Here is a 144,179-nt window from a genome sequence, read left to right as displayed (position 1 = left end):
ATTAAAGTCACAACAGATCAATATTGATAAACTTATCTTGGTGAGATTATTATGAATTGAAAAAAATAGTCATTGAAGGTTATAAAGTTGTATAAGGTTTGATATATATCCCATTTCTTATTACCTGTTCTTTCAACCAAAATAACCATTGTATATTGGTATGATTCAATATCTTCAACATAAGCCAATATCTTATGAATTGCTTATAAACTACACTTTCAACAATGACAAGTTGTGTTCAAAGTTGTGAGCTTCTTATCTAAGAAGTCTTAAGTTTAAATCTATTCAAACTTAACAAATTTAAAATTTTGATATAAGCTTTATTAATATTGAGGTCACTTGGGATACTTTGAACATCAACCCAATTTCAATCCTTTCTAATAATAATCTCCCCAGTCCAATTTAGCATCTTGGGTGTATCCTAATTTTCTTCCATAGCCAATAGGGCTCCTGACTTGTTAATTTCTATACAATTCCTTTCCTCCATGGACATATTGAAAAATACTTTTCCCACTTCTTACATTTGAGAAGTCAAAGTGTTGGATTCCATGATTGATGATCTGAAAGAAACCAAAATTTTGTGTAGCTCTAGAGATTGTTGCAATGATCTATTGTTGAAGATGTGCCCAAGTCATGCCAATCAATGGTTGGAATCTAGGTGTTGTGTATGGTTTGGAGGGGAATTGTTTTGATCCCACTCTATGATAATTTTTGAGCTCTCTGTAGACTGCACAGTTCATCCATTATCGATGCATTCAGTCTTTGCAAATTGAGAGAGTTTGTGTGTATAATCAGAAACTGATATCTTATCAATGAGGGAATTTTCTTCTTCTAATTCTTTCTAAGATTTAGAGGACATCTAGAAATTTAAATCCTATTATATTAATGAGGAAGTAAGATTTTTCTTCAACTCTTTTTGAATAGATTTAAAGGACTTCTAGGACTTCTTGAACAAATCTATACCATACTAAAATGTAGCAATGCAATATTATTTTACTAGAACCAATCAAAACTATATGTTGGTTAAGAACTTCTCTTTTGAAACAATTCTTGGACCAAATAGATTTTCATCAAGCTACATCATGATCATCGCAAAGGTGACAAATCCCAAGTTGAATTCTAAGTTCTTGGATTCCACATCTCCAAACTTCCAAATTGTAAATCTTTCAATTTACCAACTTGCAAATCTTTCAAATTATTAAACAACCATTCATGTTGATCTATATTCATTGTTCCATCAAGTTGTCTCAAGATCATTGCAAGGGTATAATTCTCAAGATTCACAAACTCTTAAACTATCTAAGAAACCATCCAAATTGAGCTCCGTGTATATCAGATCTCTACCTATCTTCAAAAAGTGGAGTTATATTTATAATTACAAAATTTCCTAGTCCACTCTTGTTCCATGAAGGGACACAAATAAGGAACTAGTGCTTTGTATAAGTATGATCTCTAAGCAAGAAGCTATATGAGATGGAAAATCCCTCCAATATCTAGTGTCACCAACCTCTTCTATCTCTGTTACACTCTATTCATTTAATATTGTAATGGAATCCTAAAAGATTTTTCAAATTAATTTTGTACTACTGAATAAAAAAATTGACTTCATTTGCCCATAAATTTTTGTCAGTAGCACTCTGTTTATATTTGCAAAATGTCTAGGCCACCACAAATTATTAAAAGTAGTTTAAATAGAAAACAAACAGGATCTACTCCACTCACATCCATACTCATGCAATTAATGACCAAAAAACTCATAGCCTCCACTATTCAATACAACCATTCCAAACTTTAATGCAGGTTGTAGAGACTTCTTTGAATGAGCAATAGAAAAAATAAACTAATATACAAGTTCAAACAACTATTTTATGAGATGATATATATGCATTTCATTCTCTCTAAAAAAAAAGAATTTAAATAGTTGTTGTACATGATGGTGTATAAGCACCTCAAGCTCTACTCAGAGAATGCTGGGTGGTCAAAGCCAGAGAAAGTTTGTCTAATGTTTGGTTGAACTTGCTGAAAGTGCTTCATTTTATAATTACACTATATTGGCTTATAAAAGCCTTGTTTTCTTGTACAAAATTTTTACAACAAATTGACATTATAATAGTTATTTTTTTTCATACTCATTTATTTATTGATTAACTATATAATTTACATTTACTATAGTAACTTGAATATATTTGAAGTGAGTAGATAGTGATATGATAGAGGCTTCATATGTTACACTTAGTTGGATTGTGTTCAATTATTGTGTAGTTATTAGCAAGACAACCAATTATAAATGGCATAATAATATTTTGATGAAACCCTTACCAAATACATACTTTGAAAAATAATTACTTATTGATTTGATGAAACCCTTACCAAATACATTATGTGATAAGAAAAGTTGTAGATTTCTACCACTTAGCGATGACAACTTGAAACCTTTCAATCATCTACAATGGTAACTCAAAACCTATCAAACATCTGCAATGAAAACTAAAACTTGTCAAACATTTGCAATGGAAACTCGATCAACTTGCAAACCATACAAGAAATGCAAACATAAACAACAAAGACACCTAAGGCAACTTGAAATATAATAAAAAATAAAGGCATGAAAGGTAACTCGATGGAAAATGGTTTCTTCTTACCTGAAATGGAAACCGTGATCAATGCAATCATTCCTCATCACATCTTAGTTCGCTGATCAATCCCTCTTGACAATCTACTATTTATTAGCTTCAAGAACAAAAAGAAATCACTAAGTAATAGCCCTTCCAAAACAATAGTAGCTGCTGAAAATTCCTACTTGAACAAAGTGGTAAACACTAAAATAAACTCACAATAATCAGTTATATTAAAAAAAAATGCTAATAATATGTAAAGCACGGTCAATGACTAAACAAAAATTAGGTTGGCCAAAATCAAGCTGCATTATATATATATATATATATATATATATATATATATATATATATATATATATATATATATATATATATATATATATATATATATATATATATATATATATATATATATATATATATATATATATATATATATATATATATATATATATATGCAATAACCTAGAAAAAACCAAAGATAATTCATCAAAATTGTGATTCTCTCCAACCACTAAGAGTTGTAAGGAATAGACAAGAACAATAATAAATACTAGACAAGATCAATAAAAGAAATAGTTGAATCACCAGTTTACCAACTTCACTTTTAACCAAGAGTTAGAAAGAATTCTTGTTAAAGGAAATAGAATCATAGCAACAGTTGTCTAATATTGACAATTGATATAAAATATAAAATATGTTTGGTATTGTTGGAAAAACTCAAGCTCACAAAAACACAAAAACATAAACATTGTTTCTATCTGAATACACATTTAATATCAAAGATAGAAAACCCAACGAAGTAGTACACACTTGAAACAACAATAAGAAAACATAACAATACATCTTGAAGATAGTATAGTAAACTATTTAGGCATCCTTTCATAGCCTATCAGTGTGCACAACAACTTATGGGATTAACATAATGGTTAGTATGATGTTTCTATTTGTGCCTTAAGGTTCCCCTTTAGCTTGGAATGACTTATTATTTTGGTTATAAATCTACTCCTTTTGGTATTGATTCTTGCCATTTTATCATATATTCATAATCAACAAAAAAATTCTTTTATAATAATAAGGAAAAAGAATAATAACAATAATTCTCCAATAAAAACAATTGTTCTTATGATAGTGAGAAAATATAACAAAGCCTTAAATGAACACATTTTATGCTCACTTGTAATATCATTGAGATGACTATCTTTTATATGTTAACACTCACTACACTAAATTTCCTACTATACCTTATTCATTGCTTCAACAATGAAGTCTATCTTTTATCATCTGATTTCTCATGGTTTGAAATGAGATCTCTTAATCCTTAATTCTATTTACACCACCCTTCACAGAATACTCTGCAATATAGATCTCTATAATCATAATTTCCATGACCACACACCCTCAAAACTACTATTGCTTATGACAATCTTCATTGACTATTTCAACATGTTAAATATTCTTTGGATTTTATCCGTTGACTTTTCATAGTACCAACACATGACCAATATCTTAAAGCATGCTCAATGTTACCCAATAAAATTAAACCTAATTATTTAAAAATATATATAACTAAAGGGTAATCATAATTATTGTTCTTTTCAAATGGAAATCATATATTTCTTGGAAGATTCAAGTGTTGAATAGTTTTGATAACTGAAAGAAGAGTGAATGTATTATCTTAATATAATTTTCTTAAACTTAGTTGATTTAGAATAATCTTAAATTAATCAGATAAGAACATGGAAGTACATCATAACATTATATACACTGATTGGGTGCATAAATCCAAATAGCTAAAGGATTGGTTGAAGGTGAAGACTCATTGATGGGGTCTTATAGATAGTGAATCCTATAATGAACATGTAATCAATATTTTGAGTTTGTGATCAAAGATGAGTGAATCTGAATGAGAATAGGTGTAGGCTATCATAAAGTGAATCTAGTCCACATATAGTATTTACAAAGATTGTCATGATTTCAGAGATTACCGTCTGAGCTTACAACTCATGTGGGGAGATCGTTTGTGCCAAATGGAGATAAATCATGGGCCTCACTCATGTCAGATTTATATAAAATTGGTGACACATTAGCTATGGACTATCATAAACAACTTCAAAACATATGTCTACAATGGAAACCATCTAAGAAATGGAATCATAAATAGCAAAATCTCCAATGGAAAATGCAAACCACTACCTCAAATGCAATAAACAGAAATCTAAGCAAATTGGTTGATGGAAAATGGTTGGCTCTTACCTCAAATGTCTCTTGTAGTCTTATAAGACTAGATTCAAGGTAGGAAGTACTGTTGAACCAGAATGATTATCATTGCCTAAAGTTTCCTAAAAAATGATAGGGCCATGGTATGGTATGGTCTCCCTACCCTATAATTTTCAATAATCAATCAATCTATTTTAGGGGTAGGGGAAAAGGCAATCCCAGGTATGCCTATTGCCATGGTAGTTCGGATGGAGTCAAAAAATTTATTACCACTAGGATGAACCTATAGGGTAGGGTAGGATTAATTGGCTATAGTTTCCATGAAAATAAGCATCCCAACTATAGTGTCGTTGCATCCTACAAGTTTGAGAGCCAGAACTATATGCAGATACAGATCCATCAGTGCAAGAATTTCTTCCTATCCTAGCTCCTACAATTCTATTGAGCCTCAGTGTTCACCCTTTTGTTGTTTCAACCAATTACATTGGTTGGGATGAGAGACGTGGTGGTTCCAGAGCTTATCGAAGAAACATGACTAGTGAAAAATAAAATGTTTTGATGTTTTCTTTCTTTTTTACTTAGTGTGTTTTCTTTTTAGTAAATAACATTGGATATGGGTCTTTATTATGTTCTAGACTAGGTGTTATTCACATTATTACATATTGAGATCAATGTGCACCAAGCTCAAAATAGTCTATGGATGGATCTTCAAATTATCTACAATGCATATTTGACTAACTAATACATGAATTTTATGGGACAATCAACAGGGAATAGAGAATACAAACTCAAAGTAGCATTGATTTTTAGCAAACTCAATAACTAGCAAGAAAATTTGTTCTATTCATCATGTTTGGAATGCACAAATAATTGTTGGTGCTTGAAATGCTATGATCCCTATTGTTGTTATCTTTGATTGGAGAATACATGGAAATTAATCCATACCGAACCTACAACTAGTTTATTTTTAACCCATAAGAAATGAGCATACCACAAGAACACGTGAATTTTTTGTACACATAGATGAGAATGAAATATACATCTACAAAGGAATCAATCACTAAAAATTCACTAGAGTCCATAGGTAGTGAAGAGCTCTTAATAACGAGTACATTATGCTAAGGATACAATCAAAGCCTTTGATATTCACAATTGTGTTACTTTTATAGGATGAATATTTAGATCAATTGTATAATATCATTAAGAATATCTTTAGATGATGGAATTATACGTCTAAAATTTATTATTACATGCACATTTTCTAGAAAACTTTCTTATCATATGTTTTTCTTTTCTGATCGAGAGAACATAAATAGATTTTATTGCAATTTGTTTAAACTTTAAAGAACTCATTTATATACCAAGAATGTTAACTGTAAATAGAGGATAATGAAAGTAGCATTGAATAGTTATGATGTCTCAATGGAGTATACAAATATTTTTTTGCGTAGCTCGACTCTTGAAGTTTAATTCAAATATTTTAGCAAGGATGTGAGGCCTTGAAAGTGAAGGCAAAAACCAAACCATGATATTTTTTATTGTAAAAATATGCATTACAACTTTTTACTATGAAAACAAAACCAAACAATGTGCTCAACATCTAATCTTAACAAAGGTGAGCTTGTCTTCATAATCAATTAAAGAACCACCTCTAAAATCAAATGTTACTAGCATAAGATTGGTCCAAAATATGTTTAATTCATCTAAATTGAAACAACAAAAATAGAATTGTAGTTTTTATTATGAAATCTTTTACCCTAGAAAGTGGAATTGATTTACCTAAAAGAATGACTGAGTGAATAGAGGGTGAAGGGTGTCAAGAATGGAAATGAGTTTCACAATTGGCTAATTGGTTGTAGAGGCCACAAACATTTTATGGGATAGAAAATAATAAGAAAACTAAACACAAAGTATACCAAAGAAACTAGTTGCAAACCAAAAATAAAGTCTACTAAAGAAACTAGTTACAACTTGTGAAAATAGATTGAAAGAGATCACTATTAAGAAAGATTGTTATGTGTTTCAATCATTATTTTGTCATTAATGTCAAAGCTGCTATTTGCTAGTAAGACAATTGCTTATAAGATTCAAGTACTATCACTTAGTTGATTGATGAAGAGGATTTGATCAAAAGATGTAACAACAACACCTAGAGGAAAGGTTGAGTTATGATTATGTAAGAAAGTACAAGGATTAGTTAAGACAATGATAACATGATGAATTGATGATCTACTTAAGGTTAAAAATGTTGGCTGCACTAAGAAAGTTTGGAAGAACATATGATACAAAGTTTGTGCAGAAAGTTTGGAAGAACATATGATACAAAGTTTGGAAGAACATATGATACATATGCTAAGCTTAACTGAGTGGATAGTAGGTGCCGAGAAAAGTGAGTTCAATTTGAGCAAAAAAGTAGTTGGAGTTGAGTAAATGCAAATTCTAGTGGATACCGAGCAAGACAGTTGATGCTAAGTAAAGTTGAGTTGATATCGAGCACTAGTAAACTTTAGTTGATGTCGAGTGATTTCATAGAGGATGTCGAGTAACACACTTTGTGTTGAGCATCAAAAGATTGATAATGCCAAGCTGCTGCATTATTTTAAAGATTGTGGATTTGACAAATCTGAGTTGACAAGTTTGTTTTCTTGGATTTTGTGAATCAAGTAGAAGATAAGGATGATGAGCTAGTGGTATAGAATTCTAGGTAAACCATTTTGAGGTGAATTCAAAGTGGATTCTAGAGAAAGTTTCCAAAATGGATATGGAATGTGGGGTAGATATATTATATCCTACCTAACCCATCTAAACCCTAAATTTGGAGGATGGAGAATGAGTGGAAAAAATATCTAATTTCCTATTTATAGGAATGACTGGTCATGAAGCAAGGTTGTCATATGTGAGAATCTAAGGGAGACAAGAGGTCAAAGGGGTTTTGCTTCATCAAGTGACCAAAGAGAAGAGTCTGGAATGACATGTTAAGCAAGAAGGCTCAAGGAGATATATGCTTGAAGGGTGAACAAGCTATCAGAGCTACAAAGAATGAAGGCCAAGCAAAATGGAGGACTAAATAGAGATCTATAATTTGTAAGAGAAGTTGTAAGTTGTATAAGATCAAGCCTTACTATTTTTGATTAAGTAAAATAGGTTTTATAGGGATCCTGAAACCCAAAAGTTTTACAACATAAAGATAGAAATTTAAAAAGTCCAGCTAACATGAAACTACTATGAAAAGCCAAAACAAACATAAGGCCCAAGGCTAGGAGGCAAAAGGCAACACCCAACAAAATAATGAGAAAAATGAAAAGAGAAATAGACTAATGGTTGTCCTTATCTAGATCCTACAGAGTTTCTATAGCTTTGTTATCCTTCTAATTGTTCGTTCCTTCCTAGTTCTTGTTCTGGGTTTCCACCTAGTCCACCTGGTTGTCTTGGTCCTTGGAGTCTTTCTGAGCAGTCTCTTCTTGGCCAAAGTCCATCCTAGTCTTCTACATCATGTCCCCACCAAGGCCGTCTCTCATTAGAGAATCCCCCAGATTGACAATGATCTCATTCAAGGTGTGTTGAGTTTCCACGATTTATTTTGTCATGATCTGGTGCATGGAATCAAACCTCTATACTTTTAGTTCAACCAAGGAGAGTCTATCCTCCTATTCATCTCTAGTGTCCTGGCCATTGAAGATATTTTGACTACCCTCTTGATCTCTCTTCCTTCCTATGGTCACCTGGTCCCTATGGATGTTCTGGTTGCTGTCCTAGTTTTTCTTATCCTTTAGAGCCTTAGTTTCCTGAAACAACCATTTGATGGAACATAAGTTATCAATCAAGCTATTCTTCACATTGTTCAAGAGGTTGAGTCCAATTTCTCGTGCATTGTCAGAAATGACCAACAAAGAAAGGTTAATTAGCTCATCATAGTGGGTTCTTCTATCAAGGTCTTCCAACACTCGAATGTTCATTGGCTCTCTAACAATACCCAAACTCGCAATATCCAAGTTAAAATTCCTCCAATCCCTCCTCCTATTCTTCCTAATCACCTCCCCACTTTTTTCCACCATAATTTCAATCATCTCCTCAAGCAGTGGTGTGGGCAGGATAGGGCCAGAGGTCTCAACACTCTGGGCTTTTAGGTTTACCTGGGGCAGGGCTTGGTCAGCTTTTCTTTTCTTGGGGTTTCCCAAGGGGGCATCAAGAGCCTCCTCTTCCTTGTCACTTTCTCTCCCCTTCTCTTCTTCTATCAAATTATCCTTCCCCAGCTCCTTATCCTCATCCTCAGAGTTCATGTTAGTCTCCTTGTATTCCTTACTATCCGCCTCCTGAGGCTCAGGCTTGGGGAGAGGGGGAGGGAGGCATCTAGCGCTCTTTCTACTGGGAATGCAGAGATAGCATTGGTGGTGTTTTCCTCATTCTCAGTTTTCACTACTTGAACATCCCTAGAATAGGAACTGGCAGTGTCCTCTGAAGCACAACTCGAGTCACCAAGGGATTTTCCTCTGGTTTGATTTTTCAAACACTCATAAACTAGGAGAAGAAGGCCTTTGTGGAGGGCAAGGTTGGTAACATGTTTTTTCTTGAAACCCTCAATACTCTTGGACATGGAAGGGTAAAAATAAAAGGGAAGAGAAATTTTAACACCATGCCTAAAGTGGTTTAATAAAACAAAATGGTGCGTTCTTATCCTATCAAACCTGGGGTTGAGAGTGATATACTCAATGAGGATCCTAAAGACAAACCTCCAAATTTTTTTGATAGATTCTATGTTGTAGTAGGTGTCAATCTTGACAAAATTATCTTTCTCCATTCTATCCTTGACAAAAATGCTAACTATATTGGATGACATCTTTTTGTCCCTATAGAAATTCATTCCTTCTTGGGGAATGTCCGTCACCTCCACGATCAAGCCCTCAAAAATTTGATGGGTGACACCATCAATTTTGACTCTCCCATTGCTCCATGTTTCCACCATGATCTTGGTCACCCTAGCTTTGAAGCTATGAAGCTTTTCCATGAACCTGGTGATGCAACCTTTTTTGAGTTTGTGCCACACCTTCTTCTTCTCCTTCAAGTTCTCTAACTCCCCCTAGGGCTCTTTTCTGATCCTCTCTCCTACCATGGTTGCCTTCAATTTTGCAAACCCTATACCACTAGCTATTTTATAGTGCTCAATTTTCCTTTGGGTGCTTAAAATGAAAACATTTTTACAATATTTAGTGGTTATGTTCTTGCCATCCCTCAAAGTGTGCCTTCCATACACATAATTATGACTTGAAAAGGGCTTTGCATGATTTCTAATAACTCCCCCTCCGACGTGTGATTTAGCAAATCCTTTCATTATTAAAATGGGATTTTATTTGTACCCTAGATTCTATCCTACTAGATCAACTCAATCACCATAACTAGGATTTCATCTCCGTTCGTCCACTTCATCACCAAGTTTCTGGCGAGGACATCATTGGCAAACCAGTTAGCAACTGAGTTGGCTTCCCAGTAAGCGTAGCTAATGTGAGTCTTTTTGAACTTGCCCAAATCAAATTTGATGTCCTCTATGATGTTGGCAATCATCTAGGAAGGTGTAGATTGACCATTGATGCAATTGATGATGTTTAGGGAGTCACCCTCAAGCCACAGGTGCTCGATCCTGGAGGCCAAGGCTAGCTTAACAATATGTCTGGTTGCACTAGCTTCTGCAAAGTGGTTTGTCTAATGAACAAGAGGGAATGAAATGGCTGCAATTCCTCTACCCAAAATATTTCTAATTATGCCTCCACTTCCAGCCAGACTGGGGTTCCCCTTTGCTAACTCGTCAAAGTTGGCTTTGTGCCATTCCTTAGGGGGAAAAGACCATCTTTCTTCCTATCTTCTCATGGCCCTGTCTTTCTTACTAGCTTTTTTGATTCCACCTTCCTTGATATTTCCTCCTTTCATTATTGCAAAGTTCTCCAGAATGAGACCTTTGATTTTCTCAGTGATTATGAACTCTGGAGACTCTCTTTCTCTGAATATTCTATTGTTGTGCTCTTTCTAGATTCCCCAATATAAGTGTGGGAGACTCCAGAAGCTCATTAACTAAGAGTTAAAACTAGAGTGATGGCTTCTCCACTGGCAGAAGAAATCTAGGATACTGGTTGGAGGGCACCAACTTAATCTAATATCCTTAGTCAGGAAGATCCACACCTTGGAAGAGTAGGGGCAGTGGATGAATAAATGATTGACCATTTCCAATTCATGCTTGTAGAGGCAACATCTGTTGGGGATAATTTGGCCTTATTGTTACTCTTTAACAATTGTATTAGTTTAGGGTAAATCCTTTGGATTAAGGTTGACCTAATAGTCCTCTACCAGGCTCACTTCTAACAAGGTGATTGAAATCCTTTAATAGGGTCACATTTAACAATGTGTATTGTAACCTTTAATAGGGTTGGCCTTTCACAGGGCATCACTTCAGAAGAGTGAAAAGGAGTAGCATGTTACTGGTGGTTTTTCCCAAATTGGGTTTCCACGTAAACCATTGTGTTATGTGTGTTGATGAATTTTTTATGTTTCATGCTTTACATTTCTGCAAGTTGATTTGACAGTAACCTACAAGTTTTGAGTGATTGCATAATATTATAGATGTATGCATGAGTATGAATATTTTATGGGTTCACTGAATTGTGAAAAGTTTTATTTGTACATTTGGACCTTCGATAACTAATTCACCCCCCCTCTTAGTTATTCTAAAGAATTCCAACACAACTAATTGTAGAAAGAAAAATTGAAGAATCATCTCCTTTTCCATCAACCATTCTCACCTCACATTTACAAGAACATAATTAATACCATGATTAGATTTTACCTGTTTACAAGCTAGAGTTGATGGAGGGGGCCTATACCATAGAGATGTAAATAAAAAGTTGCTTATTTTGAATATCTTGGTAGGGTGCAAACATGACTAGTAGATGTTCTTATTGTACAAGTTTTTATGAAAAGGGTGACAACAAAGAGTTGTCATGTTCAAAAGATATATGAATGATTTTATAGCATTGTTCACTAATGGTGCTTGATTAAAATTTTGAGGTGTGAACTTGATCAATAGGTGTTGTCACCATTTTTTAGAGCCATGCACAAGATAAATAGGTTGACCAATTTCCTTCATCCAGGGTGGTGGCCATGTATTTATGTTCATATGTTGACCCATTTATTGCCATGCAATTAGGGACACATAAAAATACCATACATATCTTTTATCCCTAAGTCTTTGGTCAATGCCTTTATCTTCTTAGGGTGCAATTTCACACCCTTTTTCTTACTAACCATGTTCTTAGTTGTGATTAGACAAAAAATGTTATATCTTTGAGTTGCATAACTTTGCAGCAATTAATGCCACATTAATAGTTTGCAGCGTGATCGTGCAATCAGTGTTATGGTAGTTGCGATGACTTCGCAAGGGTAAGGGATGCAGTCACATTTTATTCTACAACTGGGCAAAGGGGTTAGTCAAATGGTTAGAATGTAATGTGTTTGAATAGTTTCATAGTATTACACATTGACCAGGGTTTGTGATGGTGATGGTGTGATTCCTCCTTCTTTGAAGGGTCACAGAGTTAAGTGGTTAACCCATGGTTTAAGCCATAGAGGTGTGAAGGTATGACATGTATTTGTAGGCCCATCTCAGTCATTTTAGTGTTATCAATTCTCTACCATTAGATTTTCCTAGGATCAATGGTCCTCGCTAAGTTGTTATGGAAAGTTGTAAGTCCTTTAATTTATGCAACATAGCGAGCACTTGCCATGTGGATATGTGGGGTCAGCTTCAGTTGGCGGGCCACAATATGACAAAGGCGATGTTAGAACAGGTTGGCACACATATGTATTCCCATTGGCTGAGGTTTTGAGGACACATAGAATATTCAAAGATTCTTTCTACCATAGATCTCCAGTTATCACTTTGTCGCTAATAGAAACTGTAAGATCTTTATTTATAGCAACAAAGCAAGGAGGTAACGCATGTCTTAGTGGACCCAGTTAGCAAGTCAATGAATGTAAGAAAATCAATGGCCGAAATGTGTCATATTTTCAAAAGGAAGCAAGGGGTCAACAAAGGGTGTCTCCTAATCATAATATAATAATATCACAATATCATGGGTCAATTGAGTCAGGACAATAATATATCGATACAAACACAAAAGGAGCTGAGCCCAGCCTATCATATTGTGACACGTCAGTGTGATTTGGTAGTCATCTATTATTTGACCCTAGGGTGGTGCAATATCAATACAAAAATGAAGTGGTGTGGGTTGGCATCAATTGAACAGATGAGTTGGTGATTCAAACAACCCAATTTTAATGAATATCAGATCTATAATTGAGTATGGAGATGGTGGAGATTAGATCAAATTTTTTCCATAGGGAAATCACCAAGAAAATATGATTTATCTTGAGAGCAATTGCAATAGTTAATGACTATGTCGGTGGGAGTGGTTGTGGATTTCATCTTTGGACACTACATGAAGCAAAGAAGTAGTTAAGACCCTCCTGCAACAAGAAACACTTGGTCTTACCCATGATGGGGAGAGTATAGAAGATAAATGTGAACATAAGTTTCTATACTCTTCTAGTGAATTTCTAACATGTGCCCTCCCATCTAAATTTTATTGCAATCCTAGTCTATTTAAGGATTCCCAAGATGTGGAGAAAGGGCTGCAATTTTGAAGTTTTATGCAAGATAATATTGTTGTGATATTGTAGGAGTCCTTTGTGCATTTCATCTATACACCACTTTATTTTACAGTCAATCTAGATGAATGTTGTTTAATGACCTTTGAGATCTGAATGAAGGAACAATCTTAGAACCCTTATTGTGTCTCTTTATTGCTTCAATAATTGATTTGATATAGATTTTTGTGATTTAATCCTCGAATCCTTGGGTTGTGTCTTAGTTTTAGTTCCAAGAAAGGTTTGAGGTATTCATATTGGTTACAAGTTGAGATACTCTGCTTTCCTTCAAGTTGTGACATTGTGAATGCTAGCATTCCCTTCAACTCCTTGTTTGAAGTATATCCTTCTTGTAAAATACTTATATGTGAATGATTCTTTGTAATATTGAGTTCTTATTAGCTACCCAGAAGTGTTTCATCGAGTTAGGATAGAAATATCTTTGTCCTATCATCTAGTGTATCACCCTAATTTTCTTTTTCCATATCTACCTTCTATCCCATTCCCACTCACATTTATTTTCCTATTTGAAGAAGTAAATCAATGAAACATAGAAAGGAGCTGACCTATAACCCATAGATTCACTCCTAACTTAGGTACTTCCCACTACCTAGGAGTGTTTCCATGTTACTCAAAGTCACTGAATACTAGAAATTGTAGTCTTAGTCTAGGCGCAATTTTTAGAGATAACATGTGTTCTCATTGCAATTAGGTAAAAATAGAAAGTTTCCTATGTTGAATGCTTTGGGAGGCTGTAAAATTGACTAGTAGGTTTTTTATTGCACATGGTATTATGGAAATGGTGTCAATGAATAGTTATTGTTATGCTGAAAGATTTGAATTTGTAGTGTATTTGATATTAGTGCATGATTAACCTTTTGAGATGCAAATTTGATAAATAGGTGCTATTCTGTAGAGGTGAAAATAGAAAGTTGCCTTTTTTGAATGCCTTGGGAGGGTGAAAACTTGACTAGTAGGTGTTCTCATTGCACATGTTATTTTACCAATAGTGTCAACAAAATGTTATCATGTTGCAAGATTTGAACCTTTAGTGTTACTCCTTAAGGTGCATGATTAATTGGTTGTAAACTCACAAATATGTTGTGAGGGGAATGAACTTTACTTGGTGAAAAAGGACAAGGTATTTGTGATGAAATTATTTATTGCTCCTTAAAAAGAGGATCCTTCTACATCGTTGTGAGTGTTTTCATTTGAATAAAATGAGTATTTGTGGATTACAAAGGTCAATGGCTTATTGAGGTTGTCAAAGATAATTTTTGATAAGGAATGTAGTATGTATGTCATCATTCAAAACAAGTGTAAATCTTTACTTATTTGAGCTTTACAATTGTATATTAAATTTTCTTTCATGTTGTGGTAGGATAAGATTTTGCATTCTTTAGTCGTGAAAGTTAGGCATGGAGTTACTCGAGAATGAGTTGTTGCTCATTATAGTTTGGTGTAGAGTATTTTTTAGATGCATAAGATAACATTATAATTTGATGTTGGTGAGGAGAATTTCATTGGGGTACCTTCAAAATTTTCCATTTTTTTAATATGTTGTAAAGCTATAGGTGTTTGGTTGAAAATTTAAAATATTGAGTTGCAAGATATGCTTGTATTCATATTGTTGGAAATATTCAAGACTATGCTAAGTTACTGAGAGGGGAGGGGTGAATTGGTAACTTCAAAAATTCTTACGAATTAAAGATCTTAATTGCAATATTCCAAATAACATTTAGTTCATCATATTTGATCTAATTGCATGCATGTGAAACTAAAAACATAAAAGCATTCATAACACTTGAACACAATAATTTGGTGACCCAGAAACCTTCCAAATAGAAAGTAAATCTAGGGTGGGGATGATACCCACAGAATTTAGTACTGTAGCATAAAGTTGGCCAGTTAAGGCTTATATTGATCACTTCTGATGATCTGCCCTATTAGGAGCAATTAGGACTGCTAGGTCCACCTTGTGAAAGGATTTGTAAACATACAATGAAGTATGCACTCGATAAAGAGATTTATGAAAGACTATTAGGTCCACCTTGTTAAATGATTTGAACTGGATCACCTGTTAGGATGAAATAGTAGATCTCTGACTTGTAATTAGATTTGCTGATAGAGATTCCTTGATGTACTAGTCACCTTCTATGATAGATATGTCTTTGCTTCTCCTTGAACTATTGTAGCCTTTTTAATTCACTTTCCTGCTCTTTTGATTATTACATTATATTCCACGCTTCTTATTTCTCATATTCACATACACTCCATGTACATACTCATACATTGGATGTGATATAAAACATTACTTATATATCAATCCAATAAAACAATTACAAAGTCAGCCCATATGAATAAACTCAAGTTTTGAAGACTGACTTGGTAAGGTTCTAATACTCGACATCCACTGTCATTACTCAACATCATGATGCACTCAGTAGAAGTAGAAGCTCGGTCCACACTGATCACCTTCAAGTAGTCTTGAACTTGGTCTACACTGGTGACTTGGTAGATACTATGCAATTGAATTATTAGTTTACCATGACTTCACTCGGTAAACACTAACTTCACATATGGGTTGGTTAACATTAGCTTCACATCACATGAATTTCTAGCTCAATAGAAACTACAAAGCTCGATAACCACTGAAGTGCTCAGGTTAAACTGCTTGTCTTCACACTGTCTAATTTTGCTCGATAGCCATACAAAATCTGAATAAGTGTTGTCACTAATAAAAAACTTGACTGATATGTCAACGATCTCCCCCTTTGGCATTAGTGACAAAAACACTTATTAGCCAAAACTTATATACATCACTCTGTCATATTGACTCAGTAGAATATACTATTTTGAGATTTTTTAGAATTTATTTTTGTAAGATATATATAAAGTATATCTGTATCATAGCATATATCTCCCCCATACTATATGATTCATTACATAGCTTGTTATATACATTTTCTCTCTTTGTATGATTCTCCCCCGTACATAGTATCTCTTCTCTATTCACAGTCTCTCCTCCTTTTTATTTTCTCTGTACATAGTCTCTCCTTTTTGTCATATCTATACATAGTCTCTCCCCCTTTTTGACAATAATGCCAAAGAAAAAATTATCTACATGGAGACACCAAAATGAGACAAGAATTTAGAATTTACCTTAAGAATAAGTGGCATATTTTTATCCCAATTCTCCTAAAAAATTTTGAATGTATGGAGAACAATTTGAACTTCTACAGAGAGTTCTATCATGTGATCTACAATAGAGAAGTTGTTGTCATGAATTAAGATTTTTTGAGTAAACAATATGCTTCTGCATTCTATCCATGATATGAAGGATCATATTTTGAATATCTATCAGTGTTGACTAGATCTTGCTTCTTCTCTCAAAAACTCTTCCTACATGTTTGACAGAAATCTGATCTTCGTATGATGTGTAGAGTTTGAACTGGGGTCAAGTTGCAACTGTTGTGCACTGGGTTTCAGATCCTCATCAATTTTTGTCAATTTTCTCTTTATCTCCTTTCTAAACTCAGTAACATCACAAAAATTTCCAAAAAGTGATGTCAAATTGGTGCAAGAGGTTCCAAGATTGGTCAATATCGAGGAAAGCTCCACTTGATGTATAGCAATTTTCTAAGCAATGTGTTCAAGAACTTTATTATCAAATTTCTTTTTAGATTTCTCATCATTAAACTTTTGGATTGCCTCAACCAATTGTAATAAAAATATTTGAGAAGAATCTAACTCAATATCTATTGCCTCAAACAAAATATTCTTGGCATCATTTATAATTTTATATTCCCTATCTTTCTCTTCTCTCAATTTTTGCTGATTTTCCTTTTTCTGAAGAATTTCACCAAACTCATGCATTTGATCTGCAAAAAGATTATGAATATCCCATTTAGGAATTTCTATCTCCTCATCTAAATCTATATCCTCTTCTATGTCCTTACCTTTACTAAAAAATCTTGTACTCAATTGAGCCTTGGGTTCAACTATCCGTTTACTTAATGCCTTTGAATCTAGGATGGAAACAATAGTAGATATAGTAGGACTTGTAGTGAAAATTGATTTATTCCCAACTGATGGAATACTAACAAGAATACTTGATGAATCCAAAATTGACAAAGTCATAACTAACATATCCAAAACCGAAGTAGATAAAACTATAGTATCCAAAATTGAAGTACTTACTGCTAAAGAGCTCAAAATTGTAGAGAATGTTGTATTCATTACTGATGACTACAACTTAGTAGCTGAAGAAGAAGGAGGCTATAGCTAGGTAGATGAAGTGGTAGCCACTTCTATCATTGATACCTTGAGCTATTATGGAGCAAAGAGTGATTGGACATTTGATGTATTTGTGGTAGTTGTCACAATCAAACTTGTTGAAGTTGTCTTCAAGCTTGATGTGGCTACTAGTTTGACTGGAGAGTAAGGAAGTGAGGCAATGAATGCCACAACTATCTTTATGGGATTAGTCACCTCATCATCTTTCTTGGCTTCCTTAGTATCTTCTTCCTCTTTATCTTCTTCATCTTCCTCATAATCAAAATGTGTTGGCTCAGTGTAAGCTTCTTCTTCATCTTTATCATTGTCATCATCATCATCATCGATTTCCACTGGTTGATCACTTGGCTTGTGAAGATGATAGACATTCCTCCAAGTATTTGTTGCATTTCTTACAACATATTCAATGTCTTTCATCAAAACTAAACAAGTATTGAATTTGAGTGTCATTTTGTTCTCATGGTCCTTTTATGACTTGTTCACCTTAGCATCTATCAAGGTTGGTACCAACTGTCTTAAGGTTTATGCAAAAATATCTTTGATAGTTTTTTTGGTATTCTCCCATATTACCTTGATTTTATCTAATAAAACACCAAGAATTTGTGTTTCCAGCTTATCAGGGGAGTATTTCCATTGGCCCATTTTATCCATGACCAGGTCTTCAATTTGTTTTTTCTCTGCCTCTATTTTGATTTCATATTTGAGAGCTTTGAAGTTGTTTATACCAACTCCTCCTCTCAATTCCTTGAGTCTATCCTCAAATGTAGGTGGAGGTCATCTGAATATGATATCACCACCTTCTTCATCTATCTTCTTCTTTGATCTTCTTGTAAACACTGCAAAGGATGGCTTAGGTGGCTTGGTGATGATCACCTTGACTTTCTTCTTCAAGGGTTCTTCTTCTTCTTTAGACTCATCCTCATCCTCTACTTCATCTATGTCTTCTTCTTTACCCTCAGTTAACATAAGAGGTGTGCTATATTTTAGCTTAGCTATCCTCCTCTTGCCTTTGTTAACCACCTATAGAAGCTTTATCTCTAGCTCTATTCTTTCCTTTGCCTCATCATATGTTCCAAAGTATGGTGCCTTTGGATCAATAGGTTCATTAATTAGGGCTTCAATAATATCCTTGGTTTTATCAATGTTCACCTCATAAGGAAGAGATTTTACCCACACAATTCTAGGTTTTACTACCTGGATGTAAACTCTGTCACTATCCACCATGAAACATACATCATCTTTATAATCTTCTACTAGCTTCTTAGGTATTCTAAATCTATTATTCATCTTCTCCTTGAAAGCATCAAAGTAATTATCCATTATGCTAACAAAGTTCTCTCCCATATCTGCAATATATTCATTTATTTGATATAGTACAAGCACATTTTTTCTCCATACTACCATGCCTTTGGAAGGGAAAAACTTCTGAACATAGAAAAACAAACAAGTCAAGAGTGAACCAAATTTACAAGGGTTGTTCTTGTATGTTCGAATACTTTCCATGTTCTTGTTGAATTGCTTCACTAATAAATCTGCAAGATCATAAGACAAATTTTTATTCACAACTTTGTATGCCAAGTCAATAGCTTCACATGATACACTATTGAGGTAACTCAAACTGTATATTTTTTGAGCTATCACATGTATCTTGAATTTCAATTCTACATCAGTCATACTATTGATTTTCATACCTCTTTTGTCCCACTCTGCTAGGGTTTTCTTTTCCAATTCCACCCAACTTAGGGTTTTTGTAGTTTTAGTCTTGGTGAGCATGGGAAGACTAGTGATATGATGAATAATTTTCTTTTTTATTACAACTGATTACTCAAGCCATATTTGACCATTATGCACCTGGCTTGGAATGTATCTAATCCATTTGATTTGAAAACCTTGAGGCATGTGGGGAATGCATGTTAAAGCTTTGATTTCCAAATTTTTATGCTCAGGTTTGAGAATAGCATTAACACATAATTCACCTAGGGCACCATTCATTTCTAGGGTTCCAATTTCTTGAATAGAACATTTGACATGAGTATGAATTTTTTTAATAAGTAGTACCTTAGGAGGAATATGTGATTGAGCTCCACTTGGGTCGAGGGATTCTACAATCGTGAGCACAAGTTTAAAATCTTGTGCTTTCCACTCTACTCGTCGGACCAACATTTTAGACCCTTTCTTTGTTTTGCTACTACTACTTAATTTTGTGATTACAAATTCACTTTGATTGCACTATAAATCTTTTCTTTGCAATAGCACTTTGATTTCACATTGAAAAATGAATTTGATATCATGCCTTTTTGTAAAACTTCACTAATGCTCAGTACAAAGGTAGCTGACTAGACATTATGCTTGACAGGTTGTCATCCACTATTTTATTGATTACTTAGTGAAGGCTTCATGACTCAGTCATCATAAGAATCTTTACTGCTCCCGACCATGCTTAGTAGTCACATGAAATCTAGTTACTCTCAACCTTGCTCGGTAGAGATTAAGACCCAACCTCACTCAGTAGAGAAGATAACTTGGTGATAATTGATACTGATCCTCCTCAGTGATTCTTTTGTATCTTGAATACTAATTTGGATCTTTGTCAACTTTCAATTTGGAACTATTTGAATGTGATCTTGATAACACAATTCCAGTTCACCTTTGGAAACTTAATTGGAAATGCTGGAGTCACCCACTTCTTGAGTGACATGACCATCATAGCTTGGACCAGTATCCTTAGTAGACTTAGGAATCCATTGCTGTCTCATCTGCTTCCTGATGTTATCTAGTCTTGCCTTCTTTTCATCTTCAGTCTTACCTGTATTCATACAATTCTTGAAAATATGACCAAGTTTTGTACAAATGAAACATCTTACAGTAGAATCTATTTTCCTCAACTGATGTTTTGTACAATTCATTACAATGTTTCCATATTCACCATCTTAATGACATCTACACCATGTGTTGTAGTCCCAACTGAATATTTCTTTCACATTTTTCTTACTAGATTGACTGACTTAGTTCTACATTCTAATGAATTGTGACCTTGTTTCTTGCACTTGTGACACTTGCCCTCAAATTTTGGTTTCTCTTTGCACTCTTTAGCCTTGTGACCATGCTAACTACAATTGTAGCATTTTCCATTGAATTTTTCTTTTCCATTACTCCAACATTTGTTTGATGTATGACCTAACTTACCACAATGATTGCAAGTAGGTCTTGGATTTTTTTGAGCACCTTGTTTGGAGGATTCACCTTGCTGTTTGTATCCAATTCCTACTTTTCCTTTTTTCCTATGGAAATTTTGATCATTCAGTTGATCCATGTCTAGTTCAGATTTCATCATTCTCTCATTGATTTTATTTTCAGTGTTTAGGGCATTTTCCAAACTTTCATTGATTTTTTTCTCAGAATTTAGATCATTCCTCATTCTTTCATTTTCAAATCTTAGGCTTTTGATTTCTTCATTTGCATCAGAGATCTGATCAATAAGGTTTGCTTGCTAAAGGGATTGATTCTAGATTTCATTGTTCTTTCCATCTATCTCATCTTTCATCTTGTTTCTTTGTTCCAAGATTTCACATAATCTTACTAACTAAATTTCTTGTTCTCTTTTAAGCATTCTTACTTCTTGTAGGGAACCATTCTTCTCTAGGAGTTCTTTGATTGCATCATCTACTTCATTTGAGTTTCTTGAATGGAAAAACTCTTCAATTCTTTCTTCAATTTACTAATGATTATTCATCTTATTTGGAAGTTCTTTTCTTCTTTTCAGAGAATGGGAAAGTTTCTCCTTAGCTTTCTTCAGTTAGGCAATGGCCATTTTTAGATCTAGCTTTTCATTGTCAATGGCTTTGTCATGTCTGAATAACTCCATTATCCTTGATCTTTTCTCAAGCAATTAAACTTTATCTTGAGAACCACAAGCTCTGATACCAATTTTTGGAAATAGTCAAGACTATGCTAAGTTACTTAGAGGGGAGGGGTAAATCAATAACTTCAATTTTTTTTACCAATTATAGATCTTAATTGCAATATTCCAAATAAAATTTAGTTCATCATATCTAATCTAATTGCATGCATGTGAAACTGAAAACATAAAAGCATTCATAACACTTGAACACAATATTTTGGTGACCCAGAAACCTTCCAAATAGAAAGTAAAACTCGGGTGGGGATGATACCCATAAACTTTAGTACTACAACATAAAGTTGGCTGGTTAAGGCTTACATTGATCACTTCTGATGATTTACCCTATTAGGAGCAATTAGGACTGCTAGGTCCACCTTGTGAAAGGATTTACAAACATACAATGAAGTATGAACTTGGTGAAGAGATTTATGAAAGAATGTTAGGTCAACCTTGTTAAAGGATTTGAACTGGATCACCTGTTAGGATGAAACAATAGATCTCTAACTTGCAACTAGATTTGTTGATAGAGATTCCTTCATGTACTGATCACCTTCTATGATAGATATGTCTTTGCTACTCCTTGAACTGCTATAGCCTTTTTAATTCACTTTCCTACTCTTCTGATTATTACATTATATTCCATGCATATTAATTCTCATATTTGCATACACTCCTTCATGCACATACTCATACATTGGATGTGATATAAAAAATTACTTATATATCAATCCAATAAAATAATTACAAAGTTGGTTAACAATACAAGTTAACACAAATATTACAAAGTTGGCCCATATGAAGAAACTTAGGCTCTAAAGACTGACTCGATGAGGTTTTGATACTCAGCATCCACTATCATTAGTCAGCATCATCATGCACTTGGTAGAAGTAGAAGCTTGGTCCATACTAATCACCTTCAAGTAGTCTTGAACTCGGTCTGCACTGGTGACTCAGTAGATACTGTGCAACTGAATTACTAGTTTACCATGACTTCACTCAGTAAACACCAACTTCACATATGGCTTGGTTAACACTAGCTTCATATCACATGAATTGGTAGCTCAGTTAGAAACTACAAAGCTCAGTAACCATTGAAGTGCTTGGGTTACACTGTTCATCTTCACACTGTTTGATTTTGCTTGGTAGCCATACAAAATTTGAATAAGTGTTGTCACTAATAATAAAATTGACTAATATTTCAACACATGTTTCCTCTTGACTATTGGAGAATTATGGTCGATATGAATCTTTGGGTAGGCCATACAAGTTTTTACATTATGTAAGTGTTCTATCCTTTGTAATGACCGTTAGCCATTTTAGTCCACCCCCCCCCCATTTTCCCTTGTTGCCACCATTGAGCTATGATCAAAGATATTTATTCATGGTACCAAGGTTTGCAGAGTGTGCCAGGCATGTGGCTAAAACCTAATTAAAACCCCAGTTATCCCCTTCTTTGATATAATTTTGCATTACCCTTTTGAAGGGTCAAATTATCCATGTGTCACTTAAGTTGGGTCCCCTTTTTAGGTTCTAAGTGTTGACCCCGCACCCTATTCATTTAAATCATTATGCATCCACCTTTTATTTCCCTAAGTCTAAGCACCCCATTTATTAAACCCACAGTCAGATGATCTAGTGATGATGTCACAAGGTGGAGAGGTGTCAACATTTTGAAAGGTCTTGATGGGTCAAAGGAAGAAAAGCTTCAAAGGCCCATGATCAATCATGATCGTTAGATCTTGGTAGATCAATGTCTATCACTTTCCCACTTTTCAAAGAAGCATGAAGAATAGCCAAAGTGAGTAAGCAACAAGATAAAATGTTTTTGATATGCCATGTAGTCAAATTTTGAACCATCACATGATTGTAAGTAGTTAAGTAAAATCTAGTTTCTAAGTTGCAAAGTTGTGATGGACAAAAGAAGTCAAGTTTAATGGTTTTTGCATCTTCACACGTAATCAAGGTTAACCTAGAGTTAAGGTTGCAAAGTAGTGAAAGCTTATAGTTGTAGCATTGTATGATTAAGCCATGAACATAGGTTTCAAGTTATGAAACTATGAGTAACATCTAACAGTCAAAAGGAAATGGTCTTTGCACCATCACAATGATTTAAATTGAAGTGAAAGATTAAGTCTTGAATATGCGAAAGGGTAATCATAGATAGTTAAGGTTCAAGGTAGTTACAGTGTTACATGGAGTTAAGATTAAACTAGGATCAAAGATGTGAAGTGGTGAGAGCTTTTAATCACACATTTGTGGGGTTAAGACTAAGGTTAAGATTTGAAGTTGCGAGACTGCAAAATAAAGAAGTGAGGTGGTTGTTACTTCATCACAAGGAGTTAGGAGTGAACCAGGATTAAGGATGCAAGGCAATGATATTTGGTCTTCACACCATCATAGGGTTAAATGATGAGTTAGAATCTTAAGCTATGAGGGTGCAAAAAGCAATCAGGCTAGTTGGGTTAAGTCATCGTAGTTTTGTAGAGTTTTAATTTAATGGCAGTTAAGATCTGAGGTTGTGAGACTGCAAGCAAGGAGAATGTTACAGTTAAAGATGTCAATCAAAATGTTGCATAATTTAGACAATTTTTATGTTTAAGGGTTGTGAAGGGGTCACAAAGGTAAAGATAAAGGCATTGCAACATCACAACATCACAGGTAAAAAAAATGCTAGGTTCTAAACCATTGTGAGGGTGCAAACAATCAATTTAATGGTCATCAGAGGTCCTAGTAGTTAGTGAACTAGACTGATAAACAACAATAAAGTAGAGATAAGGCTAAAAATGAAGAGGTTTCCATTTTGCATGGCCATGCAGTCAATGAAGAAAAGGAGTTGTGAAGCAGTGAACATGAGGAAAGTGCATTGTCACAGTTCAACATGGTAGTTAGAAAAGTGAGGTAACAAAATATTTCAAAGATATGAGGCCAAATGGTGAGGTTGACTATTGAATGATAACACAACTAACCTAACATTGTGATGAACATGAAATCAAGTAGCTCATTGATGGGAAATAGGTCCTTTGATAGCCTACAACCACCCTTTTTGGTGTTCTCCATACCTGATAAATACAAATTTCATTCTACCACTACCATGGTAATCCATCTACTAGCCAGAGTAGTTATGGCTGCTATTTTTATCTCTTTAGAGCCAGATTTGCATGTAAAGATATGATTTTCTACATATGGAAATGCATCCAATCAAATCTTCATGTGACTAGTAGTTATTGTTCTTCTACAACTTGAGCTTAGTGGTTGAGTTTTAGCATTTTAGTTGATGTCTTCTCAGTTATGCCTAAGCTATAAAGGAAAATTTTGTAACTCTTTCAAGGTTTGATCTATTATTTGATTCTATAGTAGTTGTATCATATACTTTTCTAATATAATTTCCTTTACCTGCGAGTGAATATATTTCTTTGTCTTACTTATTTCTTCCATTAATATATTGTGCAATATCTTCTTGCCTTATGTTAATGTATTGCTTTTGTTCTTCAAGTTGTATGATGTATCCATCTTACCTTTGAATGATATAGAGTGAAGTTCCTTCCTTAAAAAATTCTATTGGTTTCTAATCTATATGTGATTGCTGAGTTAAAGCAAAGATTGAATCTATGTACTTTGGGATTATATTGATGAACTATGCAGTTTTAGGTAGAGATAAGATTGAACATACTATTTGGTGTATCACCCCTCTAGAATAGACTAGGTAGTTTGATTTATGTGTTTCCTTCTCCCTTTTCTTCAAGAGTAGTTAGGTGCATCCTGATAGTAAGGAAGTTGACCTTCTTTGTAGACTCAATCTCATTGTTCAAGTCCCACAACTTGGAGATTGTTTCCATGTTTCACAAGGTTGTCTTTAGGTCAAACTTCAAGAAAGGGTGCAAACTTTTGTGACAAAAATGACATGGTACATAATATCATATGTGTGCTTGTATAGGTCTCTATAAGAATTTTCATATAATATTTACAACTTAGGGTTAGAGGTTAATGAACAAAATTAAAGAAAGAGACAACATAAACAAGAATACGATGTACTCTTATCAATGATGCAATAATGAATCTATTGAATACAATACCATAACTAATGGATTCATTTATAATATAGATGTGCTTTCTTATATAGTCGTGATAGTAAGAGACCATGATAAAGATATGTTATCACTCACACAAGGTGGAACCATGTTGGTAAACAAATTGTTCACTTTTATTAACTCTTTGAATGCCCAAAACTTCTGAACAATGGTTGATTACAACAATTGGTAAATCATAGCTAAACAATTAATTTCCCTCTAAATTTTATAGGTATAGCTCCCTTATGGTTATGATTTGCAATGAATCTATTTGGTACTAATCCTAAGAAGGGGGTATGTTCTTGACTTGAGAATAGAAGAGGTAAACCAAGTTAGACCTAAATAGGAACTAACTTAGGAAAAGATTTAGGTGTTAATGCTAATCAAATCTATGAATTTATACATATTACAAACCCACAAAATTTGATTATGCATTAATGAATTCCATCTATGAATTACCTATTTAAAAAAATGCTTCTGAATCTAACATCCAATGGACTAACTTAAAGAATTATGCAAAAAAAAACTCTTTTAACCTTCAGTAACACTACTATTATCTTCAGCATGGTGTATTGAATAGGAGAACAAAACTTTGTTTATTCCTTAACTCAATTCAATCGAAAGAGATATTCTAAGCTATCACAAACAATGGAATAGTAAATAATTGATATAAAACACATTCAACTTGTTTTTGCAACATGAAGTATTTAACACCAAAATTTAGCTGACCTTTTATTAATCTTTCAATTAGGTACATATAGGATTTCGATATATGAAAGGGTACGAGATATGTCACTTCGCTTTCTTTCCCTTTTCTAACTTCACCCTATAGGCCTTGGTGGCGAAAATGATAGGGATAAGATCTTTGTGTTGGTGAACATGAACATTAGTGTATCTCAAGAGCCACTTGGAGTGTTCTCAGGCTAGGTCTTTGATACAATTCAATCTTTCTTATATTTCCTCCATTTCCATGTGTACACACCCATTGAGTCATTGGAGATCTGACACTCTATTTTAATGATTAGTAGATTTATCTATTAGATTGTCTAAGTAACTAGAGAAATTCTTCTACATGACAACAACTCTAACTATTCCCTTCCCTTGTCCACTAGTTTGGGAGTCAATGTGTAGGCCCTTTAGTAATTCTTAGTTTCTATCTTGTTCCTCTTTGACTTTAATCTTCATTTCCTTTAATCCTTCTTCTACCACTAGAATCATTTTAGATTTGAATTACATTCTTTGTAGCCATTCAAATAAGGGATCGTCTCCCTAAGGTAGAATCTTTTCCTCTACTAGTTCCTTAACCTTCATTTGGATGACCATTTTTAATAAGAAAATGCAATTCTCACTTTTGGCTTTTTCTACTAATAGGGTAGCCCAGTTAGCCGAGATGTTATCTTTCTCTATTTCAAGCCTCAGTATTGCATTACCGATTTGCTTTATGATTACAATTCCCTTAGGTTTGACTTCTCTGCTCCACTCCCTACCAATTTTCCAAAAGTGCTTGTCTTCTTGTAGCTAGGAGATGACAACCTGAATGTCTGTGGTTGTAGGATTCCTAGTGGGTGACACTCCCAAAATGCTTCCCAATGGGGTGACTAGTTGCTTGATGAAGCAATTAAGCTTCTGAATCTACACCTTCATTCTGAATTTAGCTAGTTTGAGACTTTTGAGTTGTCCTTCTATCACATAATTTGTAGATTTCCATAAGCCCACTTTGGTGTCATTTCTAACTTCTCTAAGGTCTATAGATTGCAATGTGAACTCCTCTATATTTAGGTCTTCAATTCTTTCTTCCTTGGTGGGCTTAATAATCTCCATAGTTAAGTGTCTTGTATCAAGGTCTTGTTTGAGAATTGACAGAGTTCTCTTCTTCTTAACTTTACTCAATTTTGATCAATAACAAATACCTAGAGATAAAATTTCTTTGTTGGGGCCTCCCTCTTCTTTTCTCTTCCTCTTTCTGTCCAAGGTATCCTTGAGCCATGACTTAGTGTCTATCACCTTAGATGCAGTCTTAAGCATATCTACACTAAATACTTTCCTCTTGATTAGAGTTAATGTCTTTGTAGCTAAAGAAAAAGGATTATTTGGAGCTTGGCAAATAAGTTTTGAAGTTTTGGGACCCTTCTCTATTTTTGTAGTCTTTTTTGTAACTTTGTTAGACTTAGTAGATTCACTCTCGCTAGTTCCACCATCTCCAAGGTCCACCACTTGTATTTGGGGGCTACTTGGCAAGAGTAGTGCAACATTTATAGATGGAATCAAATTGCTGTGGGGTGAGAGAGCCACCATGGCTACACTATTCTTCAATTCTTCCACCTTCTTCTTCTCGGCCTCTATTTAAGTTTTGATCAATGGTACTGAACCATCCTGACAAGTTTTATCAAGAGAGATATTCTTGTCAGGAGGTTGGTCACCTCCATTGGCTGGTTGAGCAAGCCCTTGAGTGATGGGCAATATTTTGCCTAAGGCACCATTTGAGAAGATGAGGTTGCTACTACATTCAAGGATGATTGGATGAGTGTGTCTTTGCTTCTGCTTCACTGTATCATGGTCCGCTCGACCCATTTTCTAGTTTTCTTGTATATTCTAGCCATCATCAAATATAGGTCTTCTACAAAATCTTCACAAGGTTCTAAACTTATGGGAGTACTCCTTAGATTGGTCAAGTCAATATTTCTATACATATGTTGACCAACATCTTCAACTCCTTCTACATTAATGTTAATCTTATACATCTTCACTTGCTCGATTGACAATCTAACAAAGGCTCTATCACGACTCTCGAATTCATCTTTGTGATTAGCCCAATAGTCCTCATTGGTATTTTTGTGCTTTATCACACTCCCTATCTGCAATACATCTTTCACATACCCATTTGCGTTAAACATAGGCCTTAGGACTTCATACATGTCCAACTAATATTTCTTCTCAAACACCTTCATCATGTTTTTGGCATCAAACCAAGTGTCACAACTAGAGGCTCCAACTTTCATGGGGAATTTGTATCCTTTATTCTTTAGGCTCCCACTCAGTATATTTACTTGTAGGTCTTTTTGTATGATCTCAATCAACATGATCATGTCACTTGGGTACCTTGGTAGCTTTAAGGGAAATCCATCAAATGCTGCAAGACCCAAATAAGAAAATGATGAGAACTAAATGAAGTGACATCCAAATTGACTAATGGAGGCCATGGCTTCTGGGCTAAATCTCCTTTCTAGGCATCGCTATAGCTCCCTATAAATCCTCATTGTAAACACATCATTCACCTTAACATAATCTGCATAACTATTCTGTAATTATAGACATGGATAAAATTCATAAGATTTAACATCATTTAGGAAATTCTCTAATCTTGGGAGGCTGGGCCATAATTGCAATGAGGCCAACATGTAAACAAAGAATGAAGACATGTAGAATGTATTATAGAACTTAGCTTCCTAGATAGCATTGGATAGAATTTCGCTTACCTCTTGGGCCCAATCAATGTATTGAGTCTATAAGAAAATAACTTGAACTAAAAAGAAATACTACTTGATGAAATTTAAAGCTTCTACCTCACCTTTCAACCTATGTGGGAAAACCAAAATATCAATGATTTATGGCTTAAGATTGGTCCCAAACAAGGTTTTGGGAACTTTACTCTTATCACTCCATAGTTTCTGGAACCATGTCCTCATGATTTCTTTCCTCTAGATCATCCTCTTGGTTGAGAATTTTGATGCAGCCCTACCAAAGCCTCAATCAGAGAACTCCTCTTGCTCTAGCACATGGAGGCAATTCACCACTATTTTACTATCAATTGAGATTAGCATCATATCATTAGGTAACACAATTTTCTTGGTTTCTAGGTTGTAGTGATGAATGCATTTGTAAATCAACTCAGGGGCTTGGACTACAACTGGGAAATTAGTGGCCTCAATTAAATCACTTCCTTAGACCTTCTTGGTAATGGGATGAATTAATTTAGAGGTCACCCTTTTATGGAAGTCTACCATGTCAAAGAACTGAAGGGAAGTATCTGTAAAGTTCTGTAATTAGGACTTAATTCTAGTTAACCCATCAAAACTGGTGAGCTTGGTTGCCATGAGTTTGTGAATAAGATTTTGAATCGAGAAAGTGAATGAGATAATGAATGGAATAGTCACAAGTTTTTCAAAAGCTATGTGTATTGATAGAATGAAAAATGAAATAAAAAATAGTAACTTATTCAACTACTTGTGCATCTTTATATGAGATTTTCAATTCATCTGTTTATCTTCAAAACTCATGCCACACAAATGAAAATTTAGGGAAATACTCATTGAATAGTAAATGCAAGAGTTCAATGGACATCTAGGCATATTTTCATAGTTCTGTTGAACTCAACAATAACTTTCTATATGCCCACTACTTACTTTTCTATTTTCCTTTAAGTTTCAGAAAGTTACCATTAGGGTACGTCGTTGAGGAAAATCTACTAAATGAGATTCTTGAGATATTTCTTCTTCATTAATGATTCAATCCATTCCAATATCATTTTGACATACTCTAAATCTAGTATAGGGGTCAAAATTAATCATTAGCTTGATTTTTGTGAAAAATTGGAAAACTTTCTTAATGGGTTAGAAACCCGCAGAGGATTAGTCAGTTTCCATTTTTCTGCCACTGCTTCCTTCTAGATGAAATCTTCAACAATTGCATTTCTAGAATCTTGGAATGCTTGGTTAAGGTGTGAGGACCTATTTGAGAGTCATTAAAAATCTTTTTTTTGGCCTCAAGCCATTTTGTGAAAAATTGTCTTCATGGGTTGAAAACCTGCTGAGGAGAAGATAATTTTCAAATTTTTGCTAATGCCTGCTTATCAAGGAGTGGTATGCCATGAGTGAATATGGAACATGATTGATCATGAAATGAGAAAACTTGATCTCTATTAGACTAGGTACTAACTTACTCAACCAATCACAAGGGAAAAAAACACCCACCTGATGAGAGGGAAAGAGAAGGTGAAAAGGAAGAATCAGATAGAGATCACCTAGCCATAGGGACTTAGAGCTTGACTCAAAAAAAAATGAGGACTAGGCTCATTTTTCCTACTACACAAAACTCATTTTTTTCAATTGGTTGGAGAAAAAAAATTGGGGCAACAACTGGCTCTGTCTAGGGACTTGGGCAATCCATGTCTAACAAAGGAATCCAAGATCTCTAGTTCTGGAAAAATGAAAACGTGGCTACACAAAAAAACCAAAGCAGGAAAAAGTGAGTGAAACTAAGTGTAACTATGATGAAATTTAGGGGTTACCTATTTTTAATTTGGAACTTGATAGATTTTCAAGTCCTGACCATTGTAGGTTAGGGGAAGTTCTTCACCATCTGGATATGCCAATTTGAATAAGTTGTTCTCGAAAACTTGATGAATGGTGAATGGTCACTTCCATAGAGTATCAAAATTTCCATGCATTCCCTTTGGTACCCTTTATTTATCCCATAGTAGTACAATATCTCCTATCATAGAATTTCATAGTTTGGTCTTCTTATCAAACAATTTTTTCACATGCATCTGATGTTGTGTCATGTGATCCACAATTTCTTCTCTTTCTTTTTCAAGCTTGCTCAGATATATGACCCTTTTCTCCAATCCATATTTATAGATGTCATCTTCAATAACTATCCTTAATCTTCTTGTAGCCAATTCTAGAGGTAAGGGAAGATGAGATTTTTTTTCATAGATTAGTTCAAAAGGGGAAATTCCAATCACCCTCTTTGGGGTCACTCTGTCTACCCAAAGTGCCTTGTGAATCTTCTTGTGCTAGGACTGTTGATTATTTGATACCAGCTTTTTTACAATGTTTACCAAGTTCTTGTTGCTGGACTTAGCTTGACCATTCCCTTGTGGAAAATAGTTAGACAAGTGACTAACCATTATGCCATATCCAAAACAAAACTTAGTGATTTTGGCTAAAGAGAAATATAATGCATTATCCATTATGACTTTAATGGGTACACCAAACCTGACCAGTATATTTTCCTTTATGAATTCATAAACTACTTCAGATGTGGTCCTCTTCATTGCCTTCACCTCCACCCATTTTATGAAGTAATCAGTTGCAGTAAATGATGTAGGTGTAGAGCCAATTAAATGAAGACCCCATTGTTGGAAAGGACCTTTAATTACCACAGGTCTAAGAGGTATTGTAGCTAATTGGAGCCTACCCATGAATATTTTGTTAGGATAAAACATCAGATAGAAATAATAATTACATCCAAATATAACCAATATCAGAAAATAATAGATCACATAGAAAAGAACACAAAACACCAAGATTTAATGTGGTTCACCCAAACTTTGGGATACGTCCACCAAACAACAATTCTAATATTATTATGATCCAGTGATTACAACTTGATTACAATCTATAATCCCTTACAGCTCAATACCACCACAAGAACCAATTTTTGCATCGCTCACCATGAAAAAATACCTAACCCTAAGCTCTTTTTATACAAGTATTTTTATGCTGCTTTAGAGTTACAACATGTCAGCCATACGTCGGCCACAATGTTGCTGACAAATCTTTGTACAACATTTTCTCATTGAATATGACATCCCTGCTTCTTACAACTTTATGATTTTCAAAATCCCAAAGCCTACAACCAAATTCATCAATGCCATATCCAAAAAATACACATTTCTTTGAATTAGCTTCTATCTTGGTTCTATTTTCAAAATCTATATGAGCAAATGTTTCACAACTGAAGGTTTTGAGAAAAGGATAACTCACCTTCTTACCAGTCCATGCTTCCTCTAGAATACCACAACCAAAAGGAGTAGAGGGACCTCTATTAATCAAATATAAAGCAATATTGATAGCCTCCACACACATGTGTAAGGGCAACCTAGCATGCAATCTCATGCTCCTTGCACGCTCCATTATAGTCATGTTTATGCATTCAACCACTCCATTTTCATGTGGAGTCCTTGGATTAGTTTTCTATCTAAAAATACCATTAGTGGAGCAATAATCTTCAAATTCATGACTGCAATAGTCACCACCATTATCAGATCTAAAATATTTTAATTTCTTACTAGTCTCATTTTCAACCAAGCATTTCCATTTCTTACAAGTTTGAAATAAATCAGATTTCTGTCTAAGGAAATAAATCCATATTTTTCTAGTTGCATCATCAATAAATGTAACATAATAATGAGAGCCACCAAGGAAAGATACCTAAGCCAATCCCCATACATCTGTATGCACAAGCTCTAATTTCTCCCTTTTATTTTCCTTCCCAATCTTCACAAAACTCACTCTCTTTTGTTTTCCATACACACAACTTTCAAAAAAATCCAAATTAACACATTTTAGACCTAGTAAAACTTTCTTTTAAGGAAGTAATTTCATGGGTCAGTGCAAGAAGTTGGGTCTCACTTTTGACCAAAAAGTGGAAGTGTTTTTTTTTTGTCAATTGATGTCAAAATTTGAGATATTTAGAGATTGAATATTAAAAAACTCCAAAAATAAAAATTTTAGTATTCAAAATCTAGTTTTTGAATATGTAATTTATTTGTGTACCCATATGATAGATTTTTTTTTGGTATGGATCTTTTAAAACCACTTTTTCAAAATACCTGTTTCAAGACCATACCACACTCGTGTACGGACACCATAATTTGACATAAATAAATGAATTTTTGCAAATCCTTTTAAAGGGAGTTACCTAATACACCTAAGATTGATGAAAATATTTTTTGTTAATTTTTTATTGAATAATTTTTTTATTATTAATTATTAATTGGCTATAAAGGTAAATTTTAAAACCTCTTGTGTATGGACCACATAATTTGATCAAAATCTCACTTTTTTCAAATTTTTTTTTTAACATCAAAAGAATTGTATGTAGATTGATGACATATAAATTAATTTAAGAAAAATTATAAATTAAAAAAGTTATTAAAGTTTTAGTGAATGTCACTTTTCAACATTTAGGAGATAGTTTTGATTAATAAATAATGGAAAAATAAAAAATAAACTAATAACACTATAAAATTTACATTTTTAAAATCAAAATAGTAAGACCTATAATGAGTTTTTGTCTCATCAAAAAATTCAATGGGAATGACTATAACAAAATTATGACAATACCAAAAATTGTCGATTAAATGCCTTAGAAAAAAAAGGATCATAAAGGCATGGCTTGGTGGGACCAAGCCTATGCCATGCCTTTTCTCAAGGAAAAACCCCATGCAAAAGTCGGGAGCCATACCAAATTCCCACTCATGTCTCAAGAATCAGGCACCCGATTTGTAATTCAAAAATTAGGTGCTTGATTGCTTTCAACTATTGTACCCGATTGTTTAGAAATTAGGTACCCGATTCTTTTTAAAATCGGGTACCCGATTTATAAATGGGTACCCAATTTTTAAAGAACCAAGTGCCCATTTCTAATGTACCCATTGGACCCCAAAAGCTGCCCCACAGACCGAGTTTCAATGATTGAAATGATTGAATAACAGTTTCGATCTGCAACAAGGAATTCTGTCATGCTTATTCTATTTTCTTGTCCTCTTATACAATTTGCAAGCTATTGATTCAAATTCAAAATTGGTGCAAACATGGGATCAAAACAATGAAGAAAGAAGAAAGAAAAAGTTCTAACAGATGAGGAGATTGTAGCAAATAAAGAGAATGAAGCACGACGTCAATGAGAGAGAAGATAGAGAATTAGAGACTTGAACAATGTTTCAAAGGACAAAGACATTGAGGATGAAATTTTCTCTCGTGATGAAATTGGTGATTTTTTAGAAGCAGGTTACGATTTAAACAATTTAGATTTTCTTCATGAGAAGCAATTATCAAACGATCATGCACAAAACACTCCAATTGAAATGCCTGCTCGAAAGAAATACCAAGAAAATTTGAAAATGATATTCAAATCCCAAATAACAATGAAAATAGTAAAGTGTCTGAAAATAAAAATTGCATGAATTTAGATATAGAAACACCAACTACTGAACAAACATGTCAAGATGATAGTAAAGAGTCTAAACATAATTTTCATATTCATAATGATGTGTTAGATAATCATGAGGGATTGGTTTCATAGAGACAAATTAGGACACATGCTAATAGATTGTATAGGCATTTTTTTTATAATAAGAAATTTGGGTTTTAATGTCAGCTAATGTTGCAACTAATTAAAATGTCTAAAATGAAAAAAGTAATGAGAAAGTTGGGAATGTATGCAAAACCCAAGAATAAAAATGAGTCTTTAAAAAAAGTTGTATCCACTGTTGCTAGTTCCTTTGATGTTATCAGAAAGAGAAGTTAGTCTAAAGATAAGAATGCAACACAACAAGCAATAACAATAGCTTTAGTTAACAAATCAACATCTAACAAAAGATTGATTAGAAACATAAGTGGATATCTTAATGTGAATCATAAGACTTTAGAAAGAGCTGTAAAGAGAAGGGTTAACTTTGAATGTGATCTAGCAAATATTTTATGGACTTCTAGTGGTAGACTCCCGAGATGTGATATGAAACTTACTAGTGAAGTCAAAAGTTTGATTGAATTTTTTTGGAATGATAATACAAGAGTATCACCTAATTGAAGAGATGTTCTTAAATTGAGAATTGGGTCAAAAATACATGATCCACATCCTAAATACCTTTTGGACATGACTCAAACTTAATTGTTTAAAAAATTTGTAGATGGTAAGGTATTAAATATTACCATTAGTCAAAGATCTTTTGAAAAGTGTAAACCATGGTATGTAAGGATTAACAAGGAAAGAATCACATGTTGTTGTAAAACTCATATTCAATTTCATTACCATTATGATGTATTTCGATCTATACGTGGTACCATGCATAGTAAAGAAATGTTGCAAGAATGTGGTATAAAAATACCACCTCAAACTATAAAAGATTTCATATCAAGTTTTTTTTGTAAGCCACCTAATGATGAATACTTTCTTTTCAATGCATGTTTTTCTAGTACATGTGATATGTGCGGCAATCTTTCTTTGTTAGATGAATGTTTGCATGAAAATGCTTTGACTACTTTTGGACAACAATTAGTTGACGTAAAAAGATTCAAAACTATTGAATATCCATTGAAGGATGGGAAGATTGGAAGAAGGTGTGATCTAGTTACAGATAAAGTTAGTTGTCATGCATTTATGGATGAGTTTAAGAGTGTGAGCATACCAAAATATGTTAAACACTCTCAATATTCTAAATGGCTTGATGGAAAATTTTGCATATGTAAGAATACATTTCCAATTGGTACTATACTTTTAGTTGTTGAATTTGCAGAGAACTACACACTTGTATTGCAAGAAGAGGTACAACCACAATATTACAAGTCAGTGCAAGTAACAATTTATGTTCATATAGTTTATAAGCATGCACCTGATAGTACAGAGGAGGATCAAAAAATATTGAGAGAGTACCATTTTTATTTAAGTGATAATAAACTCCATTCATCTAAGTTTGTCCAATATTGTTTCAAGGTCTTTTATGATAATTTAAAAGAGAGACAAATTCAAATGACACAATCATAGGGACACGACCCAAGCACAAAATGGACACAACAAGAAAAGGGAAATTGTATTAACTATGAAAATAAGCTAGTACATTTAGTACAGAGAAAATAGACTTCAAAACATGCCCTAAGGGCTTACAATAGCACAAAACTAGAGATAATTTCTTCTTTTGGTACCTCCTCTCAAATTCCACTCTGAACTACCTTTTACAATGCTAAAAATTTCCTTAAATAGACTCCGAAGGGTTAAGGACTAGGAGTACATTCTAGAAAGTGCTAGTAGGCATCCACCAACCAAGTAGAAGGCTCTAGAAGCTGCGTTAGAAGTTGGTGCAAATCTAGAAGAATCCAAAAATGGTAATCGAACTTTCGGGAGGCATAACTTTTGAACCGTAGCTCCAATTGATGAACCGTTTACATTTTCGAAAAGCTCTCAAAGCACTCTATAGACCTATGGATGAGCTTTGCTTGTCCCCCATTTTTTGGCCCTTTTTGAGGTCATTTAATGCCCCTAACCTGACTTTGAAGCATTCTTAGGAGGTCTCCAAAAATTGAAAAACTGCGATAACTTTCAAATCGTGGGGCCTTTTGACCTGATTCTTTTTTTGGAATGCTCTAAATTGAAATTACATTCATCTGGCCACTTTACACCTCCTAGTTCACCAAAATGATGGCTCAATTACATACTCCTATTTTTTTGGCATTTACACGTATCCCAAGGTGTTCAAATACTCTATCCTAGAACATTGATAGTGGAACTGTGAGAGTTGGAACCTTTATTTGACCCAAATGGGTATCCAGAAATGAAAACACATGAAACAAAAACTAAGTCTAAGTATTTTATTTTTTTTGGGTGACACAAGATTTCCCTTATACCTTTGGATGCTCCTGCATCAGACACCTAGGGTAGATTGAAAAGTGACCCTGTCACTTTATGAATGGTAGAGGAAATCCCAAATGGGAAACCTTAGCTGCTGAAATCCAAGTTGAGTCCTCTATTGACCGTCCTTTCCACTTGACTAAATACTCTTCATACTGCCTATTTATGGTACTCCTACCCACACAATGATCTAGAATGTCTTCTATCTCCTCCTTTTTAGAAGCAAGAATTGGACATGGCTCTAACATTAGTTCCTCATCTGCACCATCATCATGATACTCTGTTAAGTCTGAAATGTTGAAAATAGGAGAAATGTGAATACCATTTGGAAACTCCACCTCATATGCATTTCTTGAGTCATGTTTCTTCAAAATTTTGCAAGGGCCAAATTTCTTCATTTTTAGCTTGTTGTAAGTACTAGCTGGAAATCTTTCTTTTCGTAAGTGTACCATGACTAGATCCCCTACTTGGAATTCTTTATGTCTTCTCCTTTGATCAACCCTAACTTTATACTCTTGGTTCATCTTGGTAATGTGTGCTTGAACTTCCTCATGTAGATGCTTGATATGTTCAGCAAATTCTTCAGCTTTAGCACTTGTCCTCTCCCCTTGCTCTCTCTTCCTCAATTCTGGCACAGTGCTTGGGCTACTTCCATATACAATTTGGAATGGTGATCTACTAGTACTCCTATTTAAAGAGTTATTGTAAGAAAACTCAGCTTGTGGTAGAATCAAATCCCACCCCTTGGGCTTATCCCCAACTAAACATCTCAGCAAATTGCCCAGACTTCTGTTTACCACTTATGTTTGGCCATCAGTCTATGGGTGATGTGTGGAGCTGAATTTCAAGTCTGTTCTCAACTTTTTCCACAATGTTCTCCAGAAATATCCCAAAAATTTAGTGTCTCTGTCAGAAACTATACTCCTTGGAAGACCATGTAGTCTTACCACCTCTCTGAAAAACAAGTCTGCAATATGGACATCATCATGAGTTTTGTGGCATGGAATGAAATGTTCCCTTTTGGAGAACCTATCAACCACCACAAATACTGAGTCATTACCCCTTGGTGTCCTCAGCAATCCAAGAAAAAAATCCATACTTATGTCCTCCCATGGCTTTGATGGAATAGGCAATGGTTGATATAGTCCAGTATTGTGGCTAAATCCCTTGGCAACTTGACAAACCTGACAACTCTGTACAAACTTCTTCACATCTTGTGAAATATGAGGCCAAAAATAATGTTCTCTAAGAATGGCAATGGTCTTATCTCAACCAAAATGTCCTACCATCCCTCCACTGTGTTTCTCTTTAATCAGATTTTCCCTCATGAAACTCCTTAGAATGCATAATTGGCTGCCCTTGAATAACATACCATCCTAAATTAGACAGTCTAACCATTTAGTTTTGTCTACAGCAACAGGCTCTTTACAAGCTTTCCACGCTTCAGCAAAATCAAGATCTTTAGGTTATAGATTCTTGAGTTCATCAAATCCAACTACTTCAACCTGCATTACTATAAGCAACAACTATCTCCTGCTTAGTGCATCTGCAACCCTGTTAGATTTTCCACTTCTATGTTTCAACACAAATGTATAGCTCTGCAAGAACTCTACCCACTTCATATACCTTTGATTCAATTTACCTTGGCTATTTAGGTATTTTAATGCCTGGTGATCAGTATACAAAACAAATTCCTTTGGCAATAAATAATGCCTCCATTTCTTTAAGGCCTGAACTATTGCATAGAACTCTTGATCATAAACAGAATACTTCTTCTTTGCATCATTCAATTTTTCACTAAAATATGCAATAGGTTTACCTTCTTGGCTCAATATAGCCCCAATAGCACTGTCACTAGCATCACAATCCACTTGGAACACCTTTCTAAAATCTAGAAGTGCCAACATAGGCTATTCTGTCACCTTCTTCTTCAACAATTCAAAACTTCTCGCAGCTGCTGCAGTCCATTTGAACTCTTTTCTATCCCCTCTTATTGTGTCAGTTAGGGGTGCACATATGCCACTAAAATTCTTAATAAACTTCTTGTAAAAACTAACCAGACCATGAAATGATCTTACCTCAGTAGCAGACCTTGGAGTAGGCCATTCCAAGATGGCTTTTACCTTCTCTGGATCCATTTTAAGACCTTCAGGTGATATAACAAACCCCAAATAGACTAGCTCCCTTTTTGCAAAGATACACTTCTTCAAATTAATTAACAGTTTCTCTTCCCTTAACCTTTCAAGGACACTACGAATATGCAATAAATGTTCTTCCAAAGTCTTGCTGAAAATTAAAATATCATCTAAATAGACAATAACAAATTTTCTCAAGAACTTCTTAAGTACCTCATTCATAAGCCGCATGAAGGTGCTTGGGGCGTTCGTCAATCCAAAGGGCATGACTAAACACTCATAAAGACCATCCTTGGTCTTGAAGGCCATTTTGCACTCATCTCCTTCTCGAATCTGTATCTAGTGATAACCACTCTTGAGATCTATCTTTGTGAAGTACTGAGCTCCACTCAAACAGTCCATAAGATCATCCATTCTTGGCAAAGGAAATTGATATTTGATGTTATCCTATTTATAGCTTGAGAGTCTGTACACATCCTCCATTCTCCATCCTTCTTTGGTGCCAATACTATAGGTACTGCACATGGACGTAGGCTCTCCCGAATCAAGCCCTTCCTCAATAGTTCCTGAACCTGTCTATTTAGCTCCTTAGTTTCAGTAGGAGTCATCCTGTGGGCAGCCTTGTTAGGAAAACTAGCTTCTGGGATTAAATCTATCTAATGACTGTTTTGCCTTACTGGTGGCAATCCTTCTAGAACATTATCAAAGATAATTTCTCCAAATTCACCTAGTAAATATGAAACTTCAAGTGGTATTTCACTACTACCTTCTTTATCTTTCCTAGGAATCAAAGCATAGCACATACACTGATGTTTCATTCCATCTAAAAACTTTCTTCTATCAACAAGACAAATCCTAGCACTGCTACATACCTTTTCACCTTCCTTTTTCATGGGCTTCAGTTTGTGAACTACATCCTTTGTTAGAGAGTATGTGTTTGCATGACCATCATGTACTACATGTCTATCAAACTACCATGGTCTACTCAATAATAGATGGCAAACATCCATTGGAATAACATCACAGAGAACTTCATCATGGTAACTCCCAATTTTGAATTTCATGAGACATTGTTCACTTACCAAGACCTTATGATCATCTTTCACCCAAGCAATCCGATAGGGCTAGGGATGTTTCTCCCTCTTGAGCTTCAGCTTAGAGACCATCTCCTCTGACACCAAGTTGTCAGTGCTACCACCATCAATGATCACATCACAAAAATTTTCCTCACATTTGCACCTAGTACAGAACAAACTCCTCCTTTGTCCTAGTTCAATCTCACCACTTAGTAGGAAACTTTAATTTAACAAGGTCTCTCCTCTTTCTCCATCCTCTAAATGTGATGACTGTGCATCCTCATCCACATGAGCAACCCTAGCTTGACCCTCAACTCTCCTATCTATCCTTCCTTGTCATTGAGGGCATTCAAAGGCACGACGACCTTCTTCATTGCAATGGAAATAGGTACCACAGAAGCCTTCTCTTCCTTGTCCATGTCCTCTACCTCTTCCTCTATAATTTTTAAAGTCTTGATCATGGGACTGGTTGAAACCCTCATTCCTCTAGTTCCTGCTAGTACCCACATCTTCATTTTTCTTTTGGGTTTCATTTCGACCTCCAGATGACCTACCGCTTCCCCTTCCTCCTTGACCATGCCCTCTTTGTCTCCCTTCAAACCTCTTATTTAGCTTCTCTTCAACTCGTAGTGAAAATTGGTATGCCTCTTCAACACTGATCATTCTTACCAGACTTAATTCCTCCTGGATGCTAGGTTGCAACCCATTGATATAACGAGCAACCTTCTCCTTATTTTCTTCTACATGCCCTTCTCTAATCAAAAGTTGATAAAACTCCTCTGTATATTCTTGGACTGATCTTCCTGCTTGCTTTAACCCATGCATCTTCTTAAACAAATCAAGCTCGTAGTCCACAGGAATGAACTGCTTCTTCAATTTGTCCACTATGCGATCCCACCTTGTGATCTTCTCCTTTCCTCTTCTATTTCTTTCCAATTGAACCTCTTGCCACTAGATTTTGGCATGGCCTTTCAGTTTGGCCTTTGCAAACTTAACCCTATCTAGGTCCCTGATATCCTCATACTCAAAGTATTCTTCCAGTTCATTGATCCAGTCGATCAACTCATCTGGTTTCAAATTTCTTGAAAATACACCCAAATCAATTGTAGGTCTTTTCCCAAACTTAGTAATGGCCCTAAAAAGCCTTTCCTCTGCTTGATTTAGAACTTCCCCACCAAATTCCTCTTCTGGTCCAATTTCTTCTTCTTCATTGTCATCCTCAATGTCGTCACCTGCAGCAACATTTGTTCCTCTACAGAGCTCCTCCTGTAATGCCTTTACCTGCCTTTGGAGGGCTCTAACCTCCTCAAGATTAACAGCTGGGGCCCTTCCACCATGCTTTCTTCATGGAGGCATCTTCTTAACTCAAACCCACAACCACACAGTCCTGGTGCAAACTGCCTCACAATCGGCGCTCTGTCTACACACTTAGGAAAACCAGCTCTGATACCACTTGATGGGGACACGACCCAAGAATAGAATGGACACAACACAAAAAGGGAAATTGTATTAACTATGAAAATAAGCTAGTACATTCAGTACAGAGAAAATAGACTTCAAAACATTCCCTAAGGGCTTACAATAGCACAAAACTAGAGATAATTTTTCCTTTTGGTACCTCCTCTCAAATTCCACTCCGAATCGCCTTTTACAATGCCAAAAATGTCCTTCAATAGACCTTGGAGGGTTAAGGACTAGGAGTAAATTCTAGAAAGTGCTAGTAGGCATCCACCGACCAAGTAGAAGGCTCCAGAAGCCACGTTAGAAGTTGGTGCAAATCTAGAAGAATCCAAAAACGGTAATCGAACTTTCGGGAGGCATAACTTTGAACCGTAGCTCTAATTGATGAACCATTTACATTTTCGGAAAGCTCTCAAAGCACTCTATAGCCCTATGGATGAGCTTTGCTCATAACCCATTTTTTGGCCCTTTTGGAGGTCATTTAATGCCCCTAACCTAACTTTGAAGCATTCTTAGGAGGTCTCCAAAAATTGAAAAACTGCGATAACTTTCAAACCGTGAGGCCTTTTGACCTGATTCTTTTTTTGGAATGCTCTAAATTACAATTACATTCATCTGGCCAATTTACACCTCCTAGTTCACCAAAATTATGGCTCAATTACATACTCCTATTTTTTCAACATATATACGTATCCCAAGGTGTTCAAATACTCTATCCTAGAACACTAATAGTGGAACTATGAGAGTTGGAACCTTTATTTGACCCAAATGGGTATCTAGAAATGAAAACACATGAAATAGAAACTAAGTCTAAGTACATTTTTTTTTTGGGTGACACAGGATTACCCTTATACCTCTGGATGCTCCTGCATCACACAACATTGGATATGGTCAGATAATTGTACAAGACAATTCAAAAATGTTAGAATGTTCTATTGGTTGAATAGGACACATAGGCAAACTGACATCCAATATGTGTGGAGTTTTTTTGAGGCTGGACATGGTAAAGGAGAACATGATGGTTTTGGTGCATGCATGAAGAGAGCCCTTAGTAGAGAGCAATTAAAATTTGAGGAAAAAGATAAATTCAAAAATGCACATGAGATTGTCAAATGGTGTAACAAATATTTATACACGAGATCAAGTTAGAACTCTACAATCAAATGTTTCTTCTACCTAGTTGAAGAAAATAATATCCATTCAACATAGGACTGTGATACAATTAGTGGGTCAGCTAAATGACATTCATTTAGGAGTTTAGATTCTAACACTTGGACTATATGGACTAGGGAGCTTGCTTGTTTTTGTCAATTTTGTCTTGCAGGTGAATGGGAAGAATGTGAGAATACAAAATGGGTTGAAGATTGGCAACAAAGATCATTAGCACCTACTGACATGCATTTTGAAGATGATATAGTAAATGAAGGCCAGAATATTACTTTTGCATCAGAAGACTATGATTGTATTTTAGACCTGATAGAACTTGGTATGCACAATTTAATTATATTTTTTTGTGATCTCATGCTTCAATTTATATAATTTGCATATGTACACTTATGTGATTAAAGTGTTTCTATACTTTATCTTATCTTGTAGGACATGTTTATGTTGTTATTGCACCTAGTGATGATGATGAACAGACTAAGTATTGGCTAGCTAGATGTGTGGAACCTAAGAAAAAATTGACATGTCATCAAGTAGATGATGATGGTTTTGAGTATCCAATTGGGTTTGTCATTGTAGCTGGCACCTGGCTACGTAGATACCTTACAAGAAGAAATGGTTTGCCAGCATTTGAAGACTACCAAATTGAAAAGAAGATTTTACACTTTTCTTATTTAGTTGTGGTAACAAATATCAAATTAGAAAGATACAAAGGGAGACCCACCAATAAGGTATTATGGAAAATTTCAATGGATGAGCACGAGACAATCATAGATGCATTGTAAGAGAGAGAGGATGCAGATGGTACAGTGGGATGACTGCATTTAAATCAAACACATGTAAGTTTTTTCATTATTGTATTATTTATATATATATATGTAGTTATATAATTTAATTACATGTATGTTTGTGTTGTCAATACCAATTTAGAGAACTTATACACCTCTTATTCAGGTCTCAATTACAATTTATGCAAATTTAAATGTTAAAGTAGATCGAACATCAATATCTTGTGCAATTTCACATAGTAAGTACATATAAATTACACTTATATTTACATAGTTCAGATACCTTGAATATTAATTTATGTGTTTATTAACATGTGTGTTTTTGTTTTACATTTTTATTTTAGAGGACCTCATTTGAAGAGATGTGTTGAACCAATTTTATGTTTTGAGTTCACTAAACTATAAATATATCATTGACATTGTCTTACATATATTGTGAAATATGTTGTACAAACTAATTCAAAAATGAGAGTTTACTTCTATTTGAAAGTTAAAGGTATGCACTTGATAAATTATAAATTAATTGTCAATTTAAGTAATGACCTCCTATTTTGTTCCATTACTTTTACATTCAAGCATGTTTAAATTAATGTTTGTTTGAAGTTTCAAATTTCTATTGATTGTAATATTAAAAACAAGTCACTTACACATGATAATTTAAAGATCATTACTCATTGTATTCATTGTATTGATTATATCTTACATTACCAAACAACACATTAAGATCACTTATGATACATTGTTAGGTATGTTATCCATACATGTGTTTCTTAAGGGGACATGGGAGTCTTAATAGGTCATAATAATTTATATACATTTTAATAAGTCTTAATATGTTTACTAGCACATAATAGGTATTATTAGGTGATAATGAGTCTTACATTACCAAACAACACATTAAGATCACTTATGATACATTGTTAGGTATGTTATCCATACATGTGTGTCTTAAGGGGACATAGGAGTCCTAATAGGTCATTATGTCTGTTATAGGTTATGATAGGTATTCATATGTTTACTACCACATAATAGGTCTTATTAGGTAATAATGACTCTTACATTACCAAACAACACATTAATATCACTTATGATACATTGTTACGTATGTTATCAATACATGTGTGTCTTAAGGGGACATGGGAGTCCTAATAGGTCATTATGTCTATTATAGGTTATGATAGCTATTCATATGTTTACTACCACACAATAGGTCTTATTAGGTGATAATGAGTCTTACATTACCAAACAACACATTAAGATCACTTATGATACATTGTTAGGTATGTTATCCATACATGTGTGTCTTAAGGGGACATAGGAGTCCCAATAGGTCATTATGTTTTTTATAGGTTATGAGAGGTATTCATATGTTTACTACCACATAATAGGTCTTATTAGGTGATAATGAGTCGTACATTACCAAACAACACATTAAGATCACTTAAGATACATTGTTAGGTATGTTATCAATACATTTTTTAATCTAGTAGGTCAATTTTATTTGTATGAATCTCAATGCATAAATTTGATGTGATATTTATCCAATAATGCTCTATAGATAGTTAAAATTATTGTTCATCTTGCATATATACTTACAAAATGTGTCATATGTTCATGAATAAAATATGTCAGAATAAAGAAAATGGTTTGAACATACTTAAAACATGGTGAAACATAATAATACATACTACATACAAAAGCATGATAAGAAGTCATAAAAAAATAGTACATGGTCTAACATACATCATAACATGATCTATGAAGTGAAAAAATACATGGTCTAACATATAGTTTTAACTATCCTAACACAAAGTGTATACATCATAAATAATATACATCATAAAAGCACAATCTATAGGTGCCAACAGGACCTAATCTATCTAATCAAATGTCCTCTTTACTCCATGTTAAGGGGACTCAAATGGATCATTATGTGTAATTTGAGCCATCTCGTCATGTTGGACACCCTGTGAGGTAGATGGATCACCCTGTGTAACATGAGGCACGTCTCATCATGTACATGCTTAATTGAAATGGGTCTCAAAATCTAGCTTGCAAATAAATTAAATATTCACTACATAATAAAATAAATAGCACATGAGATGGGTGTCCCTCAGTAATAGGAGGAGGCACACTGTCAAAACTACCAAATGCAGCAATGGTGAGGTCCTATAATTTGCAATACATGCATTTTTTAAATTTCATTTTAGAGCATAATGAACTATAAATTATGTACATAAATCACAATACTGACCTCAAATGACAATGTAGGTACCTCTATCTGGCTAAGTCCTGTGGTCTCAGCAATAGTCGTGGTGATATAGTCCTCAAATTATGGATACATAAACATTTAGTCAAAATTAAATATACACGAATAATTACAAAGCATATAATTTGTATACTACATTTTTTTTACACTATAAATTTAACATGTATATATAATATATATATCATACTTGAGTGGTAGCCAATGTAATGGATGTGTCTATCGATATGCTAGCACGATAATCATAAGATGGAGTCAAAAATAGACTATACCGAGGCCTGTATGGATGAGTATGATATGGCTCTTGTTCATAAAAACAAAACACATAAAATATATATACATGTGAGTCAAAATTGTTTAGATTATAAGTTAATAATAATGTACATACATAAAAATAATACAAATTATTTGTCTTTAGTCAAAAGTTCATACCGCATGTATTTGAGGCTATGCCTCAATGGTAACTGGAGTAGGACTTGTACTAACATCAATCTATGTATATGCAGACAATCCCTACAAAATTAGATAAAAAGAACATATGAGCACATGTTATTAAATTCAAATTTGAATGTACATTTTTACAGTGTAATTCAAAGTGCATATCGTATAAGGGATGCCAACGTCTATAGGTCTCAGAAAAAGACTATACTGCCTCCTAGGAGGAACATTATCATCCATCCTCTATTATTTCAAAAGTAAAAATTAATATATTTAATACAATTACACATGTATGTAGAAAGTAAATAATTATGTGTACTTCATATTTATATTAAAATTAAAATTTTACTTGCTGCTCTTGACTCTCTCCAGGCTCTCCCTGCTGCATGAGGTCAAAAAATGATGACACGTCTATCTCATCACTACCATCACCACGGGCAGCATATACATCATCATCAAAATCTACAGCCTCAACATAATGGCCATCGTGTGCTGCACCAGGATCACTCTGGGGGCCTATGCATATGCCTCCACAGCTAGTACAAACATGTCCAAGTAGAGGAGCATGTACCGCCTGTGTCCACTGTTGTACTAAATTGCCTAAAAGGGAAATCAAATGGGTAAAAGTAGATGAAACTTCTTGATGATGGAGAGGACCAAGTACAATAGGCACAAGAAGAGGTACAAGGGGCTCAGCTCACCAAACCCCTAAAATGATTTCATATCAAAATAGTTGGGTTTCAAACCCAACTCAAACTCAGCCCATTATTTCCTAAGGAAGTACATGGGCACCTCATGGTTAGCGTGTGGTGGATGGTCAAATACCATCCACCACCGCTCCCAAAAATGTGCTGCTATATGTGGATGTGTACACCACCTAATGGAAATGTGAGGCTTCTTATCATTAATTGCTTCACCCGTCTTAGGGTTTACAAAATAATGTTGAAAATTCTCTTTACCTATATGTAGGTTATAAACCTCTCTGTATGATAAGCTATCAGAGTAGAAGGCACACATGCTTTCCCTCCATGATCTAAATGAATCAATGTCTGAATCAAAATGATGGATGGAGTCAATCCTGCATTGCATGCTATTTGCAAGACATAGTAGGTGAGGGGGGGGGTGTTGTCTCTAATGTCGGATAGCCTCTATATCAAGCATGAGGTCATTGAGGTTACACCTCATGGTCTCACAGAGCTCATCTGTGGTGGGTGGTGGAGGTGTGGGTGGAGGTGGGGGTATAGGAGGGGGAGGGGGTGGCGATGGGTCCATCAAATATAATCTGCATATATGTTTAAACAACATAAAACATAAAACATTACAAAATTACTATTTAATAAAATTTAAATCTAAAATTTATCAACTAGATCTATATAAATGTGAATATCTTTATTAAAATCATATCAATTAAATAAATAAAGTAAAACACTTAAGTCAAATTAAACATTAAATACCGAATTTTTAAGTCTAATCATAAAATAATAGTCCAAAAAAATATATCTAGGTTAGTTCAAGGTTTCTTTTCTTAAAATAGGAGCCACCAAGATGAATCAATGTCTGAATCAAAATGATGGATGGAGTCAATCACGCCTTGCATGCTATCTGCAAGACGTAGTAGATGAGGGGGGGGGGGTTTGCCTCTCATGTCAGATAGCCTCTATATCACACATGAGGTCTTTGAGGTTACGCCTCATGGTCTTACGGAGCTCATCTGCAGTGGGGGGTGGAGGTGGAGGTGGAGGTGGAGGTGGAGGTGGAGATGGAGGGGGCGGAGGTGGGGCTATGGGAGGGGGAGGGGGTGGCGGTGGGTCCATCAAATATAATCTGCATATATGTTTAAACAACATAAAACATAAAACATGACAAAATTACTATTTAATAAAATTTAAATCTAAAATTTATCAACTACATCTATATAAATGCACATATCTTTATTATAATCATATCAATTAAATAAATAAAGTTAAACACTTAAGTTAAATTAAACATTATATACCAAATTTTTAAGTCTAATCATAAAATAATAGTCCAAAAAAATATATCTAGGTTAGTATAAGGTTTCTTTTCTTTAAAAAGGAGCCACCAAGCTAATTTTTCTTTCATGTACACTTATTTTGTGACACTGGGGGATTGTATGAACTCATTATGGATTATATGTTCATCTCAAGATGAAACAAAGTTAAGATTATGACAAGGTTATGGTTTACAATTTTGTTATGTTAACGGTTTTCATGATGGCTAAGCTTAAGATTATTATAATGATTATGGTCCTTTAATGTTAGGGAACTTACCTAGGATTATGGTTTTAGTTAGAATTATATTTAGGTTTTGGATATTTATTATGGTCCTATTGTTTATAGGATATATAATAGATGGCTTTAGGATGAGAGTTAAGGTTACAATTAGAATGAAAGCTTAGAGATAGAATTATGATTTGATTAAAAAATATTTATGATTGTAGATGAGTGTCATTTGTTTTCCACAATCCATTAGTAAAAACTGGTCGTACTTCTGGAATTTGATTGTGTTGTAAGTTTTTTGCAAAAAACTTACAACAAACTTACAACTTACAACAATATTGATGAGATGCAAAAAACTTACAACACAATCAAATTCCAGAAGTATGACCAGTTTTTATTTATGATTGTAGTTTGAATCCTAAATATTATCCGCTTTTTAATGCAAACTATAAGTGTAGATCATGTTAGGTAATGAACTAATACATGTGAACCCTATCCCTAACCATATAATAATCCTAATTCTAATCATAATCCATAATTCATTACCTTATGAAGCTTTGGCTATCCATTTTATTGCCAGAGTAATCCCTTGAACTTTCTTAAAGTTTTCATTCCAACTTACTAATCTCCTTTCTTTATGTGAACTACTCCTAGTAGAACGATTCTTCATATTTACTTTTCCATGTGACCACAAAATGTTCCTAATAGATTTATATAGAAGACCAAACTGATTTAAATAAAATGAGCAGGAAGAAGAGAAACTTACACCCAATATGAGGAGAGAATCTTTTAACATGCTTGAATTCTACCAACCAAAGTGAGATAATTAGAGTTCCAGTTGTTGAGTTTTCCAAAGATTTTCTTGTTGATATAAAGACACATTTCATTTATATGTTAGGGTTTACTACAAATGGAATCCCTAGGTACCTAACCACTTAATTATGAAATCTCCATCCAATACCATATTTACTACACAAGGTAGGGGACTCAATATTTAGCCCCAATAAGATAGATGTACAGACATAAATCTTACTACCCGATACAAAGAAAAGAGGTCCAATTTGATCATTAAATGACTCATGTTGCACTCTTCTAGCTTAAAAAGAATACAAATATTATCAACAAACTATATGTTAGATACTTATTAATTATTTGGAGAGTAGATCCTCTAACTTTTAGAGACAACTGGTTATCTCTAAGGAGATAATGTAATGAGTCAACAACAATAAAAAATAAAGAAGATGCAAGAGGACACCCTTTCATAATTGATCTAGAGAGTCCTAAAAATTATGATCTAACCCCATTAATTTCTTTACTAAAACCCTGATACCAATCATAAGAGAGGACACCATTTGACATAATATTGGATGGAATCCTGGGCTTCCAACATCATCATAGTGAAACTCCATTCCACCCTTTGGTAGAAATTTTCATAATCAATTACTTGAGCGTGCCTACACTCTATCCTAGAAATGTTTCCCAATCCAAAGTCTTCCAATAGTTATCAAGTTCTCCAATATGCATAAATATTCTTAACAAAACACTTTTGTGTAGGGCTAATGATCTTAGGTAGGATATCTTCTAGTCTAGAGGCTAAGACCTTGGCAATAATTTTGTATGATATGTATTTAGGAGTGTCTTGTCTCTAATTTTTAATGAGATTCTTATCTCCCCTTGGTGATCAATTTTATGAGCCCTCCATTGATTACTTGACCTAGGGATTTTATGAGCCCTCCATTGATCATTTGATCAATTTTATGAGCCCTCCATTGATTACTTGACGTAGGGATTTCTCATTACTAATTTTTTGGATGGAGGAGCTGATTTATGCTAGAAATGGGCTTATCAAGGAATAATGCATCTCCATTCTAGGAATGATGGTTCTCATTTTATCCCTATCTTCTAAATCATTTTGAACTATCATCATCTTCTAACCAAAAAAATTGATAGTAAAATTAGGAAAAAGATCTTACTATATATCACTAGGGGGTGGGTATTTCTTTTTATAGAATAAGGCAATATTTTGTTATGTGGCCTTCCATTCTACAATGGCAATAAACATTTAGGCTACCCATACAGGAAAATAGGAAACAAATAGGGGAATCTCTAGTCTCCAAAAAAAACTTTTAGGCACTTCCAACCCAAGATAAATAGAAATTAGTCCACCCTAACATAATTATCTCATTAGGGATTGGGGTGTTAGAGTGCTTCAATACCCTCCTAATTAGATATTACATGATGAATACTCACTTAGGATATAAAGGTTTAGGCAACCAATGGAAAGACAAGTTATTCACTTCTTTAGATATATTCTTAGGCATCCAAGGGTGTAGTCCGGGCTCCTACTCGCATTGATGTGGACACCTCCACCTCTTGATGGTGAGGGAGGGTTACTTAATTAGATGCCTGATTCATTCATGTCTCTTCTAATTTTTTTTTATGATGTATCATTTTGAGACCTTGATATCAATGTTTAATTAGTCTTAGGATGAGGGTTCAATTTGGTTTGTACTATTTGATTAGGTTTACATGCTTAGGTTTCAATTAGGACAAGAGTTAATAAATTGAATTAAGTTTTAAAGTGCTAAATTTGGTTTTAGATATAGAAGTATAGTTAGAGCTTTTAGATTAAAAACCAACATTAATTCAAAAAAGTTAGGTTTGAATTTTTTTTTAAAGTATTGAATATATTATTGAGTTCTAGTTTAGGGTGATTTGGTTTAGTCTTAAGGTCAACATTTAACTTGGTTCAATCTTAGGGTAACGGTTCAATTTGGTTAATGGTTGGGGAAAGGATTTAAGGTTAAATTCAAGGTTTCTACTATTAAGTTGGGATATATAATTAGGTTTATGATCATGGTTTAATTCAATTTGGTTTATAAGTATACTATTAATTAGTTAAGGGCCAGGGTTACCTTTCAATCTAGTTTGATATATTCAATTTGGTTTAGGGTTACCTAGGGGTTAGTTTATTTTAGTGTTAAATATTAAGATATAATGCTTTGATATCACTCATTTTTTGATCTACACTTCTGCTTCCTCTGAAACTATTATGCTGACCAAAATTAAATATCAATAGGAGAATTTTGATTTGTTATAGCTTTCTTTAATGGTGATTGTAATAGCAAGTGCATCTTTATGATTTCAGAGGAGGGAGACTTGAGAGTTAATTGTTTGTCAAAACTTTGAGTTTGAGCAATCTACTTTCCACTAAGTGTGATCTTTGTGTCACTTTGGTTTTCTCTGAAATATGCTATTATATCTCCATATTTTGATTTTTTCACTTTCTCAAGAAGAGGGAAAATGTGTTTCTTGATTCTGTCTTTTGTAGCATGTTAGGGTGAATGGACTTTGTGTCATTTACCATTTAATTTCTTGCAGTAGTATAGGTTTTTGCATCTACGCTATATTTACAGGTAGATGTTTGATGTCCTTTTATGCTTTCTGGTAAAAGCATTCACATTTAATTCATTGAATATTTCATATGGGGAGCTGTACCCGATAAAAATTCAGAGGAAGGTTATCAATCCATGATAACCTATCCAACTGTTGGTGTTGATTTGTCCTTTCACTTGGGCATTCAGGGTTAGATTTCCACACATTCTCTCGAAGGACAATCTGTTCACTAATAGATTTTTGGCAACTCTGCTGGGGAGGAAATGAAGATCATTGCCTAATATTGTTTCCTTAGTTTTATGGTTATCTCTACATGTAGGAGATTGGCAGCTCTATGGAAGAAGAATACCCAGTAACCTTCATTATACATGATGAAATCTTAAAGGATTGGGTTCTAGCAAGAAATGAAGATACCTCAGACATCTTCATCTTTATCCCATCTTTCAAAGATAATCCTATCAGAGAGCTAACTAAAGAGGTTGCAAAACAAGTAGACTGGCTAAAATCCTTTTACGGTGCCATCCTCATAAAGAAGAAACCCCAAGTGCAAGATCTAGAAAAAGAAAGACATGCATGTGAGAAAGAGGAAAAAGCTTCTCTTTGCTTACAAGTTGACAATAATATCCAATGCCATACACAAATGGTGAGTTTTTATGACAACATTTCTAGATTTTGTGTCTTTTCTTGAAAAGGTTTATTCTTTTAAAAAATTTCAGTCTGAAGTAAAACCTAGCCAGATGCATGTTGAGTATCATTTCTTGAATGAAAGAGAATATTATGATGAGCTATGGCTATTTGGAAAGAAATGTTGGATCAGCATGTGTATGTACATTGCCAGTTCAAAGTTTGGCATTGAAAGGGTCGTCAACAAGTGATGGTTTGAAGTTGTTGCCTTAAGGTATGATTTGTTGATATGGAAGGGCTCCTACTTCTCCCAATCGGTAAATGGATTTCTGTAATTTATTCTTTCTTCTAGTTCTCTTGGTAGGTTCTTTACCTACCTTTGTAAATATTGTAAATAAGTTTTTTGTGTGCGTAGCAGTAGTTGGAATAATGTGCAAGCCCCGTGCTTGCTAGTAGTTTAGCTGTTGGTTGTTGGTTTTGTTTGCTAGTTTTTCCCTGCTCCCCTCCATCCTCTCTGTAAGTAGCTCCTGATCTTCTTTTTTTGACTCGATTTGCCCAATGGATAAGGTACTATTCTTTTCTAGAGATTGTTGGAGTTCTCTAATTTTGCATCAAAATCAGTCCCACAGTTAGAGCCCCTGTTAGTACCCAAGGTGGTCTCAGTTTTAAAAATTTAAAATTTAGAGGTTGAACCTCTTTGAATCATATTGAACTGAAGTTCAAAATAGTTCAAAGCAGTTCAAAATGGTCCAATATTCCAAATTGTTCATTCAGCAAGTTTAGTTCAACAATTTCAAAATCTCATCATTTAGGTCCAGGTTCTACCAATTCAACAGTTTCGAGAAAGTGCAAAGGTATAGGTCAAGATGGAGATTAGTTCAATGGCTTAAAGATGCAAAGTGGTTCAAAACTTTTAATATGCAAATTCAGAGACAGGTTTCAGATTCAATGTCTTCAAGATCTATGATCCGGTGTAGAGGTGTAAGGACCATTTAATTCAGATTTAGAGTTTTTGAACCACTTCAAACTGAAGTTCAAAGTAGTTCAAAGTAGTTTGACAGTTCAAATGGGTTCAAAAATGCAAATTGGTTAATTTAGAATGGTCAAGAATCTATTTTCAACTTAGTACTCAAATCCAATCACTACTTATAATTCAATTTCGGTTAGCATAACAGTTTCAGAGGAAGCAGAAGTGTAGATCAAGATGAAGATCTATTTCGATGGGTTCAATCACAAAACTTCAAAAGCATAGAACCTGTCATTTTTGATATCAATCCACGTAAGAATTTTTACAAACTTAGAATCCATTTTAGGGGCTTGGTAATCTTAATATTTAGATGATTTGGTGGTCTCCAAATGCAATGTTCAACCTTATTCAATATTTTGGTGATTTCTTCAATCATGATGGAAGATCCTTTTGAGGCAAAGCATAGAATTATAATGGATTATGGGAATTGGAAATTGAGAAACCAAATTATTTAGAAGGCCAAACCAATCTCAAGTGACATACAATGAGCTTACATTAGAATTCATCCATCTTAAAATGGAACAAACATATACAAGCAGAAGAAATCCTGGATTTTTTGATGGTAGAAAAATAGTCATATTTCGGGGGTCATATCTCAGAATTAATCCATTGGATCAAGCTCAATTTTGGCTATGTGTTTGAAAACCTAGTTCTCTAAATCTTCACCAAATATTTTTTTCAGATCTAATATGGATCAAAAGTTACAGGTTCTTGAGTACACCACATTCGGATCAACAATAACAGTGATGACAGAAAATAGTCATATTGCGGGGGTCATATCTCACAATATAACTGTTAGATTGACATAAATCTTGGATATTTTTTGTAAGTGCTAGTTCTATAAATCCTCTCCAAATATTTTTTTAATATTCACTATGGATCAAAATTTATGGGTTCCTGTTTGCACCTCTATCGGCTCAGCAACATCAGTTACAAAATTCAGACAATTAAATTGGGTCTTAGTGCAGGGAGCATAACTTCCAATCGAACCATTTGATTTGGCTCAATTTCAGATATGTTTCTAAGAAGCAAGTTATGCATGATTTTCCCAAATAATTTTCCAAACTCATTCCTAGTTAATGAGTTACGACCGATTGAGTGGGGCACTATCAAAACTATCAATGACAGTTACAAAATCATAATAGAACCTCATCACTAGCAAATGCCACTTGTCAGCATGAGTATACCATAGAGGCCACAAATTTGCAAAGATAAAAGAATATTTTTATAATGATATAAACACCAAAAGAAAGGGGAAAACAAAAAGTTTTTCAAGATTCAGTTAGGAAACTGAAAATCCATGGGAAAGAACAGATTAAATAAGCCAACAATAGAGTAAACAGGGGTTCCATTTTTTTCTCTTCAAAAGACTGCAGACTTTGTGCTATAGCAGGGAGGAGAGGTTTCCCCAATTTTATTTCATTTTCTTGTGAAGTTGTGGAGGGAAAAGCAAGTTTTCATTTTCCTATTCTAAACTGTGTGTTAGCAATAGGAGAATTTTGATTTGTTACAGCTTTCTTTAATGGTGATTGTAATAGCAAGTGCATCTTTATGCTTTCAGAGGAGGGAGACTTGAGAGTTAATTGTTTGTAAAAACTTGGATTTTGAGCAATCTACTTTCAACTAAGTGTGATCTTTTTGTCACTTTGGTTTTCTCTGAAATATGCTGTTATATCTCCGTATTTTCATTTTTGCACTTTCTCAAGAAGAGGGAAAATGTGTTTCTTGATTCTGTCTTTTGTAGCATGTTAGGGTGAATGGACTTTGTGTCATTTACCATTTAATTTCTTGCAGTAGTATAGGTTTTTGCATCTACACTGTATATACGGGTAGATGTTTGATATCCTTTTATGCTTTTTGGTAAAAGCATTCAGATTTAATTCATTGAATATTTCATACGGGGAGTTGTACCTGATAAAAATTCAGAGGAAGGTTATCAATCCATGATAACCTATCCAATTGTTGGTGTCGATTTGTCCTTTCACTTGGGCATTCAGGGTCGGATTTCCACACATTCTCTCGAAGGACAATCTGTTCACTAACATTTACCTAAGTACCCTTCTTGATTATCTATGATGGACATGTCATAAATGACATATCTCTACATGATTCTTTTGATATGATATGCATGGATAATATATATAATGAAAATTTTAAATCCTTCCTATGCAATAAATGATGTAATTAGATATGAAAAAATGTTTATAGATTCACATGTACATGACATGTAGATGTAGATATGATGCTCCTCTAGGATAATTTAGTTTAAATCATAAATAAGGTTACAGTTTTAGGGTTTGACATTTATAAAATTAGTACTCAAGGTAAGATAGGAAAGTTATTTAATTATATATATATTACTTGGTGTAGGTTTTAGCAAATTAAGATTAAGGTTAAGATGATAGTAAGGGTTATGATTAGAGTTAAATTCAATACAAATTGACATTATAGTTAATCCTAAATGATGCCCAGCCAAGGGATCCAAAGAACTAGTCAAAAGTTTCACTAAGCAAGCAATAACATACATACAATAATTTACATTGATAAAAACCATAAGAGATTGCATTCCTTAATGAGCACATTTACATTTCATTTTTAAATAATTATAAGTACTAAAAGTAAAATAAATAACACATCCACATGAAAGAATATTAACTACTTTAGTTCAATCCATTTAAATAATATATACATATGTTCCGAATGCCACTTGGAAAATTAATTTGGAATACACAATCATCCACTGTACATGTCACAGGGTATGAAAGGCTGAAAGAATATACATTTATAAAATAGTTTACATCATCCATTTTTTATCCATGAAACAAAGTACAATACAATTTAAGTAAAATCATTTTAAATACTAAGTTTTTTGTTTGGATCCCTTGGCGGGTTGTTATGTGATTACATACTTAGTTATATATGTTTAAGGTTTTATTGTACAAAACTATATGGTTAGGTCAAGATTATAGTTTAAACAATGAATTTAGGTTGAGGTTATATTTATTTGTAAAATTACATGTTTAAACAATGAATTTACATCTAATCTAATCATTCAACATTGTAATAAATACATAAATTAAATACATTTCAAAACATCTAAAATAATAAATTTTTAAATAAACATTTACAAAACTATATTTTAATTAACAAATACAAAAATTTAAACATCTACTCATTAACAATGTAAATTTACAATTTTACGTATATTAAAAATGAAAGAAACAATAAATTAACATACATATTAAATTGAAAATTAAAAAAAATAAAGCAAAATAGTATAAAACATATTAAAATACCTAGTATATCAAAAACTAGCAGCAAGGGGGTGGTCAGTAGGGCTGAAAATCGGGTTCCCGTATGCGTCTCTGATCGGGCTCCCATTTTTGAGGTCATGAAAATGACTTCAAAAATGCCAAAAAAGGGGGTTAAATAAAGTCTTCCAAATCAAGTACCTAATTTTAAAAAGTAATCGGGCACTCGATATTTGAGCGCCTGGGAACACCCGATCCATTTTTGAATATCCGGTACCCGATTTTTGAAATTTGGCTCGGGTGCCCAAAGCTTAATTTTATAAATGGGTACCCAATTTTTTAAAAATTGGGTACCCATTTTTAAGAAGTACAATTCTGCAGATCTGACTTCCACAAAATTGTGACCCAACTTCTTGCTGTCACCCTCATATCTTTCTCACTCATGTGCCCAAGTCTATTGTGCCATAATGCTATATCACAATCTACAGTAGCTACTTGTTCTCCCTGCTCAACTACAACAACTATTTTTGAACATTCATGTTTATCTAAAACAATTAAAGTAGAAGGAACAATATGACCTATACAAAGATATAAGGTGCTTACTTTCACATCTTGTGCTACTACAAGGGACCCTTTTGAAACCTTCCAATTGTTATCATTAAAAGTAACTACACAACCCTCATCACAGAGTTGCCCTACTAAAATTAAATTCCTACTCAGCCTTGGAACATGTCTTACCTCATGTAGTAGCCAATGATTCCCATTCTACAACTTAATCTTAACTTTTCCCTTTCCAACAATCTGACAGGGTTCATTATCCCCCAAATAAACAATCCCAAAATCCCCTTGGACATAATCATTGAAATAACCTCTATGAGGTGTAGCATGAAATGAAGCACTAGAATCTAAAACCCATGAATCATCAACACTTTCTAAAGATAGAAGCAAAGCATCCTCTTTGGATTTGTTACTTACCACATTTTCCTCCTTGTCTCCATCTAGTTTATCTCCTTCATTTTTCTTTCGACTCCAACAATCTTGCTTTTTATGCCTTGGTTTTCCACAATACCAGCAGTCATTTGGTCCTCTCAATTGAAACCTCCTCCCTTTTAACTTTTCTCTTGATTTCCCATGATTTCTGAAATTACTTCCTCTTAGTCATTTTGCCTCTGCTTTGTGCATTCAAAGCACTTCTATATGTAGATCCACCCGAGGATTTCATATGAGTTTCTTCACTCAAAATAACATTGATCACATCATCATATTTTAGGGTACTAGATCCAGGAATAGAATTAATCACAACCATTACCAAGCCATTCCAGTTTTAAGGCAAAGAACACAAAATCAAGAGAGCCCTAATTTCTTCATCAAAATTGACACCCACAAAAGATAGTTGACTAGTGACAGTATAAAATTCATTTAAATGATGTGCAACAGATCCACCTTCTATCATTTTCATATTAAATAAATGCTTCATGAGAAATACCTTGTTTAAAGCAGAAGGCTTTTCATACAATTTCTTTAAGGTTTGCATCAACTCTTTCATCATCTTCACTTGTGTAATATTAAATGTCACTGATGGTACCAAACATAATTGAATGCTTCCAAGTGTCTTTCTATCTAAAATCTCCTAGTCCTTATCTGACATAGTTCCCTATTTCTTGGATTTGCCTTCCAACGGCTTCCATAAATCCTTCTGATAAAGATAGCCTTCCATTTGCATCTTCCATAATTGAAAGTTCTACCCATTAACCTTTTCAACCCTCAACTTACCCTTGTCTACCATCGCTCCCACATAACCATGAGACTTTCTTGTAGAGGATAACAAAAAAAACCAACTAGGCTCTAATACCACTTGTTAGGATTAAACATCAGATAGAAATAACAATTAAATGCAAATATAAACAATATTAGAAAATGATAAATCACATAGAAAGAACACAAGATGCCAAGATTTAACATGGTTCAGCCAAACCCTGGGCTACGTCCACCAAACAACAATTCCAATATTATTATGATCTAGTGATTACAACCTGATTACAATTTGTAATCCCTTATAGCTCAGTATCGCTGCAAGAACCAATTTTCACATCACTCACCATGAAACAATACTTAACTCTAAGCCCTTTTATACAAGCATTTTATGCCACTTTAGGGTTACAACATGTTGGCCATATGTCGGCCACAAAATTAGCTATGAGAAAAATTCTTTTTAAGAATTTATGAAATATGTACAGTACTTTCCTGATCAGTCACCACAAACTAAAACATTTTACATTTTTTGCATTTGGACACCTAGTAGTAGGCATCTTTAAACATTCCAAGCCAATAATAACACTGGTGTAATATCTTAAAAGTGGTAACTGAGGATGATAAATGCCTACTGCACACTTCATCATGAAACATTTTCAACAATTTCTCTTGTTGTTGTTTATCTACGCACTTGAGGAAAGTTTTGTCTAAGGATCTTTTGAAAAGTTTATTATCCCAAATCACATACTTAGTGGTTTTTAATTTTAGGTCTCTTAGTTGCTTCAATTTCAACCCTTCAAGACATTCACCATATGTTAGGAGGTATGTAATATTTTCAAACCAAGGGTCTTGTAGAATCACCGCCAAAACCAATTGTTTCTCATCCTCCTCTTCAATGTTTCCATTCTCTGCTATAGCCTTGCATAAAGCATTGCCTCTTGCTAGCTTGGTAGGCTTGATTTCAATATAATACTCTTGTTTTTTAGCTACCCACATCCCTCTGGAATTGCACCCTACATCATGTTGAGTCAACACACTCTTTACTGCTATGTCAGGTACATGGACTATGGAATGAGAGTGTAGAATATAAAATCTGAAATTTTTTAGTGCTTTTACCATGTTGAAGGCATGTTTTTCAATTTGAGAATATTTCAACTCATGATTCATCACAAGGGTATACTCATGAAGGAAATAGGGGCTTGCATTCCTTCTTAATTATCCTCCATGAGGATAACTGACAAGGTGTGTTCAAAAGCATAACAATAGATCATGAAGTCTAGTTTGTAGTTGAGATGACCTACGACTGGAGTATTAGCAATGGTGGTCTTTATATTTTGGAAAGCTTGTTTTCTGACATCATTCCATTTAAATATTGAATTTCCTTTTATCATATCTACAATACACTTAGTGGTTTTGGCAAAATCAGGCACAAACCTTCTGAGGAAATTCACTTGTCCAAAAAATGACTTAACTCCCATCTTGCTCACAGGTAGACTTAATATTTGAATTAATTCAATTCATTTAGGATCAATTCTTATACCTTATTATGATACTATGTGACCAAGAAACTTTCCTTCTGTCACACAGAAAACATATTTCTTAGGATTCAAAGAAATTTCGTGCTCCCAGCATCTTCGCAACACTTTCCTCAAATCTTCTATTTGGTTTTTCCTCTTCTTCGAGAATACAGTAATGTTATCTATATAAATTAATGATGATTCTATCCTTCAAGTCAGAAAAAGATGTATTCATACACCTCTAAAAAGTGGCACCGATATTTATAAGACCAAATGGCATTATATGATATGCAAATGTACCCCATGGAGTGTAAAACTTGTCTTGTGTTGATCTTTCTCTTCCACTTCTATTTGGTTGTATCATGAGAAGCCATCAAGCATGGACATCATTTCAGATTTGACTAATATTTGTAGCAGATAATCCATGTTAGGAATTGTGTAATTATCTTTCAAAGATGCCTGGTTTAGGTTTCTAAAATCCACATAGATCCTTATCTGTCCATTCTTCTTTATAACTAGTACTATATTTGCTATCCATGTAGAGTGATGAATAGGCTAAATGATTCTAGCCTTCACCATCTTGTCAACCTCTTAAAATATGGCATTAGCTACCTTCAGATTATAGTTTCTCTGCTTCTATCAGAAAGGAGATGCATCAGGTTTCAAGGGGATATGATGTTTCATTTTCCTACCTCTATAGCTTGTCAAGTCCTCGTAACTCCATGTGAATACATCTTGATATTCTAAGAACAGTTGTCTAGTGGCTTCTTTTTCCTTAGACATGCAACATTTTTTGATATTGATCATTTTGGGATTTTGCATGTCTCCAATATTTACCCCCTTGTACTCACTAGTAGTAGGTCCTTTTCCTATTCTCTTTTTCTTAATGTAAGTATCATGTCTATTGAACAACTTGTCCAATGATACAAAGTATGGGGGAGTAATATTACCTTGTAACTAGATTACATAAGTTCCATCCTCTTTTTGCTTCTTGTGAGAGTCTTCTTAAACAACTTCATTAGAATGATCTTTGCGAATAGTCCTAGCATTTTCTAAGAATAGTTGTAGACTTCTATCATTTTCAAACACTTGCTAGGCTTCCATATTATTAGGCACCAGAGGTCTATACACAATTTCTACTTCATACTTTTTGTTTTTGAATTTTGGATGAGGAAGTAGTAGGGAGGCAAAAATGACTAGTGAATCCGCCTTAGAGTTTATCTCCCTTGAGACTAATTCAGTTGAGAATGTGTCTAGCCCTTTGATTTCATTCTAAACCCTATTTCTATAATTTTTTAATTTATGATTCTTTACAAAGTATTGCCCCTTGATTTTTCATAAAACAAGCTCTGCATCACCTCGAGCTTTCAAAATCTTTATACCTATTTCTTTTGCATCTATTATCCCCAATATCAAGGCCTCATATTCTTCCATGTTTTTCATGTTTCTAAATTCTACCTTGAATGCCATGGGTTCAGGTTCTCCTTTAGGTGATATCAATAACACCCCCCACCAAAATTGGATGAGGAATAACGTCCATCAAATTCTAGTGTCCATAGTGATGATGATTCTTCTTCTTCAATAAGAATTTGATCTTCTGGCATTTCAACATCTTGGTCACTTGAGACATCTTTAGTGAACAACATATAATTACTAAATTATAATTCTTGGTAGAGAATTTGAGCTTTGGGGTCATTTGACTTTAGATTTGTAAACTTGGCTTTCTCCTCAGGTTCTAACTTTACTTTCTTGCTCCCTATGGATATAATTTCCTGGCATCAATCCAATTTTATTTCTCCTCCCGGGTCTCTATAGTAACTTTTTCTTAGGAGAAAACCTTAGCTAGCTTGAATATCTACAACTAGGATAGTCAACAACAATTTCTTTTCTAGGTGGGAGGCTAGTACTACTTGAGCATCTTTGATCTACCCAAGTAGCAAGACTTGTTTGGCATCCATAAAATAACTTCTACCATGAACTTTAGCAAGAGCAAGGCCTAGAGCTTTAGCTACAAGATAAGGCATCACATTGTCTAAGGAACCCAAATCAATTATATAGTTTCTTAGGTTGCACCCTTTAGTGTATAATGACACATAAAATGGGTTAGGCTTCTACCCTAGAAAGGTTGCCAAAACTATAGATTCATCTTGGTCAAAAAGATTAGTTGTTAAGGATTCATCTTCTTCTTTATTTATAGCACTATGATTTAGGTTTATATTGTCTCCTTAGATATATTCTACCAATCTTTTTAATTCCAAGGGATGAGATTTTAAGTAGTCTATAGGAGATATTTGAATTCTAGAATCTTTACAAAATTGAATGAAATCAAAAGAGACATTTTCCTTACCCAATTGAGAAGCCTTGGTTCCTTGATCCATGTTACCAGTACCTAAAGTAGAAGCCTCATTATCATCTAAAGGATGACCAGATATCTTATTTTTATTTTTCTGGCTTTTGGTCAACATCGTATATGTGGTCCCATCAATAGTAGCATAGCATTCGCCTAGTCCTTCTAAATCTGATTCATACTCTAAAAATAAATCTCTAGGGTTTCCTTTTGAGTATGAATCTAACTTACGACCAAAATTTGCAACATTTAGTTTGTTAGTGGATAGTAACTGCATCATACGAGCTATCTCAAGACAAATTTCATTATCATGATCCCTGGTTAGGTGGAAAATGCACATATTTCCTTTTTTGGGTGTGGCTTCAATAACCAATCTTTGTGGTGGACCAGTGAGCTATAAGGTTTTCCTATCAATGTTCCTCCTAGGTTGATTTTGGAAATTATGTTAGTAAGTGTTATAAATTCAAGGAGTTGCCTCTTCATAGCGACTAGTTCATTTGATAATTTTTGCAACATCTCATCAGATGAAGTGGTGTTACTAGTACTTGCTTTGGTGTAAAACTCTTATTTCTATTTTTTGGTGGAAGTTAGATCATCTTCTAATTCAACTTCTTTCATCTGAGCATCTTCCAAGTCTGTGGGATGAGACCTCCTCAAATCATATTTTATATTGGGTTGCATTACACTTATAAAGAAAGTTTTCAAATTACCCGTAGTAGGTTTGTCAGTAGTGGGGATTATATTAGTGATCTTCTTGAAACAACAAAATCTGTCATATTTACAAAGGATTTCTTTTTGATAGATGTGAACTAAGTCAGTAGGGCATTTTCATCTTCTATAATTTTCAATCTTGTTTTGAAAGCCAATCTCATTGTGGCCTAGTTCATAATTGAGGCATCATCCAAGTAATAAAACCAATATGTAGTGCTTTCCATTAGAGTTTCCACAAATAGTTTCATAGCTATGTCTTCATGTGCTACTCCTAAGATATGAGTCACTGTAAAGAAAGCCTTGATGTGTTCATCAATAGTAACTTTCCCATCTTGGGAAATTTCTTTCTTGACCTAGACAAAAGTGGATGATATGCTGTGAAGTCTAGCAGACTAGTCATTGCAACCTGGGGAGTAGGCATGATTGTTCTAGCAAGGTATGGTGGAAAATTGATAACTTGACGAGCAACTAATCTATGTAAAGCCAATACCTAACAAGTTGTGTGTGATGGATTTTGATCTATGTTAGGTGAAGGTGGTCTGCTCCTATTATTCTTGTCACCCTTTCGTCAAGGTGTGTCTAGGATGGGAAAACCAAGTTCTACAAGTCTCTCAAAAACAAGGTCTCACCCACCTTGATCTTTGGTGCTTTTGAGAAATCTTTCTTGTTCTAGGATCTCTAATTCCTTATTCCCTACCTTTTTTTGTGCTCTTCAAATTTCTCTCCTCTAAATAGCTCTTTCATGCACTTTGGCTCTAGCTTCTTCTTCCTCTAGTACTTGGCTAGCATTTCTATAGTGTTTTGTGTTTCTCATATATCTCCAAAAAAATGTATTTAAGGATGAGATGATATCTTGTTGGTCATCTTGGAAGCTGAGGTTGGGTTGGAGTACAAGGAATACATTCTCATGAGGTAGCACCATTTTTGTTCATACTATAATTCTTCTTAGTCTAGCGACTATTCATCTCCCCAACAGAGTCACTAAAATCTATTGGAAAATAGATTGTTCACTTTTATTAACTCTTTGGATGCCTGAAACTTCTAAATAATGATTGATTACAACAGTTGGGAAATTGTAGCTAAATGACTGATTTCCCTCTGAATTTTATAGGTACAACTCCTTTATGGTTATGATTTTCAATGAATCTATTTGTTCCTAATCCTAAAAAGGGGGTATGTTCTTGACCCGTGAATAGAAGAGGTAAGACAAGTTAGGCCTAAATAGAAACTAACTTAGGAAAATATTTAGGTGTTAATGCTAATCAAATCTATGAACTCATACATCTTACAAATCCACAAAATTTGATGATGGAGTAATGAATTCCATCTATGAATTACCTATTTAACAAAATGCTTCTAAATCTAATATGCAATGGACTAACTTAGAGAATTATGCGACATAGAATATATTTTAACCTTTAATAACACTACTATTATCTTCAGCTTATTGTATTAAATAGGGGAACAAAAATTTGATTGTTCCTTAACTCAATTCAATTGAAATGGATATTCTAATCTATCATAAACAAAGGAACAATAAATAATTGATATAAAAAAATTCAACTTGTCTCTACAACATGAAGTATTTCAGATCAAAATTTCACTGACCTTTTGTTAATCTTTCAATTAGGTACATATAAGATTCTGAGATGACCGTTACAAAATAGAACTTAATTGGTTCATCTCTTCAAAATTGACAAATGGCAATGAGCTAGTTATCAATTACAAATGCTCATCAAAATATGAAAGGGTGGGATATATGACACTTTTCCTTCTTTCACTTTTTTGACTTCATCCTATAAAACTTGGTAGCAATAATGACAGGGATAAGATATTCATGTCAGTGAACATGAATGCTAGTGTATCTTAGGAGTCGCTTGGAGTGTTCACAGGCAAGGTCTTTACTAGAATTAAACCTCTTTTTTATTTAACCTTTTTTGTATTTCCTCCATAGCCACATGTACACACCTATTGAGCTATTGGAGATCCAAAACTTTATTCTAATGATCAGAAGATTTCTCTGTTAGATTGTCTAAGTAACTAGAGAAATTCTTCTGCATGATAGCAACTTTGACTATTCCCTTCCCTTGTGCATTGGTTTGGGAGTCAGTGTGTAGGCCCATTAGCAATTTGTAATTTCTATAATGTTCCTCTTTGACTTTGATCTCCATTTCCTTAAATCCTTCTTCTTCCACTAGAATCATTTCAGATTTGAATTGCATGCTCTGTAGCCATTCAATTAAGGGCTCATCTCCCTTAGGCAAAATATTTACCTCTACCACTTCCTTAGTCTTCATTTGGATGACCATTTTTAATAAGGAAATAAAATCTTCACTTTTGGATTTTTCTTATGATAGGGTAGCCTAGTTAGTCAAGATGTTATCTTTCTCCATTTCAAGCCTCAATATTGCATTATCGAGTTGCTTTATGATTGCAAGTCCCTCAGGTTTGAGTTTTCCACTCTACTCCCTACCAATTTTCTTGAAGTTCTTGTCTTCTTGTAGCTAGGAGATAAAACCTTGAATGTCTGTGGTTGTAGGATTGTTGGTGAGTGACACTCCCAAAATGCTTGCCAGTGGGGTGAATAGTTTCTTGATGAAGCATTTGAGCTCATGAATCTTCGCCTTCATTCTAACTTTAGCTAGTTTGATACTTTTGAGTTGTCCTTGTATCACATCATTTGTTGATTTCCATAGGCCCACTTTGGTGTCATGTCTAACTTCTCTGAGGTCTACATATTGCAATGTGATGTCCTCTATATTCAGGTCTTCAATTCTTCCTTCTTTGGTGGGCTTATCAATCTCCATAGTTAAGTATCCTATATCAGGGTCTTGTCTAAGAATTGGCAAGGTCTTCTACTTCTTAACTTTACTCAATGCCAATCCAGATAGATAGCTAGAGATAAAGTTTCTTTTTTGGGGGCTCCCTCTTCCTCTTTTTATTCAAGGTATCCTCAAGCCATGACTCAATGCCTATCACCTTAGATCAATCCCGAGCATATCTACACTTAATATTTTCCTCTTTATTGGATTTAATGTCTTCGTAGCTAAAGAGAAAGGCTTTTTTGGAGACTAGGAAATAAGTTTTGAAGTTTTAGTAAACTTTTCTATTTTTAGGCTTCTTTGTATCTTTTTCAGACTCGGTAGATTCACTCTTGCTAATTCCACCATCCACAAGGTCCAACACTTGTATTTGGGGGCTACTTGGTAGGAGTAATGCAACATTTATAGATGGAATTGGACTACTATGGGCTAAGAGAGCCACTGTGACTGCACTATCCTTCAATTCTTCTACCTTCTTCTTCTTGTCCTTCATCTCAGTTCTAATCACCGCTATTGAACCATCATGACAAGTTTTATCAAGAGGGATATTCTTGTTAGGAGGTTGGTCACCTCAACCAGCTAGTTGAGCAAGCCCTTGAGTGATTGGAAAGATTTTTCTTGAGGCACCACTTTGAGAAGATGAGGTTGCCATTACATTCGAGGATGATTGGGAGAGCATTCCTTTGCTTCTACTTTTCTGCACCGTGGTCCACTCAAGCCATTTTCCAATTTTCTTGTAAATTTGGCCATCGTCAAATCTAGGTCTTCCACAACATCTTCATAAGGTTCTGAACTTATGGGAGTACTCCTTAGCTTGGTCAAGTAAGTATTTATATTCATATGTTGACCATCATCTTCAACTCCTTCTACATCAATGTTAATCTTATACATCTTCACTTGGTTGACTATCAATTTGGCAAAGGCTCGATCACAACTCTCGAACTCATCTTTGCAATCGGCCCAATAGTCCTCAATGGTAGTGATGTGATTTAATGCTCCCTATCTAAAATAAATCTCTAGCATACCCATTCAGGTCAAAGATGGGCCTCAGGAATTCATACATGTCAAGCATATATTTCTTCTCGAACACCTTCATCATGTTTTTGGCGTCGAACCAGGTGTCATAGGTGAAGGCTCCAAATTTCATTGGGAATTCATATCCTTTTTTCTTCAAGTTCCCACTTAGTATATTTACTTGTAGGGATTACTGTATGATCTTAATCAACACGATCATGTCACTTAGGTACCTTGGTAGCTTTAAGAGAAATTTGTCAAATGCTACAAGACACAAATAAGAAAATGATGAGAACTAAATGAAGTGCCATCCAAATTAACTAAAGGAGGCCATGGCTTGTAGGCTGAATCTTCTTTTTGGGCATCCCTGTAGCTCCCTAAAAATCCTAATAGTAAACACATAATTCACTGTAACATAATCCAAATAACTATTATGTAATTGTAGACATGGATAAAACTCATAAGATTTAACATCATTAGCGAAATTCTCTAATCTTGGGAGGTCGGGCCATAATTGCAATGAGGAAAACATGTGAATAAAGAAGGAAGACATTGAGAATGTATTATATAACTTGGTTGCCCAGAGAGCATTGGACAAAATTTTGCTTACCTCTTGCGCCTAATCAATGTATTGAGTATTTATGCAAATTACTTGAACTAAACAGAAATACTACTTGACAAAATTTAAAGCTTCTACCTCACCTTTCAACTTATGCAAGAGAACCAAAATATCAATGATTTCTAGCTTAAGGTTGGTCCGAAACATGGTTTTGAGAACTTTACTCTTACCACTCTGTGGTTTTTGGAACCATGTCCTCATGTTTTCTTTCCTCTAGATCATCTTCTTTACTGAGAATTTGGAGATGGCCCCACCAAAGCCTAAATTAGAGAACTCCTCTTTCTCTGGCATACAGAGGCAATTCACCACTATTTTCCTATCAATTAATATTAGCACCATATCATTAGGTAGCACAATTTTCCTGGTTTTTGGGTTGTAGAGATTAATGCATTCATAAATCAACTCAAGGGTTTAGACTACAATCAGGAAATCAATAGTCTCATCTATACCACATCCTTGGAGCTTCTTGGTAATCAATCGAATTTGTTTAGATCTCACCCTGCCATGTCAAAGAAGTAAAGGAAAGTATCCATAAATTTTTGCAATTGGGACTTAATCCCAGTTAACCCATCAAAACCTGTGAACTTGGTTGCCATGAGTTCATGAATAAGATTTTGAGTTGAGAAAGTGAATGAGACAATGAATTGAATAGCCATAGGTTTTTCAAAAGCTATGTGTATTGATAGAATGAAAAAACAAATAAAATGTAGTAAGTTATTCAATTTCTTGTGTGTCTTTATATGAGAGCTTTAATTCATCCATTGATCTTCATAATTCACACCACAAAAATGAAAATTTAAGAAAATACCCATTGGATAGTAAATGCAAGAAATTAATTGACATCCAGGGGTCCTTTCACTATTTAGTTGAATTCAATGATAATTTTCTATATGCCCACTACTTACTTTTTTATTTTCCTTTAAGTTTCAGAAAGTTACCATTAGGATACCCTATTGAGGAAAATCTGCTAAATGAGATTCTTGGGATATTTCTTCTTCCTTAATGATTTGATCCATTCCAATATCATTCCAACATACTCTAAATCTAGTATAGGGATCAAACTTAATCATTAACTTCATTTTCTTACAAAATCAAAAAATTGTCTTCATGGGTTGGAAACCCACTTAGGAGAAGTCAGTTTCCATTTTTTCGCCACTACTTCCTTCTAGATCAAATCTTTGACAATTGCATTTTTGGAAGTTGGGAATTATTGTTTAAGGTTTGAGGACCTATTTGAGAGTCATTAAACATCTTGTTTTTCACCTCAAGTTGTTTTGCAGAAAACTATCTTCATGGGTTGAAAACTCGTTGAGGAGAAGATGATTTTCAAATTTTTATCAATGCCTTCTTATCAAGGAGTACCGTGAGTGAATATGGAATATGATTGATCATCAAATGAGAAAATTTGATCTGTATTGAACTAGGTACTAACTTACCTGACCAATCATAAGGTAAAACAAACACCCACCTGATGAGAGGGAAAGAGAAGGTGAAAAGGGAAAATCTGATAGAGATCACCTAGCCTTAGGGACTTAGACCTAGACTCAAACACAACTGAGGACTAGACCCGTTTCACCTACTACACAAAACTCACTTTTTCCAATTGGTTAGAAAACAAAAAGTGGGGCAACAAACCACACCCACCAAAGATGGATCATCCTTATTAAGATTGAGATACCACTTAGAGGAGCTTTATCTTGAATACTTTAGTGTTTGTGATTCAATGCTTTTGGACTATAGACTCAAGGTTTTAACTCAAAGCTCCATCTTATGAGGACTATGAGGCAATTTAGGGAAGTTCAACTTAAACATAAATAACCAAATAGGCTTTGAGTGGTTGAAAAATAACTTGGATAAAAAATACACCTTGACCTACCATAAGAAAATATAATATTTTTTATGAAAATAATTCGTTTCTACATTCTAAAAGAAACAAGAAACACTGTTTGAAAGATAAACCCTGTTTCCTAACATCATTTTTCCAGTAGTGCATGTATCTATCTTTTCACTCCATTGGATTCATATCTTTTATCATTTATCTTAAACTACATATGATCAATGTGTATTTCTTGAAATTAATATGTGATAGAAGGATTATAAGGATTCATCATCAAATGAAAGCCCTAGAACTTTAATTTATGTAAGCCATGCACCTGTACTAACCTAGTCATCTACTACTCTGACAAGCCCTATATGTGGTTGTATGTAAGCTACCCATACTAAGTTGTGTATACAAAAACCTTCTTTTTCCTTTTCCTTTTCTTTCTTTTCTATTCAAAAAGATCACAACAAAGACATGGCCGATGAGAAGGGGAAAATAAATACAATGTTATAATACAATCAATCAAAATTTAATGACTTTTAGTTTCCCTAACATTATGTCAACTCAGCAAAACCATGAAGTTACCTTTAATAGTGCTAAGAATTTCATCCTCATGCCTATGAACAAAACTATTAGTGGTTGTAGGATGAACTCTATTAGAAATAAAAGGATTTCTTAATTGTTCACGCACTTGTTCAAGTGCCAAATTTGTAGAAGCCTTTCCTGTCACTGAGTCTATTCTATAAAATTGAAATTTATCTCTAGTCTTGATTCCTTCCCCTTCAACCTTCCCATCCACACTTTTCCACGTGAAAATAAAATGAAGTTTCACTCTTTTTTTTTTCTTTATATCTCAACAACATCAAAATTTTGACAAAAGAACTTAAGTGTCATCAAAATTATGACAAGAACCTTAAGTTGCAATTAGGAGATTTCCACAATCCATGAATTATGTAACTATTTTTCTAGGCCAAGATTGTGTAAAAACTTTTTTATAATCGACATTTCAGATCATACTCCATGATCCATCATCAGGATGAGAGAGTGTAAGAATGTCAATCCTGAAGATGGATCATGGAGTATGATCCAAAACATTGATCATAAAAAACTTTTTACACAATCTTGGGCCAAAAAAATAGTTTCATAAGAAACTTAAGTGTCATCAAAATTTTGACAAGAAACTTAAGTATCCTCAAAAATTTGATGTTGTTGAGATCATTTTTTTTTAAAAGTGAATTTGACAAGCCAAATTGGCTTGTCATGAAAAATTTAGGTCAAAAATGGAACCCAAATGTAATAGTGCATCTAGGATGTCATCCCTAATTGATTAAGGAATTTTTTTTTGTAAAAAAACAATTCCTTAACATAAAATACCTCTTCTCTTAATTATGTGACATTCTGCCTAAGCATACCTATACTCACTAAATCATCAATATCTCTATCTATACAACTTGTAATGATTCACACACTTAGGTACAAAATCCTAACACTCTATACTATCACTAGGTAATTGCACATGTGCCAAAACTACATTTATGAACTACGCGAATCAAAAAGGTGTATGTGTTGATAGATATAAACTATATGATACTTAGACAATTTTGTAAGTCTTCAACCCAAAACTCTATCTCCATAATATGTCAAATTCATACAAGTAATATCTTTCCTTAAATGAAGACTCCAAACCATCTACCTAGCCAAATTGTCAACAAAATGGTCATTAATAACATCATTTTACTACCTAGAAAATTTGTTGCTATGCAAGAAAGGACAATTTATAGCAAATGACCAATGCAAAAGTGATGATGAAAACTCAAAGGGAGGTCCTCATAGTCAAGAGGATGATTCCAAGACCTATTACCAACTATCAAGAATACATATCCATGGAGGGGGTTATGTAGGGGCTTAGTTCCACATAAATGGAGTAGAATCATCAACATTCCAAAAATAACTAATAGAGATACCAATTACCTCTAAATGAAAAGGCTCCCAAAAATGTAGAGGGAGGTTTAGAAGTTGCATACACATCAAGCACACATTTAGTGGCTTAGAAAAGGATTGAAGGGGGTTATCCAAGGTTTACAAGAGTGCTCCTTCTAAAACCACAACTTGCCCAACACCAAGTATGTATCCTTAGAAGAGGCAAAGAAAAAAAAAAAAAAAAAACCTTTAGCACATGTAAAAAATAAATTAAATCCACCACAAGAATTATTCATGAATCCAACACCAATTTGTGTATATTAGGAAGGGAGGGCCTCAAGTTGAAGAATCTACACAATAAAACCCTTACTCTAGTAAATGACCTCATTTCTCACTACATCTTGGAAACAAAGTACCATTAGAAATAATATGGCACAAAGAAGAGGATGACATTTCTTCCTTAAAGGGAGAGCAACATTCCAATGAACAACTTGAGAAAAAGTTATGTTCATCAAGACCAAAGGTCATCCTAGCTAGCATAACAAAAGTAATAATGAATTGAGCACTAGTAACATTAACCATATGAAGAATTTTTTTTTGAAAATAGAGTCCAATGACATAGTAAAAATTATAACAATAGGGAGGACACAAATAATAGAGGAAACCCTTGTAATAGAGGAGACAAAAAAATGATGCACATATGATAAACATAAAGGGAGTAGAGACTTGAAGCACACTCATGACAAATGAAGCCCTAAAATGTATATCCACTATGAAAGAAATCCCAACTATAGAAGAACTAGTGGATGCACCAAATGCAAAGAAATAAACAAACTTAATAACAAAAAAAAAACTTGTGGTTGCACTATAGATGGAAAATACACCTGTAATAGATAACATGCCAACAAGAAGCTATGCACTATAGGAGAAACCCTAGTAGTAGATGAATCAATGTACAACTTATGTACTCAAAAGTAACATTAAGGAAGCATATATCTCTATAACAAACCAATAAATAGTGCATAACTAGGATAAAAATACACCAGCACAAGTTAGAATTATTTAGAGTAATTGAGAGAGGGGGGCCGGGGGTGTGTGGGTGAATCAGTTATCCTCAGGTCAAGATGTGCCAATTCCACTTTTAATAGATTCAAAAAATCTCATTAAACGACTCAATCCATAAATAACTATATCAGAATTTAACATTCTTTAACTTTAGGTTATGTCTATGTGTGTTGACTAACAGAAAAATAAACAACTATACAAATAACATGCATAAAACAACATCCACACAAGTAAATAAAACTTTGACACCAGGATTCAACATGGAAACCCAATTTGGGAAAAACCACCAAGCAACATGCTACCAATTTTTCACTCTTCTAAAATGAGCTCAATTAAGAACCAATCCTATTAAAGGTTACAAAACACACTATTAAATGTGACTTTTTAAAAGGATTTAACCACCCTATTAGGAGTGGCCTTGTTAGAGGACTTTGAATCATTCCATTAGAATGCCACCTTGATTAAAGGATTTTGACTATCATAATGGTTAGAATATAATAGTAGGTTTGATATGTAAAATAAAACTCACTTAAAAATTTAGATCTCCATTTTCTCATCTTCTAGTTCATTGACTGACCTTCATTATCATCTCCATCACTAATTTTCTTAGCATCTCTTCAAGAAATCACTCTTCTTTAATCTCTTCACTTCACCTCTGTTACTTTATTCTTCAGAGGTGCTCCTTAAGATCACCAATTGACAATGAACCACACTTACAAAATATCTCTTGTGCCTCCTTATATAGGTAATTTTGATCTTTTTCCACTTAAACATCATTAGACATATTAGGGTTAGGTAAGATTTATCAAATCCTTCTATCATTTTTTTCTCCTTCTCCTTTCTTGATACTTCTAGAAACTTTTGATCAAATCCTTGCATTTGATCATATAACAAACTCTCTTTGTGCATTAAATACACAATCTCATCAATCCTTATCATCCATGTACTTTGAATAATCCAAAAAATCAACTATGCCAGCCTCAAACTAGATTCTTTTACAAACTATAACTTTTGTTGTCACTCAACAATCATTAAGTTCTTTTTCTTGGTCAACACTATGTAGCTCAACATACACTGTTCTATCTCACTTGACATCTATTGGCTCGCTTGATCATTACTATGCTCATTTGCTACTAGCATTTCCTTCATCAACTTGCTTGACTATAACTATTACTCTACTCATACTATTTGTTCGACTTCTACTTAAGTTTCTTAATCTTCTGCTTCACTTGCTTCATTGACTGACCAACACTAATACTTGGTCAAGCTTAGAGCTTAACTCAACTCTTTTCATTTCAATCATGCATCAATTCACTTGTTTTCTTCACTTCATCTATGGATTAAACAACATATTATCTTGTCAATTACTAACTTATCAAGTGCCCATTGTATTTCAATGACACTTAACTTCTTCTTCTCAACAACATCACTAGCTCACCTTGCTATCTCTTCTTTTCAAATTCTCTTCATCAATCAACATATATGGCACTCTATACTGTTAGTAAATGTCTCTCCAATAGGTTTGACATCAATGACAACATAAAAATTATTCCTATTGGAGTTTCCAACACAACTTGCCCCCACATTTCTATTCTATGTCTAACATGTTAACACATTTTTTTATAGTTTGGAGAACCCTACTTTAGAAGAAAACAATTAATTATCCATGAGGTTGATTGATGAATTTTTTGAACTATTCAATATCTTGTGAAGTTATCTATCAAGCTATGGCTTGTTAATCCTTTCATGTCAAACTAAGAAATTTAAGTGCCTCAAAATTGACTTCTAAACTTATTTTTTTGAAATCTAGACTTCATGATGCACTAATACTTTACAAGTATGATTATTTTTTGATTTCTTAGCTTTGAGAGAAAAAATAAACCTATTAATGCTTAAGTTTGTATATTTAATACACACTTTTGATAATTATCATGTTGAATCATGTTTTTCTTAACATTCTTCCATTTATGAAGAGCCTTGCAAGAATAAATGGAGTATACTACGATTTGGAGTATACTACGATTTACTTGGTTTGGGTTAGGAGGCCCATAGATCAAACAACATTTGAGATTTTCCATGCTAATGCACATTAAATAGTTTGCTGAAAATATTTATCAATTTCTCCATCTTAATTGGTTTCACTTACTATTTTGATCACATTTTTGACATAATGGTGTTTTACATCAAATACATCAGTATCAGAATGAATTGTAGTGTATACTTTTACTATTGTTGGTTATCCTAATTGATTTCTTAAATTATCTTTATGAATTAGTCAAGTTCAATTAACAAGCACTTGGATCAATGGCCAATGAATGAGATTCAACCAAGGGAATAAGTGGTTGAGATCCTTTGTAGGCTCTATAAATCCTTGGTGGGTCCCCTCAATAATATGGTTAAAATTCAACAAGTGTTGAAGCAAATAGTCCGCAATGAAAATATACTAAGAATGTTTAATCCTTGAATTTGTTCTATTCTAAATAGCTTAACATGACTTAGCTTGAGAATAAAGGTATAATCTAATAAATCTAATCCTACTCTTATAAACATAAAATTAAATAATTATTAATATTGAGATTCAATTCATTCTAGGGCTTTCACATATAAGTGCACTAGATTGGAGCCTTGTCTATTGGTAGAGTCAAGATGAGACAACCCTCTAAAAATAACATAAATACAAAACTAGTAACCAATGAACTACCACTACCTCACAATGTTGATCATGAAATCATTATTTCCTTACAACAATGATGTATGTTATAAACATTATGCTAGATTCATATTAATACTAACAAAGTACAATATCCTCAACAATTTTTTGAAAATAAATCAATATGCTCCTTGGGATAATCAATTAGCTAAATGCCTATTGCAACATATTTGAAACAAAAACTTTTATAACCCTTGATTACTTTTCTTAAAATAGACAACGCACATATCACCCTTGATTACTTTTCTTAAAATAGATAATGCACATATCAAAGGAGACATTACAGCATGAGATGAATATTGACTACAAGTTGATTTGAATATTATTGCAAAGTCAAAAGAATATGGAATGCCATCTTTTAGTCTACAACTTCAAAAAACCTAAGATCATGTAGGAAAAACTTATGTAAAAATTACATATCTAAAACCTAAGACTGGAATCCCTACTAGACCCAAAATATTACTTAAAATCACAGACTGACCAGCTTGGAATTGTATTCATTAGAAATAGCCTTGAAATTATATTTTATAGAAAAAGTGAGTAAAATAAGCTATAGGCTATTGTGAAAGATCAAATATTGTGGTAGGTAACCACTTTATAGGAAAGAAAGGAAACTCATGACATGCTAAAAGACAAATAATTTATTTTGTGCTACTAGAAAGATCAAACTTTCTCTATCAATCTCTACATGTGGTAGCTAATATTGATAACTTGAAGCTTAATTCATCACATAAGTTTTGTTATCAAGTTTGAAAGAATATAATACCTTGCATGCCTATTTAAGCATTCACGAGAAAGAGCAACTTGTGGTGTTCTTTAAAAAATAAAATGAAATAATACTCAAATCCTTCCAACTAGCATCAAAATCCTTTAGCCATGATCATTTTTGGCCTTGAGAGCAAGATCATACTACATTAAAAAAAATTCAATGAAAATAGAACAAAATTTTAAAAAAATAAAAAAGAACAAGAACAATGGTGAGTTCCTACTCAAAATTGAAGACTAGATTCTCAAGCTAGTGGGAACAACCAAAGAAAACTAATGACCCTTAACTCCTTCACCCTTTAAATTGTGAATGTTTTGGAGGTACTTCTTGTAGTCTTCATCACTTCTACTTCAATAAATCTCCATCTTAACTAATCTTGATTCAAATCTAGACAAAGCATATAAATATGAATCCAACCTTTTCACTTAATAGTCTCATTGGCACAAATATCTACCATTGTTAGATCCATAACTATTCTAATTTCTACTCTAAATTCTAGTTTAGGCCTCAAATTCTGGTTTGGGCTATGTTACATATTGTGCCCCCCCGCCAAATATTTGAATTTTAAATACTTGCCTGCCCAACAGTCACTTCCTAGTTTAATGTTATTTTTTAAAACATCCCCAGGAATATCGAAAAAATTAAATGATTGAACCTTATGATATTCTTTATTTCCTAGGTATATTTCTGCAGGCCCGCAAGTCCCCCATCGTCAAATCGAAAGAGATCAATGGTTGGTGCTATCTCGCTATGGGAAGTTGAATGTTGTTTTGCCATAGTGACATAGCACCTTTTGGCCACGTGTCAAGTGGGTCCTCCCTTTCCTTGTTGTTTCTCTGGCACCAAGTTTTGAGAGATCATCGGAGGGTGCTATGGCACTATCAAAAAATTTGTGTTCCTTTCCATTAGCGACATAGCGTCCAGACAAAAAGTGTTACTACGGTGACATCAAAAGGAAGGTGGGTCCCAAGTATGCCCTGTCGGATATTAGTGATGTAATGTGGCACACATTGGCAGTTGGTCAATTTTTTCATTGGCTAAGGTATGACTGTGTAGAATATGGGTCCTGCTTCCCTTAGCGAGCCGCAAACAAGGACTTGTTAGATAGGTTGGCACATGGCTAGTTCTTACTGGTTGGTATACTGATAGGTTAGATCCATCTTGCTTGCCGCCAGATCTCAAAAAATTGACGGTGGGCACTATCTCGCTATGGAAAGCTGCGAGGATATTACCCATAGCGACAGTGCCTCGACGACACATGGCAGGGTGGGGTCGAGTGTTATGAAACTATAGGGATGGTACTAGATAGGGCTAACTCAGATGCCAGGTGTGCTGAGTTGGTTCGTGGGCCCAGAAGTTTTAAGGGAAAAGCACAGTAATACAGTGAGTCTTCACAATTGTTAGATCAGTCTGAATCAACAGTAGGCGCTATCTCGCTATGGGAAATTTCTTGGAGGATACCCATAGCAACATAGCACCATTATGCCACGTGGATCAATGGGGCCAGATCACACTAAGATAAAGATGCCAGGTGGTTGCCAAGTGGTTCATGGGCCCAAAAGTTTTAAGGAGATAGCACAGTAATATGGCGAGTCTTCACGATCGTCAAATTAGTCTAAATCCATGGTGGGTGTTATCTCACTATGGAAAGCTACAAGGATATTACCCATAGTGACATAGCACCTCGGTGACACATCACCCAGTGGGTCTAGTATAGGCAGTAATGGTTAGATGTGTTGGCAGTTAATGTGACCATCGCAGTTGGAGTTTGAGGAATTAGCACAGTTAGTAAAGAAAGATTAGTCAACCTCGGAAAGAGCTTGTGGGGTGGCAAAGAGAAATGAACTGATTGGTCCATGTGGCCTATTTCACTTATAGTGTTCAGTTGACTCATTGACTCTACTAATTCATGCACCAAAAATGATAAGAAATTGAGGTTTTACACGAATCTGATCTTCATGATCAATTCCAACCACCTGAAGTGAATGTGAAGCATATAGAGACACTCTACCACCCCGATCTAATCTATCTACTTGGTCAGAGCACAATTATGGCACCACCTCTATCTTCTCAAGGCCTTGTTTTAGTTAACAGTTAGATTTCATGGTACCTAAAGCTATACTTAGATCAGATTTCTTCAGATCCCCATGATTGTTCTTGGCATAGCCTTGATGGCAGTGGTTACAGGATAGTTTTGGAGGGAAAATCTTAGTTATGCTTGAACTATAAAGGCAATTTTTGTGAATTTTGTAAGGGTCGACCTTTCTCTATTTTCTTTGTTACTACTCTATAGATTCTCAGTGTAAATTCCCCTGTGCCTCTGAACTACATGATTTTTTGCCTTATCTCTTTCAACCATTGGTATGCAAGTGCAAGAACTCTTTGCCTCTTACTGGTGTTTTGTAGAGATCTATTGTCTGCATGACTATATCTGCTTGGCCTATGAATGATAATATAAGTGAATCTCTCTTTCCTTGTGTCATTCATCTTGGTCTTCTGACCTGCATGTGATTATTAGATTAAAGCAAGTCTGAATGTGTATATCCTTAGTTTCATTCTGGTTCAATAGTGCATATATGGGTAGAGATTGGTCTGAACACTCTATTTTGGTGTGTCACCTCTTTAGATTAGATTAGGTAGATTTTCTTTCATGCTCTCCTTCTCCCTTTTCCTCTCCAAGAGTAGTTAGGTGTGCCCTGATAGTAAGAGGAAGCCAGCCTTCTCTAGAGACTCAACCTCACAGCTCAAGTCCCACAACCTTGAGGTTGTTTTCATGTTTCACTAGGTTTTCCTCATGCATAGGCTTTGGAAAAGGGTGCAAACCTCAGTGACAATAGTTTTTGGCATGCTCGGTGGGACAACATCTTAGAAAATTTCAAGCCTAGTGGTGTCAAAAGGGAAGATTCCAAGATCAATATCGAGGAGATAGTACTGGCTTCGGTGTTTAAGCCTTCAAGAGGCTCATTCTTCAAAGTACTTGGTGACTCTAAGCTTCAAATACATATCTAGTTCTAGACCAAAGTTGTAGTGATTCATGCCCAGAGCCGAAACAAGGGCATCTTCTAGAGATAACTTTTAGTATCAAGAGATTTCATTTTCAAAACCTAGAAGAAGGAAGACTAGAATATCTTTATCACCAGTTAGAAGTGCAATAGTAACAAATACACCTACAAGGTCTATTTCTACTTCTCATGCTATTGGATCTCAGCCTAAACTGCCATCAATACATATCAATAGATCACTTGTCTATATGGCGTTGCCTAGAGCTCATACTTTTGCCACCTTTAATGGTGGAAGTCCTCTCTTATTAGCCCAAAGACATGACATACTAGTAGTTGCCCTCAAAAGTATACCAAAGTTTACTGGTGAAACTTCTATCTCCCCCTCATAATACATTCAAGACGTTGTAAATGTCTGCAATATCCATGGTATTATAGAGGATGATGATGCAGTTAGGCTCCTAGCCTCATCCTTGAAAGGAAAAGCACTACAATGGTATAGAGGTTTAGCTCATGGTTCTATAACAGATTGGGATGGATTAAGAGCAGGATTGTGCAAACATTTTGAGGATAAAAGTGACTATTTGTCACTTTTAGAGTAGTTGACTACTATAAAAAGAGCCCCCCATGAATGTATGACTTATTTTAATTATAGATTTCAAAAGAAATGGGATAGAATACCTACTTTAGTGAAGCCTACCCCTGGTAATGCCTTCTTGCATTACCTTAGAGCTTTTAACAGTGATATTGCCACTACAATCCAAACTATGGGAAGAGATACTTTGCCTAATGCTTATGACATAGAAATAAAATTAGAGAACATCCTAATACAAGGAGGTAAGCTAGCTCCAAGGCCTCCTATGTCTTTCTTCCCTGATGTTCCAAATCATCAACCAGCAATGGCTCATCTTCCCATGGCTTCTACATCACAATCTCTTGTCCCAATCCCTCAAGCTTCCACATCTTCAAATGGGATAGATGAAATCTTTGATGCAAAACATGGATAAAAGAGAAAAGAACCTAGAGAAAAGATTGCAAGATTATGGGAAGAAGCTGGAGGATAACTCCTCTATGATGCAGAAAGTAAGCAACAAGGTGGTGACTTTAGAAAGACAGCAAGCTCAAGGTAGTAAGCCTCATCAATTGCAATATCAAACTCCAAGCAGTGGTAGGCCTCCAAATCCTAATCATTGGAATAATATGGCCATGTTTCAACCTCAAATATAAACCAAAATAGGGCCTTAGTCCCTCAAAACAATATGGCTCAATATCAAGATTTTTTTCCCTCTTATAACTACTCCTATGCCTATTGTATGTGTCAGAAGGCTGAATCTTTTATGGCTTTGATAGTCCAAGAACCTGTAGCAAAACAACCATACAAGGAGGACCAATTTAAAGATGCCTTAGATGTGCAAAGACAGGGTGATGGCTCTTTTATGAATCATCAGATGGAGGAGCATTGTAATGTAAACCAGGATTCCATTGCTCATAACACTAGAAGCAAAAGAAGAGCTATGGAAGATGTTGTCCCTCCTCCTCCCAATCAGGCCTCAACTTCAAATGCAATATCTCATGAGCAAGTAGAAAATAATCAATCAAGTACCTTTCAATAGCAAAGGAAAAATCATGGCAGAAAATTTACAAGTGATCCTCAGGTTATTCCATCTCAACCTCATACAACTGCAACTCCCAAGGGTTTTACCAAAAAACCTGATATGCCATTCAGTGTGGTAGGGAAAATGAAGAAGACAAACGTGAATATCTCTATGTGGGATGTTGTTGCTACTATAACTATGCAAAAGAAGTTGCTGCAGCAAGAGCTGGAAAGAATTGAATCAAAGGATTAGCCACCTAGTATGGAGAGTGCCAAAAGCCTAGTACAACCATCAAGGGAGCTAGAAACAAGTAAAAAGGTTAGACCTCCTCCATTATATGTTTCTCTAATTATAGGGGGAAAGCTAGTCAATAATTGCATGATTGATTCAGGGGCTAGCAGTTCAGTGATGGGTAGGTGTGTTGCTGATGCTTTGGGAATGAAATATGAGCCCATTGTTAGGGATGTATTATAGTTGGATGGTAGTACTGTCAAGAATGTAGGGATCCTTAGGAATGTGGAGATGGCCTTACATGCATGCCCTAGTTGTACTATAACCCAAGATATCTCTGTTGCTGAGGTCAAGCCATATTTTTCCATCTGTCTATCAAGAGACTTTACTACCCAAATAGGTGGTTACATATCTTCTAACTAGTCATATATGTTTTTTGGAACAAGATATGGAGCCAAAGCTTCAATTAGAGGAGAGCCTCTAGCTCTCCATCATATTGAACCCTACACCCCTAATCTCATCAACATGAATTGCCCTATTCTAGAGATGGATGAGAATGAACCCACCACTCCCCTAGTAGAGATACCTAATTTTTTCTTGGATGAATGGGCTAATGCATATCAATTTGACCCTATATTAGAAACCCTTGAGACAAGTCTCAGTACATATTGTATATTGGAGAAAGATGCTCTAGTTCCCAATCTTGTGGAGACTAAAGAAGATATGAGTGGGATATGGAGTATGTAATTTGATGGATCAATGAATAAGATTGGGTTAGGGGCCAGTGTGATGTTGATTTCTCCTACACAAGTAAGGTACTACTTCTCCTTTAGGCTCTAATTCAATTGCACTAATAATGTAGCCTAGTATGAATCCTTGATTCAAGGTCTCCTACTCGCTCAAAAAAGAGGAATCCAAGCCTTAAGGGTGTATGGAGACAGTGAGTTGGTGGTTAACCAAGTGAGAAATCAGAATATCACCAAAAATGGTTTTCTCAAGTCTTATAAAAATAGGGTATGAGATTTTCTTGAGGGTTTTAATGCATTTAATATTCAAAGCATCCCTAGAAAAGAAAATAGACATGCTAATAGACTTGCAGCAATAGGTGCATCTTATGATGTGCCAGGGAATCTTGAGGAGGAGAAGAAGCAACAAATCAGAGTGGTAGTAAGGCTTGCTATCCCTGACAATAACACCCATTGGCAAGTGTTTGAGTCTAATGAGCAAATTGTCAACTTCTTGCAGAATGAAGCAGAGTTTTCAGGTAGGAACCAGTTGAGACTATAGAATTAGTATGGTGATCAGATCATTAATCTCAATTCTAAAAAATTACCTAAGGGTCTCATTACCTTAGAGAGTGTTTTTAATCCTAATGAACATGCAAGAGGTAGGGCCATGAACCTAGCTATTGATGAAGATGACTACACTCCAATAATAATTGCCAATGGAAAATCCTTGAACATGGGTAAGGTATGTTCTGAAATTGAACAAAAAAAATGTATTCATCTATGTCAAGAATTTAATGATGTGTTTGCTTGGACATATGATGACTTAAAGGGCTTTGACCCAAGGTTGTTTCAGCATACTATAGATTTAGTTGATAATGGAAAACCAATAAGACAAAAGCAGAGGCTAGTGAATCCCAAGATTGAACCCCTAATGAGAAAAGAGCTATCCAAGTTGATTGAGGCCAATATAATTTTTCCCATCAAACACTCATCATGCGTAGCAAACCTTGTCCCTATTAGGAAGAAGAATAGAGAAATTAGATTGTGTGTGGACTTTAGGGACCTTAACCAAGCTTACCTTAAAGATCACCATCCTCTCCCTTCTATGGAGTAGATTTTGTCCAAGGTCAGTGGTTCAAAGATATTTTCATTTCTTGATGGATTTTATGGCTACAATCAAGTGCTAGTTAAAGAGTCTGATAGATACAAGACTACATTTACCACTAAATGGGGTACCTATGCTTATTGTAAGATGCCATTTGGGCTAACCAATGTAGGTGCTACATTTTAGAAGGCAATGGAGATGACCTTCAAAGGATTGATTGACAAGTTTGTCTTAGTTTACCTTGATGATATCACTGTGTATTCAAAGGATGTAGAAGATCATTTTGATCATCTAAGACAAGTATTCTTAAGATGTAGAGAGTTTGGGGTTTCCCTTAACCCAAAAAAGTGTGTCTTTGCTACTAACCAAGGAAAATTATTAGGACATATTGTATCTGAAGATGGATTAACTATTGATCCAGATAGAACAAAAGCAATACTTTCCCTCCCTCTTCCTAAACACAAGAAAGGGCTGCAAAAATTCCTAGGCAGGATAAATTTTGTGAGAAGATTTATCCCTGATCTTGCTACCATGGTAAAACCTCTTACAGCTATGCTCAAGAAAGGTATGGTCTTTGCATGGACCAAGGAAGGGAAGGAAATTTTTGAAGAGATCAAGGCAGCCATAGCCTCGGCCCCTACTCTCATGAATCCAAATTTTGAGAAGGATTTCATCCTTTATACCCTAGGTGGTGAGTCAAGCATTTCTGCTGTCCTGACTCAAAGAAATGATAAAGGTGACAAGCAGCCCATAGCTTTCTTTAGTGAAGGGCTTAAAGAATATGAAGATAAATAAAACTATGTAGAGAAGCAAGCCCTCGCAGTCATCAGAGCTTTAAAGAAATTTAGACACCTTCTATCTCATAATAAGATTCATTTGTTAGTACCCCATGCCAGTGTGAAGGATTTTCTTTTGAGCAAAGATATTAGTGAGAAAAGAGTTGGCTGGATTACTAAAGTGATGGAATATGATATTGACATTCAGATTACCAAGCTGGTAAGAGGGAGGGGGTTGTGTAAATAGATGTTATCATCTCAAGAACCTGATGAGGAAGCTGCTATGATACTGATAGAGCAACAAGAGGTAAGAAATAGTGACCCAAGGAGTTGGATGGATGATATGGTGAATTTCTTATTAGGCAATGGATACCCTCAGGGATTCGATAGAACTAAAAGGAGATAGTATAGGCTACAGTCAATTCCTTATGTCATAGTTGATGGTATCCTTTTCAGAAAAGATTACAATGGAGCCTTATTAAGATGCCTTGATATAGACCAGGCTAAAAGAATGATCAAAGAACTTCATGATGGTCCTGATGGTGGCCACTTCTTAGCTAGAACAACTACAATGAAGATCATGAGGGCTTGTTATTACTAGCCATCTCTATTTCATGATTTTCATAAGTATGTGAGGAAGTGTGAGAAATTTGCTTTCTTCTCTGGTAAATAGAAGCTTGCAGCTCTTCCCCTTCATCCCATTCAGGTGGATCAAGCTTTTTCTCAGTGGGGATTGGATTTCATAGGCCCTATCAATCCTTCTTCCAGTTCTAGTCACAAGTGGATTCTAGCTGCTATAGATTACTTCACTATATGGATAGAGGTAGTTGCATTGAAGGATGCCACTGAATCTTTAGTTGTTGAGTTCCTTGATGAAATTGTGACTAGGTTTGGTGCCCCTTCAACCATTATTTCAGATAATGCAAAGTCTTTTGTTGGAGCTCAGATTTGTGCATGGGCAGTGAATCATAATATCTATTTGAGCACATCCTGAAATTACTATCCTTAGGGTAATGGTTTGGCTAAGTCCTCCAACAAGAACCTGATCAGGATCATGAAAAGGACAATAGAAGATAACTAGAGGTGTTGGCATAAAAAACTAAAGACTGCACTGTGGGCTGATAGAATAATGCCTAAAAGGTAATTAGGGAATTCACCATTTGTGTTAGTTTATGGCAGAGAAGAAAGGCTTCCAATTTCATTGGAATTCCCATCGCTAGAGCTATCCCATCAGTTGGAGTTGATTGAAGATGATGCCATGACAGTAAGAATGGCAGAGCTGATGGAGCTAGAAGAGAAGAGAAGTAAAGCCATGCATACCCTAAAGACACACCAATAGTAAGTAAAAAGGAGTTTTGACAGGAAGGCTAGGGTTAGAATCTTTAGGGAGGGAGATTTGGTTCTGAAATGGGATGCAGATAGGGAAAAACTAGGAAGACACTCAAAGTTTGATGCATTATGGAGTGGTCCCTATCTGATTGTCAGTTGCAAGCAGGCAAATGCTTTTCAATTAAGCAGGCCTGGTGGTGAAATTTTGCCTATCCTAGTCAATGGGATCTATCTCAAGCCATGTTTCTGAGGGTTTGGGATTCCATGTACATAGTTAGCTTAGTTTTGTTTCCAGTTTGTTCCCTACTTTTCCAAGAAGTGCACAAGCATAGGATTATCTCCATGAGACAACAAGTTTTGAAATTTTGAAGATTGTAGAAGGAGGTTTTGGTCTTTGGTTCCAGTTGTAGAGATAGGGGTTTCAGGGTTTTCCTCTCAGAGGTAGGGTTAGGGTTTTATAGTGCGCAGGATCTACATCTTTTGACTCTATAACCCAATGGATGCTTTAGGCCACTGGTCTTATGCATAGTAGGCTAGCATCTCATGTGAGTCACCATAAATGTTACATATTGTGCTCCACCACCAAATATTTGAATTTTAAATACTTGCCCACCCAATGGTCACTTCTCGATTTAATGTTATTTTTTAAAATATCCCCAGGAATATCAAAAAAATTAAATGATTGAACCTTATGATATTCCTTATTTCCTAGGTATATTTCTGCAGCCCCATAAGTCCCCCATTATCAGATCGAAAGAGATCAACGGTTGGTGCTATCTCACTATGGGAAGTTGCACATTTTTTTGCCATAGCAGCATAGCACCTTTTGGTTGCATGTCAGGTGGGTCCTCCCTTTCCTTGTTGTTTCTCCAGCATCGAGTTTTGAGAGATCTCTGGAGGGTTCTATGGCACTATCAAAAAATATGTGTTCTTTGTCGTTAGCGACATAACACCTAGACAAAAAGTGTTACTGTGACGACATCAGAAGGAAGGTGGGTCCCAAGTATGCCCCATTGGATATTAGTGATATAATGTGGCACACATTAGCAGTTGGCCAATTTTTTTATTGGCTAAGGTATGACTATGTAGAATGTGGGTCCTACTTCCCTTGGTAGGCCGCAAACAAGGACTTGTCAGATAGGTTGGCACGTGGCCAGTTCTTATTGGTTGGTATACTGATAGGTCACTTCCATCTTTCTCACTGCCAGATCTTAGAAAATTGACGATGGGTGCTATCTCGCTATGGAAAGTTGCGAGGATATTACCCATAGCGACATAGCACCTTGACAACATGTGGTAGGGTGGGGCCAAGTGTTATGAAACTGCAGGGATGCTACTAGATTGGGCTGAGTTAGATGCCAGGTGTGCTAAGTTGGTTCGTGGGCCCAAAAGTTTTAAGGGCAAAGCACAGTAATACGATGAGTCTTCACAATCATCAAATCAGTTTGAATCAACGGTAGGTACTATCTTGCTATGGGAAATTTCTTAAAGGATACCCAGAGCGACATAGTGCCATTATGCTATGTGGATCAGTGGGGCCAGATCACACCAAGATAAATATGCCAAGTGGTTTCCAAGTGGTTCGTGGGCCCAAAAGTTTTAAGGAAATAGCACAGTAATATGGTGAGTCTTCATGATCGTCAGATCAGTCTAAATCTATGGTGGGTGCTATCTCGCTATAGAAAGCTACAAGGATATTACCCATAGCGACATAGCACCTCAGTGACACGTGTCTTAGTGGGTTTGGTGTAGGCAGTAATAGTTAGATGCACTGGCAGTTAATGTGACCGTCGTAGTTGGAGTTTGAGGAATTAGCGCAGTTAGTAAAGAAAGATTAGTCAACCTCAGGAAGACCTTGTGGGGTGGCAAAGAGAAATGAACTGATTGGTCCATGTGGCCTATTTCGCTTACAGTGTTTGGCTGACTCACTGACTCTGCTGATTCATGCACCAAAAATGATAAGAAATCGAGGTTTTACATGAATCTAATCTTCATGATCAATTCCAACCACCCGAATTGAATGTGAAGCATGTAGAGACACTCTACCACCCCGATCTAATCTATCTACTTGGTCAAAGCATAATTATGGTGCCACCTCTATCTTCTCAAGGCCTTGTTTTAGTTAACGGTCAGATTTCATGGTACCTAAAGCTATACTTAGATCAGATTTCTTCAAATTCCCATGATTGTTCTTGGCAGAGCCTTGATGGCAGTGGTTACAGGATAGTTTTGGAGGGAAAACCTCAGTTATGTCTGAACTATAAAGGCAATTTTTGTGAATTTTGTAAGGGTCGACCTTTCTCTATTTTCTCTATTACTGCTCTACAAATTCTCAGTGTAAATTTCCCTGTGCCTCTGAACTACATGATTTTTTGCCTTATCTCTTTCAGCCATTGGTATGCAAGTGCAAGAACTCTTTGCCTCTTACTGGTGTTTTGTAGAGATCTATGATCTGTATGACTGTATCTCCTTGGCCTATGAATGATAATATAAGTGAATCTCTCTTTCCTTGTGTCATTCATCTTGGTCTTCTAACCTGCATGTGATTATTAGATTAAAGCAAGTCTGAATGTGTATATCCTTAGTTTCATTCTGGTTCAATAGTGCATATATGGGTAGAGATTGGTCTAAACACTCTATTTTGGTGCATCACCACTTTAGATTAGATTAGGTAGATTTTCTTTCATGCTCTCCTTCTCCCTTTTCCTCTCCAAGAGTAGTTAGGTGTGCCTTGATAGTAAGAGGAAGCTGGCCTTCTCTAGAGACTCAACCTCATGGTTCAAGTCCCACAGCTTGGAGATTGCTTCCATGTTTCACTAGGTTGTCCTCATGCATAGGCTTTGGACAAGGGTGCAAACCTCAGTGACAAAAAGCTACTTCATAGAGACTTATGTCAACAAATGTAGGGGCCTTAAATTTGAAATTAAGCTACAAGGTTTTCCTTTTGATTAAATAATCGATGTCATTTTGAAGAGATGAGATAATTTTTGAAAATTCAAGATTAGGCAAGAATGATGTTACATGCTTTCCTCAAACTCTTACTTTTGTTCATGAGAGGGGATATCTACCCATTGATATTGCTTAGTGCTAGTCTAGGGGCATATGACTTAAAAATTACACACTAAGAATTGATTCCCAGGCTAGATATATAAAATAGGAAAAATTGACTTTCATTTTCTAGGCTTACCCTTTTTCTTAGTGTGTGATGTTTAAGGGAAACATCTAGAAGCTAAGCGCACAGGTACATAGATGAAACCACATGATTTTAATATGCATGCAAAAAAAGATCATGAATTAAAAGTGGTCATGTGCCTAGAAACAAAGGACATAAAGACTTAGGAAATTTCATAAGATGACCAACAAAGGATGAACCCTAAGGTGAGGATTCAGTAGTACAAATTTTTAAAAGGCATAAGTTATTATTCAAGGGACTCATGTGTGACTCCAATAGGTTCAAACATGAATTGTCAAACTTTTCCTTATTGTAAAACTTCTCCCTCTTAGAGAAATTTCATATGAGATATGAAAATATAACTTCTCCCTCTTTGAAAACACATGTCAAAGATAGAAACTTTGTTAATATCAATGTACCTCAAGTATTGATTCATTTGCAATGAGCCCTTGTCAATTTTGCATCAATTGATTGATCTTCAACATGCTCTAGTTGATGCATCACTAAACTTTATTTAGTGAGCTTTAGATAGGGGAATGGCCCCTAGCTTACCTCTTAGATACAAAAATGCATCCTTAGGTAATCAATTGGTGTATATGTCTACAATATGTTTCTTTGTGTTCACATATTCCAATCTAACTTCTTTGTCTTGAACCAATTGTCTTAAGAAGTGATATTTTATAGCAATGTGCTTTGTTTTGGAATGCATCACTGGGTTCTTTGATATATATTGATTGCACTGGTGTTATCACAGTAGATGACAACTGGATCCTTGATCTCTATCTTCATACCTGTCAATAGTTGTTTGAACAAAACAATGTTTGAACAACTAACTGTTGCTGCCACATATTCTACTTCTATTGTGGATTGAGATGTACAATTTTTCTTCTTGCTTGTCCAAGACACTAGTCTTTTACCAAGAAAGAATGCTCCACCACTAGTGCTCTTTTTGTCATCAATACTTCCTACCCAATCAACATTACTAAACACCTTCAAGTCCAAATTGCCTCCAAGTTTGTACCATAAGCCATACTCTATAGTACCTTTCAGATATCTCATGATTCTCTTGATTGCCATCATGTGACTTTCTCTACGATTAGCTAAGAATCTTGCCACCATACCAATTGCTAATGTAATATCAAGTTTGGTATGCACTACATACTACAATTTTCTAATCATTGATCTGTATGTGGTCTGATCTACTGCCTTGGAATCATTATTTTTGGAAATCTTATGTCTAGTAGACATAGGGTTTCCAACAGAATTTTTAATCTTCCATTCCAAATTTCTTTAGTATCTTTTTAATATATTTGGATTGAGTGATGTAGATACCATCTTTGTTCTGATGTATTTGCAATCCAAAAAAGAACTTTATCTCACCAAACATAGAAATTTCAAATTCTTTACTTATTTATTTTGAGAATGCTTTTTATAAGTCATCATTTCATGTGAATAAATTGTCATCAACAAATATTTTTGCCAACACAATCTTCCTATTTGGTCCTTTAATATAAAAGCTACTATTATCATTTGTTCTTTGAAAACTAATCTGTAACAAATAGTTATGTAGTCTTTCATACCAAGCTCTAGGAGCTTGCTTGAGACCATATAATGCTTTGTGTAGTTTGAAAACTATGTCTCTCTTGCTGGGATCTACAAAACCTTCTGGTTGCTCAATGTAGACTTCCTCATCAAGAATTCCATTCAAGAATGCACATTTAACATCCATTTGATATACTTTAAATCCTCTATGTGTTACATATTCTAGTAAGTTCAAATACCTTGTAATCTTGCAACAAGAGAAAAAGTTTCACCATAATCAATACCTTCTTCTTGAGAATAGCCTTTATATACTAATCTTGCTTTGTTTCTTGAAACTTCTCCATCTTCATTCAACTTATTTCTAAACATCTATTTTGTGCCAATTACATTTTTATCCTTGGATCTAGGAACAAAATTCCAAGTTTTGTTCTTCTCAATTTTTTCTATTTCTTCATTCATTGCCTCAACCCAACTTTCATTTTTGAATGCATCTTTAACATTTCTAGGTTCAAATTCAGCAAGTAAACATGTACTTTTCAATTTTCTTTGTGTCATTGTTCCATCATATTTGTCTCCAATGATCTGATTAGGTGCATGATGCCTTCTAACATATCTTGCTAACATAGGCACTTTGGCTAATGAATGACTTTCATTGATTTCATCATGAAATTCAATGTTAGGCTTAGGTTCGACTGTTTGTGACTTGAGTCCATCAGACTCAGTATGAACTAACTTGGTAGCCTCTGATTGCAACTCAAATCCCTCAGATTGTGACTCAAGTTGTACTATGTGCAACTTGGTAACTGTTGGAAATTTTGTGAAGTTGGGAGGTGAAGCCTCATTTCCTTCAGATATGATTGGCAAAGTATCAAGTTCATAGTAAATGAATCTTCTGTAATCCTCTAGTTCTTTGCTACTTTCTTCTTCACTCCTTTCTACAAACTCATCAATTCTCACATGTGCACTTTCTCTGATTTTATGAGTAGATAGATTCAAACATTTGTATGTTTTACTTCTGTAGGAATATCCTAGAAATATGCCTTCATCACCTTTTACATCAAATTTGTCTTTTTTAGATTCTTTCAAGATATAACATTTTCTACCAAATACTTTAAAGTAATGTACATTGGGTTTGTAGCCATACCATAGTCCATAAGGAGTTTGTTTTGAGTCTTTCTTCAATTGTATTCTATTTAAGGTATGAACTGCAATGTTGATAGCTTCCTTCCAATATTTGATACAAACATTATTTTCAATCATCAATGTCCTTGCACAATCCATGATGGATTTATTCCTTCTTTTAGCTATACCATTCTGCTGAGGTGTACTAGGGGCTAATACCTGTCTTTTGATTCCTCTTTCAATGCAAAAATTATTGAATTCATTGGAGATGAATTCACCACCTCTGTTTGATCTCAAACATTTTAATTTCTTTTTAGTTTCTTTTTCTACTCTTTCCAGATACCACTTAAATTTTTGAAAAGCTTCAGATTTTTCTCTTAAGTACATTATAGTCATCATTCTAGAATAATCATCAACAAAGAGAATAAAAAACATTTCTCCATTGTAACTCTCTATTCCAATAGGACCACATAAATCAGTATGCACAATCTCTAATAGTTCTCTAGACTAATAGTTTTTGCTTTTGAAACTAGTCTTTCCCATCTTACCAATTTGGCAATTCTTGCATAGACCCATGTCAGGTTTCTTCAAACTAGGAAGACCTCTTACTCTCTTATGTTTGTTAATCTTAACCAGATTATCAAAGTTAACACGACATGGTCTTTTGTGCCATAACCATCTTTCTTCTACTTGAGTAATAAAACATGAACACTTATTGAGATCAAGATAAAATAGATTACCTTTTGTTTGCTTGCTAGATTCAACCAGATTTCCTTTTCCATCCAGTAGTTTGGCCTTTCCATTCATGAATTCTACCTTGAATCCAATTTTGTTCAACTGTACCACACTTAGTAGATTATGCTTTAATCCTTCAACCCAATAAGAATTATTACATACAAGTTCATTGGTCAATGAGATACACCCTTTTCCTTTTATGCATCAATGTTCATTGTTTCCAAATCTCACACTACCTCCATCATAAGGTTCCATATCCTCAAATTTTGTTTTATCTCTAGTCATATGATGTGAGTAGCCACTGTCAACAATCCATGTATCATTTTCACTAACATGAGAGATAAGTGCCATCTTATCTCCTTCATCATCAAATTCATCCTTTAAAAAAATATATACCATTTCATCTTCACTATTATCAGAATCTTTAGCCATAAAACAAGATTTATTACCTTTGTCCTTATGGTTCTTGTAGTTCTTGAAATCCTTCTTTCCTTTGAACTTATTACTTTTCTTTTCATCTTTGTTTTCTCTATTTGGACACCTTGCAACAATGTGACCAACTTCTTCACAAGAAAAGCAGATCAGAGGAACTTTACCTTTGTACTTTCCTTTGCCTTTAGAATACTTTCTTGCAAATAGGGCTTCAACAACTTCAAGATCACTATTTAAACTTTCTCCTAATTCTTCTTGTTCACTTCCTAATTGGCGAGACTTTGATTTCTCACCTTTTTTCTTGAGTAAGAGTTTAGCTTCAAATGCAGACTCAATAACTTTTGAACTGGGAACATAGTTATCAAAATTATCTAACTCAAAAGTTGTTAATCTTCCAACTAGAGCATCCAAAGACATTTTACAATTTGGATCACATCTAATCTCTTGAATAAAAAACACTCTAATTTCATAAATAGGAAGAATAGTTCTAAGTACCTTGCCTACAACTATTTTCTCTTCAATGCCTCCTCTAGATGCCTTGATAGCACTGACACTTGCTTTTATTCTTTCCACATAATTTTCAATGTTCTCATCTTCTCTCATTCTCATCTGATCAAAATGACCTCTAAGACTTTCATCCTTAGCTCTTCTTACAATGTCATCTCCTCCATATATATCTTTTAGTTTGGTCCATGTTTCATGAGCTATTTTGCAATATTTTACTTCATTTAGCATAACTGAGATCAGAAGTAATATCAATCATCATGATGTTATGGTTCTTCTTTTCAGCAATATCTTCAACTGATAATGTTCCAGTGGGAGTCTAGTATTTAGCATCAAGATATTTTCAACCTGAATCACTAATACTACCTAATGTAGTCTCATTAGTCCTTGCCATGCTACAAAATTATCTCTATTCAGCTTGGAAATCTCTCTTCTGTAAGATATCCTAATCTTTACCTTAGGTCCTTGAAACCTTCTCTGTAAGCACCAAAAGCTCTGATACCAATTGTTGGAAATATAATAGAAGTAACTGAGAGGGGAGGGATGAATCAGTTACCACTAAAATAAATTCCATATCCCTTAGATGTCAGTACAAAAACAAACTCTAAAAATTGAATACTGTTGATGCTCGACAAACAAAGAAATGTTGCAACTCGGTAAACACTATGATTACTCGGTAAACATTAACATGCAAATCTTTAGATATTATCTATGATTACCATTAATTTATCTTAGTTACAAACACATAAAACTAAATATCATGAACACATTTGACACCAAGATTTAATGTGGAAACCCAATTTGGAAAAACCACCAATTGCAAGTAGTTTTGTTTTCACTCTTTTGAAGTGAGCCCTATTAGGAGCCAACCCTGTTAAAGGTTAAAAAACACACTGTTAGGTGTGATCTTGTTAGAGGATTTAATCACCTTGTTAGGAGTGGCCTTGTTAGAGTTCTTTAAGACAATTCAATAGAACTACCACCTTGCTAGGGGATTTACAAATAGCTGTTAAGCTAACTCTGTTAAGAGATTTAGATTACTACTACAATGGTTAGAGAGTAACAATAAGATGACATGATTTGAATGCAACTAAATTTTTTATCATAGATCTTTGTTCTGGCTTGTACTTGATCCTTCCTAATTTAATATATCTTTTCAGCTCCACAAGGATATTCTTCTTATCCTTCTCTTCCTTTGCTCATTATCAAATCTTCAATTTATTTGCACACTCATTCATTCATATTTTACAATCACAACTTGACCTTATACTTATATCATTCACATTATCAAGTCAACTCAAATACAACTTAGAATAACTTAAATTCATCTTCTCAGTCAGCTAGAACCAATAGATAGATCAATTAAGCTTAATATGCCAAAACAAGAAAATCCTTCGTTAGCTGACCCAGCTCGATAGACACTAACTCAGAAATGATTTCTTGTGTTAACCAACTGAAACTCAATTAACACTGCATACTCACACAAATCCTTTGGTAACTAAGTGATCTTGGTTAACATTGGTTCCATTAAAATTTTCTTTCATTACTTGAGTGAGCCCAATTAACACTCATCTTCCACAGACTTCCCTTCAACGCCCGAGTGAACTCAGTAGACACAACCTTCCAAACTAGGCAAACACAGGAACACTCAGTAGACACAAAAAACTATCTTCATTTCCCAAGTGAGCTTGGAATGCACTTACTAAAATTGATATGACATTTGTGTAACATCAAAGACAACACACAATTAATCAATTCTATCCAACAGTTCTATGTCTACTACTCTACTAGACTTCACAGAAAAAATACTATGTTGACATCAATGATAGCCACACTTGTGAATGCAACATGTTAATCATACTATCCATTTATCCAATGCTTGGGATAATCCCACAAAGGAGTGCCACCAAAATTAATTCTAACAAGATATTTTGAAACCTTAAGAATTATCATCATGGATCAGATTAGTCCTTTTGTCTCCTCCTTGATAACTTCTACCTTTCTCGACACTTTCTGCTTGTATGTCCTATTTGATTTAATTATGTAACATAAATCTATAATAATCCAAGCCTTCTATTTGGTCTTCCATTGGTACATCTTCTATTAGATCCTCTCCATCCACTTCAAAGGTTATGGGGATTTTACTTGGCAATGTCTATGTCTCTTTGCTAGTCACAAAGGAATGGCTGGCAAGGGTTTCTATCTTTCTCACACATCCTGCAACCTTAAGATTTAAAACTAAATGCATTATATAGTATAGTCTCCAATATCTCATATCACCATGTTTCAATTTTTCGTATGGTGACAACGAGAGATAAGGAGAGGGGAATGTAATACCCTAGTTACACATAGATTTTTGGCCTTGTGGTTGTTACACATTTTCTCTCTTATTTCTCTACCAAATGACTCAAACTTGATTCAAATGAAATAAAATTGAATTTCCTAAACTCTTATGAAATTCATTCCTTAACATGCATCTATACATGTCTGTATTAATAGAAAAACTAGTTTAAAATAAGAGAAAATGTAGATTTTTGTACATTTCTTCAAAATTTGATTGCCCCACTGAACTTCTTATTTTCCATTTGAGTAGTGCTATATGTTTATGGCCAACCAAATATTTCAAATTGAGCCCAAGTGGTTATGAATGTTGGACAACTGAAATTTGAAAAGTTGTCAATAGTTTTTGTCCATATTTTGCAAGTCTTAAATTCTTAGCTATTCTAATACTGGAAAAATTCTAGGCTGCCTACAAACCTCAAGGACACTTCATTGGTTCTATATAACTTTTTCTTGACAACTAGTACAATCATGATCCTTTTAAATTTTGAGTAGGCCTAGAAATTTCTATGTTGAAGGCTATGTAAATGTTGAAGATAATAATAGATTGTGTGAGGTTTATCTAGATTGGGGTACAACTCAGGGTTCATATTTGTTTCATTTTTTTTGGTGAGTGAATGAATGATGTACTAGAATATTGAAGATTAAAAAGTTGTAGGAATTGATGGCCAAGTCCCATTCATCGGAGGTAAAAATTGCAACCCACTTTGAAGAACTCCTTATGTCTGATCAACTAGAGGCTAATGGACCCATATCAAAGTGCATCTAGTTGTTTCAAACTCCCTCATTAGCCTCTACTTTCTCAGACCAAAGTCACTCTCCAAAGTACACTAGCAAGACATTTGAATCATCGAAGATCACTACACAAAAGAGTAGTTGTATCTACATGAAAAGGATCCTACATAATAGAAAAAAAGATGTAGCAATTTCTCCCACAAATATACATTTCAAAAAAAAAGTTTAAATTTTCAAAAAAATTAAGTTCATTATGTCCAAAATTAGGTAGCCACATTGTGTTATTACATGAATAATTTTCTAGACAAGTGCTTTGAATATGCCTCATTTGAATTTGAAAATATTTAACTGTATTCCAATTAAATAGGTTGAAGATGTAAAACACTTTGCACTAATCAAAATGGTTCTCTATTTTATTGGATCCACAAATATTCTTTACATTGTTGGAGGTCGTGTGGTCACACTATAAGTTCTTCAAAAACTTATCAGTCTTCCACTATTTTCATTTTGTGGCTTAATCATATTCATTGTAAGATGCTTGTTATAAATTAAGACCATAAAGTGTGTATGAGTAGTACTAAGATTTTAAATCAAATTTTTAAGACTATAATGTGCAAATACTAAAAATGATTGATAGGAATATGATGAAAATTAATGATATGCTTGGGCTTCATCAAGATTATCTTTTATAAGAAAGCTAATAATATTTACCATTCTAATGTTGTGGGGGAGGGGACTTGTTTATGTGACTAAGTGGCTCTAATGGAGTCATCAAATACTTAATGTTTATGGCTCTATACAACATTTAATGTTTGTTGGGTGAGAAATCTACATGATTTTGTACATCATATACTTATTCCCCTCATGTGCTTTCAATATTTCATACAATTAATCTAATGTATCAATTCCAAATGTTTTTGCCTTAAGGTTAGCCTACTTAGCAATTATTTAATGTTCTAATTCTATTAATATGGTAAAAAAAAAATTTTAAACCTTAAAGATTGGGATGGAATAAGTCTATACATCGAAAGAATATACCAACAAACCTCGTAAATATGGGCATAAGAAAAAAATGTTCTATGGAAGCTATGAAAATTGACATTCTTCCATCTTGCTACAATTCTATACATAATTGTCTTTTAGTAAATTGTACTATTTATCAATTAATTGAAAGAGAAAAGAATCTAACACTAATTAAATTTGTATGCATTTTTGGATTTGTTTCATTTTTATGGACCATATAACTTGATGCATAATCAAATCTTAAATTTAATGATTACTTTGATTCTCATGCTTTTAATGTGCATCCTATGTGTGTAGGCATTTGAGCTCTTATTGGAGTGTTAGTTAATAGATTTATAGATAAGAGAGGGCAAGGATTTCATTGCAATTCTAACTAGTGAAATTACTTATTGCTTCTCATGAGCTTCATGAAGGATTGAAAATGAGTCATGTATGTCTGGTACACTTCTATTTCTTTCTTCACCTTCTAAATTAACTTTAAAATTGCATATAATCTTTGTGTGTTACCATCTAACTTCAATCCATTTTTCTTATGTGTTGGATTGTCTTACTTCAATGTTTTGATCATGAGAAGTTAAAATGAAATCTATCCATAGGTCAACATGTTTTACTTAGATGGTGCAAGTGCTACATAAGTTATTTTTTAACTGAGTTTTCTTTTAAAATCTTGTTTTGTGATGAGCTGCAAATAAATTTTTTTGACTAGAAATAATATTTGCTTATGTTTTCTTAACTAAATAAAATTTAGTGTAGCCTTATCTTCTTGTTTTTGTGTCATTTTAAAGTATTATAACTTGTATGATTCTAACTAGATAGTTAGAATATGATTTTCTTTAGCAAGGACTGTGAATTGAATTTGGAAGTCTTTTTCAATAAAATTTGATGTACAAAATGATAGGCTAGTTAATTGTAATGGAAGTGAACCTTTTAGAAGGCCATGATTTTTGGGAGGGTTTAAAACTTTCCTAAGATTGAAAGTGACATGAATAGTGATTGTGAACTATATCACCACTATTGTGGTGATGCTACAGTGGTTGTGAACAATACCATTACAATACATTGTGTATTTTGATCAAATCTAAATATGCTTGCCAATCCCAAATTCCCTTCATTATATTTTCATGTTATTGCACTCTGATTTTCTTGAGTATAAATCTGAAATACATTATCAAGGCATTTGTACGAGCATTATAGTCAGCATGTTGAACACATTGTTATCTAATTTTATATCAATAAACTATCATTCGAAGGTTTGAAATATAATTGAAGTTTTCATGACAAGTGTTTTTGAAAATGATACTTATCAATAGGTGTTGATTTGCTAGATATGCCATACATTTGTATTTGGAAAAGGCCAAAAAATTGTATCTTTAGAGTATTTCATGTTTACATGTTTAAAATTTTTTTCAAAACATTTTCTATTGAGCTATTTTAGGACTTAACATAGGTGAAAGCAATCTAAAATTCACTATAGTAAAATATCCATTAGTATGAAAAGTGTTTGAAGAATTCTCCAGTAAAAAATTAGGAAATTGAATTTAGATTTTGCAAGGGATATTATAGTGGTTTTAAATCCATTATTGTGCCATCTTTTAATCACCTAGTTGTCAAATGAGTGAAAGAGATACTAAATTTTATACTAGGGAACAAAGAAGACAATGATGTCAAAATCAATAATTTCTTAAGACATCTTTAAAGGCTCTAAGAGAAAGATATATTGACAAAGCAGTTGAAACCATGTTAGGAAACCTTAGACTTTCCTTAGAGATAAAGGATGAGAGAATGGAAAAGAAACATGATGAAATGATTGACACAATAACACACTTACTTGAAAAAATGGATTATCAAGTAACCCAAAATCATCATCACTATTACAACATTAGTGGAACATAGTGGAGTTAATGGTAACCATGAGGAGAAAGAACTATCCAATACATGACACCTAGTAGAGGATCAACCTCAAGACATCTATTTCCAACCTTTACACAAAGAGATGAACAACTAGAAGTTGTTGTAGCTGTATCTTTAGGAGATTAAGTAAGTCAAACTTACTTGGAGTTTAGTACCTTACCTCCTAATATGAGATTACATTATAACTTTGATTAGTTCATGAATCAAGAAGAGATAAACAAGAAGATTTCACAAGGAGAAATTATCAACAAACTCTTGGTAAGATTACATTGGCTCATATTGGTGGTAGTAATAAGTGTACAAATAGGGTATGGGTACAAGAGCTTGATAACTACCTTTCATTGAAACATAAGTACATCATAATTATTAACTTTCTTAGAATAGATAATCTTGATGAAGCCCGAGCATATCATTATTTTTCATCATAATCCTTGATAGGCCAACATTGGGGAAAATAATAACAAAAGAATTAACAATTTTATGATGAAGTTCAGTTGGTCTATACGTGTCAATCTGAGAGTGTAAGCTTGTGAAAGGTGTTCGAGTAGTATGCCATCAAGGCATGTCAATTGTGAAATGAGGGATTATGAATGCAACTACAACACACAAAATTGAATCTATGAAAATTAAAGAAATCCCAATGACGGGAATTGTCACTTCCTGGTGACAAGAACATCAAAAACATAAATAAACATTTAAGAAATAACAATAATAACAAATGTGATAAAACCAACAACATCAAAACCAATAAAATTTATGTTCTACAACTTTGTCGCTCAAACTTTGATTTTGAATTTTGAATTTGGTTTATGGTGGACCCTATGCCTCCTGATCCACCTCCTTACCTAGACCTACAACTCATGCTTGTAGTTTGCAGGGATTTGGAGGACAACCTGGATGGTTGTGGGACCATTGGAGACGATGTGGAGATTTTTTCCGACAGAGCTACTTTGGATAGTGGTGGCCCTATTAGTGGTCCTCTGAAGGGCAGTCAAATGCTAATAGATGAAACTCTATCGAGTTGGAAGAGCGTGCTTGACTAATGTCCTTATGGAGGATCCCAAGATTTCCCATGGTCAAATTTTTCCTATGATCTCCCTCCTAGATTTTTTGGTGGATAATGTGACATCTGGCCTTAAACTATGTGTTGTTGGCAGATTTGTGGCATTTCGACCTACTCTTAAGATGGTGAACAAATGGGAAAATCAGAGATGGAAGGTCAGGGGTAGTGTTGGTGTCTCTGCAACGACTAGCAGCCTTTTTTGTTTTAAGTTCACTTCAGAGGAGGATATCAACCTCATTCTCTCTGGTACTTTGTATTATGGGAAGAATTATCTTTCCTTAACCAAATGGCATCCAGGCTTTGATGCTTGTGCAGAGTTGAACAAACTTGCCCCATTTTGGGTTAGACTACCTAGTCTGCCACTAGAATTTTGGGATGATAAGATCCTAAGATGGGTGGGGAATTCTTTTGGTCATTTTGTCACAATGGACAAGGTGACAATGCAAAAAACATGGCTAGTTTACACAAGGTTTTGTGTGAATGTAGCCTTTAACTAAGCTCTCCTCACTATGGTGACACTGAAGACTAAATGGGGAGAGAGAATCCAACCCATAGAATATGAGAATGTGGGCCTATTCTACGAAAAATGTGGTCACTTTGGACACCTTATTGTGGATTGTAAGATCCAATTGTAGAAGGAAAAACAATAGGAGGGCTCTCCAGGGATTGTTATGGAAGCATTAGGGGAACCTTCTAATGCCTCAAAGAAGGTTATTCATTCTATGGAGACTCTCCCAATGATTTCCACTCTGGACAAAAATGTCCCTAGGGAGGGGGTAGCTTTGGAGGATAAAAAGAAAATGGATGAATACCCCTTTAGAAGGGAGTTAGAGGAACTCTTTAGTTCACCCATGGGAGGGGCTAGAGATGGAACATTGTTGGAGGAAGGTGAAATTGTGACTCCCCACCCTCTTTCTCATTCCTCAACAATTCAAGGAGGTGACAGCTAGCAAGAAATTATGGTTGTAGGAGGTGATACTCAGGAGAGAGTGTGTACCCCATTAATGATGGTTAAAGCTTCCCTAGTGGAGATTGCAGTAAAAGTGATGGAAAGCATTGATAAGGGTGAGAAGGAGCTTAGCCCTACCTCACTACATGACGAGGATAATGGGGAATGCAAGGTTCAGAAAAAGAAGAGGAGGGGGGAAAAAACCAGATGTAGGAGCTTGTGAGATAGTTGGAAGACCATCTAGCAGAGCAACTAGGACAAAACAAGCAGCAAGGGATGTGGCCAATGGTAAGCAACTCACACTGGAGATAGTTACTAGAGGTAAGAAATGAAATTCCTCTCTTGGAATTTGAGGGGGTCAAATAAACCCCAAAAGCAATATGCTCTGAAATAATGCATAGTACAGGAAAAAGTTGAGTATGTTTTAATACAAGAAACTAAAATGTCTAGTGCTAGTTTTGATAAAATAGCTAGCCATATTTGGCTGGGTGTTGAGTATCTTCATAGGGATGTTGATGGTGCCTTGGGGGGTATTGCTACTATGTGGAATCCAAATTCCATGAAGTGAACTGAGGTTTGGAAGGATAAAATTTTAATTTTCATTGATTTCCATTCTAGCACTCATTGTTGGGGGCTGATCAATATCTATTCTTCTAATACAAAATTAGGAAGGAAGGATACATATGATAAATTAGCTAGGATTACTAAAACTATGAAGGATAAAAAATGATGTGTATGGAAGATTTTAACACCCCCCTATATCATTCAGAGAAATTAGTTGGAAACAGGGACTACCCAAAAAGCTTGCAAGACCTTAATGATTTTATGAGCAGAGTGGACTTTATAGATGTGGAAATGAGAGGGAATCCATATACTTGGACTAACAATAGAAAGGGAGAGGACTTTAATTAGATTAGATTGGATAGGTTATTGGTGGCAGGGAATTGGAATAGACTTGGGAACTCTCATCTTGAGAATCTTACTAGAACTACTTGAAATCATTCCCCTATAATCTTCTTGTGGGAGGATGGTTTGAAAAAAGGGCCAAAACCTTTCAAATATGAAATTATGTGGCCATCTCACCCAGAATTCAAAGAGAGAGTTCAAAACTGGTGGAATATTAGGATAGATGGTACTAGGATGTATAGACTGACCCAAAAACTTAATAACATAAGGAGGAATGTGAAGAGTTGGGCTAAGGATTCATTTGGTGACCTATGCAAAACTAAGGGTGAAGTGGAGGAAAAGCTTTAAAAACTCCAAGGGGAGATTGCTGAAGGGATCAACTTGGACAATGCAACTCAAGAAGAGGAGTATAGAAAAAAGTGGAAAGATATTCTCTTGAGGGAGGAAATTTTTGGAAACAAAGATCAAGAGTTCACTGGCTTAAGGAAGGGGATAAGAATGCTACTTTCTTTCATAGGTTAGCCTCTAACAATAAAAGAAGAAACACTATTATTATGCTAGATAGGGAAGGGGGAAGGGTCTTTAAGGACTAGGAGGAGATGGGAAAACATGTGGTGGAATACTTTAGCAAGGCTTATGTCAAGGACAATAAGGTTGTGAATCTGGTGATTGGAAGAAGCTTGATTAATAAGATTCCATAGGTTCTAGGAATGGAGGAGAACAACCACATTCTTAGCAATATCACGAAGGAGGAGGTGAAATGTGTGGTGTTCTCCATGAAATCTTATAAGGGTTTGGGCCTGGATGGGTTCCCCCTACATTCTTTCAGCATTTCTGGGAGGTTGCTAAACCTGAATTGGTCTGGGCTACTAGAGATTTTTTCAAAATAGGAAAGATGTTAAAAAGGATCAATAAGACCTTTATTTCATTAGTGCCTAAAATCCCCACACCAATGTGCCTACTAAATTTTAGACCCATTAGTCTATGTAACACTATTTATAAGATATTTGCTAAAGTCTTGGTGAACAGAATAAAGCCTTTTTTGGAAAGAATAATTGGCAATCCATAGAAAGGATTTGTTCCAGGAAGCCAGATTCTAGATGCGGCTATAACCACACATGAGGTTATTCACTCAATGGAGAAAAACAAAAAACTAGGGATGGCATTCAAATTGGATATCTCCAAGGCTTATGATAAGGTTAACTGGGATTTCCTTTATGAGGTGCTTGAAAGAGTGGGATTTAGTAACAAAGTATTAAACTTGATCAAAGTAATGGTTGGCATAGTACAATATTCTATTCTCCTAAATGGTTCTTCTTAAGGAAACTTTGGAGAAGAGAAAGGACTAATGCAGGGTGACCCACTTTCCCCCTACCTCTTCATTATGATTGCTGAAGTTCTAGAGAGGTCTTTCTATAAACTTGTGAATACTGGTTGTGTTAAAGGGGTTAAGCCGACTACTACAGTAGACACTAAATTCCTACAACAATTTGTTGATGACACATTCCTATTTGGAGAATCTTCAATTATAGAGGCTCAAGCTTGGAAAAATATACTACATAATTATGAAGAAAGCTCAAGTCAGCAAGTCAATTATCATAAGAGTAAGATTTATTTCTTTAATACTGATGCCTCATTACAAAGGAGGATAAGAAATATTTTGGAATGCCAATCTGCTAGCCTCCCAGATACTTATCTAGGATTACCACTAACCATTAAGGAAGTGACTAATGAATTATGGAATATGATAGTGGAGAGAATTCAGAGGAAATTTGTAGGATGGAAAGGGAAGATACTAAGCAATTCTAGAAAGCTACAGTTACTTTTAGTGGCTCTCCAAGGTATCCCCATTTATTTTTTTATCCCTATTCAAAATTAACCAAAACATGGCAGAGAAGATTGAGAAGATACAAAGGAACTTCCTATGGTCAAGGACAGAGGAGAAAAATAAAGTGAATCTAGTCAAGTGGGAGGAGGTGTGCAAACCAAAGAATAAGGAGGGAATAGGAGTAAGAAGACTTTGAGACCTTGATAAGGCTCTACTCATGAAGATTGGCTGGAGATTATGAGAAGACAATGCAGATTGGGATAAAATTATAAAAGCTAAATATCTATCAAATTCCCCTTTCAATTGGAATCTATTTAATAATGACCTCCCAAGAGGGTCTAAAATTTGGATGAATATAGTTAGAAGTAGAGGATTTTTAAGGGAAGGGACAAGGTGGATTGTGGGAAATGGTTTTAGTATTAGATTCTGGGAAGACAAGTGGATGGGAGGGAAATCGCTGGTCTTTAGAAAATTTAGAAGGTTAATGGAGTTTCTTAAAGAAGATGTGGGAAGTAAAGTTAGAGATTATATTGATCAGGGGAGGAAGTGGAGGAAGCTTGTTAAGGAAACTTACTCTCAAGAGGACATTCAACTTCTCAAGGAATTAGAATAGTTGATTGGGGAACAAAGAATCCCTATACTTCTCTAGGAGGATACTACAGCTTGGGATTTAACTCCAAGTGGTAGTTTCACTATTAAATTGGCTTACATACAACTATCTAGCAAGGATCCCTACCTACAATTATGGAGTAAGGTTTGTATTAGTAACCTTATTCCTAAAATTAATTTCTTTTGTTGGACAACTCAACATGGCAAAATTTTAACATTGGACAATTTGAAAAGAAGAGGGTTTTATATTAAAAAACATTGTTGTCTCTGCAAGGAAAAGGAGGAAACCATAACTCACCTATTTCTAGAATGCCAGTGTTCCTTAGAGATCTAGAGTAGGGTCTGGGAGAGATTTGGATTAAACTAGGTTATGAAAGACAATCTGGGACAATTTGTGGAGAATTGGAGTTGTGCCTTTGCTCACCCTAGATTGAATTTTCTATGGAAGATGGTTCCACCATATGTATGCTGGCACATATGGAAAGAGAGAAATAATAAAATATTTAGGGAGGAGAATAAACCAGTGGATGTGGTCTTTGGAATGATGGAGAAATTATTGAAGGAGAATTTAAGAATGGCTAAATGTAAGATGCCAAAGCAGGAACCAAGTAGATAAGAAGGACTAATGGCTGAAAAATGGGGCTGTCATGAGGATTTTTTCCTCTTTGATAACTCAAAAATGATGAAGAGATAGAAAAAAAGATGGAGACCACCTACCCTTTCACATTATAAACGTAATTTTGATGGTGTTTCCAGAGGAGGTATAGGAGCAGTGGGAGGAGTGCTATGGGATAGGAATGGTGATGCACTATTCGTCTATGCTAGGAAAGTGGGAAATGGAAGCAATAATCTGGCCAAGGTAATGGCATTATTTTGGGGCCTTCAGCTGATTAGGGAAATGAAAATTAAGGAAATAACAATTGAGGGGGACTCTAAATTAATCATTGATATGGTCAAGGGAGTCTCCCAACCAAGATGGAATATTTGAAATATCATAATGGATATTAAGCAAATGTTATAAGGGATGGAAAGTGTCCACCTGCAACACATTTACAAGGAGGGAAATAAGGTGGAAGACATAGCGGCTGCTGAGGGGTTTAAAAATAAAAAATTTATAAATAAATAAAAAAATTCAAAAACAAAAAAATAATTAAGTTTGTTTTTGTATGCAGGTTGGGCACCCACGGTGCCCACGAGCACCGCCCCTGCACCACCTCCTCCGAAGCCCATGACCACAACCCTCCCCTGTGCTCGGTTCTACAAACAATAGCTACCCCTTTCTCCCTCTCTACCACTACCACCATCTTCTCATCGCAGCCTGCGAGCGGCCACTCCCTGCAATGCACTGCTAGCTCCACTGCCTCTACCGCGACTGCCACTGCGATCTCAGCTGCCGCGACCACTACTGCCATCTCCACCACTGCTAACCATTTGCCTCCCATCGCTGCTTCCTCCTCTCTCTCATGTAGGTCGTGGCTCTTCCTCCCAACCCTTACGTCGATGCTTAGCCCTGCTTCATCCATCACTCACCGAGACACTCCTTTTGGTCCTCCCCATCCACCACAGTGAACGTTGCTTGCAGCCGCCCAAGAAACCCCCACCCTACCGCTGCAACTAGCTTGACACCACAAATTTCACTCCACCCTCTATGCAAACCTGCTACAACACCCCTCTGCACTTCACTGCCACCTGCGGCACCCTTTGCTTAGCCCAACCCCACCCCAGCTGCATTTGCTCCCCTCAGTCGCCTTCCTGCAACACCGTTGCCTTCTCCCCTCTCTGTGCCTACCACCACTACCATCCCACTACCTCCTCCACTGCTGACCAAATACTCCAGCCTACCGCTCATCCATCTACCCTACAAACCCTACTGCAACCCAATTTGTTAAACAAAACAAACCTCTTGCTTTTTTTTTTTATAAAGATTTTTAATATTAGGTTTCTTTTTTTTTAAAAAAAAAAATTATCTTTTAATCAACCTTCAATTTTTATTTTTATTTTTTCACAAAAATGTCCAAAAAATAAATAAATAAAATTCTTGACATGCCTTTAACTGTTAATTTTTTGCTTGTAGGTTGTTGACATCATCACTGCGTCAGTAATCCACATGCCCTTCTAGCCTTTGGTTTTTTGCTCATAACTTGAGCATACGGACTCCATTTTTGCAAAATGAAATATCGTTGAAAAGTTGATTTTGAGCCCGTCGTGATGGTGCTACTTTCATGAGATTTTGATACTGTTTAGATCTCTATTTTTTCTTTCAAAGTCCAAACTGTGTGCTAACCTTCTCATTGCAGGGTTGTTTCACGTTTCTCCTACATTTTCACTGCCCTAACTTGTGTTTTTGCAAGGACATTTTCTTACTAACCATATTGCTTGTAGATTTTTGCTTTAATTTTATTTTGGGAATGAACTTGTATGCATAAACACTCATCTTTGAATGCATGGTTAAGCTCTAAAACAATCAAATTTAATCTTGAATGCCTTAAGGGAATGGACATGTATGCTTAGGCTAGCAAACATTTGGAATTGGTCTTTGAATGCATGGTTAAAAACTAAAACAATCAAATTCAATCGTGAATGCCTTAAGGGAAATTAATTTCATTTTCAACAATCTTGCTTATACACACACTCAATTTACTTTCTTGTTGACGAATCTGCGCTTTCATTTATGTTGATGACAATTTCAAGTTGGAAAGAACATTGTATGGTTTAATCGCGTGTGTCTTCAACATAGATAGAAAACTTAAAGTTTCATTGGGAATGAATGCGTGTCTTTTGAACCCTAATGCCACTTACATATTCTCTCCCCTCATGCCTTTGGGTGATCTTGGGTGCACAAGAAATAAGTGGTCTTATTTTTCTTTTTCAGGAGACCTGCTTGGGGATTTCATCACCCCTTGGGATGACCTCAACTCCAGCATTCTGGCGGAGTATAAATATCGAGAGGTGAATTGAAAGACACCTCTCTTAGAAGCAAAATATTGTCACTCTTGGCTAAGCCCCAAAGAACTTTCTACCTTTGGGAAGTGAAGGAGGAGATTTGGGTTACCGTCTCCCCCTAGCTGTGTGGCAGTATTTTCTTTAATCTACAAATTTGGGCCTCACGTACGTTGTGTATATCGAGGACACCCTCTAGTTGATCCTTGTACATCCTAGTTGTAACCTTATAGGTTTTTTGGTGTGTTCTACGTGCTTGAATGTTCAAAAACCTCCCCATTCAAAGGGGGCAAGCACCATCTAAACTTGCCTTGTACATATTTCCTTGTTTGATTTAGCATCTTAAAACACAAAAATCCAAAAACATCATAAAGCATAACAATTCAAAAAATCCTAAAACTTCAAAAATCCAAAAAAATCAAAACATTTCAAAAACAACAAAAAGAAGCTCTCATTTTCTCCATCACTTCTTCTATCCATCCATCTCATCATCATCATCATGCATCTCTTGTCTTAATCACCTTCTTAATCATTCAAATCATTCCTCAAAACCGTAATCATCTCTATTCATCCAAATCATTTCCTCATTTTCTTAATCATTTAATCTCATCCATAATCTTCATCCTAATCATGGTTCATAATCCACATCAAGATCCAATTCCCTCATTCAATGATTCATCCTCATAATTCTTAATCTAATCCCTTGTCAAATCCAGTCATTTATAATCAATTCTTAATTCAATCCATTTACATCTTCACCCATCATCAATCTTTCTAATTTCATTCGCGTCTTCTTCTAATTCAACTTTGCATCATATCTTCTACTTTAGACATAGGAGCATTATCATTAACATTGGACTTTCATTCAAATCTCACATTCACTTGGTTAGGTTTTTTATCAATATCAAATCAAACCCTCATCAATATCAATATCAAATCAAATCCAATTCAAATCAAATCAGCACAAAGTCCAAATTTTCTCCTAGTCCTAAGTTCGTATTGCATCCGTCATCAAATATTTCATCTCTTCATCTAACATCTATGGATCTAAATTTGCTTAATCAAATGGTTGACAATATTTAAAGACAATAAGGAGTTCTGCCTCCTGTTCAACATGCATATCAGATCCATCCTCAACACTTCATATCCAACTCTCATCCATCTCATCTTCTTTATTCTTCTACCTTTGACAAGGGAAATCCACCTCATTATCCTTCACCTACATACAATTCCATTCCTAGCCCACACACTTCCTCAAACACAAATGCCCTTGCCATGGAAATGGAACAATTAAAGAACTATCTCTTAGCAAGCCAACAAAAAGAGGCCACCTTCCATGCCATGTGTCCTCTTCCCCCATGTTTCAAAGACCATAGTCCTCATTTCCCATCCAACCCCAACCATCCATGCAATCCCCTACCCATAGTTCCACCTTCACACGATCCTAATCCTCCGAAATCCACATCCTCCCCAGCTCATAAGGGGTATTTTTCATCACTCTTGGCTAAGTGTAAAATACAAAATAAAGCGATCCAATCACCCAAAGTGATACCCCCAATTCCATCTCAAGATCTTCCTCCAAAGCATGACATTATAGATTCCTCTTCTTCTCTAGATCTGAGCATTTCTTCATCCCATCATTCTATTATCCCTCATGATTCATTTATCCCTCCTATCCCATCTCATAATTCCCTTCCTAATCAAGATCAAGGCATTCCATGTACTGTACCCCTTACCGATTCCATTCCATCTCACGAGTTTGCCTTCATAGATCCTCCACTTCATGAAGAAATACCTTCCACTCCATCCATTAATACTCCTCCATGTCAAGATCAAATCACCCCATCTCATGGTTCCATTCTCTCCACTCCATTCGATGATCTTATTCCATCTCATGATCTATGCATTCCACTCCATGATCCTCTTCTAAGTCAAGATCAAAGAACCCTTCATTTGCCTCTCATGATCCCCATCCATCTCAAGATTCTATTATCCCTCACAATCCCCCTTGTGATCCTAATCGTCCACATGATCCTATCACACCTATCCAATCCACTCATGAATCCCATATACTTGGACTCGCATCTTATGTTGAAAATGATAAGTATCCCCTTAAAGAAATAATGTCTCAAGATGTTGGTATGCCTCTCACTTCTTCCAAATCCAAAATTCCTCCATCCAAACCTAAAGCTTTCCATCATTCATCTTCCAAGTCCATTTTAGGACCTTATATCCATATTCCCATTCCTTCCTCACTTCCATCCATTCTAGGTCCTTATGTTCCACCATCAAACCCTTCATCCCTTCCATCCATTTTGGGCCCTTAAGTACATCCATCCACCATATCCATATTTTCCACGTCATCCCCTCATGGTCCTAGTAAAGATCAACAAAGGCACACATCCTTGAATTCCTTCCAACGTTCACCATCCATATTCTCTCCTTCATACACCCATACCATGGCCAATGGAAGCACATTAGATGCTAAAGAAAAAGAGAATAAAGCCAAAAATCCACAAAAGCCCAAGGATCAACATGTCCCTTCTAAATGACATGTTCAAGAAAAGAAAATTCTGATCCAAAGAAAAATCAAAAGGCCACAAAGGTTGAAAATCAAAAATGTAAAAATTTTGTGGATACCAAAGCTACTTAATGTAGCAATGAATCTCAAAGAAATATTCCAAATGACATCCAATTCTGCTAATCCAAAGGCTTCCACATCCATTTTGGGTCCTTATATACCCAAATCCATTGTCTCCTTCATCCACTCATTCACAAGTCTTCCAACCTAGCATCCATCAACCATGTCTTCCTCCCACCCACTCCACCACCTTACTCCAAACCCTTTCATAAGTCATTATCCTCCATTCCCCAATCTCATTTTACCCTTCTTTTCACTCTCCTACCAACATCTATGAGAAACTATTCCTTGAAAATAACAAAGAAAAAAGAAAAAAAAGAGAGAAAAATATATATATCAAGGGATACCATCTATGTAAATAGATGCTTGAGTCCTCCCTTCATTTTCCTATCATGCATTCATTTCCTTCCAATTCCACTTGCACTCTACACTGGGGGCAAGCTCCCTCCATACGAAGCTTCCATACATATCTTCCCTCCTTCCCTCCACCATTCATTATCCTTTTCCATCTTTGATCTTGACTTTCACTTTCCTTTCATCCATCCACATGCTCACTTTCCATATCCCTTGTACATTATCCATACATTATCCTATATACTTCCATAATCCTTCCATACATTTGATCTTGACATGCTATCCATCTCTTGCATTCCATAGTCCTGGTCATGTTCATTCATCCATTTTCCATCCATACTCCTACATACTTCCATCCTTTTTTCATATGTCCTTAATCTTGGTCATCCCTTCCATTTCATCCACTTCATATCTCACATTTCATTCATACCCTTCATATCATTATCCCTTTTTCATAACCTCCCTCCCATATCCCTTATTCATTCCCCCTTTCATGCCCATGCTTGTGATCACCATTAGAGGCACAACAACAAAAATGTTCATACATGTTTTAGAAGAACACATGCCTTCTCTTCCTCCATACGCTAGACTTCCTACCATCTTTCCATTTCCACACATATATTTCCTTCCATTTTCCTATCCTTGGTATGGGGCATTGGGACTCCTTCAAAACATGGTCCTTGGTTTCGCATTTTCTGACACCATATCATTTGGCTCCTCATATCCTTTCACCATCCCTTTGGTCCATCGAATCCCATTGCTTTTCCTCCATTTACCATGCCTTGGATCTCCCTTGTCATTGGTCCCAATCCATTCTATCCATTCTATTCCAAATTTGTTCAATCAATTCATTTCTATCAATTCTATCCATTCTATCCTCCATTTGTTCATATCACATTCAATCTAATTCTTCCAACTCACTTCAATCAAATTCATTTCTCCTATATTTCCATCAATTTTCACTCCTTCTAATCCTTTCACATCAATTTCAATTCTACTCTCATCATTCTTCATCCTATCAACATGACTCTTCCAATCTCATCCATGTTCATTCTTCTATCCACCATAAAATCAAAAATCAAAAAAATCTCAATCATGTGCAATCAATACTAATTCAATCATTCTAATCTTGCAATCTTGTACATAAATCCTTAATCAATTCATCAAGTTGACCCAATTAGCTGATAATCCATTAACCATATTCCAACATTACCATGGGATGAATCCTTCCCAATCCTTGGATATGCATTAGGCTTATTTTTATCTTTGCCATTCTTAATGAATCTTCATCAATCAATCCATTAATGGGTTTTTAACCTGACTAGGGGCAAAATGTTGGTTTTCTTTTGGTTTTTCATGCATGATTGCTTGTTACTTGTATGCATTAGTATTTTTTGCATTTCTCATGGTCTTTGCATCCTATTGTCCCAAGGAATCATGGTCTTCCATATCATGGTTTCATATGGCATATGGTTTTATTAGACCCCTATTTTCATGTACTTCACACATTGTCATCTTGGTTCCTCATACCTTGGTGCATAGTGTTAAGTACAATATCAAATTTAGGTTGTTCACACCATTGCAGCATAACTTTATCACTCTTATCATTTTCCACTTCCTTCCATTCTTCCTATCCATTTCAAGAGAACATCTGTGTTCTCCTAACCCACATGTCCTCTCGAGGGGGCATACCCTTCCACCCTCGTCATCCTTCCTCATCCTTCCATGACTGGGGCATTATGCTGTAGACACCTAAAAACCTTTAGAAAATAAAGTATTTTTATTTTCTGAAAAATTTCTGATGACATCATCATTTATTAATTAATTATTTATTTAATTAATTTATTTATTTTTATGCCATTAAATCCCTTTATCTTAATTAAAAATATTTAATTAAGGAATCCCTCCCAAAAATGTTTAAATCTTGTTTAAACATTATTTCCTTATTTATTAATTATTTAATTAATAAATTGACCAAAAAACCCAAAATAAATAAAAAAATTATTTTTTGCCCAAAACTTGGCCAATTTCCTTAAGACCACTAACCTCTTCCAAAATCTTCTAATCCTTCTTTAATTTTGATTAAAGGCTAATCCCATCATTTCCTACCCCTAATCCCAACTCAAAATATTTAATTAAGATTAAATATTAATCCTCATGTTTATTAAAAAAGTTTTAATAAATATCTCCTCAACCCAAACCCTTGAAATAAATAAAACTTTATTTATTTCCTAAAAATATAATTTATCCTCATCCTAAGAAGTTCTAGATTCTTCTAGAAAGTCTTCATCCTCATCCTAGGAAATTCTAGACTATTCTAGAAAGTCTTTATCCTCATCCAAAGTCTAGACTCTTCTAGAAGATGTCTTTAAACCTAATCCTAATCCCCTCCTAACCTTGTCACATTCTCTAAACATGGGTTAAGACTTACTAACCCAAGCCAAAGTTAAAAAATATCTCCTCCTTCACCCACACTCATTAAATGCCATCCACTTGCCTATCCCTAAGCTAATCTTAAACCATCCTAATCCATCCTCTAATCATTTGCACAATCCTAAGCAAGCTTAAAACCCTCCTAATCAATCCCAAGTCGAAATTCCTCTCATCTCCCTCAAAATATCCCAACCATAAAACTTTATGAAGCCCACTAGGCCATAAATGACTCTTCCAAAGCCCTTTCATTGCTCTTACAAGCCATTATGAGGGTCTTTATGAAGATTTTATCCCTTGAGCCTCCTTTGTTGACTCATCCTTCCCCTTTCCTCCATCCTCTCACCCTATGACATGTGTCACTCCCTGATTGGCTGTAAGGAAGCACAATCCATGTGCTCTCCTCTCATGCAATCTGAGCCCTCCATGAGCTTTTCCCCATCCTTGCATCCTAGCCCTTGATCCCTCAAGCCCTTTGCCTATTTAAGAAATCCTCTCCCAAGCCATTTTAACACAATTCATGAAGTAAAGTCATAATGCCATTTTAAGAAGCCGTTTTACATCAAAACCATACACTCACACCCAAATTCCAACTCCATTTGAAGTCCTTTTTGAAGCATAAAGCTTGAGCATACATCCTATCTATTTAGACAAAGCTACTCAACAAGAGAGCTTCTCATTGAGAGAGCCCATTAATGGCTCATATTCTCAATTGAGAGCTCATCTTAGTCTATCTTGAAGTTTATGAAATTTGTTTAGTTTGTAGAAGCTTTATTTAAATTTGGTTTCTATTAGCATACTAACATTGCTCATATACACATGCTACTAGTCTTATCCTCCTAGCCACTATATTTTATTCTTCTTTGATATAACATTACTAATGCTATATTAAAGACAGGCAAAATGTAGACACCTAAAATTGTCCAAATCCCAATTCCTAGCCAATTAAATAGATATTTATTATCTATTTAATTACCCTACCTTTAATTAAATAAATTTACATTTATTTAATTACCTTAGCCTTTCCTTGATTTAAATAAACTAAGGTTTATTTAAATCCTAACCTATTCCGCTTGCATCCTAATCCATTCACTGTAATTAAGTACTTTGTTTACTTAATTAATTCCTTGTCTAATCCCCCTTAGAATTAAATATTACATTTAATTGTATTTGAGCACATGGCTTCTACCTCTAACCCATCATGTTAAACCTACCACTTCCTTAATCATGCTTTCTTTGCATAATCACCTTGCTAATTACCTCTTAATCATAAGTGTGTGAGGGATGTTCACACTTTCCTCATTCCTCGTGTCTTCCATGCCTCTTTCATACTTGTCCTCTTGCATGAGAGTCAAGGTGTCTCACACGTGTGAGAAGCCATGCTTCTCACACCTCTTGCACACTTGTCCTCTTGCATGAGAATCAAGTTGTCTCACACATGTGTGAGAAGCCATGCTTCTCACACCTCATTGATCATGTCACCATCAAAGGTTGCTCACACATGTGTGAGCATATTGCCCCCTTTGAATGTTCAAAAATCCTAATCCACTTGGAGTCTACTTGTCCTCCACCTCATGGACACCTCATTGATCTGAGAGATCTTAGCCCTTCATCTTGCCTTTAATCTCAGCCATCCGTTGCATCTTTTTTCCTATAAAAGGAGAGCTCTCACCTCATTTCCACAAGCACCATCTACCTCATTATTATGCTGCAGGAATAGTGAGCAACCACATCCCATAATCAAGGAAATCATCAACCACTTGGTGATTTTTGAAGTTTACATAGTGCTACTTTTATGTTCATTTTGTATTTATTTTACATGTTCTCTTGCATATTTTGAAGTTTTCATAATCATGTAGGAATAGATGCATTAGTTGCTTAGTGTTGATTTCATTTATTACATTTTTATGCAATATAGGAGGAATATGGTAGATCTCAATGACGATATTAAGTCATTGATAATCAAGGAAAGAGACAAGAATATTATTCAATTATGATTATTAAATTTAGAGTCAAGACCAATTTTGGCAATTATGTGATGATGTCCACTAAATTTAACAAAGGTCTATTGGAAATGAGGAGACGTGGCCATACAAACAAAAAAAAGAGTGAATGCAAATTAAGAGGGATGTCATTTCATAATTATGGAAACACATCGTGGATTTCAAATTACACCCCATTTAAAAGTATGAAGGATATCATTTATTGGATTGTCAGAGATTTTCGAGGTGTGAAAATAATGATGCTATGTAATCACGAATCCCACAATAATTTCACAAGGGATTTTGAAACTTATCAAGCACGAGTCTAGAAATTTTTTTGGTTTATTGTTAAAGGGCTTAAGGTGAATAATAGTTGCAGAGATATCATAGAAAAGGAAGTTCAAATGCTAATTACTGAAGAAGGGGAGGCAAAAATTGGCAGAATTGAGATGGGTGGGCACCGAATATGCTAGAACCCACAAAGATAGAGAACTTCAAAGATAGGATGGCCACCTAGTTTCTGCTGAAAGAAGGGGGTTTTTTTTCCCTACATGCAGTCGATGGTGGGGTATGATGAGAATTGCACCCTCCAATTTGTCAATGGGTGGAATGATCGCAAGGTCACCATCAATGGAATCACCTTCCAAGTGACTGAGGAAGTGATTGCCATGGTGACTGGCCTCTTAATAAGGGGGGAAATGGAGAAAGGTACTAAAATCACAGATGAGGCCAGTATGAATAATTTCTTTGTAGAAAATGAGGAGCCGATTTGATATAGAGGAGGGTTTAAAAGGGACAAGTTGCCAGCCCCATGGGATGATGTGTGCTTGGTTCTCATGAGATATCTGATGCTGGAGGGTAGGTTTGGTGTCTGTTACTACTACCATTTCCCTTTGTTAAATCATTTTAGAAATAGGGATTTCATTTCTATCTTATTTTATCTTCTGCATTCTCTTGAGGATATGGTAGCAGATATTAGAGAAATGAGAAGTAAAGGGAAAAACTATACTATAATCCATCAAGGCCTAATTTTCTACCTCTACTAGTTTCACCTTGCCCTGTGTCCCCTAAGGGTGGTGGTGGTTGACAACCAGTGTCACCACTAGAATTCACCCCCAAGCGCTAGTACTGGTACTAAAATTCACACCCCCCACCCCTGCCCTTGCTAGGAAAACAAGAAAAAGAAAAAAATTGATATAGTTGTGGAGAAAAAGGGTAATAAGAAGATAAAAGTTGAAAAACCCATAGAGGTGGATGAAGAGGATTCGAAGGAGGCTGGAGGTAAGGCAAGGAGGAGATCTAGTAGACTTGCCCAATCCCAGGCAAGGCATAAACAGAAATCCAACAGGTTCAGGGTTGAGGAGTTTGAGGAGGAAAACTCAAAAAATAATAAAGAAGAAAGGGAGGAGGAAGAAGAAGAAGGTAAGGAGGAGGTGGAAAGAAGTATAAACTTGGAAGATAATTTTGTTGATAATGCATAGACTCAGGTTTTTGCTGGTAATGTTGATACCATGAAGGTTACATATGTGTCTGCAAGCTTTTCCCTCCAGCCCATAACCTTTTTGTGAAGAAAGCAGTAAAATGGATACCTCCCCAATAACCATTTCATCCCCAGCCAAGGAAAATTCTAAGGTTTTTACTAATTCAAAGGTTTTACAGGATAAAATCTAGGTCCAAAAAACTAAGGAGGAAATAAGGAAGGTGGAAATGGAAACCAAGGAAGAGACCGAGGAGCAGGTGGAGCAATATGCCAAGCTGGAAAAGAGGGTTAAATTTTTAGAGGAAGGGTTCTTTACCTTCTCTAAATTTAACCTCAAAGTCACCCACACTGCAGCCACCACCCTCTAGCTACTGGCACAGGAAAAGGAGGATATTGGAATGAATATGGAGGACCATAAGCTGCTCTTCAAATTCCTTGCTGATGACTGGTCTCAGATTCTACTAGCTGCAAAAGGGAAGGAGAAAAAAGAAATTTGAGTTTTTTAGTTTAAGGGGATCCTCGGATCCAAGACTTTTATTTTTATCTACTATTTTTGGTCTTGTTGGTATCCAGCTATAATTAAGACTTGGTATTGGCCTATTTTGCCAATAGTTATTTGGATGAACTTCCATAGTATTAGATCTTCTGGAATTTTTAGTTTAGTTGTTCCTAGTATTATGCTGTTTAGTTTCTAGTTGAAGATTCTTTGGTTTTTGAAGTTTTAGTTAGTTCTTTGCTTGCTATTGGACATTGTTGGTAATGTGTTGGTTACCAGCTTTTTTCTTGTAAGGGTCGGCCCCCTAGTTTTGGTCGCTTTATATTTCAAAAAAAAATGTGATAATTCAAAGATCCAATGAAAATTTATCTAGAAGAAATAATAGAATATTGTGCAAATCTGATGCAGCTTTAATATTCTATACAAAAATAGTTTCTTACATGAATTTAATCAATGATAATGACAATCAAAACTTAGTAGACTATTTCACTTAGCCTATAACGTTAATCAAACTATAGAAGCATTCAAACAAATTAATTATAATTCTGAAATGAAAACTTAATAACACACCATGCTGCAAATACTAAAATACAAATTACACATGCTATAATTATATTACAAAAATCACCAACATCCTGAGCAGTGGGCCCTTCCTCCTCAGTTTGCTGAGTGATGGAATTAATATGCTTCTCCCTTAAATAGTTTCACTCATGCAAGATCTATATTATTGATCAGAATGTTTTTCATACTACATATTCTTTGCTCAAGCTAATATATATATATATATATTTGAGATCATAAAAAATACTATTTAATGTTGCCTGAAAATAGAACAGCTTGGTTTTGGTCGATAACATTATGTATCATCTTAAAATAGTGCTTTTATAATAGCATACACAAGGGGTTTACCACCACATCTTTTTTCAGCATCACTATTATTCATGCTTCCAAGTGATTTGTTGCAGGTACAGGCATAAAATAGAAATCTATCTCATGCCAAGAATAGGCAATCAGTTCTATCATTCTAACAAAACAATATTGTCCTTGTTCGTTGTTGATTCATGGTATAACAGATTCTGGTCCATGTGATACATTTGTAGTGGTAGAAAAATAGTCTGATATTGGGTCACATAAATAGCAGTAAATGAAAATCGAAGGTCTTTATGTAGTTAGAGAATGCAACTTGCACAATTTTCCATTGTTCATAATAGGTATGATGAAGAGAAACTAGCATGGGTAAAATATCTACAAAAAGAGCCAAAGGAGGGTAACTAATAGTGTATAGTCAACATAATATCCATCTCCCAATTAAGAGATTTAGGTTGTGATTATGCAATGCATATCAAAGGGATCGATTGATGATGCCCATGCCAACTTCTCCTCCATGCACATAGATACACTCCTAATTTGAAAAGAGTCATGATACTTAATTGAAGATTTGGTTTTCTAAATGTGACAAGAAGTTTTGTTCCACAAATCAACACACTGTAATAATAAATATTATTAAAAAGAAATCAATGATTGATTTTCAAAAATTTAATCCCAAAACAATATTAAATATTGCTTATAAATATTAAACTATATGTAATGTTATAATGGTAAAATGGAATGAAATGGGATACAAATGGAATAGAGAAGTATGTAGGAAAGTGTGTAAGATAGATTAAAATAGAGCATTAAATAGGTTATAATTGGCTCTCATCAATCCCATCAATCATTTTTAGTCTTTTCACATTATCTTTCTAATCAACATTAATAATCACGAGCTTATTACAATGGTATGTTTCCAATACTATTTTAATCTTAGCTAGTTGCATGTTATCTTTCTCATCAACATTAATAATCATGACCTAATCTACACCTAGCTAGTGGCATATCAAAAAAAAAATTTAAAATTGACAATTTTCAAAATTTTCATGAAGATTACCATCATATACATAGCATCCTTGTCAAAAAAATTATTTTTGATGCCCAATCTCATATAAATTTTGATGCAATTTGGTATAATTTTCATTGAGGATTATCATTCAGGACATAAAATCTTCATTAAAACAACTATTTTTTGATGCCCAATTTGGTAGAACTTTCAATGAAACTTGGTCAAAATTTTGATGAGGATCGTCATCGAGGACATATCATCCTCATCGAATCAAATCTTTTTTGATGCCTTATTTTTCAAGCAAATGACATGTTTTTCAACACCAAGATGCATCGCAAAATAGATGCACAAATATTTTTGTCAATACCTTGATGGAAAATCAACAACAAAGATTTTGGTCAAAATTTTGACCAATTGACATTGAAAAATTAATCAATCAATGTCAAAAATTGAGTCCAATTTTAGTAGTGATTATTGGACCATCATAAGATAATAAAATTAGGTTCCACGTGTTATAAATCATAATGCATTAGTTACAAAATTCAATTGGCCTCCAAGGAATAATCTACACATTATCCTTTACAAGTCATCATAGAATGAAAACGAATTTTTTTGATCTTGAACATCATACAGTTTCTTGTAAACTATCTTGCAACCAGTCTTCTGCAAATTTTCCATAGCTCATTGAAAACTTCATAGCTATTTTTGAAAACTTAACCATAGCATCTATAAGTATCCAAGAATACACTAGTAACCCTACTAAAATAAAATCAAAAACCATAAATCTTGCCAAATAAAACAATCTCTACTACTCTGCCATAATTTTCCATAACGCCACTGTATTGACATCAATGACAAACCAAGTCATGAATGCAACATATAAGCATTCAATCATCTCAAAAAAATTCCTTACAATATTCCAAAGGAAATCATGCCAATAGAAGGATTACATATATATTTATGGATGATTAAAGTTATGTATTAGGAAGATGACCTTTTGTATGGCCACAATTTTTCTTCTTTAAAGTTTTTTAGTTTTTGGAACACTTAGACAAATTTTGACTAAGTGTTTCCATAAATGCAAAAGGGGGAGATTTTTGGAAATTTGGATAAGGAAAATAACTAGAATTTATTCATTGATGACAACACTATGCACATTTAATACAACTCATTTTGGACTAAGTTTTTGCTATATTATTGTGAATAAATTGACTAAGGATAACAAGGAAAAATAGGGTACATGCAGATTGTTCTTGTTAGCAAGCTACACTGGAAGCACCTACACGGATATAATTTTGGAATATGGTAGAATAAGGAGTATACTTGTTATATTTATTTTCTTTCAAGATAGTATGATAGCTGACACATGTTTTTGATAGATAATCAATTAACAATTTGTTATCGTTGAGGCAAAGTGCATGAGATAATTTTGATATTTTGGCTAAGACATTAAATTCACTTGTCAATTCAAGGACTTAGGAATATGGTGATAAAATACTAGATGTTAACCCTTACTTAGAAGATTTCAGTAATATATTGTGGTAATGTATTGATTGGTAATTCAAGCCAACTAATTAAAGAGATAAAGAAAAGGGTATAAAGGCATATTATTTTGATAAGAGAAGTTGTCAATGCCTATGCTATGATATGTTTGTGATATGAAATATTTTTTTTATGTTGGATAGTTTATGTTTTGATGATCAGAGGAGAGAAGAGGTATATGGGCATGAGAAGGTGCAAGGGAAAACAAAGGACTTATAAGATATTTGAGATATTAACATAGTTAGACTTTTGATATTTTCTCTATACTACTTGTAAAGTTGTATATTGTTGTAAGAGCAATAAGCTCACCAATTTTTAATACAATTCCTAAAAATTTTGAATCCATAGGGAAAGATATGCTATATGAATGTGATAGACTCTAATACAGTCAAAACCTTTGAAAAAATACTTTTGATTAGTGGATCATTTTGTGGTTACCATCCCCATTGAGGTTTTCACTTGGCTAGGGTTTCCCTAGTTAACAAAATATGGTCTTATGAGTTTTTTTTTTTGTAAATACTACTAAAATGATGTGCAAGGAATGTGTGATTGGAAAATAAACCAAGAGTAGCTCTTAGAACAAGACATGCTTAGCTAAAAGAAGATTGGATCTTGTGCATTCAAATCTATGTGGTCCTACTAGGAAAAGAACATACTATGGTGAGACATAATATATTCTATTTGTTGATGATTACTCTAGGATGGTGTGGGTTATATTTATCAAGGATAAATTTTAGGTATTTGATAAGTTCAAGATTTACAAAGAAAAAGCAGACAATGAATCAAGTTTGAAGATCAAATACTTAAGGTTAGCTAGAGGTGGAGAATTTATATCAAAAAGATTCAATGCATATTGTAAAGAACATGAAATTTTGAGGAAGACATTTATTCCTATGATGCCACAATAGAATGGGGTAGAAGAAAGAATAAATAGACCTCATGTTCATTGGAGAGAAAAAGTTACTATATTAGTTTATACATTGAACATAGTTTAGATTAGACATGGTATAGGCAAAAATTTAGCTTAACTTTGGTTTGGTCATGTACCATCAGTTAAGTTTATTAGAAATTTTTGTAGAAAGTGTTATATCAAAAGAGATGATGAGATAGAGAAGTTATATCCTAGAAATGATGAAGGTATATTCCTTAGATATTCAACTAGGAGCAAAGGATATAGATATTATAATTGAGATTGAGTAAGATGATTAAAAGAGTTCATGCAAATATTGATAAAAGATTTCAAATATAGGAAAGGATTTTTTACTATGATTCATACAATGAAGCAAATAAAGCATCTAAAAGTCAAAATGCTTACCAAAATTAAGAGAAAGAGAAATTCTTTGATATTTATAACAAAATTTGGTACATATTGAAGACGTAAGAGAAGATCTTAGAAATCTAAAGTATGTTACTTTGAATCATTTAAATTATGAGATATTTGGTAATGATAGTAGTGGTGTGATGAAAAGAGAAATATTGAGGAATGAATTATGTTTGATTTCACAAGTTGAGCCTAAAATTGTTGATGAAGCTTGTAAAGACAAATCATGAGTTAAAACAATGTAGGAATAATTAGAATAGATTGATAAGAATGACATGGAAATATAATCCTATGCATAAAGATAAAAAAATTATAGGAACTAATTGTATATTTAAAAAATAAATGAATGAACAAGGTGAAGTAGTGAGAAATAAAGAAAGACTAATTTGCAAAGGTTATTCACAATAGGAATGTATAGATTTTAAGGAGATATTTTTTTATGTGGCCAAAATTGAAGCACTACGATTATTTTTAGCTTATGCAACCAATAAGGATTTTAGGCTCTATAAAATGGATGTGAGGCTTGTATTCTTGAATGGGAAATTGGAAATGAAGTATACATTGAGAAACCTGATGTATTTCTTTTGAACAATCAAGAAAACAAGGTTTGGAGATTGAAGAAAGCATTATATGGCTTGAAGAAAGCTCAAAGAGCATGGTATACAAGATTGCATAGATATCTTTTGTATCATCTTAAAATGGACACACTTTCCATTTAAGATCTTTTAGCACCTATTTTATAATGACTTCCTAGACCATGGATGGACATGTGCACAGTGCTCCCTTTTCCCTATTTCATTCCTCCTTCCTGGGATCATCTTTCATCCACTTGAGCTTTCTGAGGTTCCCTTCTATAGGACCAGGTCAATCCAAGTCAACCTAGACTAGTCAAGGTTATCTCAGGGTGACCTTGACCCTAGAGATTGTAGGAAATGTAGCTAGAAAAGCCTTGAGGGTTTAATTAGTTGACTCCTGCTCTCTAATCAACTTGTATTATTTTTCCACCAAAAAAATCATATCTAAGGAGACTTTGAGACTTCATTTTAAATTAATAATCTCATAACATACTTCTACAACAACTAAAATTCTTCCTTTATGCTTTTTATTCAAGGAGTTCAAGCATTCATATTCTTTTTTTGAGAATTCAAGAAAGGGAGATTTTAACAAGCATTGAAGGATCCTCATGGTAATTTCCTCTTCAAGATCTAACACATTTTTTGCCATCAAGGGAGGATATCTACATGGAAGAATTCACAATTTTCTACATTTATGCACACTCACATCCATGGCACCATGATGGGATTATGGTAGACCCACTACAAATTGTGGAGATACCCCACATGCACATATCAAATTTAAGGTCTTAAACACTCTACCAGGAAAAATCCTTATTGAAAAGCTTTTTAAGCAAGGTGAATCCTAACATTTATCTTATTTTTAATTAAGAAAATAGGTTTTGAAGGGTCCCTAAAACCCTGAACATAGAAACTATAAGATTAAACCTTTAAACCCATAGAAACTACCAGAAACAAAAATATATAGGTTCAACTACCCAATAAAGGCCTACCATGAAAAGATAAAAAGCCAACAATAAAAGGATAGCTAACAACAACAAGAACCACACAAAAAAATCAACACTAGAGAGACCAAAGGAGACATTAACCCATGTTCTTGAGGAGCTCTACAACCTGAATTTCTAGGTGGTCCATCTTGACCACACCATCTTTGATTTGCATAACCTTAATTGAGATAGTAGAAGCCATCTTTCTAGTACTAGCCTTGATGCTCTTCCTAGACCCATCTTTACTATCAACAGGACCCCCTTGAACATCAATAACTTTAATAATGACTTTCTCCCTAGGTGAATTCTCCAACTTGCTTATGAGAATCTTAATGTGCTCAATGGAGACCTTAAGAATTTTATAACTGTGATTAACAATGCTTATCAAAGTGTCCTCTATGTTTTTAACCTTGTTGTCCAACTCCATAACTTTAGTCTCTAGCTGATAGAAAGCCACCATGTCAATTAAGGATCCCATACCAAGGCTTTCCTTATCAATAATAGTATCTTTCTTGATTATTTATTTTACTCTCCAATACTGCCATCATATCATTGATATTGTTGATCTCATGGAACAACCATTTTATGGACCTATAATTATCCAACATGTTTTTCTAGCATTGTTGAGAACATCCATATTCACCTCTTTGCTAGAATCACTCACAATCAACATCAAGGGATGAATAAGCTCTCTAAGATCAACCTTTCCAAGCTCCACTTACCCGACCATAAGATCATTTTTTTCTCTTGCAACATCAAGCCTCCCAGATTTCATATACATGTTCTTCTAGGAAATCTTCCTACCCATAGGAGGGGAACTAGACACAGGCAGGCAAATAGGGGTCTCTTCAACAGATGCCTAATCCTACATAGCAGGTGAAATATTCATACCCAAGTTTTCCTCATCATCTAGGGATGAGTAATCTCCATACTAGTCCTTAATGAGTTTCAAAGCAGTATCCATGATCAACTTTTCACTCTCACTTCGCTGCTCCTTGTGTATTTTCCTAGAAGGCTAGATTCTCTTGCTAGTTCTCACCTCTTCATTATTAGTCTCAATTTTGTCACTTCCTCATCATGATGAATTATTTTGTAAAATTGAGCCAAAATTATGATGAGTTAGAGGGTGTAATTTGGAGGGATGATTGTACTTGCAATTTAAAACACTCCAGAAAAAGAATCAGGTCAAAAGGTTGTACGGTTAGAAAGTTATTGCAATTTTAATTTTCCTTTAGACCTCCTAAGAGTGCTTCAAAGTTAGATATGGGGCACTAAATGGCCTCATATAGGGCCAAAAAATGGGGGATGAGAAAAGCTTCTCTATAGGGTTGTAGAGCACTTCGAGTGCTTTCTAAAAATGTAAACAATTCATCAATCAGAGTTATGGTTCAAAAGTTATTCCTCCCAAAAGTTGGACTGTCGTTTCTAGATTCTTCTAATTTTACACTAACTTCTAATGTGATTTTTGGAACTTTTTGTTCTGGCGGTGGATGCCAACTAGCATATTCTTGAATTTATTCCTAACTTAAACCATTTGGGGCTTATTTAAGAACATTTCTAGCATTGTAAAGGCAGCTCTTAGTGGAGTTAGAGAGAAGGTACTGTGTAGAGGATTTCTTTCTCTAGAATCATACTATTGTAAGCCCATAGGAAATTTTTCATTGATAACAATATTTTCCTTTTCTCGTGTGTTCATTCTGGTCTTTGTTTGTGTCTCCATCAAGTGGTATCAGAGTCAATTTTCTTAAGTGTGTAGACAGAGTGCTGACTATAAGGCAGTTTGCACTAGGACTGTGTGGTTGTGGGTTTGATAAAAGAAGATGCCTCCATGAAGGGAATGTGGTGGAAGGGCTAGAGTTGTTAGTCCTGAGGTTAGAGCCCTCCAAAGACAAGTTCAAGCATTGTAGGAGGAGATCCGTAGAGGACTAAATGTTACCGCAAGCAACGAAAGTGAGGAAGAAAATGAAGAAGAAGAAAATATTGGACAGGAAGGGGAAGTCCTAAATCAAGCAAAGGAGAGGCTTTTTAGGGCCATTTCTAAGCTTCAAAAAAGACTTAAAATTGATGTGGATATGTTTTCAAGAAATCTAAACCCAAATGAGTTGATCAACTAGATCAATGAACTAAAGGAGTATTTTGAGTATGAGGATATTAGGGATCCAGATACAGTTAAGTTTGTGAAGGCCAAAATGAAAGGCCATGCCAAAATCTGGTGGCAAGAGATTTAGTTGGAAAGAAATAGAAGAGGAAAGGAGAAAATCACAAGATGGGATCACATGGTGGAAAAACCAAAGAAGCAGTTCATTCTTGTTGACTACGAGCTTGATTTGTTCAAGAAAATGCAAGGATTAAAGCAAGTAGGAAAATATATCCTAGAATATACAAAGAAATTTTATTGACTTCTTATTAGGGTAGGGTGTGTAGAAGCAAATAAAGAGAAGGTTGGTCATTACCTCAGTGGGTTATGACCTAGCATTCAGGAGGAGTTAAGTCTAGTTAGAATGACTAGCATTGAAGAGGCATACCAGTTTTCCCTACAAGTCAAAGAGAAGCTAAATAAAAGGTTTGAAGGAAGGCAAAGAGGGCATGGTCAAGGAGGAAGGGGTGGTAGTACGTCATCTAGAGGCTGAAATGAGATCCAAAAGAAAAATGAAGATGTGGGTACTAGTAGAAACCAAAGAAATGAGGGTTTCAACTGCTCCCATGATCAAAAATTTGGAGATTAGAGAGGAAGAGGTAGAGGACATGGACAAGGATCAGGAAGAGGAGGCTTCTATGGTACCTATTTTCATTGCAATGAAGAAGGTCATTGTGCCTTTGAATTCCCTCAACGACAAGGAAGGACAGATAGGAGAGCTAATGGTCAAGCAAGGGTTGCTCATGTGGATGAGGATGAACAATCATCAAATTTTGAGGATGTAGAAAGAGGAGAGGTTTTCATAAATGAAAGGGTCTTACTAAGTGGTGAGACTGAACCTGGACAAAGGAGGATTTTTTTTTGTACCAGGTGCAAGTGCGAGGATAAGTGTTGTGATGTGATTGTTGATGGTGGTAGCACTGACAACTTGGTGTCTGAGGAGATGGTCACTAAGCTAAACCTCAGGAAGGAGAAACATCCCCAACCCTATCAGATTGCTTGCATGAAGGATGATCATAAGGTCCTAGTCAGTGAACAGTGTTTGGTGAAGTTCAAGATTGGGAGTTACCATGATGAAGTTCTTTGTGACATTATTCCAATGGATGTATGCCATTTATTGTTGGGAAGACCATGAAAATTTGATAGGCATGTTGTACATGACGGTCATGCAAATACATACTCTCTGACAAAGGATGGACTTTGCCACAAACTAAAGCCCTTGGTAAAGGAAGGTGAAAAGGTATGCAATAGTGCTAGGGTATGTCTTGTTGATAGAAGAAATTTTTTGGATGGTATGAAACATCAACGTATGTGTTATGCTTTGATTCCAAGAAGAGATAAGGAAGGTAGTAGTGAAATTCCACCTAAAGTTTCAAGCCTATTAAGTGAGTATGGAGATGTCATCTTTGATAATGTTCTAGAAGGGTTGCCACCAGTAAGGTAGATCAACCATCAGATAGATTTAATCCCTGGAGCTAGTTTTCCTGACAAGGTTGCTCATAGGATGACTCCTACTAAAACTAAGGAGCTAAATAGACAAGTTCAAGAGCTATTGAGGAAGGGTTTGATTTGAGAGAGCTTGAGTTCATGTGTAGTACCCATAGTATTGGCACCAAAGAAGGATGGAGAGTGGAGAATATGCACAGACTCTTGAGCTATAAATAGAATAACCATCAAGTATCGATTCCCTTTTCCAAGAATGGATGACCTTATGGACTGCTTGAGTGGAGCTCAGTACTTCACAAAGATAGATCTCAAGAGTGGCTATCACTAGACATGGATACGAGAGGGAGATGAGTGGAAGACTACATTCAAGACCAAGGATGGTCTATATGAATGGTTAGTCATGCCTTTTGGACTGACCAACACATGAAGCACCTTCATGCAGCTTATGAATGAGGTACTAAAGAAATTCTTGGGAAATTTTTTTATTGTCTATCTGGATGATATTTTAATTTTTAGCAAGACTTTGGATGAAAATTTATTGCACATTTTGTAGAGTCCTAAAAAGGTTGAGGGAAGAGAAAATGTTGATTAATTTGAAGAAGTGTAGCTTTGTAAAAAAGGAGTTAGTCTACTTGGGGTTTTTTGTATCATCTAAGGGTCTCAAAATGGATCTAGAGAAGGTAAAATCCATCTTGGAATGGCCTACTCCAACGTTTGCTACTGAGGTGAGATCATTTCATGGTCTAGTTAGTTTTTATAGAAAGTTCATTAAGAATTTTAGTGGCATATGTGCACCCCTGACTAAAACAATAAGGAGGGATAGGAAAGAGTTCGAGTGGACTATAGCAATTGCAAGGAGTTTTGAATTGTTGAAGAAGAAGGTGATAGAGCAACCTGTGTTGGCACTTCCTGATTTCAGTAAAGTGTTCCAAGTAGATTGTGATGCTAGTGGCAGTGCTACTGGGGTTGTATTGAGCCAAGAAGGTAAGCCTCTTGCATATTTTAGTGAAAAATTGAATGATGCAAAGAAGAAGTATTATGTTTATGATCAAGAGTTCTATGCAATCATTCAAGCCTTAAAGAAATGGAGGCATTATTTATTGCCAAAAGAATTTTTCTTGTATATTGATCACCAGACTTTGTAGTACCTAAATAGCCAAGGTAAATTGAACCAGAGACATTTGAAGTGGGTAGAGTTCATGCAAAGCTATACATTTGTGTTGAAACACAAAAGTGGAAGGTCTAATAGGGTTGTAGATGCATTGAGTAGGAGACAGTTGTTGCTTACAGTAATGTAGGTTGATGTGGTTGGGTTTGATGAACTCAAGAATCTGTACCCTAAGGATCTTGATTTTGTTGAAGCATGGAAGACTTGTAAAGAACCTATTACTATAGACATAACCAAGTGCCTAGATTATTTTATTCAAGATGGTATGTTATTCAAGGGCAATCAGTTATGCATTATAAGGAGTTCCATGAGGGAAAATTTGATCAAGGAGAAGCACATTGGGGGGATGGCAAGACACTTTGGTCGAGATAAGACCATTTCCATTCTTAGAGAACATTATTTTTGGCCTTAAATGTCACAAGATGTGAAGAAGTTTGTACAGAGTTGTCAAGTATGTCAAGCAGCCAAGGGATTTAGTCACAATACTGGACTCTATTAGCCATTGCCTATTCCATTGAAGCCATGGGAGGACATAAGTATGGATTTTGTTCTTGGATTTCCAAGGACACAAAGGGGTAATGACTTAGTATTTGTGGTGGTTGATAGGTTCTCCAAGATGGCACATTTCATTCAATGCCACAAGACTCATGATGATATGCATATTGCAGATTTTTTTTCAGAGAGGTGGTGAGACTACATGGTCTCCCAAAGAGTATTGTTTCTGATAGAGATACTAAATTTGTGGGGTATTTTTGTAGGACTTTATGGAGGAAGTTGAGGATAGAATTGAAGTTCAATTCTATACATCATCCACAGACTGATGGACAGACAGAAGTGGTAAATAGAAGTCTGGGCAATTCGTTGAGGTGTTTAGTGGGAGATAAGCCTAAGGGATGGGATTTGATTCTACCAGAGGCAGAATTTTCTTACAATAATTCTATAAATCGGAGCACTGGTAGATCACCATTCCAAATTGTGTATGGCAGTAGCCCAAGGACTGCACTAGAATTAAGGAAGATGGGGCAAGGGGAGAGGACAAGCATCGAGCCAAAAGAATTTTTTGAACATGTCAAGAGCCTACATGAGGAGGTCCATGCACACATTACCAAGGTGAATCAACAGTATAAAGCTAGGGCAAATCAAAGGAGGAGATATAAGGAATTCCAAGTAGGGGATCTGGTTATGGTACACTTATGAAAGGAAAAATTTCTAGTGGGTACTTACAACAAGATAAAGATGAAGAAATTTGGCCCCTGCAAAATTTTGAAGAAAAATGACTCAGGAAATGCATATGAGGTGGAGTTTCCATATGGGATTCACATTTCTCCTATCTTCAACATTGCAGACTTAACAGAATATCATGATGATGTTGTAGATGAGGGGTTGATGCTGGAACCATGTCCAATTCCTACTTCTAAGGAGGAGATAGAAGAGATTCTAGATAGTTATGTGGGTAGGAGTACTAGAAATAGGCAATATGAAGAGTACCTAGTGAAGTGGAAAGGATGACCAATAGAGGACTCAACTTGGATATCAGCATTGGAGGTTTCCCATTTGAGTTTTCCTCTACCATAAAGTGATAGGGTCACTTTTCAATCTACCCTAGGTGTTTGATGTAGGAGCATCCAGTGGTGTAAGGGCAATCCTATATCACCCAAAAATATGCTTAGAGATAGTTTCTATTTAATGTGTTTTCATTTTTGGATACCCATTTGGGTCAAATAAAGGTTCCAACTCTCATAGTTCCACTATTAGTTTTCTGGGTTAGATTTTTATTAGTTTTTAAGGACCTTTGGATATGTGTAAATGTAAAAAATGAGTTATTTTGTAATTGAGCCAAAATTAAGATGAGTTAGAGAGTGTAATTTGGAGGGATGATTGTACTTGTAATTTAAAACACTCCAAAAAAAGAATCAGGTCAAAAGGCTTTATGGTTAGAAAATTATTGTAGTTTTGATTTTCTTGGAGATCTCCTAAGAGTGCTTCAAAGTTAGATATGGGGCACTAAATGGCCTTGTATGAAGCCAAAAAATGGGGGACAAGCAAAGCTTCTCCATAGGGTTATAGAGCACTTTGAGAGCTTTTTGAAAATGTAAACGATTAGTCAATCAAAGTTACGATTCAAAAGTTATGCCTCTCAAAAGTTGGACTACCGTTTATGGATTCTTCTAATTTTACACCGACTTCTAATGTGATTTCTGGAACCTTCTGCTTTGGCAGTGGATGCCAACTGGCATATTCTCAAATGTATTCCTAACCCTAAACCATTTGGGGCTTATTTAAGAACATTTATGACATTGTAAAGGCAGCTCTTAGTGGAGTTAGAGAGAATGTACTGTGTGGAGGATTTCTTTCTCCAGAATCATACTGTTGTAAGCCCATAGGGAATTTTTCATTGAGAATAATATTTCCCTTTTCCCATGTGTTCATTCTGGTCTTTGTTTATGTCTCCATCAGTTTCTTAGCTAGAGTAATTTTTTTCCCTTTTTTAACATAGATCATAGGGTTTTGGAAATGGGCTGCTTTCCCCTCCCATTGGATTTAATAGTATCCTCTACATTTGAATGCATTCCCTCACTATATTTAGTATCAAAATAGCCCTAGGAGTCCTCAAACTCCTCCTTATCTTCCATCACATCCTTCTCCTCAATAAATTTCCTAATAGAGTGAACCTTAATATGCTCATAGATTATTAACATGAGACCATCATAGGGAGGAGTGTTAGACAGCTATTTTTCCCTCATTCCATTATTGCTATTATTTAGAGAAGAATACAAATAAAAAGGAGTTGAAATACTTATATAATGCCTAAAATGATTCAGAATGGCAAAGTGATGGGAACAAACAAGTTAGTAAAATGGCCATCCAAAGTGACATAGTATACAATAACATGAAGGAAAAAATGCTAGAGCTTCTTAATACATTTGGGATGAAAGTCCTAACATTTATCTTGTTTCAATCATTTACTTTTACATTTATCATTTCTCAGTTGATTTTTCAACCTAGGGCTTGACCAAGAGGCAAACCCTCATCCACCAAACAACAAAAACCCTTCCTTTTTTACATGTAGAAGTAGGATAGAAAAATTGTGATTGAGAATATAGAGATAACTCCCTGAGAGATTTCTAGAGAAGTTAGTTTGTCTTTGTTATAATACCCCTAATACACAGTGACCTTGAAAGAACCTAACTAGTAAAGTTACAACCCGATTGACCTAGATCCTACTGCTTTTCCATAAAAATAGTTTATGGGTTTTTTTTCTGATTCATCACATTATTTGGGAATCCACAGTCAAATATTTGGAAATAAATTTGAATCCGTGATTTTTAGAGCTAAAATATATCTTCTATTATGTATTTCAAGGTGATTCTTTCATACTTCATTTTCTGTCATGTCCCCTTTTCAAATAATTAAAAAATAATAATCTTTGCTAAGACAGGCAGGCCCAAGAAAGTGAAGTTTCGAAAAAAGGGAGTTAATCTTTGGAAACCGTTGGACTAATAAATGATAATTATTATTAAAATATGTTTCATTAACCTCTCTTGGATGTGAGTTACAGTTATGCCCTTTTTAAAGAGGTTTGGAGGCATTTTGGGGGGGATTCCAGACTTGATTTTCGCTCATTCTTTGTTATTCTTCAGAGGCTGCCAAACCTGTGGAGAAGGAGACCCAAGAACGGGAGTTTGCAGGTTTCCAGGGAGACCCAAGAATGGGAGTTTTTAGGTTTCCAGGAAGGCTAAGGATGGGAGTTTGAAGCCATTCCATGTGCATGCTCATACAGAGTTTGCCTTTGTGCTGAACAGTGTAGATTTGTGGGTTTTTGGGTGTGTTTTTTGCATGAGTTTGGTGTTTTCAATTGAGCATTTCATATCAGTTATGGTTGCTACTGTATTTAAGACTTTAAGATGTTAAAATATAGCTGAATATATGTATTGGGATGTGATTAAACTTTTGAGATAGTTTATTAGTGTTTTTGTGGTGTTTCCGGGCATTTTGTGTTAATTTCGGGAGCCCGATGAGCATAGTTTTTGTCCTACATTTGTGAGCTGTTGTGTAAAGGCTATATAGATCTGGAAACATCATTTTGTAGGCTGTTAATCTGCTGAAATTTTTCTAAAAATTTCCACTTTCATATTTATTAATAACAGGTGAAGCTGTGAAGCTTTTTGGCACTATTTTCGGCATACCCGATTTGGGGTTTTTTGAGAAATTTGGAGGATCTTTGTGATATTAGTTGTTTGATCTTAAAGATCTGATTAAAGATTGGAAATATCATACAAAATCAGATAAGGGACATTTCAGTGGTATCAGAGCCATGATCTTGCCAGCCTGAGGGTTTGTAGAAGTTTGCAGGTCAATTTTGACAACTACCCAGATCTTGCATTTCAGTTTTGACAACTACCCAGATCTTGCATGTCATAATTTGGTGGTTTCATGTTGCTTCTAATCAGTTGCATGTCCAAATATATGGTTTCATGCTACTTCTAATCATTTGCATGTTAGTTCTTGGTGAATTTGGTCGTTGTAGAAGTTTGCATGTCAGTTTTAACAACTACCCAGATCTTGCATGTCAGTTTTGACAACTACCCAGATCTTGCATGTCATAATTTGGTGGTTGCATGTTGCTTCTAATCAGTTGCATGTCCAAATCTATGGTTGCATGCTACTTCTAATTATTTGCATGCTAGTTCTTGGTGTTTGAAGAAGTTATATCCTATTGGGGTTACACTCTACTTTATCCAGAATGGACAGGTATAGTACAGAGTCTCAGAGGACACGATCTTGGACAATTGATAACCAGAGTCAAAACAGTAGAAAGGATGGTTATTTAGACATTCGAGATAAACTTATGAAAATAAGCCATGACATGTCTGAACAGTTGGTTGAGCACCACCGTATAATGAATGACCCAGCTAAGGTGGATAAGTTGACTGGATTTCTATTTGGCATATTTTCTCACAGGACAGATGACACAATTCCCAAGAAGTTGCATGAGGAGTGTGAGAAACTAGCTGATAGCCAGGTAGAGGTCTCAGATTCTACTTTGCCACAGGAGGTGGTGGGAAAGGATATTACACAGATTGATAGTAACAGTCAACTTGATACTCAAATTGAGACAATTGTTTACAGGTTGTCAAAGGGTGATGCCACAGGTATTCAGGATGGTATAGTTACAACAGGTAGTGACTACAGTGTAGTGGGTTCAGATGATGATTATGAGGATGTTGTTGTGTAGGATGGTGAGATACCTGGTAGAGATGAGCAGACATTGAGCATTCATGACTTTGCTGAGAAAGAGTACCAGGCGCAGTTAGATGCTTCATCACATGAGGTTGAGGCAGGTAGTACTTCACATGATTTATCCCGCCAGCTGAAGGTGAGTGAAGATAGTATTGTGACTTCATTACCTCATCATGACAGGTATGAGGAGTTAGTTGGTATTGGTCATATTACTCAGTTGAGGAGTTTGCTTGAGTTACCAGTTGATTCTAGTTTATGGATATGGACTCGAGATTGTTATATTGGTCTTTGGGATTCAGTTGACTGGAGATCTTTAACACTTTTTGGTAGCAGTGTTTGTTTGGGTGCTATCATGGATTTGATTAGCAGATTACACGGCGTTGACTTTTCTTGTGCCAGTATCTTGTCTGATGTTGGTATTAGTTTTTATACACCGGTGTTGGGCTTTGTTCATATATCCAGTCGACCATACTTACTGGAATGTGTTGATGATCTTTCATATTTGGCAGTGTGCACAGATGAGTCTCAGGATCATATTGGCATTGATGACATCTAGGAGGATGTAGTGGACAATTTTGAAGACTTAGTTTCTTTGGGTACAGAGGAGTTGGACAGCAGTGCTACAGTTTTTGATACTCTGTATGTTGATATGAGCTTTAGAGTTGATTCACAGGACATGGATGGTAATACTCTAGAGACTAGTAACTTTGAGGATACTCCTTTAGACAGTGCATCAAAGGAGGTTTGTAGGAGACAGTCAAGCCAATGCCATCATGTGTCTAATTAGTTGAGAGTTAGTGACCGAGACATTGCTATCACTTGCCAACATTTTGATGCTGCTCGTCAGTTATTAGCAGTTTATGGATGGGGTTCTCCTACTAGTGATGAGCAGGAAGGAAGTTATCTTTCCTTGACAGAGATCCACTCTTTATGGGAGGCTATTCAGATTTTGAGACAGAATTATATGCAGTTGGTAACTGACAGAAATTATCTTATGGAGTGGAGTAGTACAGCATATGATGCATTGTTGGCCAAGGAAGATGAGGTGAGTGAGCTTACTGAGCAGCTTGAGGTGACTTCTGAGATTCTTGAGAGTACACAGTTGGCTTTCAAGGAGTCACAGTTTCATTTGGCTAAGGTGACCATGGAGTTAGAGTGACTACAGTCTTTATCTGATTCTATACAGTCACAAGCTATGGTGTTTAGTGATTCGAGGATGTCCATGGCTGAGATTGTCAGAGACAGTGGAGATGGGGATGCATCCATCCTTGATACTAACATTGGCATATCAGGTTCATTCCCACTAGAGTCAGGTTTAGTTGAGTTGGGTATTGTAGCAGATTATTGTATGCCTGACAGGGTGGTGGCCTCTAGTACTGAAGGCACAGAGACTAGAGATGTATCAAAGGTCATGTGTGATGTTGGTGAGTCGACAGTTGGCATGGTTCCTGCTAGTAATACTACTCCCTTGGTGATATCTTTGGAGGTAGTAGTCAGTTCCAACATGGTTGATGATCAATTGCAGTTAGTCTCATCTAGATTACAGTCTGAGCCACTGACTGAGATTGGCGCATTCTATCGGCATTACACTGTGAGGTACGCTCATCAATTTACCTTTGATGACCATGTTGATGAGATTATGATACAGAGATGTACTTTGGTTCCTAGTGCTTATCATCAGTTATGGAATAGTTTGATGCCTTGAGATGAGAGTTATGATGGGCACGACATGGCGACAGGTTCTGTAGTTGATAGCTTGATAATACATGACTTAGAGCAGGAGTTTTGGAGTGATGCTTCAACAAGTGTTGTTATTGATTCTACTCCTTTGGCTATGACATCTCTTGACTTAGCTAGTGATCAGTCACAGTGGGTTGTATCACTTGTTCATGGTGAGCTGTTGACTGAGGTTGGTTTTTTTAATCAACATTATATTGCACGGTATGTACATCAGTTAACAATTGATCCTTATGCTGAGGAGTTGATGGCAGGAAAATTTGGTTTGGGTTCCATTTCTTGTTGTTTATCTTGTGATGGCTTTTCACCATCAGGGGTGCATGGGAGTTATGGTTATGAGATAGTGGCCAATGATCTACAGAGTTGTGTTGACTGCAGGAGTTGTACAGTGTGTGGATTCTCCGTACTTGGTATAGTTTCATTTGAGAGCATTCACCATTGTTGCAGAGTTGGATTGTACATTCCATATAGGCCAGTGGAATGCATTGATGGTATTTACTATTTTGGTAGTCCACTTTACTTGGGTTTTGATATTCTAAGAGTTTGTGTCTCATGGGTTTTTGACTATGGTAATGGTGATTTTGGAGTTTGGTTGAGCTATAATTGCCAGTTTGATTATGGATTCCTCTTGGTCATATTGCAGAGGATCTTGCAGGAGTCTGTGTTAATTGATAGTAGTATAGTTCATGACTACATTTGGGATCCAGGAGGATTGATTGGTTTATTGTTCAGCCATTGCTTGAGGACAAACAATGTTTGGGAGGGGAGGACTTTTCATGTCCCCTTTTCAAATAATTAAAAAATAATAATCTTTGCTAAGACAGGCAGGCCCAAGAAAGTGAAGTTTCGGAAAAAGGGAGTTAATCTTTGGAAACCGTTGGACTAATAAATGATAATTATTATTAAAATATGTTTCATTAACCTCTCTTGGATGTGAGTTACAGTTATGCCCTTTTTAAAGAGGTTTGGAGGCATTTTGGGGGGGATTCCAGACTTGATTTTCGCTCATTCTTTGTTATTCTTCAGAGGCTGCCAAACCTGTGGAGAAGGAGACCCAAGAACGGGAGTTTGCAGGTTTCTAGGGAGACCCAAGAATGGGAGTTTGCAGGTTTCCAGGAAGGCTAAGGATGGGAGTTTGAAGCCATTCCATGTGCATGCTCATACAGAGTTTGCCTTTGTGCTGAACAGTGTAGATTTGTGGGTTTTTGGGTGTGTTTTTTGCATGAGTTTGGTGTTTTCAGTTGAGCATTTCATATCAGTTATGGTTGCTATTGTATTTCAGACTTTAAGCTGTTAAAATAAAGCTGAATATATTTATTGGGACGTGATTAAACTTCTGAGATAGTTTATTAGTGTTTTTGTGGTGTTTCTGGGCATTTTGTGTTAATTTCAGGAGCCCGATGAGCATAGTTTTTGTCCTACATTTGTGAGCTGTTGTGTAAAGGCTATATAGATCTGGAAATGTCATTGTGTAGGCTGTTATGCTGCTGAACTTTCTGTAAAAATTTCCACTTTCAGATTTATTAATAACAGGTGAAGCTGTGAAGCTTTTTGGCACTATTTTCGGCATACCCGATTTGGGGTTTTTTGAGAAATTTGGAGGATCTTTGTGATATTAGTTGTTTGATCTTAAAGATCCGATTAAAGATTGGAAATATCATACAAAATCAGAGAAGGGACATTTCATTTTCTTTCACATCTTCATCTCGGATCTATATCTTAATTAGGTTGTGTATATTTTTTTTAACATATAGATCTACATAATTTAATCATTTAGATCAGTTTTATCACATATAGTTCTAAGATTATGTTTCCTTATATTCCATTCTTCTTTACAATTCAAATTTAGAATTGGCACGCTTTCTCTTTTTGGGTCTTTCTAATCTAATTTGGGTTATAAAGATGAATCGTATTTGAGGATTATATCTTTCCCTTTACATATACTTTGAATGGCTTAGTGACAAGAAGTGGATATCTACATCCTATTAAATAATCTCCCTTTTACCCCTAAACATTTTGGTGAATATGACTTGAGCCCCTTTCTTTTTGGAGTTAGTTTTTCTCTTCTTTTGGTGAACCTTTTTCTTCCTTTTTATTAAATACTTAACTATCATGTCTTCTGATCCTATTGTTACTATCTTGATTCAAACCATCACTATGTTGCAACAACAAGTAGCTCAATTCACTCAATCTAAGTACAACATTCCTAACATGCTGAGGTACCTCATCTCGAGACCTATATTGGTAAGGCAGATCATGCAATTCATGTTAAAACATTCCAAACTATATGTAGCAATTTTTCTCATGATTATAGGCTCATGGATAAGTTGTTCCCATGTATTTTTAGGGATAGAGCCTTACAATAGTATTTCTCTCTACTTCCTTATTCTATTGATTCTTTCCAAACTATTGCTAATGATTTCATTCAATAATTTAAAAATAATATTGGCCCTCATATTTCTTTAACTGATTTGATGCATTGTAAGAAATTAGTTAAAGAAAAAGTTAGTTATTTTACTGGTAGATTTAAACATGTGTACGCTCAAATATCTTATCTTGTACCTTATCATGATATTCAATGTATCTTTATTTATATTTTATAGAAAGATATTAGAGATAGGATCCTTTTTACTAAGTATAACTCTTTTCTCATAATTATGTAGTGCAACACCATTACTAGTTACAAGTGAGTCAACTTGAGAGCTCTACTCTGATGGCTCTTATTTGTAGTGATAAGAAGGGTATTGTGGATATAAGTAAGGAGTCATTTGAGGAAATTTGTATCAATCAATTCATTAAATATCATTTGAATACAAAGAAGATTTTAAAAGATTCAAGAGCATAATTATAAGCCAAATTTGTGGAAGACCTAAATCAGACCTAAGTGAATAGACATGTGAAGGCTTATTTTAAATATGATGAGCAGATCTAAGGCATAATTTTTATGAAGGTATATTCTAGGTTTAGAGCATTTATTGAAAAACACTGTTTCAAATCTTAGTGGATTATTTAGAATTACAAGGCAAATTTGTTAAAGACCTTGAAGAAGATCTGAGGCAAATCTTACTACATTATAAACACTTTGCATTTCAAAGGTCAGTTCCTTCTGCATTGTAAAATTTGAGGTTGGTGTTTCTTGCTGATTGAGCCTACAAATTTTTCATGAAGTTATACACATGTGTGTGTGTGTGTGTGTGTGTGTGTGTGTGTGTGTGTGTGTGTACATACACACACACACTTCACCTACAAGGATTTCCATGCTAAATAGTATATGCATCTTGTTAGACATGAACTATGTGAATGCTTTCTACATTGCTTTCAGTTGACTAATAATAATTTAAGTTGAGAAAGTTGATCATATAAAATAAAAGGATCATGATTGGGACCCATAGGAAAAGGTAAAGACATTATTTTTACAAAAACACGTGACCATGATAGATCGAAAGTTGCAAAATTTTAAGGATAAAATAAAATCTCGATTTGAAATGAATGAATTGAAATAGGTAAAGGACATAGAGGGATCACAAGCCTACTATCTAGAATGTGGAGCGTAATTGTAAAAGTAGAAAAAGAAGACCCAAATAAACAGTTCATAAGGCTGAAAATAAGAGAGATGAAGTAATCATTAGTTTGGTTGTTTGTTACTTTACTCCAGAAAGATTGGAAGTTCTACAAGAAGATAAGTATAGATAAAAATGACTCTATGTTGCATTAAAACAATGCATTTTTTTACTTCCAACACTCCAGGAGAAACAGTTCTAGTTGGCAATTTTAATGCTAGGATATAAAATAATCAATATATTTAGTGTGGAGTTATATAGGTGGGAACAACAACCCTCTATGGCTACAGAAAAAAATACGATCACTTTTGGAAAAGGACTTCACATGATGAGAATGGGAGTATATCGCACTTTGGAGCAAATTTGTTAGGCCTATCTAGTTTATGGAATGATTATCTATAATGGCATGAAAAATTGGTTGATGTCCAGTGGAATCACTTCTAAAACCTACCATTCTTCAATTTAGCTAATGAGGAATTGTGCTTCTCATCCTTGCAAGATTATGCCTATTTAAAAGCTAAAAAACTCAATGCAGCCTTGACTGTTGATCATCTGATACAACATCTAGAGAAAAAACATAAATCAAAGTAGATATTTTCATTTAATGCTAACCTCAAATGATAATATATGATGTGTACATACATTATAATTATGTTTGTTTTAATTTTACAGGGGTCTCAAGGAGCTTTGCATGTACTCAGTAGACTAGTTGTACTTTGCACACAATTTTGTTTTGTGTTGTCACAAAAAAGTCAAATTAAAATGCTAGTTGTTGCTACTTGATGATAGTTAAATAAATGGAATCTAGATGCCTTAAGGAGCTAATGAACAAGATACAAAAGGGTTTTGATTTGATAGCTTGTTTCACATGAACAAATCAATTTGAGAAAAAACTACACATCCACAATTGAAAAATCCAAATAGAAAATCTAGTAATAAACATAAGTTTAAAAAAATTGACTGTAAAGTTTTAGCTCACAGTATCACTATTTAAATTGTATACTACTTCAACATCTTTTGTTTTGAAGGATCTATGTTGATTCTCTGCAATGTGCTTTTCTGTCTCTCCTTTCAAACACCACTCTAGCAATTATTTGCTAACAACTTAATGGCTTTTTAAAACAATGAAAAAAAGAAAAAGAAAATATTAAAATATGTCAATAGATACAAACTATTTATGAGGAGATTTTCTTACAGAAATTACACTGTAATGAAGCTATTTATAAAAGGTGCAAGCACTAACTATTTGAATAGTTCATGCATACAGATAAATATTTATGGTAGAAACCAATACATCCCTAAGGATCTTTTAGAGAAGCATTAGAAAGCAATCATTCATTTTGACTTTAGAATATAGAAAGCATGTACTCACCCAACAATGTATATTCTCGAGTAAACAACAGAATCAAGACCTGCATGCTCAATGAGCTCAGATTCAGGCATTCTTAGAGCCTCTGGAATCTAATTCAAGAATTTGATGTAGATTCTCTAGTCTAAATTAATGAATCTCCCTGTTGATGTCCTCAAATTGATTGGATTGTGCCTCAACCCTTTCAGGTACCATTTTGGGAAGTAAACCCTATCATTTATAGGCTGCAATCAGAGAATTGCAAATGCCAACAAGAAAACCAAAGTAGTGAGAAGGTGTAGTTCTGCAACAACTCCAATATCCTGCAGTGTTGCCATCTACTAAAATTATGGTGAACTCTAAACCCTGGAAATTTGATCAGGAAAAATGCACTTTAGAGTGCTTTTTCAAAATGTATCCAGCCATAAAGCAATCATTTAAAATGACAATAATGACTAAAAATACAAAAAATCTTGTTAATTAAACTAAATGGAAATTGCATGGGATTTATGCCGATTCACAATTAGTCAAACAATCAATAATCATTCAGGGGAAATGCAATAATTTTGCATACTAGATGAGGATAGTTACTGGGGAAATGGATAAAAGATAATATCTAGCTAGAAAAGAAGAATTCATCTTTCAATGCTTTCAGAAAAGAATTATGATGAAATTGAATTGAATTTATAAAGGACATTTAAATAGTCTCATACAACAACCATTAAAATTTTCATCAAATAGTCAACCTTATAACAGAATCATGAGAATACACACCACCAAGAGAATCTATCTTCATAAATGTAGAAAATGTTGGAGTTGATGAAATCGAACTCCAAAGACACCCAAGATCACTTGCATGTAAGAACTTGTCAAAGGGAAGCCAAGGAGAGAAGAGCATGGAGCTAGGGAAAAATCCTAAACAGACATGAGAGAGAAAATATGCAAACACAAGAAAATATGTATTTACAATATGCAAAATGTGATGTTGTTGTGAAAATACAAAGAGAGAGCCCGAATATAAAGAGCTCAAGGAATCTCCTAGAACAAGCTAGAAGATGCTAGGAGATAAGTGTGACAACTAAGCATACATCCACATGAGGTGGAAATTCCTTGAACAAGGTGAGAGGATAAGTATGACTTAGGAGAGAAAAAACTTTTGTATTGTCAACAACTTATAACTAACTCCTAGACTACAACTAATAAATAAAATGCATTTACCTAAGTAAGCTTAAGTAAATAGAATAAATAATTAATTATTAATTATTTACTCTAACACCCCCCCTTAAGTGCAACTTAGGGAAATGCTTTAAGCTCACAAAACTAAGATGAAAATGTAGAATGGGTCCCAAGAACAAGGCCATGTTAGGTACCCATGAACAAATGCAAAAGATGCAACCTCTGAAAATGGGGAAAGAGAGAAAACCACGTGGGAAAAACCCTCCCCCAAAAAATGGTGAAAACCTATTGAAGAACTGAAGAAGCCTCCAACTAGGGAAATGTCCCCTAAAACAGGAATAAGAAGTGATCATGAAGAGCATCACTGAAGCTTGAAGAAGCCATAAATCTGCCAAACTATTGATCTGAAGTACCACCAAGGAAGAAGATGGCATGAACTGAGCATGTCTATATGGTAGATGATCCATCTTCACTAAAATGCATAGGTAGCCAGCCACTGCAATTGCCTTGTATATAGAATCAACTACTGAATACATAGTTCACACTATCAAACCATCAAACCATGGATGCATTAGAACAATAGCATAACCCCCCCTTAATGCAGATGGGGTGAGATGATAGGAAACTGAGAAGGTGGGCCAAAGTCTCCTACAGACAAACCAAGAATGACAAGAGAGGAAGAGGTATAGACACTTATAAAGACACGGTCACACTGATGCTGCATAGAGCTAATGTTGTGGAAGGGACACTCACTTGACAAAGGGAGAATGCCTAAGACAACAAACACCTATCCCCCCATGGTGCTTTATAAAAATAGTGCATGTACAACTGACTCAAAAATAATGTTCATGATCCCCAGAATGCAAAAGTGACACTTTATCTCAATGCATATACAAAAGAGCTTACAAATGATGTCTACAATGATCAAAACAAGGAAAAAGATGACACAAAAGAAAGGACAACCCAAAACAAAAGAAACCATGCCAAGAAAATGATCCTCAGGCCTAAAACACTCAAGATATCCACCATAGAAAAAAAATGCCAAAAACATGATAGAAAGAGCATGGGCCAAAAACTGAGGAAAAAAATTACATTTTTGAAAAGATGACAGAACCAGCTTTCCAAAAATATAACGTTTTCAAAAAAAGGGCATGGGACACAAAAGATAAGCAAGCTAGAGTCAAAAACACAACTTCAGACTTCAACTAAAAAAATGGGCAATAAAAATGCATCAAAATCTAAAAATACATATACCAATGTCTACATCTCGAAACCATCTTTTCAGTGCTTCTTTCGGATCGGAAAAATACCTATGCATGCTCAAGTTATGGCCAAAAAATTGCAAGTAGGTCCAAAATAGACCCCGGAGAGGTGCAATAAGGATGATGATGTAGGGCTGACATCATGCTAATGTCAGCATTTCATGGCATTAAAATTGATAGCTTGAAGGTCATCACAGTAAAAAAAGAGGCCATGTGGCAGGTCCACGTGGCAGGGGTGACGTGGTGGGCCCACGTGTCACCCTCGCACTGTGCCAAGTGGTTGTAAACCCACATGGGTAACTGTGTTGCTGACCAAGTGATAGTTGTCACTATCGACAAATAACAGGCTACCATGCAGGAGGGTAGCACTGACTGGGCTGAAGCGGTGCTGACACGCAGGCAGAAGACACATGTTCAAAATTTGTGGCTCCACACAGGTAGGTAGAGGACAGGCTATGGAGAGGAGTTTTCACCGGCAGAGGTTGTGAGACTAAGCATAGAAGCCAGCAGATTTTTCTGGATCACGAGGCGCCACCGAGAGAAGCTCTGCAGAGGAGGTCCGACGGATTTTGGGTGGTGCAACTTGTGCAGGCGGATAGCAAGTTGTGTGCGGGCGGCCCCATAGTGGTCGCAATAGCACGGCCTAAATTTTCTTTTAATTTTTTTAAATGTGCAAATCGTCCATACAGTCTGTACGGCAGCCTCTGATCTAAAAAAAAATTTCCTTTCGGAGCCCTATCTCTAAAATCAATGAATTTTATATGGATCCTACCTAAAAAGTGCCTTTTAAATCTAATGGTAGCATCTGTTTGGGCCCAATGTGCTCCAAAAATTCGTTGTTCCCCTGATTTGAAGAAAAATGCACAAACAAACAAGGGTTTGTGACTTCAAATCATGGCTTCAAAAATCCTTCAACCAAGCAGCAGCAGGAAGGCTCTGATACCATGTTGGAGTTGATGAAATCCAACTTCGAAGACACCCAAGATCACCTGCATGCAAGAACCTGTCAAAGAGAAGTGAACGAGAGAAGAGCGTGGAGCTAGGGAAAAACCCTAAATGGACATGAGAGAGAGAAAATATGCAATCATAAGAAAATATGTATTTACAATATGCAAAATGTGATATTGTTGTGAAAATACAAAGAGAGAGCCTAAATATAAAGAGCTCAAGGAATCTCCTAGAACAAGCTAGAAGACGCTAGGAGATAAGTGTGACAACTAAGCATACATCCAAATGAGGTGAAAATTTCTCAAACAAGGTGAGAGGATAAGTATGACTTAGGAGAGAACAAACTCATGTACTGTCAACAACTTATAACTAACTCCTAGACTACAACTAATAAATAAAATGCATTTACCTAAGTAAGCTTAAGTAAATAGAATAATTAATTAATAATTAATTATTTACTATAACAAAAAATACCAAGTAGTTCACAAAATTTTAAATGTTTTTTGAATTATAAAGTTTAAATTATTCAATCATTGTTGTTATTGAATGAATTTACCATTATTTTGAGGCTATTGTCATGCCAATTAATTTAAAACATTATTTTATTAATTTTCCATTATTGTCACAATAAGGCTTTAGTAGGAATGGAAATCATGCCATGAAAGTAAAGGCCTAACCTTCATGGAATGACATGGTCTAACCTATATTATAGTTTATTAACATCTCAAATGCAGATTCGTGGGTGAGCAAGGTGATCGCAGTGAAGAATAGTGAAGGAATAACAATGAAATGGTGGATTGGGTAAGCAGTAATTAATCTAGCCAAACAAAGGGTATGTTTTGTGTTTGGGAACATTGTATAATGATCAGTTGATGGTGAATCCATCCCCAATTTGGTTCAGAAGGGTGTGGAACCGACAGATTGAGGAAGCCCTAGAAAATAAGGGTTTGAAGACAAATTTGGGGTTTTTACATTTGCAGGTTATTGAAGTCTAATTCCTTTGGGATTTGGTCAATTTAAGACATAAGTAGGCTCTTTCCAGGAATTTGGATTGATAGGAGATCATCAAAGGCTACTTCCTTTGTTAAATTGGCTAATTTTGTGCATTAAAATAGGGCATTTGTTATAGATAGTGGGGTTTGTCCAAAGAAGTCATGTAGAAACTTTTGATATGTTGAAGAACTCCATAAAGGGTTTTTGAAAATATCATTGTCTTACTTAGTGCCTTTAGAAAAGAGAGAGTTATTCCCATTTCAAGTATGCATCAGGGTTAGTAGGCAGAAAATTGAGCTTTTGGAGTAGTTTGAGGAAGTGTTGTGGGAATTGGAGTATTTGGATTATGTTGGAACCTTAGAATCCCTTGAATCCAAGTAATTGGGAGTTTGTAAGATCACAATCATTAAATTGGGAGTATTGTAAAAGGCTTTAGCAAGTCAGGTTCCTGAAGCAATTGAGGTCTTTTGGATAGGTCAAGTGTCTAAACCTCTGAAATTTCAAACTCTTGTTGTGTTTTTGAATACAACCACCCTACCTGACACATCAGTTTTAGAAGTAGTCACAAGCCTCAATGCATGAGGTGATGTATCTACTCTAAGGATTACTAAGAAATATTTGGTTACACAGTTGACAAAATTGAAATGGGATTGAAGAGCTATGACAATATAAGATATTAAGCAGGAAGATGTTATGGTAAAAGTTCATTTGCTAAATCAAAAGATAGGAGAGGTTTAGATCTAGATCATGGATCAAGATACAAGATA

The 144,179-nt window shown here is 35.0% G+C and overlaps 1 pseudogene; it reads left to right on the top strand.

The window, feature by feature from the left end:
- Positions 1 to 141,823: 141,823 nt before the first annotated feature.
- Positions 141,824 to 144,179, top strand: part of LOC149559603 (TORTIFOLIA1-like protein 1) — a 5,862-nt pseudogene continuing 3,506 nt past the window's right edge.

The sequence above is a fragment of the Cupressus sempervirens genome, chromosome 5 (genome assembly GCF_028749045.1).
Source record: "Cupressus sempervirens isolate cs-2001-9-10 chromosome 5, ASM2874904v1, whole genome shotgun sequence".
In the NCBI taxonomy this organism is placed as follows: domain Eukaryota; kingdom Viridiplantae; phylum Streptophyta; class Pinopsida; order Cupressales; family Cupressaceae; genus Cupressus; species Cupressus sempervirens.
This window is presented reverse-complemented; position numbering and strand designations above follow the sequence as displayed.